Source organism: Crinia signifera, chromosome 1 (genome assembly GCF_055691185.1).
Source record: "Crinia signifera chromosome 1, ASM5569118v1, whole genome shotgun sequence".
Lineage (NCBI taxonomy): Eukaryota > Metazoa > Chordata > Amphibia > Anura > Myobatrachidae > Crinia > Crinia signifera.
Window position 1 is genome coordinate 45934084 of NC_139217.1, and position 144179 is coordinate 46078262.

At 46.8% G+C, this 144179-nt stretch overlaps 2 protein-coding genes and 1 long non-coding RNA gene across 6 annotated transcripts in view; 2 read left to right on the forward strand and 1 right to left on the reverse strand.

Moving 5' to 3' along the window:
- The window catches only part of ST3GAL5 (ST3 beta-galactoside alpha-2,3-sialyltransferase 5), a 68728-nt gene extending 49945 nt beyond the window's left edge, over window positions 1–18783 (forward strand). For all 3 annotated transcript variants that reach the window (XM_083146953.1, XM_083147032.1, XM_083147117.1), the window contains 5 exons: window positions 2235–2340; window positions 10368–10711; window positions 11407–11593; window positions 13402–13560; window positions 13964–18783. In XM_083146953.1, the coding sequence (XP_083003079.1) occupies window positions 2235–2340; window positions 10368–10711; window positions 11407–11593; window positions 13402–13560; window positions 13964–14248 (1081 nt within the window). In that variant the 3' untranslated portion in view covers window positions 14249–18783. The remainder of the gene's footprint in view (window positions 1–2234; window positions 2341–10367; window positions 10712–11406; window positions 11594–13401; window positions 13561–13963) is intronic.
- A 31271-nt stretch (window positions 18784–50054) lies between these two features.
- Window positions 50055–86161, reverse strand: ATOH8 (atonal bHLH transcription factor 8). 2 transcript variants are annotated; one of them, XR_014444497.1, is made up of 4 exons: window positions 85346–86161; window positions 68019–68210; window positions 52336–53719; window positions 50055–51371 (listed from the first exon to the last, which is right to left on the reverse strand). XR_014444497.1 is itself a non-coding variant. In XM_083147506.1 (3 exons), the coding sequence occupies exons 1-3, from the start codon at window positions 85820–85822 to the stop codon at window positions 53714–53716; spliced, it is 675 nt and encodes a 224-aa protein (XP_083003632.1). In that variant the 5' UTR covers window positions 85823–86161; the 3' UTR covers window positions 50055–53713. The 2 variants fall into 2 exon arrangements, 1 of the variants encoding a protein (XP_083003632.1); XM_083147506.1 differs by having other exon boundaries at window positions 50055–53719.
- On the forward strand, window positions 84437–107797 carry LOC146008400 (uncharacterized). Its single transcript, XR_014444511.1, has 3 exons — window positions 84437–84532; window positions 102097–102315; window positions 107062–107797. It is a non-coding gene; the product is annotated as an uncharacterized LOC146008400 (long non-coding RNA).
- Window positions 107798–144179: the final 36382 nt, after the last annotated feature.

A 144179-nucleotide genomic window follows, 5' to 3' on the forward strand; every position in this document is an offset into this window, starting at 1 on the left:
GACCTAATGACTGGAGATACTCTTATAGTGAACCGTACGGCTCATACCCCATTCAGATCATTGTCATTATTAATATTGCACGTCCATGAATGGTTTCGGAGATATCTATGTGAGAGCAGCACAACATCTGATTGGAGAAGAATCTCTGGTAGAACTGGAATAGTTTCTTATTGTTATATTATTACACATGTGCCTACTGTGAAATGCGATAAGTGATTACCACTCCTCTATATAGGTTAGGCGGGGTGGGTTCCAGGGAACAATGATTGATCTAAGAATGTATACCTGTGACAATATAAATGGTACACTGCTTAAGCTGGGTACACATCTATACAATCCCTATTTCTGGCAACCGTTCGGCCCACCGTACTCCCGTCGGACCGTCCACAAACAACAGCCGACACGCGCGTACACACCTGTCCAATTTTACTTGCGACGTCTGATGTACTCCCGTCCAAACAGTCGCAAGAAAAAGATTGTAACACCGTACACACTGTCTCGATTTGGGCTATTGACACGTCACATGTGACCAAAATTATCATAATGGGCTGGGTTAGGGCATAATTATAGCTGTCACCCTTTTACCTATTAAAAAAAAAATCGGCGTGGGGTCCCCCCCACAGCTGTAACCAGCACCAGGCTGAAAGAGCCGGGGCTGGTATTAAAAAATCAGGAAACCCGACAAATAGGGCTTCGCTGATTTTTTTAAACCAGGCTCCAGGTCCGGGTCTGGTTCCCAAAATACGGGGGACAAAATGACTAGGGGTCCCCCGTATTTTAAGAACTAGCCCCAGGCCAAACCAGCCAGCATGGTAATGCCACAGCCGGGGGGAGACTTTTTATACAAGTCCCCCCGGCCAAAGCATTCAGCCCTCTGACCGGTCAGCCTGGCCAGGGGTCCTGGGGGAGTGGGGACCCCCCATTTAAGGGGTCCCCCCCCCTACAGGACTTACCTGACCAGGCTGAAGCCTGGTGCTGTCCTCGATGCCCCTGGGCGGTGGGCATCGAGCTGATCTTTGTGTAAAAAATAGACGAAAAAAACTATTGTTTTTTTCTGTGGAACTATGAGTCCCAGCAAGCCTTCCCCGCAAGCTGGGACTTGGAGAACCACAAGTCCCAGCCTGCGGGGCATTAAAGGGCCCGCTGGGTCTTGTAGTTCCACAGTAAAAAAATAGTTAAATACACACTGACACTTTAGAAAAATAAAAGTTTAATACATACATACATTACACAAACACACTGATACTTACCTATCTTGATCCCGTAGGTAGGTCCCAGGTTCCGGTCCGGTGGCTTGGATCCGGGGCTGGTCTGGGGCTCTAGGGCTGAAGAGTCCGGGGTCCTGGATCCGTAGTAATCCAAAGGGGTACCTGGGGAAGGAAATCCTACTCACCTGTCCTCTGGCGTCCACCCTGGCATCTTCACTTCAAGACGCACTGCTCCCGGCTGCTGGTACCCACTGTACACTAGAGACGCAGAGATCCTTCTTCCTCTGCGTCTCTGCTCAAAATGATTTCTGGCCAATCAAGAGCCGAGCACATGTCGACTCATAAAACAGTCAATGACCCCATGTCGACCTTTTGCCTGTCGACCTTTCCAGCGTCGACCTTATAAAAGTCGACCTAATGACCCAGTCGACCTTCAGTCATGTCGTCCTAAATGCAAGTCAACCTAGGGGTGTAGACCTAAATGCTGTAGACCATATGACCGTATCCCCATTTTTCAATGCTAACTTGTCATGTCTTTTAATTTTTATTGAAATCATCGAGGGAAGGTTGGATGGCAGTTTATCAGTCCTCCATAGTCATTCATAGGGAAAAGCAGGGCTGACCCAGGTTCAGTGTAAACGGCGCAGACCTGGGTCACAGTGCTGTGTAAATGGGGTATGAAGCTGGGTTTTGGTGTATTATTAAGGGGTATTATTGTCTCTCCATCCTTGCTGCTACATCACCTGTGGGGACTAGTTATGTGTAAAGTTGTGTCCCATCTTGTAGTTTCCCGATAGCAGCACGTGATCACTACTGAGCGAGGGCCCCTGCCTGCACAGCCTTGTGCCTTGGAATGTTGCTGTGTTTCTTCACTGCAAATCCCTTGTATCCTCTTTATAAATAATGGCTAATACCCTGGTTATGGAGAAGGAGCACACTGCGCACTGCATGAGCTTCCTGTGTGCCAGGGTCACCGGGTATTACATTCAGCTGGCACTAAACATAAACCTCTGTTTATCCCTCTAGGTGTGTGTTATTCCTGGGCTTCATAATAATCATCCTTTACATCTGCAAAGTGGGACTGGACGCCGAGACCTGCGACCTCCGAGCTGTGGCCCCCAGCCACATAAAGGTTGGATACTATTCCTGTTGTATTGCCACAAAATATTTGTCACCGTTCAATGTGCTCCCCTTTTTTGTTGATTCTGTGTTGTTGGTTTTTTTTAGTTTTATGTATTTTCATAATATATCTCTAGTGTCTGTTTGTGTGTCTCCGAAACACTGCCATCTGTTGGTAGAGAGTGAAACTACATCTTTCTCTCTCACACATGCATAAACACAGGCAATCACAAGGTAGCAGACTGGCTTTAACCCCTCCCCCTTAAAAAAAAAACACCACTGCCTCCCTGGGTCCGGGCAACGCCGCTGCACTGTCAATCAGCGGCTGCCCGGACCAGCGCCGCGTCGCTGTCCCTGGCAGCCGGCTTGTCATAAGCTGGCGCCGGGGACTTCAATAAGAAACCCAGAAGGGAGGAGGCGGCAGAGGGGAGGGAGCCGGGCAGCGTAAAGCTGCCTGAGATCAGTGAGTGAACTCAGCAGCGCTGCCCGGCTCCAAACAGTTGCAATCCCGAGAATTTTCTGGGCTTGCCAGACTGGGCACTGAGGCACAGCCCGGAAAATTCTCGGGATTGCCACTGAAGGGGTTAAAAGCATTCTATATTCTCTATCTATCCTTGAAGAATGTGGATGGGGCCACTGAAACAGCTGCCAGGCTTATCCTAACATGTCAGTGCTGCTCAGTGATAGTATCCCAGTGCTTTATGTACTGGGCTGCTGACTTTGAATACACATTTAGCTGTTTTTACATGGTGGTGTGTAGAGGGTCCTCTGTCAGGTAGCTTGTCGTGTTGTGTTATGAGGGGGTGGGGGTGGGGGGACTGTTAGGGGAGTGGAGTAAGAAGAGATTACAGAAGCCCTAACACGCAGGCATAGAGTTCTTGAGCTGCAGATCGGCATAAATAAATGGAGGGAGCACAATCCTTTGTTTTAACATTTACTTGAATATCAGAGCTATTTAATTCCATAAATCATTCCAGTACACACTACCATATTTCTGTGACTGCACATTTCACTGAATTGAAGTGATAAGCTTCCTTGGGATGCGGTCATCTATTAGAATGAACTTAGGTCTACAGTCATTAGGTCGTCCCCACTAGGTCGACTGGCAGGAAGGTCGACCTGACTTAAGGTCGACATGGGCCAAGGTCGACATGACTTAAGGTCGAATTTGCATAAAGGTCGACATGAGGAAGGTCGACTGGTCATAAGGTCGACATGGGTTTTTCACTGTTTTTTTGAGCCGACGTGCCGACAGGCGGTATTTCATGCCCTACCATCCACTAGGGCGTGGTGGGAGAATAAAATAGTGTGCCGAGCGCAGCGAGGCACCGTGCCCGAAGCATAGCGAGCGTCCGATTCTCATTGCCAACTGTGTCCATGTCGACTGTGTCGACATTCGGATAAAAAAACCGTGAAAACCCCATGTCGACCTTATGACCAGTCGACCTTCCTCATGTCGACCTTTATGCAAATTCGACCTTAAGTCATGTCGACCTTGGCCCATGTCGACCTTAAGTCAGGTCGACCTTCCTGCCAGTCGACCTAGTGGGGTCGACCTAATGACTGTAGACCTAAGTTCATTCTGACAGATGTACCGCTTCCGCTTCCTTGTATACGTGTACTTGGCTGTTGAACAGTACTCCTGGTAACCCCAACCAGTAAGATGAGATTTATAGGAGTGGTATTTATCTGTAGAGAGGTAGATTGGCGTGTGGAATGTGTGCAAACTGAAGTGTAAAAATAGAGCCATCTAACATTTGTGGGCTACATGCAAAAGCAGCCAGTATTTACCCTGCACGGAAACAATATCATTTTATATCTCTCCCCCCCCCCCCCTTAGATTTGTCTGTCCAAGATACAAAGTTGCTTGGTTTATTTGCACACCTGAATATGGTCTTTTGTACACATAGAATAGAATAGAATAGAATCAACTTTATTGGCCATGTGTGCTTGCGCACACTAGGAATTTTTTGTGGATTACAGTGCAGCATCAAGCAGGGATGAAATGAGGGGGGGGGGGGGGGGGACGACACATTACATGCATACCATTGAGACATTTTACACATTCCATTGAGACATTAAACGCATTACATTGAGAGCATTAAGACATCACTTGCGGGGATCACATGCCTGCCAAGCTGTACAGCGCCTAGGCAGCCATCAGCGGCGCCACTGGTCGTTGCAGCAGCCAGGTAAGTAGCAATATAAGCAGGACAGTACATTTATCACATAAGGGTCATGCACCCGCCGAGCTGTACAGCGCCTAGGCAGCCATCGGCGGCGCCACTGGTCGTTGCAGCAGCCAGGTAGGTAGCAATATAAGCAGGGACAGTACAGTTATCACACAGGGAACACATACCTGCCGAGCTGCACAGCGCCTAGGCAGCCATCAGCGGCGCCATTGGTCGTTGCAGCAGCCAGGTGGGTAATAATATAAGCAGACAGTACAGTTATCACACAGGGAACACATAAATACCAAGCTGCACAGCGCCTAGGCAGCCATCAGCGGCGCCACTGGTCGTTGCAGCAGCCAGGTAGGTAGCAATATAAGCAGGGACAGTACAGTTAACACATGGGAACACATACCCGCCGAGCTGCACAGCGCCTAGGCAGCCATCAGCGGCGCCACTGGTCGTTGCAGCAGCCAGGTGGGTAACTGTATGAGGTAACAGTATGAGCAAAGACAGCACAGTTGTAACAGAGACAGTACAGTTATCACACAGGAGACACGGGATACATATTGCTGACTGCACAGTTCCTAGGCAGCCATTGCGGCGCCATCTTGGATCTTCCTGTAGGGAGAGCCGTGGGCGGCATGGATGGTGGTGGCGGCGATGGGGGGTTGGGGGAAGAGAGAGAGAGTGTCACCGAAGCCTGGGCAGAGTCAGTCAGGACTGGGGCTGGAGTTGGAGGGGGGGAGAGAGTCAGTGGGGCCTGGGCAGGGTCAGTGAGGCCTGGGAGATGGAGTTGGGCCCTGGGCCGAGACTGGAGTCTCTCTCCTGGGGATGAGAGCTGGAGCACATGATCCTGCCAGCACTGAGCAGTGGGGGCTACCACTGGGGCCCTCATGCAGCTTCCCCTCACCTCTCGCTCCGCTGGTCGCCGGGAGCCTGGATGCCGCAATTTCCGGTGTATACAAGACCTCTATTGTCTTTTTTTTTTTTTTATCTGTTACTCTTACGTTTAAACCAGCAGACCCCATTCCTGCACAACACAGAACGTTAATCTCTTACTAGCCTACTTAGTGTTATAATCGTAAATACAGAGATCTCCATTAAATACATTGGTGAACATACGTTTGAGCCACCCGCCAGGCCAAGCCTCCCATCCCTTTCCTGTATAATTACAGCACACGCGGTCACGTGGCTGGTGACTGAACCATATGGCTGCAAATGCCCAGAACTGTGATTTCTGCATTCACTATATTATTGGATTGTGTCTGTGTCCATTTGTATTGGCAAACATGGCACAACGCTGGTGCAAAACGATTGCTACATTGAGGCCAAAGCCAAGCAAGTTGGGTTGGGATCATTTGGTCTACAGCATGATGGTGGACAGTCATTAGGTCGACACTGTTAGGTCGACATGGATCTAGGGTGACATGGGAAAAGGTCGACATGGTTATAGCTCGAATGGTCATTAGTTCGACAATGTCTAGGTCGACAGTCAAAAGGTCGACGTGGGGTTTTTCACTGGTTTTTGACCTGCATGTCAACACAGTCGACATGGACACCATTTAAAGTGCACCGCATCGCTCGCGATGTGTCGGCACACTATTTTATTCTCCCACCACGCCGTAGTAGATGGTAGGGCATGAAATACCGCCTGTCGGCACGTCGGCTCAAAAAAAAAGTGAAAAACCCCATGTCGACCTTTTGACTGTCGAACTAATGACCTGGCGACCTTTCCCCATGTTGACCTAATGGTGTCGACCTAATGACTGTCGACCATTATGCTGTAGACCAAATGACCGCATCCCAAGCAAGTTACCTGTAGCTGCAGTGAGCAATTTATGAACGGATTATCTGTTCATTAACCCCCAGACTCCTCCCTGAGCTCAGCATGATGCAGTGAGGGGGAACCCTGGGAGACTGCGTAATGTGTAACAATAACGGCTTTGTTGTCATGCCATCTATAATTAAGACCCTAGCGATCACAGTCTCCCGGGACCTGCAGACTAGGCACAATAGAGGCCCTGCGGTTGGGGAAGAAAGAGCCAAACATATCGGCATCCGCTGCCGGCTAAATTCAGCACTGGTAGTGCGTTTCCTAAGTGACGCAACCTCTACACAACAGCTGAAAGCAGTTCTGTGTTCTTCAGTAATAAGTACAGCTCTCCCTTAACAAAAGGACTTTATATCCATTTACCAGATGGAAAATAGCTGTTTTCCGGAACAGGGTGCAATATACACGGCAAGAGGAAGTAAAGCTGCTATGTGATAGCAATGTGAAGGAAAGTCTGTGGGATTGTGGGCAGGAGAATGGCCGGGTTTTTCACCCCCCCCCCCCCCCCCCCCCCCCGCCCGCAGCAGGTATCCATGTCAGGCAAGAGGTCATTCTTTATCTGCACAAGCACGCAATGAATGAAAGGCTGCAGTGTTTGGATTGGTAGATTTTTTTTTCCTAGGGGCGGGGCCCAGAGATGTCACAGCGGTTCAACTCGCCCTTACCTTTTCAGTCTTTATCAGACGCCGGGTGTAATTAAGTCGTACCTTTCTGTACACTTGCAACCTAGAGTCGGGTTACGCAAAATATCGAATTGGTGCATTAGTAACACTTAGGGCCAGATGTACTAAGCTTGAAAAGTGATAAAATAGAGAGCGATAAACCACAAACGAATCAGCTGCTACCTGTCATTTTTATCACTTTTCAAGGCTTATTACATCCCGACCTGTATACCATGGTGCGGACCTCAAGTACCCCCTGCAGTTCATGTCTTCAGGATTTATTTAATTATGAACAGCTAAGTTAAGGTATTTATTATGGTTGGTAATTATTCCACCTGCTCCACAGAGGGACAACCTGAAAACATGTCCTGTTTGGTGGAGGGGGATTACTGTGGGATCGGAGGTGAAAACATTCCTAAAACACCTAATTCTGATGCGTTGCAGCACAGATGACCGTGGGAGATAAAGGTTTTTTTTAAAAGCCGAATTTTGTTATTCCCAAAACGAATCTCGTAATCCCAAAACTCCTTTTGGATCACAAAATGATCTAGGTTGTCAAGCCATCGTGTACAACTTTAATTCAGGTCATGGAAATATGTGACACATTGTATTATTAATGTGCCATTAATAATACAATGCACTGTCCCCTGGGCTTGTTGACGGTGTTGTTGCTGGCGTTAGACAGACACACCTCCAGAGAAGAAAGCAACACAGCACTATTATATAAATACAGCTAGACGACATTATGGATTCATTGACTACACACAAAATAGATGCTTGGCTGGTAATCCTTCATCGCCATGACACAAATGACCTGGAGTACTGCGTCCAGGCCTCTGCTGCATCTGATCCTGGTACCACAGAGCCTCTTCTGAAGCTGGACATGTGGGGACACAAGGGACAGAGCACTAAGGCTATAGATAATGTACAGCCGCTGCTTGTATGTGAGAGATGTTAGTCGGCTGTGCGGATACGTTCGGGGGATGATGAAATGAGCTGTCAGGTGACAATGTAGCGCATCTCTGCAGGCTGCTATATACAGAAGCGTCTGGTTCAGTGAAACTCGCTCTCCCTGGAAAATGACACTTTTAGTTACGGAAGGTGTCGCATGTGTCACAGGAAAGGAATTTGGGTGCGAGGTTGTGAATTCAGAGGTGGACTCATTTTATGAAAACAAATAAAGTTCATCTTTGGGAGCACAGGTGTCGGTAGTAGGGGAAAGTCTTCTCTTCTCCTGACATAGACTATATACTATACTATAGTGCACCTGAGGATAAACAATATGGTGTACTGCATGGAAGGAAGGAAGGGAGATGCAGGAGCAGTGGGTACCTGCAAGCGTGAGGCAGTGCGAGATTGCAGAGTGACTGGGGTCAGAGAAGGAGAGAGAGACAGGGTGATTGCTGAGTGACTGGCTGGGAGTCGCAGATGGAGAGACCATGCAAGATGGCTGAGTGACTGGGGTCACAGACAGAGAGAAAGAGATGGCTGAGTGAATGGGGGTCATAGACAGAGAGAGTGCTAAATGACTGGGAGTCCCAGAGAGAGAGAGCGAGTGTGACTGGGAGTCCCAGAGCGAGAGAGAGAGCGAGTGTGACTGGGAGTCCCAGAGAGAGAGAGAGCAGAGTGACTGGGAGTCCGAGAGAGAGAGATCAAACAATATCTGAGTCACTGGGTACTGTGCAGGGCCTTCTCTACACACATTATTTGCCTGACCACGCTGCTTGTGCAGCAGAGCTGCGTGTGTGTAAAGAGATCTGTCTTGATCAAGCTCGCGTAACGCGGCGGTGTATAGTTACAGCCGGTCTGGCTCTGCCACAAGGTGGACTCTGACATTTCTAGGGTGACTGTTCTCAGCAATAAATATTGGTTCAAGGGTACAAGGACTTTAATCCCAAACTCGTACTCCAGTATATAACCCAGTGTCTGTCTGTAACATTACAGCTAGGTGTAATACAATCCAATATACAGATGTGTCCTCGTACTCTATCGCTGCAGCCACACCAACCGTCCATTGTCAGCGACTCATTTCATGTGGGACACCAGTGATTCTCAAACTCGGTCCTCAGGACCCCACACAGTTCACGTTTTCCGGGTCACCCGACAGGTGCACTCATTACTGACTGACACATTTTAAAAGCTCCACAGAAGGAGTTAATTATTTCACTTGTGATTCTGTGAGTAGATCTGCAAAAACATGCATGGGGTGGGGTCCTGAGGACCGACTTTGAGAACCTGTGTGATAGACTAGCTAAACAATAGTGAGGGGAAGGGTTTGCCCTGGTCACGTATGCCTCTGCCCTACATACATTACTTATTCAGTGCAGATAGAATGCCCGGATTGTTCCCCTGCTCGTTCGCAAATGCTTTGAAAGCTAGGCTACCTTGTGACTGCCTCTGTGTTTGTGCATGTGTGAAAGATTTAATTTCACTTGCTGCCAACAGATGGCAGTGTTTCGGTGACACACAAATGGACACTAGATATATATATATATATATATATATATATATATATATATATATGTAGGAGAGTCCGCACTCGAGATTGATTGTTATCATAGGGGGTGCTCCAACAGATGAATGAACATCATAGGGATATAGAGATATGGAAAAATGGGCACTCACCAAGGTCTTAAATCAGCAGAGATAATTTATTCATGTCAAGCAAGTACATCCGACGTGACGTGACGTTTCGATCAAAGGATCGTCATCAGGAAAATAACAGCATACATAACAAGTATCATATCCAACCTGTAGGCAACCTGGTATCCATCCATGGATGGATACCAGGTTGCCTACAGGTTGGATATGATACTTGTATCATACTTGTTATGTATGCTGTTATTTTCCTGATGACGATCCTTTGATCGAAACGTCACGTCACGTCGGATGTACTTGCTTGACATGAATAAATTATCTCTGCTGATTTAAGACCTTGGTGAGTGCCCATTTTTCCATATCTCTATATATATATATATATATATATATATATATATATATATATATATATATATATATATATATGTGATGGCGATATATGAACAGTGTTTTGATGTATGAGCCGCAATGCTTTACGTACTAAAAAATAAATGGGGAAACGGTCACAGCGCTAACACTTGAATATAAAAAAAAAAATGAACGTAATTACCAAACCGTATGTTTGCGGAAGCATGCACAAAGGGTTAATAGAAAAATCTAGAATTATATCAGGCTTGTATCTTCTGGTAAGCACCACGCGTCTCTCCATGGGGAGATCCTGATATGAACATAAATGCACCCCCCCTCCCCTCCCCAGTGATGCTGTTATTGGGACTTGGAGCGGGTTTAAATACTCAGTGTTTGTGTCCTAATAAAGTTGTGTTTGTTCTATCAGAGAGCCCACGGGTTTGCCAAGAATGTTGTTGAAGCTCCGTGCAGGCCAGCATTTGCCAGGACCGAAATGGACCGATTGTTCCGGAATAAGTACAACACCGGCCTGTCCAGCTTTGTAAAGAAGACCAAAGAACTCAACGAATCCTCGTACCAGTATGGTCCTCCATTTGGATTTGACCATTACCTTCAAGAACTTAATGACATTTTGGACATTATGCCTGAAGATGACCTTCCCGATGAACCGAGATCCAAGGAGTGCAAACGCTGCATTGTGCTAGGGAGCGGGGGAATACTCCACGGCCTGAAGCTAGGAAACGTGATCGACCAGTTTGATGTTACAATCAGGTATGTGTGCGGCACATTTGTTTTGTACCGGGGCGGGTTACTAGCCAACAGATTTGTGTCCGGTTTCTGCGCATGACCTAAAATACACAATTCTCTTTTGTGCTTCCTTTTTTAGAATATTGTTTGTTGTTTTGCAGCAGTAAATTCGTAAGCGCTAATGCCGCCCATACATGGAGCGATAAACTTTGTGCGTTTTGGAATAGATTGCATCGCATCTAGGGTCTGATTCTATAACGCCGCCCACTGAGCATGCGAATGCACACCACCCCGCCGCTTTGCGAATGTATGTTTTTACATCAACATCCATTTTGCTGGGTAGCATATGGCGGCAAAATCATTGATTTTTTTTTCCCCCTCCTCGAAAAGCTAAATCAGTCTGTGCAACATCTCTGCAAACAGAACGGAGGGAAAGTGCGCAAGTGTCATGCGGAGCCTATCTCGTCTTCCATTAAGGCCTTAAAATATCTCTTCCGCATGATGCTTGCCCTACAAATCGTGCATGCGGGTTTGCTCTGCAATTCTTGCACCAGTAATGTAAAAAACAACAACTTTAAACCGCTTTATCCATAACGTAACAAAAAGCGAATGCTCAATAGTTACATTGGTTGAGGCACAAAGTTATCTGCTTCACTGGATTTATACATACATGTACATAACTATGACCGCTGATATAAGACTTTATGTGTGACCGGTAGGTTGAACAACGCACCGGTGCACGGGTACCAGCGGGATGTTGGCAATAAGACCACCATTCGAATGACTTATCCGGAAGGGGCCCCAGACTCCAGCCAGGAGTACACGAGTGACAGCCTGTTTGTTGCCGTTCTATTCAAACAAGTGGATTTCCTGTGGCTGCAGGCAATGATGAAGAATGAGACCCTGGTGAGTATAAGGCTGTCTCCTGATTGGCTAAATGTATTCAGAGCAATTAAAGGTAGCCGTGCTACGATATCCCTTTAATCCGGGACGCTTATGATGTACACAGGTTCAGTGGCTGATTAAAATCAGGTGCGATGCAGTCTTGAATCTAGGCAGCCACAGAACCTGTGTAAGTCATAGGTACCCTGGATTAAAAGGGTATTATGGCACCCCTAATTATAGATATTTATACAGATCATCACTATTTCTGATGTACCCATTGCCACACCTGGTGCATATACCCCTGCCCGATGGTTGTTATAGGAATCTGCATACTGGTAATAGTTTGTGTTCTGGTTTTCCCCTAGAATTCTGCTAGTTACTGATTTTCTCTTTAGTATTGCACACGTTTGTGTTCTAATTAAATCGTAGGTGCAGATGTAATTTCCTGTCTCCACTTACACTGTGCTTTGGGAGCGCACACATCCTCAGGTGCCAGGATGCAGTCACCCCCTGGAAATGCCTCCCTCAGGTGGTTTGTTTATGAAGAGATCCAGGCACTTCATAAACAAAACCCTATGTGTGCGGTGCTCACCGGGACCTCACGCAACAGCCCTGAGCAATGCGGTACAGACAGCTGTCCTCCGCAGAAAGGAGGAAGCTGCTTCTTGCAAATTTCCATGTTTGTAAATGAACCGCGGTGGATATGGAAATCCAGAGGAAAATGTGATCTTTCCATCACTGTCAGATGCTCTTTGCAGTTCAACTCCTGACCCCTCTCAGACCTTGCTCTGTAAGTCATTGTTGGCTGGTTTTCCTATGGACTGGGAAAGTGTATATCAGACACTGTTTCGCTGTAACCATGTGTGAAGCTGGTAAGAATCGCATGTGTATGTGTATAGAGATAGAGAGAGAGAGAACTTCACTGCTCAACAGGGAGAACGTTGACTCCATTCACTACTTCAAAAAAATATACAATGTCAGAGAAGGGGAGGGTCTTTTGTGCAGGTGGACCAATCACAAACGTTGACTTTGCCATTTGCATTCAATTGAGTGGACAGGGGAAGTGGCCAATGACACTAGTTGCATTGTGAATGAGGTGAGCATGGCTGGAAGGCGCTATCTGCGTACTGTCATGGCTGCCTTACTAGCAAGTTATCCCTTTCATGGGAATAATTACCTGCCCTACTTGAAGTCCAAAAGGTCTTGCTCATTTTGGCATATCTTGGATGTTCATGGAGAGTTGGTTACTGTAATATTACTGCATATTGCTGTACATAACGCTGCCCTCTTTAGCGGAAATAAATGGTCACTTTAAAAGATATGGCTTAATACAGGCCTGGCCAACTTACGGCTATCCAGCTGTTGGGAAACTACAAGTACCATCATGCCTTGCCACAATGATTGCTAAAACCTGTAGAAGGGCATGCTGGGATGTGTAGTTTCACAGTAGTCAGGCCTGGTCAAATACAAGCAATGGTCTCCTAAAACTGGTTGTTGGCTCAATGAAATGGTAGCATTATGTATGTCCCATAACAAAGGGATGTCCCATAACAAAGGGGAGGTAGCCATATTGTGGGCTGAACCAGTAAACATGGTGATGATATCAACCCGCCAGGCTCCAACTAATGCATCGGACTGTGTGGTCATTAGCCAGTGCAAAAGTGATATCATTGGTTCTTTGGCTTCTCCTATATAGTCCTTCAGCCTACAAAATGGCTCCCTTCTAAGTATCTTACTGCTCTTTAGTTTTTTTCTTTTGCATTTTGTATCCTTTTGTCTTTTTTTTTTTGTCCTTTTTTTTATGTTATCTATTTTGCATTACCTTGTAGTCTACATGGAACAAGTTGTTCTTCTGGAAGAGCGTGACTGATAAACTACCTCTGAAATCCCATCAGTTCCGGATCCTGAATCCACTCATAGTTAAAGAGACCGCGATGGACATCCTGCAGTTTCTTCCTCCCCACCAGAAGTGGTGGGGCTGGGACAAGGTACGGTCACTGAGGATGTCTGGGAACGTCTGTTCTCCAAGCCTTGCCCAGGTCACATTCTGGTGATGCGTGTATGGAAGGCTGTAAGTCAGGGGAGACTAAGTCTCTATAAACTAATTATACAAGTTTGAAAATATAATCCACATGAAAGCTGTTTATTTTAAGGTATTTATAGGTGTGTGTTTTGCCGGAGACTTGAAGTTTTATTGATGAATGCCAATTGCGGACAGGTTCTAGTGGTTCCTGAGGAACAAAATGGCTGACTGCTTCAGAAAATATTATTGCCTTGTGTTTTCTGGTTTGGTAGCTGAATACGGGGGATGGTTCTGACTATTTCTTTTTTCTATAAAGGGATATTGAAAAATGTAATTAAAATATTGTTTTTTTCCCCCCCCTGATGTAGAACATCCCCACGATTGGCGTCATAGCGGTGGTCTTGGCGACACATTTATGCGATGAAGTGAGCGTGGCCGGCTTTGGGTATGACTTGACTCAGCCGGACATACCCCTGCACTACTTTGATAACCTGTGCATGAACGCAATGAACAGACAGCCGATGCACGACGTCACCACGGAACGGAAACTTCTTCAGACGCTGGTGCGGGAGGGAGTGGTGAAAGACCTCACCGGAGGAATACATTGCGATTTCTGCCCTTCTCATCACACTAAAGGCATGGACAGCTTATAGAGTACCCGGCCACGCAGTGGAATAATAATGGAGTTCTCGTTCAGATGGAGATAAAAGGCTGTCGGCCTCTTATTTCCACAGTACCGCTTGAGATGCGTCGGGACACTCAGGGACTCGTTCTAGAGAGATGCGGTGTGATGGTAAGGCCTGTCCTGCTGCAAAACCATCATAAGTATCCATACCGCAGGTGTACCGTGGCCTACACAGACTGAATCAGCCTGCAGCCTATGCATTCACTGGGAGTTAGCCTTAACATTGGAACATGAGAGACTGTGCTTCAACAAAATGGCTGCCTACACTATGTGCAGGCAACAATGACACTAAAGGCCTTTATGGCACATTTTTACAATTTACATTCACATGGAAATGTATTTATCGCTGCCTTGCTATTCCACGTATCCTGAAATCACATGTCTGTGTGTTTTGGGGCTGTGCCCTGAACATAGGAGTTAATGTAATGCAAGGAAACCCCACCCTTTATTTTGAAACCATGTGATGGTTAGCCCCGCCCCTTATTCTGGTAACATGGACTTCCAGTGGCACCGTGCCACATTCGGAGAGCCAGAATTGCGGGCTGCAGTTATTTCACCTCATGTATGTCACTGCTGTTCTATTGCAAAATGATTATTTTATTTTACATTTGATGGGCTGCTATGTCTCCTCTCCAGAGACGCTGTGAATGTAATGAAACCACTTTTATATGCAAAAGGATAGGGATTTACATTGTGCCTGTCCTTACAGAGGTATGTATATGGACTGTAGAGCACAATGATAATGCTTACTCAGGACTCCGCCCCCCCCTCCTCCTCTCCGTCGTTTGCATAGAGCCCCGGCTGCGGCACATAAGTAGAGGCCAGTACAATCGTTCGCTCGCCAGGGTTTCTACAGCGAGACCAGATTTTTTATTTTTTTTATTTCAGGAGGAATATCTATGAATGAAGACTGTTGATTTTCTTACATGGAATCCATTGCTGGCAATGGCCATTTCAGCATTATTGAATACCAGTATTAAGCTCTGGTCTCCGTAGGGTTCTAGAAGTCGCCCTAGCTTTCCGGAGTAAAGCGGGGCAAGAAGTTTGTGTGTATGTAATGATAGTGTAGTCTAGATCCCAAGGGGCCGTCCCATAGAAACGAAAGGACGTGTTTTGTGGGTCACAACATTTCTACAGAGGAATCTGGAAAGTCCGAGAAACCTAATCGCAGATCACGACAAATTGAAGCCTTTTTAAAATATAATTTGCCACGTCGATTCATTAATTTTTATAAAAAAATTTTTTTATTATTATTATTTTCACGTTGGCCTTAACCTGTACCCACCGAAACCCTTCACAATACATCCCATTATAATCCTTCCATATGTGTACTACAAAGGTTTGGCCATGTGTGATGGGTATGGGTCATTGGGTCGACCAACCAAATGTCGACATGCATTGGGTCCACCACTGAAGGTCGACACCTGAAATACGTCAACATGCCTAAGCTCGGCAATGGCTAGGTTGACAGTCAAAAGGTCGATATAGGTTTTTATTTGAATTTTTGTCCTGAATGTCGATATGGGCACCATATCGGTGCACTGCTACGATTGGCACACTATTATGTCCTCTCTCTGTGTCCTAGTGGATGGTAGGGTATGAAATACTGCATGTCGGTGCAAAAAAATGCTTGTCGACATATTTCTGGTGTCAACGTAAGCCAAGTCGACCTTTTGGTGTGTCGAACTAACGACCGTATACCGCTCCACTAGCATCAGCTATCACAGACCCATCTCGCCTGTCCCATGGTAGCTCCAATCCAGTAATTCCAGTGCTGGGCTGCTGCAGAAACTACCCAGAAGACACCTCAGTTGTTCATTAATTGGAAAATGAGCAGCCATTTACGAATGTGGTAATTATTCGGTAGTGAAGAAGGTTTTTATCACCCCAAAGCCAATACGAAGTGTCTGATCTATCAAAAGGGGATATTCTTGTTATCGCTTGTTACGAATGATAATTGGTGCTCTAACCAATCAGCTCCTAACTGTCATATTTTAAACTCCTGATTGGCTGGGGCACCATTTATCATTCGTAACGAGCGATAACTAGATAACCTCTTGATAAATCTGCTCCAGCTTGCAGAGAGATGAGGTACTAGCCAATCAGCTTCTAACTTCCTTGTCATAGGCTTTGTTTGAAAAATGACAGAAGCTGATTGGTTGGTAGATTTTCTGTCTCCACTTCCATCACTCCCCAAGCGAACATGCCACATGTTTTCTGTGGCATGAGGTATTGGCATCCTTTTTCCTCATCTTCTAGTCGCTAATGTTAGCCTGTCAGAGCTACGTTATTGTTGTCTTTTATGTTTATGTAGATAATTACTTTCTATTGTGTAGGAATAATGTATTTTTTTTTTAGTGATCACAGAAGTTGTAAAAAAACATTTTGTCAAATGCAGATTGTTGCAAATGTAATTTATTAATTATTTTCTTGTCAAGGTGAGCCTTCAAGGGACACTGGGAGAAAGAGAGAGACACAGGTGTCACTGGTGTCTGCGGAAATTTACGGAGAGGGCTTTTAGCAGAGAGGAAGATTTTGGGAGCGTCCATTGCCCTTACCCCTTTGTCCCAACTTTAGAGTTTGTTCTATCTGTAGATTTGATGTAACAGTGATTTATAGGGGTGATATGACAACCCGTCTACATGCCTTGTACACACACAGTTACTAAAACAGGTGTATTGGTAACGAATAGCAACCATAGGATGAGATTTGTCTCCTACAGGTTTGAAAACAGTAAGCCAGCGTCTGATTGGTTGCTGAGGGCAGGAGCATTTTATTGCCACCACCTCTGTGATGAAGCGTCTGCGAGCAGTGGGTAGACATGTTGGCTTTGTTTTTCTGGCGTTGTCCAGATTTCTTAATTGCTGATTCATTAGTCTATTGTGATGTAACTATGATAGAGCATAGTTATAATGACCGAGTATTTCCAGTAGTATTGGAGATCTGCTGCAGCCATGTAAATAAAATAGATAAATGAAATACAAACCCACAAAGATATTCTACTTATTAGTTTTCAATATAGTAGTTGTCACTACTTGCACCTACGAAAGAGCCCAATAAACTCCTGGCCCGACACCAGCTAAGATTCCCCTTGGTGCGCAACAACGCGCTGGGCGCACACTTAGCTGACGGATCGACCGTCCATCCAACCTGCTCCCTGATTTATCGATTATGCACAATTGATTTTTACATATACACTTACCAATCATCCGGCCCGTTCACACCGGCAGATGTACTGATATGTCTGCATGATATATCCGCATTCGTCATATATCGGCTGTACGCACAAGCCGGTGGTGCAGCTGTTTGTTTCAATGGCCGATATATTGACAAGTGTGTACCCTGGGGGCACTCTGTTAGTGATGACCTTTGTACTGAGTTCATAGAGACGTAACCCTTATTACAGTCACAACAAGAGATGCAGCTGTATCAGGCTCATGACTTGGAGTGATAATTGAGCCTAATTGTTGTGCTTATAAACAGGTTCCTCCCAAAACTTTCCTGTATAATAGGATACATATTATTTGTTGATGGGGAAAAATAGGACATCTAATTACACGGGTCACTATCTCGTTCCACAAGGGCTGTTAGAGTCGAGCTGCTGGGTAATTAATAAGCAGAATGTTGGATCTGTAGTGTGCACATGAACTGGCATCGTTGACTGTATGTGCTGCTTTTGTTGCACGCTCCCTCTCCAGTTCTATCGGGAGTTGGGGAAATGCAGGACCTCCGCCCTGGAGTGAGTCTCGTAGTTAAATACCAGTCTACCTCGGAGCCATCTACGGAAAGGCCTGACCGCATTGTGGCTTTATCATATCTGTTGTAAGCAGCGTTCCACCTGGACAGGTGTACCCCCGTTATTCCTGCGTCCGGTACAGGGTTTGGGGATGTAGACGAGCGTTGGGACCAAAGTATATTTATCCACTGGCAGACACGGAACTATTGTGACCTTAATCTTGCTCCGCTGCCTAAGTCAAGTTACCCTAAAGGGAACTTCTCTTCTATTGACACGGTGACTTGATAATACAGTGACCTTTTTGTATACTGCCAGCGGCAGTGTGTAGGTATTTATTGCAACCATATACAACAGAACCTCATGTAGCGGATAGCCGTAACCCTTTCAGAAGGTATGCTCTTACAGATTGGATAATAAGAACCCAACACTCTTCTTGGTGGCCTCTCCAGGTCACTGCCTCTTACAGTAGACTCCTCTGTGACCAGCTTTCCGTGGTCAGTGGATTATCCATGGGGGGGGAGGGGGATGTCTGTTGCACTGCCTAGCGGGTTAATGCCTCCTCTGTTGGAACCCCACCATCCGTATGGTTTTTATGTTCCGGTATATGTCTGTGAAGTTTCTGTGAGATACAATGCTGATTCCCTAGTGCCTTCCCCTCCCTCGCCTCCTCGCTGGGATGGCAGCATCGTTGCACTGATTGTTGTACTGAGATGTATACAATACAGACACTATTTTTGTGCTATGACAATAAAGCAGAAAAATGTAAAGTGTATCTTTTGTTTTCTTTCTGTTGTTGGCGCGTACATCCTTAGCCATGTCATTGTGGCAGAGCTGCGGGATATTCCTGTGCCATCTTTTATAGTAGAATAGGAGTTTTGTTTGTCTGTGTCAACTCTAGGTCTGTTCCTTGGGCAGCGTAAGCGGAACGTAAGCAGTAAATATTTGAGGGCCGAGCTCCGGAAAAGTGGGTGTGGCCATGCAAAAGAGGGTGTGATCACATAAATGGGGGGTCTCCTTGAATGTAGTGTACCACAGGATATACCACTTATAAACATGCAACACAATAGTAGACCCCTTTATACTTGCCCCTTACACATTACGCCAGGGCTCGTCAAATTTCTTTAAATTCTAGGAGCCAGGATGAAAATGTAGGAGCCAGACAAACTAAAAATAGGGACCGTGCGCGCCGAAGGCACGCACCATAAATTTACACACGCCATAATGCCCATTACATATACCACATGCCGTAATGTCCACTACACCAAACATTGTAATGCTCATTACACATTATGCCACCACACACTATAATGCCTATTACATACCGCATGCCATAATTACATATGTCACATACGTTTTGCTTACCTACATGCTTGTTGCTATGGGATTCATACTTGATACCAGGGGTTAATATGCTCATTGCCATTGGGGTTACATGCTCTGCCAGGGGTAAAAGCTTGTTTGTATGGGGTTAACCTGCTCTGCAATGCCACACCCAGTACTTATTATATTGAGGAGGGGCAGGGTTCCCTAGCAAACTGACGCACTGAGGGGGTCGACAGGGGCAGGAGGATTAAAGCACTGCAAGAGGGTGTCTGGAGATTCAGCAGACTAGACTAGAGCCAGGGCTTCCCAATACAGAATTACTGGTATAGGTATACAGAGCTGGGGCAGAATTAAAAAAACAGGCCTCCGCACACAGTAATACTCACTGCCTCTCTGGGGGGGTGACAGGCTGCAGGCATAACGCAGCAGGAGGGTGGCTAGAACCGCGCTGACATCCGAAACTTCCCGGCAACTGAGGCCGAGGCATGTGGCAGGCAGGCCCTAGTTTTCAGAGAGTGGAGCGGTGATGCGGGGGTCTGGATCTCCGACATGCTGCAGGGGGAGTCACACGGGACGGCCGCCGAAACCGAACTGCGCCCGCCCCGAACAGCATTACTGGGAGTGTGGGCGGGGATGAGGTCATGCGGCGGCCGCACTAACCAATGGCGGGGAGAGGGCTGCCGCGTCACCGCGTCCCGTCCCACGCTCCCAGTAATGCTGTGCACGGCAGGCGCACAGTCGGGCATCGACGGCGGCGGCAGCAGATGTACTACAAAAACCCAAGTGCCAGTTAATTGACAAGTGGCTATAGTCGGGCCGCTTGTCATAATAATACATGTCAGTGCGGCGGGCCAGACCTAAGCGTCTTGCGGGCCACATCCGGGCCGCCTGTTGCCCACCTCTGGCCTAGCTTGTCTCTGCCATCTGTCTGCTCCTGCTCTGCACTGGCTTTTGCACTCAATCTGCTGTGGAAACAATACAACCCAGCATACCCGGTCACAGCTGTGCTCTCAGGCCCTGATAAAACGGTGTCTGGGCATTCTGGCAGTTGGAGTGACATGCATTGCTACCCCTGTGATAGAAATTCAGGAACACAAATCCCTTCCGTCATCTCCATCTAGAACAGGACAGGCCAACCTGTGGCTCTGCAGATGTTGTGAAACCACAAATCCCAGCATGCTGTAGCAAGGCATGATGGGATTTGTAGTTTGACCACATCTGGAGAGCCACAGGTTGGCCAGGCCTGATCTAGAATGTAACATCGGTGATTGCCACTAGGTTTCAACATACTTGTTACCCAAAAAAAATAGATCCGTTGTGTGCAAATACTTTTATTGTTTAAGAAAAAAAAATATTTGATAGGAACACTATGTGTAGAGGAAATATAATTGAGACAAAGGTCATATGTATCAGACAAAGTGCCATTTATGAGATATGTGCCTTAGGCCAACAGAACAGGATAGAACTTACCAACCATAATAAACAGGAGGAAGCAGTTTCTGTGCACATATAGGGCCTTATTCTAGTTCACTCTTAGAGGCAAATTCCTTCTTAGATGGACAAAACCATGTGCACTGCAGGGGGGCAGATGTAACGTGCAGAGAGATTTAGCTTTGGGTGAGTTATTTTGTTTCTGTGCAGGGAAAATACTGACTGCTTTATTTTTACACTGCAATATAGATCTCACTTTGAAGAAAAAAACCCACCCAAATCTAATTCTCTCTGCACATGTTACATCTGCCCCACCTGCAGTGCACATGGTTTTGTCCATCTAAGAAGGAATTTATACACATCAGGGGATTTAAGCCATTATCGATGAGAGTCCCTTTTTTTTTTTTATCGGTGACAATCTCTGGTTGCTGATGAAAATGGGACACTGAGCAATATATTGCTGAGGGATATTAAGCCAAAATTGCTCAGCGTCCATATTGCACCGTGTGTATACACCTTTAGACAGTCCTGTCCAAACTATGGCCCTCCAGCTGTTGTGAAACTACAAGTCTCGTCATGCCTTGCCACAGTTTTGCTATTAGGGAATGCTAAAACTATGGCAAGGCATGCTGGGATGTGTAGTTTCACAACAGCTGGAGGTAGAAAATAGGCTAAAATCACAACGTGTGTCTGCCCCTTACGTTTTTAAGGTAATACCTGTGTGATTGTGTGTGGCTCTCAAATATGCACTTGATAACGTTGGGATCACAGATCTGTGGTTTGGACACCCTAATTTTATACATAATGCTGATACTTGTAGTGCCATGGAGGAAAAAAAAAGCGCAGATGCAAATGGAGGAGGAGTTAAATAGATACTTTGTGGACATGCATGACATCTCTACGGAGCAGGCAAGGAGAGAGCTAGACATGCCCCCAAATTGACAAAAACAGAGGTCACAGCAATAGGGCACGTTCCCTCTACCAGAGACCCCGCCTACTGGCTTAAAGCCCCGTCCCAGTTTCGTTTTGGGGATGCCTCTACTAGTGTGGCTGGTCCTGGGTTCCATATTACTAAAGTAGAGCGGTATGTTTTCACCTCCCAATGGCCCTTATTCTGATCGGTGCGGCCGGAGCCGATTATGCGGCCAGGACCGTGCGTGCGAAACCCCGCCTTCCATACGGATCGCCAACTCCGTCCGTATGCGGTAAGAAGCTGTCTGAACGGACCGCACGTGTATTTTTCACGGAATACGCCTCCTCCATCTAAGGGAACCTCCCCCATCATTCGATGGTCGCAGACCATCGAATGCAGGACCGAGTGCTCCACCAGCTCCCGCAACCTCAGACCACACGGACATTTTTCCGTGCAAAAGCAGAGATCTGGGCGGGCAGCTGACATCCGGCGATGTCATATGTCCGCCCCCTACACGTGCGTCACGGCCGCATTACCATACGTACGCCCAGCGTTTTCATGGGAACTCCCATGAAACGCGGGGCGTATACATATGGTAATGAGCCCAAATAGCCCTTCACGCCCCTCTCCACCCCCTGTTCGGAGTGTTCACATATCATGCGGATTTTGGCCGTACGCCCCGCTCGCACATGCGCAGAGACGCCTCTGCACATGCGCAGACACAAAACATCGGCGGGCCGAACGCACGCGGATATATCCGCACCGATCAGAATAAGGGCCAATGTCCCAGAGAGTGCGGCAGACACTGGCTTCAGGGTGTTGGGCTGGAAAGTGCATCTGTACCAGTAATCATGGGAAAGGAGCTTAACACTTCACTAGAAGCCTGGGAGGCCCCATAGCGTTCACTGAGGTCAATTATTACACTGAGGCAGCCTCATGATTGTTGCTTTCATCCCACAATGTGTAGTAAATAGGGACATGGAACATGTCATTTTCCTTGCCTGACATAATTACCAGCGGTAGCCTCCCAGACATATTGTAACAGGTCATGAAGTTTGCTGCTTGGGGATAATTACTGTCTGCTCCTCCCACCTCACACTCACAATGTAATTACTGCTTGCTGCCCTTAGCTTATATATTTTGGTCCTGTCCATTCCCTTACGCTGCGGTACAGGTACACAGCTATAACGTATTGGTGCATGCTGGAATCCTTTCCCAGATAGATTATTGCAACAATCTTTGTTCCACATTGCCACATAACTTGTATGCACTCCTCCTCAAGTGCTGCTCCTTTGTATCAGTCTATGTAGGCCAGGCATGTCCAAACGATGACCCGCCAGCTGGTGTGAAACTACAAATCCCATCATGCCTTGCCACAGTTTTGCTCTTAGAGAATGCTAAAACATTGGCATGGCATGCTGGGATGTGTAGTTTCACAACAGCTAGAGGGCCACAGTTTGGATATGCCTGATGTAGGCACTCCACTTACGGTACAAAAGTCTTAAGCCAAGCATGTCCAAACTATGGCCCTCCAGCTGTTGTGAAACTACAAGTCCCATCATGCCCACCTTGTCACAGTTTTCCTCATACCACCCTGAGTCTCTCCAGCCTCATGCTGCCCTCTGTCTCCCCACCCTCATGCCGTCCCTGTGTCTATCCTGCCTCTCTCTTTCTCTAGCCTCATGCCATCCTGTCAAAATACTCCAATCTATAATCACTGTCCATTTGTCAAGATCTGCACTCACTGTGTGACCTGAGTCTGATATAGTTCATCATAAACTATAATCACAAAGACCAATCTCACTAAATAAAGTTTAATATGGGAAAGATGTGTTTGTGGGGAGACGGAGAAGATGGAGGACTATTGTAGAACAGTGTAGGGGTGCTATCAGGTGTGTTCCCCATCTTACCATATTTGTCCCTCTATTATTTCTCTCATCTCTTTCCCTTCACCATATTGGTCAGGGGCAGGCGAGAGTAGGGGTGGTGATTGGCTGATAGCGTTGACTGGGGGAGAAGTGAGACTGTGTCCAGCAGGCAGCCAGTGAGAGCTGTTATAGGAAAGAGGGGGCGGAGCCTCCTTGCAGCTCTCTAATGCAACTCTGCAGCATTATATATAAGATCATATTAAAGACAGGATATATGACATGTTCCACGTAAACCATCTTGAAATTATAACTGTTGACACTGTGAATGTCCATATGGTGACTGCAATGCAAAATCTATACCCACCAAGGGCATAGCTACAATAGGTGCAGGGAGTGCAGCTGCTATGGGGCCCAGAGCTGAGAGGGCCACCTTCCCTGTCACACACATGTTATATACATCTTCACCATTGGATGATACATAGGGGTCCATACAATCTTCTACCTTAGGCCCTGCAATATATCTAGTTAGGTCCAGGAACCTGCGCATTGTAATGGTATAAAATGCATTGTCATGTTACAGTGGGGCATTGGATTGTGGAAATGGTAATGCTGTGTGGCGTAATGTGTACGGGCAGTCCTACAATGTAACATGATGTGAACTAGGGCACTAACTATGGGGAATAAACCTAACAAATGCTGCACAGAGGTGTCTTTCTAGAAGCATTGGAACAAGGGGCCCCTCCAAAATGTTCCAGCGGGGCCCACAAAGTTCTGGCTATGCCGCTGACATGATCTTCTGTCCTCATGATCCCCTCTTCCCTTGGAATTCTTCTTTATTATTAATTTTTTTTAGGTGCCACAGATTTCTACATTATTTAACAATATCAGGTATTTAACAATGACAGTAGTCAAATATTTTTCTGACCTAAATAATTGACTTAAAGCATTAACTGTAGTTTCCAAAAGTTTTCTGGTGTCCACACACCTGACCTCCCCCACCCCTCATGATTATTTGTCTTGGGATAATTGGACTTTGATTCCAGATATGTATATCTATCTTGTGGGTTGCTAGGTCCGCGCTTTAATACAAGAAAGTATTGAGCTGACATAGAAAGTGATATAACAGTGCCACCCTGTGGCCATATAATCACCATGCAATCAAAACATCCCACTACTTACCACATGAATAGCAGTACTATAAATACCTGAAAAAGAGGAAGGAATATATAATATTTCACCACTAGCAGTACAAATTTATAGTAAAACCATATATCAACCGCAATAGTCATAAAAGTTTGTACAGTACTTCCAACTAATTCACAAGTATTACTCATTAAGGGACAATCACAATGAAGTGGATTAATGACATTGTTGGTAACCCCGTGTTACCTTGTGGAGCATTAATTAGTTATCAATATCTCTCGGGATTGGGTTTAATTAACATTGCACATATAAACTTATTTTGTGTGCTGTATAAATAACGCTGGTATGTAGGAGCAGTCCCTTGCAATATAAGGACTTCCAAGGACTTCTGAGCATGTGTACCTGTTGGTGACACTGGAAGGGATCCTATTGGTGGGACTAAGTAAAAACCGGACTCGGACAAATCCCCGGAATGCCGGACTGGACACTACAAGCTCCGGAATGCAGAGTTTTATGTACGATTTGGCGTTGTCGGTGGTGTACTGTCCAGGGGGGTGTCTTGTCCAGGGGGGGATGCCTGTGATGGCTTTCACCAGGGACATGGGGACCCCGTGTGGTCTGGACCATTCCAATTTTTATTACAAGCTCCAGAAAGTTTTGTGTTACGAAGCTTTGAACATATGGAACTGTATTTTGATTGCATTTTCCCATTAGTATATATCTCTCTTGAAGGTCTGATCCTGCACACCTCCGACCTACATATGAAATCTTTTATTGTGTACTTTTATGCCGGACGCAGCTCACCCACGGGGAGCGCCAGCTGCTGATGCCAAGGTTTTTATGGTACAGTGAGCTATTTGGACAGGATTGTGTGTGGGACTTATGATGATCATAATTTATTTTCGCCCCATAAAAGCATTGCAGGGGAGACATGTACAGACAACTTGCTGAGTCTGAGCAGCCATGTAGTGCCAAGACAAGGCATCCTTAGCCAGTATCATTAGGGTGACCAACTCATCCCTTTAATCCGGGACAGCACTTACCTATCCTGGGAACCAGGGTAGGAAATAGACCAGCACTCACGAAGTTTGAAGTGAAGAAAAAGGTGTATTGAATAATTCAAAGCATTATACAAAGTACAGTGCAGCAGGGCTGACCCAACAGCCGTTTCAACTGGATGCCTTCCAGTTTTCGTCAGGGGTGAGGGCACAGCTGAGACAGACTGCCTTATAAATGTGTCAAAAACACGCTAATTGCGCCAGCGGCCGTTTAGGTTGGAGCTGTCAATCAGCCATTTCAAATAGCGCTTCTGCGCTGTGTGAGAGAAGCCGGAGATTGCCGGGGGGCGCGTCTGCAGGGAATCCCTGTGACGTAGGTTAGTCTCAACTGTGCTGCCGAGAGCACTGGCGTGTAACTGTCAGGCAGCCTCCGTATGCACACAGTGGGCCTTATTCTAGTTCACTCTTACTGACAAAATCCTTCTTAGATGGACAAAACCATGTGCACTGCAGGGGGGGCAGATGTAAAATGTGCAGAGAGAATTAGATTTGGGTGAGTTATTTTGTTTCTGTGCAGGGTAAATACTGGCTGCTTTATTTTTACACTGCAATATAGATCTCACTTTGAAGTAAAACCCCACCCAAATCTAATTCTCTCTGCACAAGTTACATCTGCCCCACCTGCAGTGCACATGGTTTTGTCCATCTAAGAAGGATTTTGTCAGAAAGAGTGAACTAGAATAAGGCCCAGTGAGAGCCAAGCGTGAGGTGTTAGAAGCACTAAAAGCGGATACATTCTGCTAGCAGGGTGACAAGGCTGTGATTAAGTGGTTGAACAGGCTATAAACTCGCAGGGCTGAGGAATGTGTAGTTCACGGGACGCAGTGTGCTGATGGGCTGGAAGGCACCACAGAATATATACATGGTTACAAGGCAACAACACTCATTGGAAAAAATAACTGAAGTACATTGCTATGTGCACACGGCGGTGCATTTCTCTGGGCAAAAATACTGTAACCCATGGCAACAGTAAAGCAAGAGATGCATGCTTGAGCACAATAAAGCACACAGCAGTGTAACACACAGACAACATTTGAGGCACACGGAGGTGCCAATCTCTGTGGAAAACAATAAATTAAATCAAGCAGTTTTAAGCACGATGTGCACAAGGCGGTGCATAATGTGGGAAAGTTATAAATAGCATTGTCTTTTCAGCAACAAGTTGTCCCTTAAGGGTGCCCTGTGAATAGGTGCTGAGTCCCAAAAAGTCACTGGATCATGTATTAACAACAGATTCCAATATTAGAAAGCGGGTCTATGCAATCATCCATGAATATATATTATATACAGAGACCTTAGGGATACATAAGCATCTCAGTTAGTGTTCTTCATGTCTGGAGTGTAGTTAAAAGATGGGGTTGTAGGCAAGTATCCATGATAGTGGACAACTTGTCTGGTCCCATCAGCAATGTTGGTGAATTTACTAACATATGTGTGTGGGCAACAGATAGGGGGGGTTACCAATCTGTGCACCTACATACTAGGGGTGTGTTCCGCTGTAAGGAATAAATGAAGCAGCCCATCTTGAAGTCCTCATTGAGGCCATTCGGTGCGAGTGTGTTCAAACGAAAGATCCATTGTAGCTCACGCTGAAGGAGCAGTTTGTCACGATCTCCACCCCTTCTCAGAGGCGGGATGTGGTCAATTATGTAGCATTTCAGTTGGTCCATTTTGTGTTTCTTCTCTTGGTAATGTCTGGCTACCGGTAGGTACTTAAGATCTTGAACCTCATGCGCTGGGTTAAGGCTCTTTTTGATCGAAGATCTGTGTTGGCTCAATCTCTCCGTGATCATTCTGGAGGTTTTGCCAATATAGAGGAAGTTGCATGGGCAGATAAGAGCATAGACCACAAACTAACTTGCTATTACAGTCAAGTCTGTGGCGAATTTTGTGTTTGTGTCCAGTGATTGGATCACTGAAGGTGTCTCCTGTGCATAGGAACTTACAGTTGGCGCAGCCAGCGCATCTGTAGACCCCTTTCTTGCGTGCTAGCCAAGTATTGGAGCCTGATGGGTTAACTGAGAGATCGGTTACTACCAGTAGATCTTTAAAGTTTGGTCCACTTCGGTAAGCGAATCTTGGCGGGGATTTGAGGATTGGTTCAAGTATGGGATCGGTGGCTAGTATGTGCCAATGTTCCAATATTTTCATCTTGATGAACCGGGAGGCAACCGTATAGGTGCTACAGAAGTTAAGTCGTTGTTCAACTTCCTTCCTCGACTCATTGCTTTTCAATAGCTCATCTCTGTTCAGTTCCAGGACTTTAGAAATCGCTTCTTCAACATCATTTTGATTGTATCCTCTATCAAGGAATCTAGTCCCCATCTCCATTAGGGCCTCTGGAAGAGTGCGAGTGTCCGAATTAATGCGGCTGACTCTCAGCATCTGGGAATAGGGGAGGCCTTTCTTTAGAGCAGTCGGGTGGAAGATGTCCGCATGGAGAAGTGTGTTCTTATCTGTTGCCTTAGAGAAGATTTTAGTTGATAGAGCTTGGTCTTTGATGGTGACTGTGACATCAAGGTAGCTAATTGTATGCGTACTGAAACTCATGGTGAATCTGATGGTACTGGGTAGTGAATTGAGATGATTGAGAAATTGTAGCAGTGTATCTTCACCACCTGTCCAAAGGAGGAACAGGTCATCTATGTATCTGACGTAGAATTTAATGTAGCTGCTGAAGTGTGTATTTCCCAGTATATGTTGAGTTTCGTAGTCCGCCATGAAGAGATTTGCATACGACGGGGCCATATTCGACCCCATCGCCGTGCCTTGGCGCTGCAGGTAGAAGCGGTTGAGAAAGAGACACATATTAATTACACAGGTTCTGTGGCAGTTTAAAACCAGGTGAAATGGAGTCTTGAGGTGTGGCAGTTTAAAACCAGGTGAAAGCCAGCCACAGAACCTGTGTCTATATAATAAGTTGAAGAGTGTGTGTGTGTGTGTGTGTGTCCGTTGCATTGCGGGTACACCGTGGCACTCAGCGCTGCCAAATTTGGCAACAAGGTACCTCTGGACCTGGTGGTGTGCACCTCGAAGCCGTTTTGGGGAAATTTCACTTAGAAATTTAAAAAACACCAAGTTTAAATTTGCCTTCATTGATGATCTGGGGAAAAAGATTGACGATCGGGAAAACCGTAGTCGAAGGAACAACTCCACACCTGATATAATGCTGTCATTGAGTATGAATGACACATTCTAACATTATGGTGAAGGCTTTAAACAATTATTAGGAACTAGGTGATTCATCGCGCCCTACGGGCGCTCTTCACACCGTCGTAAGGGGCTGCGCCCCCTTAATTTGTGAACGTTTGTATATGAGAAATATGGTTAGAATTGTATGAAAGATGCCCTGTATTGCAACTTAGGTGTCCGCGAATCGCGGGAGGGGGGGTCGCGGAGGGTGCCGTGAATTGCAGGAGGGGGGGTCGCGGGGGGTGCCGCGAATTGCAGGAGGGGGGGTTGTGGGGGGGGGTGGATGCTGCGAATCGCGGGAGGGGAGGGATTGCAGAGAATCGCGGGAGGGGGGTCGCGGGGTGGGTTGCCGCAAATCGAGGGAGGGGGGTTACGGGGGCGGGGGTTGCGGCGAATCATGGTAGGGGGGGTCGCGGGGGATGTGCCGTGAATCACAGGAGGGGGGGTCACGGGGTGGGGTGCCGAGAATCGCGGGGGTGTGTGTGTGTGCCGTGAATCGCGGGAGTGCGGGTTGCGGGGGGGTGGGGGGGGGTGTGACGCGAATCGCCACAAGAAAAAATCAACACAGAAAGGTCAACACATGTAAATGTTGACATAAGTGTGGCACTTCATTGGTGTCCATGTCGACACATGAGAATGAATATGAAAACATTCAAAAAATGAAAAAAAAAACTTCAAAAACTCATGTCAACCTTTTTCATTGTCGACCATAGCCATGTCAGTGTTTTCCATGTGCAATTTAATTCTGGAGCTGCCGCGAATCACGGGGGGTGCCGCGAATTGCGGGAGGGGGGGGGTCGCGGGGTTGGGTGCCGCGAATCGCGGGAGGGCGGGGTTCACAGGGGTTCCGGTGGGGGGTTACCGCGAATTGCGGGAGGTGGGGGGTCACGGGGGGTGCCGCGAATCACGGGAGGGGGGTTTGCGGGGGGGTGTGACGCGAATCGCCACAAGAAAAACTCAACACAGAAAGGTCAACACATGTAAATGTTGACATAACTGTGTCACTTCATTGGTGTCCATGTTGACACATGACAATGAATATGAAAACATTCAAAAAATGAAATAAATCTTCAAAAACTCATGTCAACCTTTTTCATTGTCGACCATAGCCGTGCCAGTGTTTTGCATGTGCCATTTAATCCTGGGGCTGCCGCGAATCGCGGGGGTTGCCGCGATTTGCGGGAGGGGGGGGGTTGCGGGGGGTGGGTGCCGCGAATCGCGGGAGAGCGGGGTTCCTGGGGGTTCCGGTGGGGGGTTGCCGCGAATTGCGGGAGGGGGGGTGGGTCGCGGGGGGGTGCCGCGAATCGCCGGAGGGGGGGTTGCGGGGGGTGTGACGCGAATCGCCACAAGAAAAAAATCAACACAGAAAGGTCAACACATGTAAATGTTGACATAAGTGTGGCACTTCATTGGTGTCCATGTCGACACATGAGAATGAATATGAAAATATTCAAAAAATGACAAAAAAACTTCAAAAACTCATGTCAACCTTTTTCATTGTCGACCATAGCCATGTCAGTGTTTTCCATGTGCAATTTAATTCTGGAGCTGCCGCGAATCACGGGGGGGTGCCGCGAATTGCGGGAGGGGGGGTCGCGGGGGTGGGTGCCGCGAATCGCGGGAGGGGGGGTTGCGGGGGGTGTGACGCGAATCGCCACAAGAAAAAATCAACACAGAAAGGTCAACACATGTAAATGTTGACATAAGTGTGCCACTTCATTGGTGTCCATGTCGACACATGACAATGAATATGAAAAAATTAAAAAAATTAAAAATAAATCTTCAAAAACTCATGTCAACCTTTTTCATTGTCGACCATAGCCATGTCAGTGTTTTGCATGTGCCATTTAATCCTGGGGCTGCTGCGAATTGCGGGGGGGGGGGGGTGCCGCGAATCGCGGGAGGGGGGTCGCAGGGGGGGGTGCCGCCAATCGTGCAAGGGGGGGTCGCGGGGGGTCCTTTTTGCCGCGAATCGCGGGAGGGAGGTCGCGGGGGGGGGGGTGTTTTTTCCGCGAATCGGGGGGGGGGGGGTCACGGGGGAGGGTTTGCCGCGATTCGCGGGAGGGGGGGGGGTCGCGGGGTGGTGGTTATGCCGCGAATTGCGGGAGGGGTCATGGGGGGGTTCTTTTTGCAGCGAATCGCGGGAGGGGGGGTCGCGGGGGTGTTTTTGCTGCGATTCGCGGTGGGGGGGTCGCGGGGGAGCGGGTATTTTTGCCGCAAATCGCGGGAGGGGGGGCGCGCGGGGGGGGGGAGGTTTTGCCGCAAATCGCGGGAGGGGGGCGCTCACCTGGTGGCTGTGGAGTAGCAGTGCTGGGCAACATGGGAAGGCAGTGGGTGTCGGCTCACTGGGCTGGTTCTCTGTCACATACCTCCCAACATGACCCTCTCCAGGAGGGACACAATGCTCTGTTTCTAGACTTCCCCTTAATGTATGATTGCCATCACCTGTTTTAAACAGGTTAATTTCTCAGAAAGGTGTTCAGCACAGATGAAGGCAATCACACATTAGGAGGAAAGTCCAGGAACAGAGCGTTATAGACACAGACACCCACTTTGAGTGACAGATGTAGCCAAATATATAGGAGATCACTGAGGATATACATAGACCACACATCACACACACACACACACACACACACACACACACACACACACACAGTACACCACATATGCACACAACACACATATATATATAGGTAGCGCACCTCACACACTTACACATTGGACAGATACACACAACAAAACACACACATAACACACCACAAACCCATATACACTACAACACACACCCAAAAACAGTACAACAAACACACAGAAAACACACACTTAAACATTGTGCAGATACAGAAACACACAGAACACACACACTTAAGCATTGTCAGGATACGCACAGCACACTACACGCACATATATATGTAGCGCACCTCACATTCAGCAGATACACATAACACAACACACACACATAACACACCACTCATGGTACAACACACACCCACATTCACTACAACACGCACCCAAAAACAGTACAATACAAAGAACACACACAAACATTGCACAGATACACACAGCACACTACACACACACACACATTTATACGTAACACACTTACACATTGGGCAGATACACACAACACACACATAACATACCTCTAACAGCACAACACACACCCACATTCACCACACACACACACAAAAAAACAGTACAACACACAAAACACATACTTAAACACTGCACAGATACACAAATGCACAACACAGACATACACATACTGTATATACATAGCACACCTCACACACTTACGCATTGGACAGATACATACAACACAACACACACAACCACATACACTACAACACACACACAAAAACAGTAACACACACAAACACATTAAAAAAATAATTTGCCATTTATTTAACAGTCTGTACCGGCTAATAAAAACTGTACCTAATGTACCAGCTTTTCTTTTTTCCCCATATCCATCTCTGCGCACACCGGCCAGTTGCACTGAGAAATCTTTGTCCTGGCCAATGCACCTGTTGATCAATACAAAGTGGGTACACTGCACTCACCCTGTTATGCCCCTTTCCCACTGCAGGCTTTACATGGTAAAATGCCGTTTTTTTAGCCTTTTTAAACGGCTAGAGCTGCAGTGGGAAAGCTCCAGGTTGCTTTACACGGGTAACAAATACCGGTATTTGTTAACCAGGTAAAAAGCAGTGTTTTTACCGTTTAAGAGCCGTTTTTTTGGCAATGGGAAAGGGTTTTATTTAGAAATAATAATAAAGGTTAAGAACATGATTGCAGCATGTGATGTTTTTAATGACAGGCAAGGTTTACTAGAGAGTTTAAACGTGTTGCTTTGTGGTTTACACGGGTAAGTGTGAATGGGACAAAAACTGCTTTTAAACGTTATTTTAACGTTTAAAAGCTGCAGTGGGAAAGGGTCTTTGTGGCTATTACCCGGGTAAAGACACGTTTAAAAAAAACGGGTCTTTACCCGGGTAGGCAGTGGGAAAGCAGCATTAGTCAGTTGGATGTTAGGTGCTGCTCTGCCTTAAGGGTTACCCAGACTCTTTTGGTTCATAGATAATGTTTGGTCGATGGGCATGAGCTCTGCATGTATTTGTTTGAAGTTATGAGTGTAACAAGTTGAAGAATAAGACTGAGATGAAGATTTGTCACGTTATAGTGTACAATTTACTCAATAAATCGTGAAATAAATATGTGTACATAGAAGTACAATCAAGAAATGAAAGTAGGATTAAAAAATAAATTCTGATTCAAACTGATAATTGTTTGGATGGGGTGGGTTGCGAAACAAATCTATAGGTGAAGGGGGTATGGATATTGTGGGCATAATTAGGGTTTTATACACCCACAGGGGGTCCCCAGTTGATGAGAAATTTTCACTTCAGTGTCACCATAGGGGTATTTCCAATTGGGGTTCAGGTGGTCTTTTAGGGGTCCCTTTACAATCCCGTTGGTCTCTTCTCCTGGAGTCTACGGTCTCCCTGAGTGATTGACTATCATTAAGGGAGACCGTAGGCTCAAGGAGGAGAGACATACAGGATTGTAAAGGGTCCCTAAAAGACCACCTGGACCCCAATTGGGAAACCCGCTATGGTGACACTGTGACCGTGACACTGTACTGAAAATCCCATCAATTGAGGACCCCCTGTAGGTGTACCAAACACCAATTATGCCCACAATATCCATACCCCCACCTATAGATTTGTTTCGAAACCCACCCCCATCCAAACAATTACCAGTTTGAATCAGAACTTATTTTATAATCCTACTGTCATTTTTTAATTGTACTTCTATGTACACGTATATATTTTTTCACAATTTATCGAGTAAATTGTACACTTTAACATGGCAAATCTTTATCTCAGTCTTATTCTTCAACTTATTACACTCCAAACCTTATCGATGCACCCATTTATGATTGCGATGGCTGGATCGGTGTATTGGCCCGGTGGGTGTAGGGAAGAATTTGGCCCATTGCACCCGTTCCCAGCGGTGCATTGCAGTGGTGCGGTTAGCGTGCATCGTGTCATGATGTCATGTGGCCAGGCCCGCGGACCTGCTCCCACACTCAGTGGCTGCCCCACTGTTTGGTAGAGATGCCCGGTGCATGTGCTTTACAGATCTCCAGACCTCAGAGACTGTTGCAGGCAGGTTCAGTGAGGGCAGTGGCAGGGAGCAGTGAATTTTTAATTAATTATGGCGGGGTAAGTAACGCCCACCCCGGACCCGCACTCAGCGCCTGTAATTACACACCCTAGAAACTGTTCCATTGAAAGTATAGAAATGGAGGTGTGGCCATACCCCCTTTCCCATGGCCACGTCCCTTTCTGATTTTGTACCAATTTCTGACCCTCAGATGTTGGAAGGTATGTCATAGGTGCTAAATCTCAGGAGTGGTTGTGGAATTCATCAACACATACAAGTTATCAACTCAGGAGCGTTGTGTTTCAAACAACAACACCACACCTGATTTCATTGCCATCATTGAGTATCAATGCAAACACATTCTAACATTATGGTGGAATCTATAACAAATTACAATCTTAGGTCTTTGGCACCGCATATTGTAAGATGACATTTTTCAGGATTTTGGAAATAAAAAAACCCCAAGGTTTTCCCGGGCAACGCCGGGGGGGTCAGCTAGTAATTAAAATGTGTCCCGGATTAAAGGGATGAGTTGGTCACCCTAAGTATCATGGTGGCCTCACTCCTAGGGGGTATGGGTAAAAACCAAACCGGACAAAACCCCGGAACGGCGGACAGGGTCCATTCATCAATATCTGTCATTCTGGAGCTTGTAGTGTCTGGTCCGGGGGTTGTATTGCCAGGGGTGTCCGGTCCAGTGTCCTCGGTTAAAGCCATCACAAGCATCCCCCCAGACACGACACAACCCCCGGACTGGACACTACAAAATGCCTGAATGCAGAGTTTGATGTCTGGTCCGGAATTCCGGGTCTTGTACAGGTCCAATTTCCCCTCCTAGGGTGCCACTGTCAGCCCTCCTGTGAATAAAAACATTTATTGCTGCAGACTAGAGGAACAGACTGCAGACGGCAGGCGATACAGTAGCTAGTACTGTACTGCATGTTTAACAAGTGGGGGAAAGCTGTCAGCTAGGTGTTCCCAGTTACTGACTGCCAGATTGGTATTGAAGGAAGGTGGCACGGTACACGGGGAGCTTACTTATTAGAGGGCCACAAAGAGGGCAGAGCAAGAGTATGTCCGTGAAATTGCATCATTGTGGTCCTGCTTCCGCTACACAATGAGACAATAATCATGCAATACAGCGTGAATCGTCATCGCCTCCTTCCATCTGGGGGGTGGCAACCATACAGAAGACTTTTCTGGGGGATGGGATGAGCCACCCGATTTTCGGGAGCCTCTTGGCCAAACCAGGAGAATAGGCAAGGATGCTGCATATCAGATTATCAGATGTAATCTGTAGGTGATACAGTAACTATTACCGTACTGTAAAATGCAGTTCAACAAGTATTAGCTGTGTAACAGGGGTGCATTAGTGCAATTACCCTCTCACTTGAGGAATGACAATGTTGCACGGCATACTGGCAGCATCCAGCACGGCACCTGAATGCCTATGGAGCATATGCAATCAAAGCTTGGAGAGAGATAAAGTAGAAATAAAGAAATCACCAACCAACCAGTTTGTGTCATTTATTTAAAACACATCCTGTAACATGACAGTGAGGGGGATGCAGTTAATTTGCCGGCGGTCGGGATCCCGGCGGTCGGAATCCCGACACTGGAATCCCGACCGCCAAAATCCCGAAACTTTCTCCCTCCGTGGGTGTCCACGACACCCATAGAGGGAGAATAAAATAGCGTGCCGAGCGTAGCGAGGCACCGGGCCCGCTGCGTGGCGAGCGCAGCGAGCCCGCAAGGGGGGGCGATCCATGTCCCCCCCTTGTCGGGATTTCGGCGGTCGGGATTCCAGTGTCGGGATTCCGACCGCCGGGATCCCGACCGCCGGCAAATCGTATCGGATCCCAGTGAGGAGCTCATTGGCTGGTACTGGTACCGCAGGATTTCTAGAGGGTGGTTTCCAAATGCCACAATCCCCCACTCTACAGAACATTGGAGCTAATGCAAGAGTCTGGGTGAACAGTAGAGGAATCTAGTAATGACCCAGAACATTAATGTAAACGTTGGTCTTTTTATACACTGGAAACTGCGTGCATTAGTATCTAACAATATACATGGTCTCTAGTAGAGGCTGCACCAAACATGTAATCGTACTTCATAACTGTCCCAATTTTCGTAGTACAGTCCTGTTTTTGGGGGGCATTTAAGCGGATTTAGTGTTCACTGTTTAAATTCCTCAAGCCATCATCACCTTCCTCGACCCTTCATCACTTTCCTCTGCTCCACATGACCTTCCTCAGCTCCTCATCACCTTCCTCTGCCCCTCATCACCTTCCCCTGCCCCTCATCACCTTCCTCTGCCCCTCATCACCTCCAGCCCCTCGTCACCTGCCCCAGCCCTTTGTTACCTTCCTCTGCCCCTCATCACCTTCCCCAGCCCCTCATCACCTTCCCCAGCCCCTCATCACCTCCAGCCCCTCGTCACCTGCCCCAGCCCTTTGTTACCTTCCTCTGCCCCTCATCACCTTCCCCAGCCCCTCATCACCTTCCCCAGCCCCTCATCACCTCCAGCCCCTCGTCACCTGCCCCAGCCCTTTGTTACCTTCCTCTGCCCTTCATCACCTTCCCCAGCCCCTCATCACCTTCCTCTGCCCCTCATCACCTTCCCCAGCCCCTCATCACCTTCCTCTGTCCCTCAGCACCTTCCCTAGCCCCTCATCACCCTCCCCAGCCCCTCATCACCTTCTCCAGCCCCTCGTCACCTTCTCCAGCCCCTCGTCACCTTCCTCTGTCCCTCAGCACCTTCCCTAGCCCCTCATCACCCTCCCCAGCCCCTCATCACCTTCTCCAGCCCCTCGTCACCTTCTCCAGCCCCTCGTCACATGCCCCAGCCCTTTGTTACCTTCCCCAGCCCCTCATCACCTTCCTCTGCCCTTCATCACCTTTCCCAGCCCCTCATCACCTTCTCAGGCCCCTCGACACCTTCTCCAGCCCTTTGTCACCTTCCTCTGCCCTTCATCACCTTCCTCTATTCCTCATCACCGTCCCCAGTCCCGCTTAACCTTCCCCAGTCCCTCATCACCTTTCCCAGCCCCTCATCACCTTCTCCAGCCCTTCATCACCTTCCTTTTTTCCTTGTTATCTTCCTCTGCCCTTTGTCACCTTCCCCAGCCCCTCATCATCTACCCAAGCCCTTCGACATCTTCATCTCAACACCTTCCCCAGCCTCTCGTCACCTTCTCCAGCCCTTCATCACCTTCCTCTGCCCCTCATCACCTTGCCCAGCCCCTTGTCACTTTCCCCAGCCCTTCGTCACCTTCGCCAGACCCTCATCACCTTCCCCAGCCCTTTTTAACCTTTATCTGCCCTTCAGCACCTTCCTTTGCAACTTGTCACCTTCCCTAGCCCTTTGTCACCTTTCTTTGCACTTTGTCACCTTCCTCTGCTCCTCATCACCTTTCCAAGCACTTCGTCACCTTCCTCTACCCCTCATCACCTTCCCCAGCCCCTCATCACCTTCCTTAACCCTTTGACACCTTTCTTTACCCTTCATCACCTTCCTCTACCCCTCGTCTCCTTCCCTATCCCTTTTATCACCTTACTCTGCTCTTCATTAGTCCTGATTAAATTCCCCTGCCCTCATCACCTCCCTCTGCCCCTTGCCACCTTCCTCTGCCCTTCATCACCTTCCCCAGCCTTTTGTCTCCTTTCTCTGCCCTTCATCACCTTCTCCAGCCCATCATCATCTTCCCCAGCCCCTCCTCACCTTCCTCTGCCCCTCATCACCTTCCCCAGCCCTTTGACACCTTACTCTACCCTTCATCACCTTCCCAAGACCCTTATCACCTTCATCTGCCCATCATCAACTTCCACAGTCCTTTATCACCTTCCTCAGTCCCTCATCACCTTCCTCTGTCCCTCGTCACCTTCCCCAGCCCCTCATCACCTTCCCCGGTCCCTCATCACCTTCCTCTTTCCCTTGTCACCTTCCCCAGACCCTCATCACCTTCCCCAGCCGTTTTTTACCTTCCCCAACCCTTTGTCACCTTCCTCTGCCCCTCGTTACCTTCCCCAGCCCCTCATCACCTTCCCCAGCCCCTCGTCACCTTCCCCAGTCCCTCATCACCTTCCTCTGTCCCTCATCACCTCCCCCAGCCCCTCATCACCTTCCCCAGCCCCTCGTCACCTTCCCCAGCCCCTCATCACCTTCCCCAGCCCCTCGTCACCTTCCCCAGTCCCTCCTCACCTTCCTCTGTCCCTCATCACCTTCCCCAGCCCCTCGTCACCTTTCTCTGCCCTTCATCACCTTCCTCAGCCACTCGTCTCCTTCCCCAGTCCTTCATCACCTTCTTCAGCCCCTTGTCACCTTCCCCAGCCCCTTGTCACCTTCCTCAGTCCCTCATCACCTTCCTCTGTCCCTTGTCACCTTCCCCAGCCCTTTGTCACCTTTTCCAGCCCTTTGTCACCTTTCTCTGCTCCTCTTCACCTTCCCCAGACCCTTGTCACCTTTGTCTGCCCCTTATCTTCTTTCTATGCTCCTCGTCACTTTTCTCTGACCCTCGTCTCCTTTCTCTGCCCCTTGTCACCTTCCTCTACTCCTCGTCACTTTCCTCTGCCCTCTTCTTCTTTCTCTTTCTATAAACTTTTGATCAGGGTCATTTGGGTAGTTTCTGTTGTCATTATGATTTAAAAAGAGTAAACACAGTTGTTTGACAATAAATGGCTTCACCCAACCACTAACCATGAGAGAAAGAAAAGTTTGTGAGTTATCATTCATATTCTCTGACAAATGGCCAGAAAATCACAAATTCTGCTAGGGTATGTAAAGTCATGAGCACAGCTGTAATATCCTGCTTTGGCACAGGTGCGCTGATGTAATCAGTCACTATTACACAGTCCAGTTCAAGACGGCTAAAGGCCATTACTCACTACTTATTCTTCTTGATCTTTCTGCTGCATTTGACACCGTCGATCACTCTCTTCTCTTACAAACACTACACTCCCTAGGTCTTAATGATACAGCCCTTTCCTGGTTCACATCTTACCTATATGATCGCTCTTTCAGTGTTCGCTTCTCTAACTCTACTTCCTCTTCACTACCTCTGTCAGTCGGAGTTCCGCAAGGTTCAGTCTTAGGTCCTCTGCTCTTCTCAATCTATACCTCCTCTCTTGGCAAACTAATCAGCTCTTTCGGATTTCAGTATCACTTGTATGCTGATGATACTCAAATCTATCTATCAACCCCAGAGTTGTCACCAGTGGTTTTGGGTCGAGTTTCTGATTGTCTCTCTGCCATCTCATCTTGGATGTCTTGTCGCCAACTCAAACTCAATATTTCCAAAACGGAATTACTTATATTCCCGCCAACTAAGAACAGTTACCATCCTGACATCTCCATCGCTGTTGACAACTCGATAATCTACCCTACCCCACAAGCTCGTTGCTTAGGGGTCATCCTCGACTCTGAACTGTCCTTTCTTCCCCACATTCAATCTGTCTCCAAATCATGTTACATGCATCTAAAAAACATATCCAAAATACGACCCTATCTCACACAAGGTACTACTAAATCTCTTATCCATGCACTCATTATATCCCGCATTGATTATTGCAATAGTCTCCTAACTGGTCTTCCCAAGAACAGACTCTCACCACTGCAATCAATTTTAAATGCTGCTGCTAGGCTGATCTTTCTTGCAAGACGCTCATCGTCTGCTGATCCGCTCTGCCAGTCCCTCCATTGGTTGCCTGTATATTACCGTATTCAATATAAAACACTTCTACTTGCCTATAAAGCTATTAACCATACTGCACCAGCTTATATCTCTGCACTTATCACTAAATATCTCCCATCTCGACCACTACGCTCTACACAAGATCTGCGTCTCTCTTCTGCACGGATCACTAGCTCCCATTCACTATTACAGCACTTTCATTGGGCTGCTCCCATCCTATAGAATGCCCTTCCACGCACATTAAGACTCTCCACCAGTCTCCAAACTTTCAAGCGTTCCCTGAAAACTCACCTCTTCAGGCAAGCCTATCATATTTAAGTTCTACATGCATAACCCTCTGAGGCACTTATGTATTATATAGCTTCCCTTCTGGACTTGTAACTGCTATGCTATTACTGGTGCCTGTCCTTATGTTTCCCCCCTATATCCCTATAGATTGTAAGCTTGCAGCAGGGCCCTCCTACCTCCAAGTCTGTCTGTTGTTACCCAGTTTGTCTTATCACTGTCTACTATTGTAAAGCGCAACGGAATCTGCTGCGCTATATAAGAAACTGTAAATAAATAAATAAATAAATAAAGACTAATATTACCAAATCTTAGACCAGCTGACATGTATGTCAACCATTTTAGCCTACACTGTGGGAAAACTTTGAGTCTTGAGAATGACCGTTGTCTGTGAATATGCTATGTGAATAAAAATGTTATTTCGCTATGAAGCGCCCCCTCTACCATATTTTTTAGAATAAATATATAATAGTCTTTACATAATGGAAATAAAGTTATTAAAAGGTTTGATTATTTTTGCTGCATTGCCTGATGCAAAAGCATGCCTAGACTGCCATCTGCTGGTGGACAGTAGCAAGTGCATAATAATAAATGGGGGAAATTTACTAAGAAGCCATAATACGGACGATCCGCAGTACGAATGGATATGAGCGGGATTGGCCATATTCCGGTGAAAATATGAATCGTGAATAGGGCAAATTTACGTCGTATTTTCCTGATGGCTTAGCCTTTCGTATATGGCTGCCAAATACGTACAAAGCGGCAGCATCGCACAGAACAGTCAGATCCGTGCAATGCTGCCCTGTGCAAAAAAAATGTAATAAATAAAACGCTGTGGGGGTGACCTGGTTGCAGAAATTGCAATAGTATGTATAGTATGTGACTTGAACATTGGATAGAATTTATTTTTTATTGAAACGCCTTTGTTATATAAATAAAATTATTATTATTATAATTAAGCGCCAGCATTTTATTCCAGTGCATACATACAATATCTCTATGTGGACGGTGAAATTTCTAATGATCTGTTTCTATGTATTTGTGCTGTGTCTCTAACACCATTATACAATATAATGCATGGCGTATTTCATCCTCCCTATCCCAAATAAAATGTAACGGGTTTCACATTTCATCCTACCGTCACCCTTTAACTGTCTCATGTTAAAGAGATGAAATACTGACGTTTGTATTGTTCAGTGTTTCATTTCTATGGGACCAGGCCCCCACTCAGACAGGACTTGTGTATAGTAGGAATCTTAGTATTTCCTCCACGGCTCCAGATCCAATTTGAAGGACTGCGAGAGTTTGAACTGCTTCCAGAAATCTGTGGTTTGCGCGGTCTCCACCACACGAGCCAACTGGAAACAGACTGCGCACTGTAAGACTGAGCTGTCTCTAGAGGAATTCATTATTGCAGCTAAGCCCATGACAGCGCCCACACATGGTGAGCGAGGGACCCTCTGGCGGGCACAGGACGTATATCTCTATCTCCACTCTGGGAAAGGTCACTTATGAATGAGGAAACGGTGTGTACCAGCAGCGAAAAGCCATATTTAATCTGTGTTGTGCACATTTTTGCTCAATGGTACCTATTTTTTGGGGTCCAAGGGTTTGGACCCCAAAAATTCTAATGCCCCCCCCCCCCCCCCCCCAAGTACAAGATCCATGCTGTGCCTGATGATGCCCCAGGCGGTAATGTATTTAACATCACATATGCTTCTGCTCCACCTCTACATGGTATGGAAGGAACACCGTACTGCAGGGCCAGATTAAGGGGCCTATCTAGGGGCCCCCTGTGGATGACATGTATTTTTCACAAAAAAAAATCCCATGAGACTTTGCACAAGAGGTCAGAGGCTAAGAGGCTTGTGCTGAGCTCTGCTTGGTGGAGCTCATCATATGCTTCTCAGGCCCATGAAGGACAGCAGCAGCAGCGGCTTCATCATGGTAGGGTTTTTAATCAGAGGCATTATATTAATCCCCCCCGCAAGTTACCCATTGACCAAGTTTATACTGTTTTTACTCTGTGTTTTGACTGTAATATTCTCCCGTGCAGTTTGCGGCCGGTAATGACAAGTGGGAGGGGGCCACCTGTCTAAAGTGACCCGGGCCCCCAGTAGGCTTAATCCGGTCCTGTCATACGTCAACCAAACAACTTATCCTTTCAACCTATCGATGTTGTCTATTTATCAATATTCTCAATGCATTCTCGGTGCAATGTTATTCCAGCGGGATATAACACTGAACACCTACAAGAGGACATAACGTATCTGTGATGTGTTTGAACCTCTAGCAGGATTTCTGTGCATACATGGTGGCCCTATGTATGTGATCTGTAGCCCATATCCTACAACGGGCTAACTTCATCTTCAGATGGCATTTGTTGTGGGGACCAAGCTTGGAAATCCTACCCATTCCTGAGCTTGGTAAATCTGACAGCATCACATCTCCCATAAAACAAAACTATGGGGGCTGCGGTTAAGGGGGTTTTTGGGGAATAGGCTGCAAATATTTAATGATAAATGGCCCATTAGTTTAGAGAGACTTAACAGGGCAACTGAGATCTTTCTTAAGTTCTGAGCAAGCCCTGTGCAGATAGGTCAGATACAACCCACGTAGAATAGAAAAAGTCAGGCGGGTCTATCTCGAAAACAAGAAAAGGCGGCTTTCAGGGGATTGCGATTGGTTATAAAACAATTAAGCTGACCACATTTGCGGAAAGTTTTTTTTTGTATCATGGACCTTTGAATCCTTGCCTCATGTTGTTCAGCTATTACATCGGTTTGGGGAGTTCTCAGGAATGGATTTCAAGGTAAAAATCTGTAGTGATGCCCTTGGACTCCAGGGACTTTCTCAGATATGGAGTGGGTAATGTAACTGCAGTGTGGAGCCTATTACTTACTTGGGGATCAAACGCCCTAAGAGACCAACCATGAGCTTCATTTCACATGTATTTGACGTGGGATATCTTCTGAGCTGGAGAGTTGGACATCTCTACCCTTGTCCTATGTTTGGAGAGCTTATCATATTAAAATTCCGTATTTCCGCATCTAACTTTCCTTGTTCAGGTTTTACCTCTCATGTTGACTCCCAAGGATATCTGACATCTACAGCTCAGGCTGTTTATTTGGCAAGGAAGAAGACCACGCAGAAGACATACTAGATGACCCTGGTCCACACGATAAAGTTAATAATACACATTAGGCCACGGGAATTGTTCAGTGTATACACTCAATATCGGCATATTGAGTGTACACAATGAACAGTATCAGTAAACTATATCGTTCAGTGACGTCATCGGTACCCGCTGAACATGCGGGTCGTTGGCTATTTAGCCAAATTGACCTACATGTTCAACCAAAGGCAGGGGTCGTTACCGATTGTTAACAAAATGAGGGTACGCACTAGAAGATATGTAAAAATATACTCATCAGACAGCCCTTACTGAACGATATATTTGACTATATCCTCTAGTGTGTATGGGGCTTTATACAGCGGTAGCAATCAGCCCCCAATAGGGGTAATCATTTTCATAATGTTCAAATGAATTGCCAGGCTGCCCAATTATGACACCCTAACCTCTTCGGTGGTATGCCCTGAAATTTTCCAGGTTGAACTGCGCTGCTGGTGCAGGTTCCCCCAGAAGATTTCTGTGCCCACACGTCCATCCCCCCAGTCCTGTCATTGCACCCTCCAAGTCCCTCCCCCCCCCAGTTTCCACATGCCACCCTCCACCACTCCCCGCTGCCGCTTGATCCCCCTCGCCGTCTGAGCATGCCGGAACGCCCCGAGCAGCCTCCTGCCGACCAGGGGGGGGGGGGGGGAATCATGAGAGCATTGGTAGATCCAGGGGAGCAGTGGCAGCCCCTCCAGCGGTGATCATTTCTGGGAGGTCTGTCCTGCCACTGAAGGGGTTAAGAGCTGGTTGCCTATGATTTTCCAGGATGCAATGGAGAAAGGATATATAGTATCTGGTTGCTATTGGAAACATCACCTTTTTGTCACTTTTAGGACCTTCAATTAATTTCTACATCTATACCAGGCATGTCCAACGTTGGCCCTCCAGATGTTGTGAAACTACACATCCCAGCATGCTTTGCCACAGTTTTGCTATTAGAGAATGCTAAATCTATTGCAAAGCATGCTGGGATGTGTAGTTTCACAACATCTGGAGGGCCAACGTTGGACATGCCTGATCTATACGATCACAAAATGATTCAGGAAAATCCCCTCCTCTGTTATGTTAGGAGGCTATGGTGCATCTTGCTCCATAGCCATACCAGTATGCACTCAGTGGATAGACAATGTCTAGGTCAACAGTGACTAGGTCAACACCTAAATAGGGTTGATATACCTTAGGTCATACCTTAGGTCGACACTGCCAAAAAGGTTGACAAAAGCATATGGTTGACATAGGCATGGTCGACATTCAAAAGGACGACATGAGTTTTTCGTGATTTTTTTACCCAAAAAGACTACTTTTTCCTAATGAAAAACTCATGTCGACCGTTGGACTGTCAACCTTGCCTATGTCGACCACAAAACTTGTGTCGACATTTTGGATGTGTCGACCCGTCTTCAGTGTGGACCATTACTGCTCAACCTAGACATTGTCTAATATCGATACTGTAACCAGCCATAACTTGAAGGCACACGTATCCCTGTAGCTTCCTCTGATCTCAAACCCTCTTTCACGAAGGGCAAGCTCACTATACTTTCAAATTATGGAAACTGGGCTTCATCATGAAGATCAAAGAACACATTTGAAAATAGGTTTCTAAGAAGCACCTATCAAGGGAAGCAACTGAGTATATATTACACTGCTGTAAGGGCAGATCAACAGCAGAAAGGGCAGATCTGCCTATTTCCATAGAAGCAGCAATGCCACCTTTTTATACACAGACAGGGGTGTAAAGCCTTTAAAGTTGGGACCAATGGTATAGAATATGTTTGCAAAGGTGAGGCATCTAAGACATTAATCAGATCATACAGTCATCAGCAGAACCACAGGGCGGCCGTGTGACTGGTCCTGTCGTAGGACCATAGGAAGAGCAGAATGGCATCTCCTACCCCAGCCTGCAGAGCTCTGCCACTCTGATCCCCAAGGAAAAGCCTTTAAAGTTTTCATCCAAATCCATCCAGTGAAAGGCTCAGAACAGGCTCTCTGGGTCAAAGTATTTCCCAGCATGCATCACACACCAGGAGGTCTGATCAGGACCTTAATCCTCTGTAAATCTGGCAAAGATCCACTTTATCACTGTTTGAAGCTTGATACGTCTGACCCTTAATGTGTTATTTTTTTTCCTGTGGGAGCAATCATTCAATCTAGGTCAGGCATGTCCAACGTTGGCCCTGCAGATGTTTTGAAACTACACATCCCAGCATGCTTTGCCACAGTTTTGCTATTAGAGAATGCTAAAACTATTGCAAAGCATGCTGGGATGTGTAGTTTCAAAACATCTGGAGGGCCAACGTTGGACATGCCTGATCTAGGTGTTTCCTTTTTTGTGTATGCAAATGTGTTTTTTTCTCTGTGGGAGCCAATGTGTGCATTTTTTTCCTGTGTGGGACATTGTGTTTTTATTCCCACTGTGGGGGATATTGTGTTTTGAGCTTGCTCTAAGGTCCATGGGGGGAATTTAGATGGGAGTTCTATTTCAGATGGATGTTGCTATGGGCAACCAATCAGAATTGACTTCTTATTTATTAAGCACCTTCTAGAAGGTAATAGATACCACCGATGGTCACCGACCACCGCATTTTAAAGCGCCCGTAAATCTAAGTCATTCTCTGGCGACTTAGATTAGCGGCACCCTGCTCCGTGAACAGGTGGGGCAGCTGACAACCGGTGTCATCAGCTGCCCTCCCCCGGAAGGCAGGAAGCTGCCCCTGTTTGCATGGTGGCGCCCAGCGGTTTCCTGAGAGCGCACCGAGCATTTTCGCCTCCTACACTCCCCCCCCCCCCCCCGCGCTGCAAGCGCAACGGAGACTATGCATGTCTCTGAGGGCGCCTGCAGTAAAAAACCTGCATATGCGCAGAAGGGATTATGTACATGCGCAGGTAGGAAACATCGGTCGCCATTGCGAACTCGCAACATAGCGAACCGACCAGAATAACAAGATAGACAGAAATAGGATCTGCAATATTCGGGGCTCATTACCCAGGAATACATATGAAAGCACTTCTGTAACTCACAGCAGCATCAGGAAGATCTTTAAATCTGACAATTTCCTGAATTTTCGAAAAAAAAAAAATCTGTATTTAAGTCACACGCAGTGTTTAAGTGGCACTATAGATTTACCTGGCCAGGCTGTGTGACAATGAGAGGGGCGTCTTTAACCCAATACTAACGCTCCTCCGGTCCCAAGTAGCCTTTTTTTCTCGATCTGAGCGGCTTTGCCAAATATCCGCAGTAACTTTGATTTAAATGATTCTTAAGAGGAATCCGGTTATCTTCAGCCATAAAAAGCTCCTACATCTGTTTTTCTGTTTTATTTCTGACAAATGAAGCAAAAAACATGAATATATCGCATTTTTGTGTTACCGCAGCCGGCCAGAGAAAAAGGCTGTTAAGTCATTCAAGTGGAAATGATTTAGTGAAAGTCAGGAAAGTTTATTGTCTTTCAAGTGTTTTTGCTGTATGTGCTCTGAGTGTCTGATAATAAATCCTTTCGGGTGTAATGACTGATAGTCACAGGCGGGCACACAGCCAACAGTTTCATCTATGTTCATCCCCCCCCCCCCCCCGGATTTGTTAAATATATGAAACCATGAGCCTGATTCTGAGGCGGATGCGTGTCGCCTTTGCCGCTCCTTTGTACGCGGCTGCTGTGCGAAAATATGCAAAAGCTGCAAAAGGCGCCTTGTGTGGAAAAAAACACAGTGGGCCCGATACACTAAGCTTCAAAAGTGATAAAATGGAGAGTGATAAACAGCCAGCCAATCAGCTCCTACCTGCCATGTCACAGACTGTGTTTGAAAAATGTCAGGCAGGAGCTGATTGGTTGGTTGTTTATCACTCTCCATTTTATCACTTTTGAAGCTTAGTGCATCTGTCCCAGTATCAGATCACCATGGTGACCACCGGCATCAGGCATCAGTGATTGATAGTCAATCACTGAGGGAGACCGCAGGCTCCAGGAGAAGAGACCTGCGGGATTGTAAAGGGGTCCCTAAAAGACCACCTGGACCCCAATTTGAAATCCCCCTACGGTGACACTGTAGTAAAAATTTCCCATCAATTGGGGACCCCCTGTAGGTGTACCAAACACCCATTAAGCCCACAATATCCACCCCCCATGTATAGATTTGTTTCGCAACCCACCCCCATCCAATCAATTATCAATTTGAAGCACAACTTATATTTCATCCCACTTTCATTTCTTGATTGTACTTCTATGTACACCTACATTTTTTATGGATTTATTGAGTAAATTATACACTTTAATGTGACAAATCTTCATCTCAGTCTTATTCTTCAACTTCTTACACTCATAACATTCAAACAAATGCATGCAGCGCTCATGCCCATCGACCAAACATTATCTATGAACCAAAAGGGTCTGGGAAACCCTAAGGCAGAGCAGTGCCTGATATCCAACTGACTAACAGGGTGAGTGCAGTGTACCCACTTTGTATTGATCAACGGGTGCATTGGCCAGGACAAAGATTTCTCAGTGCCGCCGGCCGGGGAGCGCAGTGACAGACTGGAGGACTGGAGAGACGGATAATGGAAAAAAAGGAAAAACTTTTCCTTTCGGTACAGTTTTTATTAGAAATGTGCAGACTCGGATTCCAGAGATCCGAGCCTCCACGGACATCATCATTCCGAGCCCGGTTCCGAGCAGCGCTCGGAGATTCCCGCCTGACTCGGGTCCATCCACGTGGTCAGAACGTCATCTCCCGGCGCCGGATTTCGCGAGGCTTTAAATAGGGGCTACTGCGCCCGCCATCTTCACTCCAGTCTAGTAGTGGGTTGGGAGAGGGTGTGTTGGTGCTGCTGCTGGGGCTTAAACTTGAGCTTGACCTTGAACGCAATATTTTTTATTCGCTGGGGCTGTCTCTCAGTGCTGCTGTGTAGTCTAACTGTGTACTTGTAGTACTACTGTCTCCTCTGTGCGGTCTACCTCTGGTGTGCTGTGCTGTAATTATTTTATTTGCTGGGGCGGTCTCCCTCAGTGCTGCTGTGTACTCTGTTCTCCTCTCGGCTTAGGGTGGGCTCTCCCTAGCAAGGAGGACAGTCTAACTGTGTACCTGTAGTACTACTGTCTCCTCTGTGCTGGGGCCTACCTCTGGTGTTGTGCTGTAATATATATTATATGAATAATTAATTATATTATATATAGTCCACTGGTGCTGCCTGCACTGAATCTGCCAGTATTATTTAGTTACTCAGTCCACTGTTGCCACTGGCAGTGCTACTGCCTACCTAGTGTGCCTACCTAGTACATACTAGGCTGCTATATCTAATTTAATTAAAAAATAATACTTGTGCTGTGTGGGACTGTAAAAAATAATTCCATGCTACTGGTGCACTGACGTGTGCCACCGAGTGCCACTGTCAAGCAGAACCTAATAATAAAATTAATTATTTTAAATTCTGCTGGTGCACATATACTAGTATTGCTGACGTATCTACCTGTCTTGTGCCTAATACTGCCGTATCTACCTGTCTTGTGTCTAGTACTGCCGTATCTACCTGTCTGGTGCCTAGTACTGCCGTATCTACCTGTCTGGTGCCTAGTACTGCCTTATCTACCGCTGCAGTGCCACTCTTACATGAGCCACGTGTTTGTGCCGCACACTTGTGTGGCTTAGCATAGTTATCCAGCTACCTCGGTGCAACCTTTTGCCCTAAAAACAATATTGTGAGGTGTGAGGTGTTCAGAATACACTGGAAATGAGTGGAAATGAATGTTATTGAGGTTAATATAGCGTAGGAGCAAAGAAAGTTGCGATTTTAGCAGTTTTTATGCTTTTTTAACAAAAAAATCAGAACCCAAAACCCCAAAAATCCAAACACAAAACACTTAGGAGGTGTTTTGCCAAAACCCATTAGAACCCAAAACCTCAAGGTAATCAGAACCCAAAACCCGGTGCACACCCTAGTTTTTATTTGCCGGTATAGACTGTTAAAAAAATTTCAGATTCGGCACAGTTGGAGGGTATGCTATGATGCAATTATTTTTTATATGTTCTGTGTGTTTGTATGTGTTGTACTGTTTTTGTGTGTGTGTTATAGTGTATGTGCATGTGTGTATCTGTCTAATGCGTAAGTGTGTGAGGTGTGCTACGTATATACAGTATCTGTATGTGTACATAAATGCGCATGCACAGACACAAAACTAAGGCCCTGATTGTCATTTGCTCGTTAATGAGCGAATTCAGTCCTGGGACCGATGTTGCAGATCTACGCATGCGTATCGTCAAGGTGTTCGTACGGAGCGGGTAGGGGGAAGGGCCAGTGTTTCCTGGGCCTGCCCACTAAAACGGTAGGTGCGTCCAGAAAAAAAACGCTGCCCATCCCCATGAGAACGCAGGTGCGTCGAAGCCTGCACGGGGCGAGCGTATGACCTCACATGACATTAGCGGCCGGCCAGTATTTGAACAAATAGCAGTCACTCTAGACTGACTTTTATTTGCAAACAGGGAAAAAAATCATTTGATTTGGCGACCATCACCTGTACGCCCGCATGCAAATGGATATGTAAGCGTATAATCATTTGCATGCCAGCGGCATGGCGACGGGCAGGCGTTCGCCAGTTTACAGCGAATGTACGCCACTTAGCGGGCAGAACTGAATCAGGCCTTACATGTAGTATAACCAGTGAGCCTCTGCAGTTAAAAGAATAGCCCTAACTCTCACCTCATATCCCCCCCCCCCTTTCCCCCAACGACTCCTCCGCACCCGCCTCCAGGGGCAGCCTCATGTGCTGCTCACTATAGAAATAAGACAAGACAGGTCTGAAAACATTTTTTTATTGCAAATGAACACAAAAATGTTTGGCTGTGTATTAGTTTGAAAATACGGTTACAATAAATAGTTGATATAATGAGAAATATATAATGGCTGCTTACAAAGGGCGATAAGAGGTCTCCTGTATGCAAAAAAAAAAAAAAAAAGAAAACTATAATACTGTAGCTTCATTATTGTTTTGTAATGTTGCTTCTGATTGGTTGTATGACACATTGGTACGCTGCAGCCTAGGGAAGAGGAGCCAGGCAGAGAGTCTGCGTACACGGTGCCCGTCTCATACTCACTGACATCTCTGCTGCTCTCACTTCCCAAACAGTTGTTCCTCCCTAGAATGTGAATTAATACCGGCACGTCCGGGGCTATAACTGGACTGGATGCTGCATATTATTTCCATTTCAGACACACATGAATTAATATACCGGGCCTAATAACTGGGTGGCACTGGCACCTTCGCACTTAGCATTAGTTTGCTCTGGGTGATCTATGTGCGCAGATGTAACAGCATCTTAACTAGAGGTGAGCGTAGGCGAAGATTCTTGCTCACAGGTGGATCTCATGCACCCAAGGTTTTTCAACGCCCTTGGCAAGACTTCCGCTTACCGCTCCCACCACCACCCACACACCAATACCGACTTTCCAGAACCTCAGGTGATAGCGTGGAGGGGACGCCTTAGATGTTCAACACCAGCCATTTGCATTAACTACAACTTCTCTGAGTCATCCGTCATTTTATAGTAGGTGCCCACCAATATTCTCGGAGCCCATAGGCAGGTGCCTAAAGGTAGAGCCGGCCCTGTTAGGTGCCAATAGTGATGATGGTGACTGCTACGAGCTGATATATTGGGGCAGGGCAGCTGCAGATGACTGAATACAGGGGGAAATCCCATCTGTTTTCAGGTATTCATGCAGCTACCGAAGAAGCCCCTAATGCATCACTGTGGCACTTGCCATGGACGACCAGGCTAATTTCTGATTGGCCTCTGAGTGAAGTCCAGTGCACGCCCTGGAGGAACCACTGCAATAATATGTCCACCCCCCCCCCCCCTTCCCCTGATTGGCTGGCATGAAATAAGTGCATCATCCTCAACCTCTCAGACTTGGAGTGCGATATTGGGCAGTGACATAATAGCCAAGTGCCATCTGTGCAGGGTAACACTGGCAAGGAGGAGCAGACACTGGCACACTGGTTAATAATCACATCCTAAACCTGTCTATATGCCACCATAAAAGGGAAGACAAAACATCTGAAGCCGCTTCGATGACTTGGCTCAACCAGAAGCCTCTCTTTGGTGTGATGTTTGGTCTTTGGCCCTTATTCTGATCGGTGCGGATATTCCCGCATTCTTACGGAGCGGTCCGCACGCTACGGTGTTTTGCCGCATGCGGCCATCGTCCGTAGAAACGCCCACGTGTCCTCCGCATTCGGACGGACTCACTCTTTAAGAACAGGGCGTGTTTACGGACGACATACAAACCATGCGTGTGCGGGAGAAACACTCCGATTCGGCACGGTATTACAGAGTATTACAGAGTATGCTCGGGAATACCGCATCCGAACGGGAGCCAAGCGGTGCTACCGCACGTAAGCGGAGTATTTACGCCAAACAACCCACTATTAAGTATCTTCTGCAAGACATCACATGACCCACTTATTCAATTACCTATCCTCATAAAAAACTGCTTATTTGGAATTGGAATCAATTAGATGCCAATATATCCTTACAAGCATGCCTAACACATGCATTGCACACATTAACCCTTACAGCAATTGAAGTGCAATGGTTTCAATTAAAGCACTGACAAGCGGCCTATTAGTGAGTAATGAGTAAAGGAGTAGATTCTATTGGGTTCAGGTGTTAATGCTTGTAGTCATTAGGCGTACGTTCGCCTACCGCATGAACGAGTGGTGTCCGCAAAGCAATAGTACACTTGTGGACACCGCACATTTCTTCCCCTTTTGATCGCGTGCATTCGGAGTGCTATCCGAATGTACGCCCCCCAACATAAGTGTACTCCCCCGTGTCCGCCCATGTTTCCGCCCCGTTTTGCCCACTTTGAAACTACGCCCATGTGACATTCCGCATGACGCCCATAATACGCCCATATTTCCCGACTGATTGCGGGGAACAGTTTTGTACGGGATTTGGCCGAACTGGTACGGAGTCAAGGCGTGGCACATGCGCGTTGCGTTCTCCACGCATGCGCAGACGCCGAAAAGACGCGATCCGTAAGAATGCGGTAAAGTCCGCGTCAATCAGAATAAGGGCCTTTGTAACCAGTGGAACTTAACAAACAAATATAGACTAGGAAATAACTTGCCTGTATTGTAACAAGCGTGCATTGGGTCTCTGGGCATTCAATTGCCAAGAACTCTGTAGAGGACTCATTTAGGGTGAGTTTATCTTTGGTTGCAGTTATTACTCTATGTGGGCATATGGTGGAGTATCTCATGCTTGGTCTGTAAAGGATCATTTAATTCTGGACATGGATTATGTACGGGATGTAGTCACCTGTACCGGACAGTATATTTGGCAGATGTAATTATGGCACCCCACAATCTGTCCCCAGGTACAGTTCTCCGATAGCAGTTGCCTGCCTTTGATATGTCTTCTCCTACATGCCAGCAGACCTCCCCCCCACCAACCTCATAGCGCTGGTAACTGGGGGCTGATGATATGACATGCTTCGATTAGGCTGTGCTGTGCTTTCCCCTGGTTCCACCTCTCGCCTTTGCAATGTTTTATCGCTTTCCTCCTGATACATAATATGGGACTTCTGCCTGAAATCGGTGGTTACGAGACTCCGATGTGGCTGGTACTGTTAATCGGCCAAGCCATTTTTCAGTGGGGCTAACGTTTATCTATATATAAAAAAAACATTAATCCTGTTGTCTACAATTGAGACATATTTAAATAAGCATCTGAGTGTCTCAGGCTATGGTGTGAGACCTACCGGACATGGCGCATGATAAAATGCCTTTATACAACAGCAGTTATTAGCGCGCGCCATTGGCAGCACCGACGAAGAAAATAATATCTCCAATAAATTGCATGAAGTCCCATCTCAGTTTCCCATTGGTGCAGAGAGAGGTGCAGACTCCTCCTCCTGCTGTTCCGTTGACCAGCGTCACTTCCCCAGCCTGGGGCGATTCATGGCATGAGACGAAAGCCAGACGCGGAAGGCTCTTGAGCAAAGTCTTTTTTTTGGAAGCCACCTTGAAATCAAACATCGGGGGGGCCCTTTAAATAAGTTCCGTCATATCTGGTTGCAATAAATACGATATTCCGTGCGGGTCGGCTTCAACGGACCAAAAGAAACATCATGAATTAAGACAATAGAATGACACAAAGCTTGGCTAAATCTTTGGCACAAGAGCAAGAAAATAAATCTTGTGCAATGAAGTGACATGAAAATATCCCAGTCTAACGCAGGAGGAACTGGTAAATAAATTCAACACTCTAAAAAGCTGAAAAGCAGTTTTTTTTCCCCCTCTCTCTCCAGTTTGTGTTAGAAAGATCTATGTCCAGATGTCTTTTTGTGTGCTCTCTGCCAGAAACTGTCTTCGGGATTTACCATCCAACTTTTGCCAGGAAGAGGGAAACCTCCTTGGAAGGGTCCATGAGAAGGCGAGACGTTACCACATCATTACTCCTAGAAGAGAAACAGAAGGTTATATGTCTGCAGCGTAAAGTCCTCATGCACCTGGGCTATGGATGAAACAAGCAGGGAAAGCCCAGCGATCTATACTTATGTCAAATATCAGCTCTCTAGCCCCACACCCCCATAACTGAGAGAATAGACTGCAAGCTCAATGGCCCAGAAGGGTAAGGTATAACACCGCCTTCATAACTAAGGAGTTTATACACTAAATAGCTTTCAATACTCCATGGAAACCAAGTGGAATCTACGTTTCATTTTTCTCAAAGGCTATACAATGATAGCTGGTTTCTGATTGGTCCTTCTAAGGAGGCGGCAAAACCTTAGAAAAACTTTTCAAAAAGTGGATTGCAAAAGTGACCTTTAGTACACGGGTCAGGGAACTTTTTTACCTTTTACCCCAAAATATATTTAGATGCGCCGACGTTATCCTCTTGATTTGAAAGGAAGGAAATCATATAATTGCAATACACAGTTTGCCCCCAGAAATTGATGATATATCCTGCTAGTACGGTACACAGCCTGGCAGCCATTGATGATGAAATGTGTACCACACACAGCCATACATGGTAATCATCATCATCCTCAATGGCTGCCAGGCTGTGTGTGGTATAGCCATTGATAATGTGACGTCCAGGCCACTATTAGTGTCGTGATTACAAGATGATATAGTGACAGTCTGTGCAATTTCTATCCCTAGACTAGAGCTGAGTATACCATGACAGTCAGGAGCCTATAACCAGGCAAAGAAGCTCGGTGCTGCACCGGCAGTACAGACTGCGTGCTGCCGAGATGGTGCAGCAACTAGTCCACTCTACTGTAGAAGCGGGCGGACTTGGAGGCGGGGCAACACACAGGGATGTGTGTTATACACATGGGCCTGATGCACTGCACTGCTTCAGGTCGTTGTACACTACAGTAATGAAACACACACAGCCTGCACTGCACTGTGTCAGGTCCTTGTACACTACAGTACTGTAACACACACAGCCTGCGCTGCACTGCGTCAGGTCCTTGTACACTACAGTACTGTAACACACACAGCCTGCACTGCACTTCGTCAGGTCGTTGTACACTACAGTACTGTAACACACACAGCCTGCACTGCACTTCGTCAGGTCATTGTACACTACAGTACTGTAACACACACAGCCTGCACTGCACTGCATCAGGTCCTTGTACACTACAGTACTGTAGCACACACAGCCCACACTGCACTGCATCAGGTCCTTGTACACTACAGTACTGTGGCACACACAGCCCACACTGCACTGCATCAGGTCCTTGTACACTACAGTACTGTAACACACACAGCCTGCACTGCGTCAGGTCCTTGTACACTACAGTACTGTAACACACACAGCCTGTGCTGCACTGCGTCAGATCCTTGTACACTACAGTACTGTAACACACACAGCCGGGCATGCATATAGAATCTATATATAGATTCTATATGCAATGAAATTAAATTCCTGTGGGTATTGGCTAGTCGGGCTGCCGAGACACAGCCGGGCATGCCTATAGATTCATATACATGCCCGGCTGTGTCTTGGCAATGCGACCATCCATTACCCCCAGGAATTGCAATTAATTTACCCCTGTTCCCTGACCACTGCTTTAGTAAATAAAACCCTGTTTGTGTTGCATAACTGCAATGAAAAGTCTTTCTCCTAGACCAGCGGTAGTCAGTGATACGGCCCTCCAGCTACTGTGGAACTACACATCCCAGCATGCCCTGCCACAGTTTTAGCATACACTAACAGTAAAAACCGCGGCAGGGCATCCTGGGATGTGTAGTTCTACAGCAGCTGGAGGGTCACATGTTGAATACCCCCATCCTAAATGATCACTTGCATTAAGTTTCTCACTATCAATATCCTACCGAACTACAGAAAATATTTAAGCACTGATGTTTGGGGTTTGGCCATAGATGTGATACAAGCTTTTCAATAAGTGAAGAGGACATTTATAAAAGCATGGTAAGATGACTTCGTTTTGATGGTGTCTATGTTGCTGCTGCTCCTGACGTCAGCCTCCCTTCTACACGCACACAGAACTCTAGGTGCCCCGATCAAATGAGCCAGATTGTGCTCATAAAGCAAGAAGTATGAAATATAATATCATCGCTTGCTAGTCTCGGCCGTTCCCAGTATATCTATGGAGGACACCGTCTCACCGTCCCCTGCTGAGAGACCCGATGGTGCTAGAGGCCTCAGCTTGGAATACGTGTAAACCCTAAAAGGTCTTTAATATATCCTTAAAGTGCCTTACCTTCTAGTATCAGCAGGTGGCGCTGTCTACTACAGCTGTTCAGACCAAGAGCTTCTTCTTACATACACTTCCACAGACTGTCTACATAACAGCAATGTAAAGACAGAACAGATGTCCTGTGTCACAGTATACTGTAACTGTTATTTATTAGAACCAACTTATAGTTACAGTTCTACCTTGTGTAAAAAAAAAAGTATCAAGTAGTCAATGTCGTTCTCAGACAAAAGTCAGGAATAGAGATTGATCACACACTGGGGGAAATTTTCTATCGCACTGGGATTAATATCCAGCATGCTGGATACATCTATAATCGCCAGGTGTCAGTGCCAGTGTTCTCACCGCATATCGCCAGTAGGGATTCAATGTCCCGCTTGGCGATCGGCGAAAAGGGGGCGTGTCCACGTAAATGGCCGTGGATTGTCGAGATTCGGCCGTGATCGCGACAATTCACGGCCGAAATCGACAAAACGGGCAAGACAGCATTGAATAGGATTTTGTCCGTCGGAAATAGCGCCGGGGATTGAATACCCCCCCCAATATCTGACCCTAACCCTAACAGCCTAACCCTAAAAACATTCTAGAAAATTGCCTATCGGCATTCTCTTGCTGACATTCACAATGTTGACCTTACATCGTGTTCACATTCCACCTTTCAGAATGTCAACATTCTGGTGCATACCACATTAGTGTGTAGTTTGCATCAGGAAGCGTGACACATTATATATCATGGATCTCTTTATACCCTGATTTCTGGTTTCCCACCACAGACAGGTTCTGTGTGTGCACCGTCCTTCTGTTACTTGTCTGCCTGAGTCCACTACTTTCAGTTTGCAGTGTCTTTAGAAGCTGTGTAATATTTGGATTGTGAACACGATCGCGGTGACAACTTTCCTCAATACTGCCAATTTGTGGACAGCTGCATCTGTTTTGCGCACAGGCAGCTGTGTACAGGAGACGAAAGAGGCTCCATGGCGATTCTTACCAGCTGCTGTTCCTGCGGAGGATCTGCAGGTTGCTAACCTTTGCTCCGGGATTTGCAATTTTAGCACTTATTACAATATCGTATACAGATGTGTCCACATACATCTATACTACCTGCGCTACAAGTCGGGTGAGCGCTATGTGACTCGGTAGCGGTGAGCAGTTGTACATGTGATGTTTCTGCTGCAGTGTAAAATAGCGCAAATAGGGCGCAAAAGCAGCTTCTGCTGATTACAATGATATTTACTATGTCTACATTCTGTCTTTGCCTGCGGCTGTATCTGCATACGAAATTTTATTTTGGATATGGAGCCGCGTCAGATGAAGGTGAAGATAAGTCTAGCTTCAGAGTTGAGAACAGATTTGAGGGGAATGAGCTGGGAACGTGGGAGGCCAGTGAGGAGAAGGAGGCACTCTGGGAAAAATGTGTTAAAAAAAACCTGTTTTTGTGGGTTTTACCGCATATTCAAATGTACTAAGACCCGGCCGCCGCGTCTACGCCAGGCAGGGCATCGCCACCTTTGGGTGGCAATACCCTATAGAAGCCTATGGGCTTCTTATCGCCGCCCACCACCTCCGCCGCAGATGCCTCCCCCCCCTTCCCCCTGGCTTACCTTCCTCCAGATCCTCCTGGACCCGGACAAGGTAAACCCCTCCTCCCCCTAGCAAAACAGCCGGACGTCCTTACGGCTGCAGGGGGGAGAAGGAGGTGCCGGGGACAGCCTGCTTAGGCTTCCGGCCGTGGGGGGAGGAGGAGGTGCCAGGGGAGGTGATGGAGACCACATCACAGGTATTGGGGGGAGGGGGGTAGAGAGAGTAAATGGAGTAGTCAAGAAAGACACCCAAGCAGCGGAGGTGGGGAACAGGGGAGAGGATGGTGTTGTCAAAAGTGATAGAGATATTGGGTAAAGGGGGGGGGGGGGGGAGGGACTATGGAGGGGTCCATGTAGTGGTTCAGAGAGATAGCTTAGAAGAGGAGAGGAAAGGTAGTTGAGTGTTGGAGACTGAAGGAACTGCCGAGTTCCCCCAAGGAAGAGGTGGACAGGGAGAAGAGCGGGGGTCCAAGGATGGACCTTTTCTGAGCATACTCTATGCCAATTCACCCTAGGTGCGCTACCCCAGCAGGCTCACATACAACCTTGCATCTGCCATGTTATTATTATTATGCATTTGAAGACTGTACGGCCGCTTGTGTATGGTATATAGTAATAACGAAAGTAAGTCTGTCCGCCTTTAATGAGCCTGTACTATAAAATGTCCCAACGCTGTACGCTGGCCCTTTAATCGTTCCGTTCCCTCCCTCCATTAGCACAAGCAGCTGTTTAACACAACTCTATCTTTGATCAAGTGTCTTATAAATCCTCTTATTTGTTGTAACTGCGCTGCTTGTTTTTCCTGAGAAGCGCCTGGATTAAAAGCTTGCAATGTTATTTCTTCAGAGAACCGAAAAAAATGAACATTCTCTACTGATCTCCGGCCATGTATATCTAAATATTTATACGGCAGGTTACACAATGTATCGGGCTGAGATTCACCCATCTAAACTGTCCGGCAGGCTCTACTGCGTGGGTTTAGGAGCTTACAGTCATCCTGTACTAATAGGGTAAAAAATCAGCTTTGTGATTACTATGGAAAATGTGCAAACGTGGGAGTAGGGTGGCAGTATATAGACATACAATAGCACGAGCGGCGGGAGAAGAGGGCGCCACTATTATTATTATTACAACATTTTATTTATAAGGCGCCACAAGTGGTCCACAGCGCCGTACATCTGGTCACAGAAGGACAGAACATTGCATGGCGTTACAGTAGCAAGGCGTGATCATTAGCACCACCATTCTCAGTACACAATACGGCTGGGAGGAGTTACCGAGCGGTCTCCAAAAGTGACGGCACCATTAGCAGAAATACAGCCGCCGGAAGAGATGATTGGCTCAGGCAGTGAGCAAGAGGAATTCTGGGCTAAGTGGCCACTGAGTAGGTAAAGGCTGTCATTGAAGTGCTAGAGAAGAGGGCTGGAGGACAGGAGAGAGGAGGACCCTACTCCTAAGAGCTTACAATCTAGGAGGGGAGATACAGATGACATGAGGGGTGAGTATGTGGATGGAAACACGAGGGCCTGAAGAAGGTGAGGTAGGACTGATGGGTGGGAGGTTACAGGATGACATGGGTATGAGGTACTCTTTGAGGAACAGGTGGGGCAAACTCTTGGATTGGAATGTAAGATGCAGTAACCAAGAGAGGCGGTGGTCACTGGCCGAGCGGAGATGGCGGGAGGTAGTGTGTAAGGAGATGAGGTTGGCGATGTAGGGAGCAGTGGAGATAGAGGGCCTAGCGGGTGAGGGTGAGGAGTTTGAATGGGATTCTGTAGGGCTTTGTAAGCCAGTGCAGGTTGTCGCGGGGAAGAGATGATGATGACAGGTCCATGAGGTCTCCCGGAAATTTAGGAGTCTCCAAGACATTTCAGTAGAGTAGGCAAATATAGTGTAGAGTAGAGTTCTAACCTGGATGCTTGCAGAGACTCTTAGGTCTGGTATTGATGCGTACCTGTCAGTATATGAAAGTGTCAATTGGGAAAAAATACCACTCCACAATCTGGTCAAATGTCACCCTGATCATGTGTGTGTGTGTTACAGATACATGTTCATGTGCAGCGGGAACAGGTTTCTACCTGCGGAGGTGATTTTATCAGCTTCACATGATGCGGTTAACACCATGGGCCAGATGTATTAAGCCTTGAAAAATGATAAAATGGAGAATGATGATGTATGAACGTGCGGTATGGGGGAGAAGGGGTATCAGCGCACGTAATGTGCACTGATACCGCTTCTCCCCCATGTATGAAAGAGCCAGCGTGCGGTAAAGGACAGGGGCGCTGCGATCTAAATGATGGCAGGCCGAATGTATGAACGGTCAGCTACGCTGACTGTTCCGCCCGATACTGGTTTTGGTTTTGCCAGCAGCAGACTGCTCAACAGCAGGGACAGCGCTGTTCCTGCTGTTAGTTCTGGGTTGCGCTGGGGATCTCGAGTGAGTAGCGAGATCCCGCACATGCCCAGTCCAGCCAACCGGGGGGAAGAGGGGACATCTTGTCGGTCTCCCATCCTGCTTTGCCTCGTTAATGAGGCGAAGCAGGAAGTATTATAGCGGCGCAATAAGCGCCGCTATAATACATCTGCCCCTGTGTTTTAAAAAAATGACAGTTAGGAGCTGATATGTGGTGGTTTATCACTCTCCATTTTATCACTTTTCAAGTACATCGCCCCCTAACAGGAAATAATTATAGCTGACACAGTGGCACGGTCTTTATCCTATTACTGCCCAGTCAGACGTGTTTTGTGGTAGATTACCTACTTCTAAGAAATAAGTGCTACTATTGTGCTGGTCCAGAATCTGATGGTTGCTATGTGCAACCGCCCCGTGTAGTATCCGTTATTGCGGGTTTGCACTGAGTTGCTATTGTGACTTTTTAGTTGTTTATTCTCTTTATAGTCTTTTCTCCAGTCACCATCTGCAGTGTAATGAAAGCTGTGCCGCTATATTACTGTATACTATCATACTGTACCGCCCAACCCACTCGCTCTGTGCCCTGCTGATCTTGGAGGACTGTATATTGGTCCCGACCCTATCCTGCGTTCTATAACCCTTAAGGCCGGGTCCCGTGGCAAGCTTTGCCAATTGACTCTCTTTGGAATGAGGCCTTTATCACCCCGGCATTCCAAGGGCAGAACAATCTAGGAAAACATTCAATAAAAATGATGAAAGTTTTATATCATGGCCAGGAACAAAGGGATGGTACATGCTCGCACATAAATCCCCTCACAGATCAGTAATGGCCTTAAGAAAAAAAATTCTTGTTCTTTTTTAGTCAGGGAGATTAACACTGTACATGCCATCAGTGAGGCCTGGTCAGGGGCTCCATCATGGAGAGAGACAAAGGGGGAAATTTACGACAATGCCAATTCTACTTCACATGTGAACCAGCCAATCAGCATCTAATTCTTATTTATTTAGCACCCTCTAGAAGATAGTAGACAGGATCTGATTGGTTGCCAATAGCAACATCACATGTGAAGTAGAATTCACATCTTAGTAAATTCCCCCCACAGGGTCTTATTCAGACCAGTTCCCTAGGTTGCATGCGTATATCCCCCTTTGAGTGCTAGGTTAAATGAACAACGAGCAGCCTCAATGATTCAAGGTAGAGGTTTTTGGAGGAACCCAGTGGAGGTAACCATTTTTATGTGGTGCACAGCTCCTAATCATTTCACAAGGGATTAGTACCATGTCTGGGTGCATTTCACGAGCACACTTTATGAGGAACTGGTTCCTACTGTAAAGATAGGCTGGTCTCTAATGAGTATTTGTTTAGTACACAAAATGGCTGACAGACATCCATGTGACACAGCAACTATGTCTCCTGACATCACACATACCTATTATTTACACTGCATCCTTGAGATTTTGGGACGGTGAGGAGACCCAGGGCATTGGTGTGCTGGAGCTGCAATTTGCAGCCCACCTTCCCTCTCAGTTGCAAAATGCAGCAAAGCAATACATCGCGCATCACGTGTGAGGCCGCTAACGCATTTCACTGGGTACTTCCTGATGCGTTTCACAGGGCAAATGGGTGGGATCCAGGATGGATGGTCAGCACTCTGTGCAATGCAGGAGAACACACCCAAATGAGTGAGTCTTCCAGGCATTCTGGGACAGAAGGCAACTATTGATGTGATGCAATAAAGTTTGATGGGAGGAGGGGAAGCGTTGTCTGTTAAAAGCTGCACATACTAATATTTTGTAGTTATATGCCATAAGACGTAGGTAAAAGGTACTCTGTAAGGCTAAACAACTAAATCTTGAGTACGTTTCATGTTTCTTAGCTACCCATTGCTGAGCCCCACCACGTCTGGCTATGGAGCAGCAAGGTCAGCTTCCTGTACTATCAAAAACACAATGAGAATTTTTGAAAAAGTCATGTGAGGGGAAATGGCTGCGCTCTCCCTCCAAGCATGACTCCGACACAGAAATGTGGCCAATTTAACCCCTTAAAGACACACACACAGGGCCAGATGCACTAAGATTCAAAAGTGATCAAATGGAGAGTGATAAACAGCCAGCCAATCAGCTCCTGCCTGCCATGTCACAAACTGTGTTTGAAAAATGTCAGACAGGAGCTGATTGGCTGGCTGTTTATCACTCTCCATTTTAGCACTTTTGAACCTTAGTGCATCCGGCCCACAGACCCTACGGGTGTCCCTAAACTGAAAAACCTCAGCACACGCATTTCACCAATAAATAGATAATATCTAACACTAAAGATCCGTTTCACAAATAATTAACGCATGTCCTTTACCTACCAGTAGGGCCTACTGAAATATATATCCATAAAGCTACAGAAATCTCTGTGTGTGCCGGCTGAGCATTCAGTTTTATGCCAGCAGCTAAATACCCACCTCCGCCTCCCTTCACATACTTCTAGGGCAGGCATGTCCAACCTGCGGCCCTCCAGCTGTTGTGAAACTACACATCCCAGCATGCCTTGCCATAGTTTTAGCATTCCCTGATAGCAAAACTGTGACAAGGCATGATGGGACTTGTAGTTTCTCAACAGCTGGAGGGCCGCAGGTTGGACATGCCTGTTCTAGGGTATCAGACTTCTGCCAAAATGATCCCCATCCTAGACCTGATTCAGATGTGTACACAAATGTGAGCGGGACTGCTCATTTGTACCTTATCCGGCCGACGATGTCTAGACTGACAATCACATGACAATCACATGGTCGACCACTAATGATCCAACACATCTAGTTAGAAGCCTCAAAATGGTCGTCAGCATCTAGATCGACATTAACAGATCGACGCAAGCAAAAGGTCGATGGGAATGTGGTTGACAGTGACGTCTAAATAAGTTTTTCGTGATTTTTTTGTGTTAACCGACTTGTTTATACTTATGGCCTGATTCTGGTTGACTCTGTATGGGCCAAATTCAAGCCAGTGACCGATATTACAGGTCTGTGCATGGATAGGGGTGAAAACACTCATGTGCGGAGCCGCTGTGTGAAGGTCTTCGGCGAGTATTACACCCGCACAGGCAGGGGAGGGAAGGGGACGGAGAGCGGGCAGAGGGCAGAGGAACGCCCAATGTTTTATGGGCATCACCATTTGTACGCCGTCTACTTCTCTAAATGCCGCTTGCATTGAAAAACACACAATCGGCAACCTCGGTCGAACCGTTGAATATCCCTGTAGCAATATGGTTGCTCAGAGTCTGTCATATTTAAAGTCAGCGCTGTGGGTCCACTGCAACTGCGTACACAGAGGCAGTCATCCGGTGCAGCACGCACACGAAATGCACGCAAACAAAAAATGCACATGAAATGTACCCTGCACCCTGGTACCACCCGTAAACGTGATTGTCAATCGCTCTGCTTCCAAATTCACCATCGGTTTCACATTGCACAATGGATCACCCTTACATATGTTTGCGCCTTTGCCATCATTCGATGGTCGTCGACCATCGAAAGATGGGGGAGGTCCCCACTGGCATGCGAATGGATGTTCATGTAAAACATCCATTCGCAAGCCTTGCGAACAATCCCGCTTGCGCACGGGTGGCGCCGGCTAACCGTTCGCAGGGCGGGGTTAGGGTGACTCGCAAGGATGAGATTTCGTGTCCGAGCGAGTCAACCAGAATAAGGCCCTATATTTTTGCGTTGGCACGAACACAGCGAAATGCATCCACCTTGTTTGATCTCCTCCACATCTGTTTCCTGGAAAACGTTCGAGGAGGAAATATTCCGCTTTAAACGCGCAGCTTCGCTCTGTGGGCTCGGTCCCTTTATTTTGCTATAATGGATATTCCCCGCCGCACATTATCTAGTCTTAGCGTGATAAAAGCATTGGACATATCAATGATCGCACACGTGGTCGGCAAATTCCTCAGCCGCGGCGTACCGGTTTCATGAAACCCCAACTGTTCTGCTGTTATTCATAATCTAGTTTCCTCTCTCTCATAAAAGAGACCTTTAGCTGCGCTCTTTTTTTTTTTTTATCCTGGTGCCTCTGAAACAGCTGCTCTCACTGTTGTATCCTGAGTGATGATGAGGTCCTGAAAGTGTTTTCTTGTAACAGATGGCCAGGAGAGAGCTGGGGAGCATGCCAACAAAATACTGGGGAATGTGCCAAATCCTGCAGTGACTGAGTGCTTTGGGTTCCAGCTCGCGTGCCTTTCCCCTGCCCTCTGCCCTAAGTGGCGCCAGTAGGACTTCCCAACTAGCACTCCGAACATCTGGAGTCTGAGACTGCCAGAGAGACAGAGGGGAGGGGGGGGGGGACTGTGCTTTCGGCTTAGCCCTCTGCTCCTTACAACACACTGAAGACAAGAAGAAGAGAAGGGAAAAAAAAAAAGTCTATGGAACCTTGCAAGCTTACTTAACAGCTGCGGTCAAACACAAAATACATCTACACCCGCTGTTACAGGATCTGAGGTTAGCCTTGTGGCGAGCGATCACACCGCCGTATAAATACGCACATTTTTATGCATGCACCTCATTATTTATATACGATAATTATATATATAAATATATATAAAAGGGGGTGCGCTAAGGGGAAGGAAGGGGGAAAAAAATCACAGACACAGAAAATGTCTTTAGCGCACTTTGGTTTACACCCCCCGCCTCATCGGAACATTACAAGTCGGTTTATGATAAAGCTATTGTTGGTGAATACTCCATTTTGCATAAAACGAGTTTCAACTTATGTAGAGAAGGGACTAACATTGATATCGCCGGCGGCAACTGCCACCAGCACTACCCCTTCGCCCTGGTTGCATATACACAAGTATCAGAGTACAGTAAAGGTGTGTACACACCAGGCCATATTTTTTAACGATTTGCACGATAATGATATCGCTAACGATATTTTCGTGCATATCGTTTTGTTGTATACACACTATGGGGTATATCAGATATATCAAGCTTCAAAAAGTGATAAAATGGAGAGCCAATCAGCTCCTACCTGCCATGTTATAGGCTGGGTTTAAAAAATGACAGGTAGGAGCTGATTGGCTGGTTGTTTATAACTCCCTACTTTATCACTTTTTAAAGCTTGATACATCTGGCCCATTATTGTCTGATATCTACGCAGCTTGTGTAACAACAGTTCTGTGTGATCGCATTGATGATGTCCACTTTCTACCTCAGGGCAGCCCAGCATGTTTGTACATGTAAAGCTTATGCAGCCATTTTGTGGGCTCAACCCATGTTCAAGACTGTGCAGCCTGACAACTGACTAGGAACACCCCTTCATGTCCCGTGCCTCAGTGATGGCACTAGTTCTATGTGAAACTCATTGGCTTAACATTGGTATAGCGCACAAAATGGCTCCCTCGGATGGCTGGAGGTGACCAGTCTCTGAAAGTTACGGTCATTTCACCGCAGAGACAATTAATTTGTTTGATTCATTCTGGATGTGTGCATTCCTTTTACATGTGGTCCACAGGATAAAAATCATTAAAATCAAGTAATACCACAGAGGGAAGGCCCAGCTGGTTATATGCTTATTGTTTGCTACAAGCAAGCGCCTGTGAAATGTGAGACCATGATATAAACCCTTATGTCTGGGTCGGTGCCTGATAGCATTTTATGGCTCTCATAGGCCCGCCATTTACAGGAAGAAAATTACCTATTATTAACATTTATGTATACAGAGACAACATATCCCATTGTGCACTTTTTTTTTCCTAACCAGTATTTATTTTCCGCATGGCGGGTCGTGATGGTAAGCTTTTCTGCCTCACAGGACTGGAGTCATGGGTTCAAGCCCAACCAGATCCATATCTGTGTGGAGTTTGTATGTCCCCCCTACCCTCCCCCCACCCAAACTTTTGTATTGATTTCCTTCAGGTTTTCCTTTTTCTCCCACAATCCAAATACATAGGGTCACGTTAATTGGCAATTGACAAAAATGCACTTTAGTGTGCCTGCGTGGCGGCCATTTTCCCAGTGTATTTGCTAACCAGCGTCAGGCCAACGGACAGGTGAGTATACCTACATGGGTGTAAAGTGTGCAGTGTGTGGGCCCCCTGGACCTGGAACCCACTAAAAAAAATACTCTAATCTAATTATAACAAATACAGCAATTACTGTTAAATAATGAATAAATACAGCAATAACCTTACAAAATAATACTTTATATTAGCACTCACTAAGGGCCAGATGTATCAATTTTTAAAAAGTGATAAAGTGGAGATTAATAAACAACCAACCAATCAGCTCCTGCCTGTCATTTTTTAAACCCAGCCTGTAACATGGCAGGTAGGAGCTGATTGGCTGGCTGTTTATCACTCTCCATTTTATCACTTTTTTGAAGCTTAATACGTCTGGCCCAGATAACCAGGAATTGCTGACGCTTTCCATTCAAAAAAGTTAGTGGAATTTTTTGAGGCCTGAATACATTTAACTAGCACTTTCAAAGGGCAAACAATAAGGCGCCAACCCTAACAAAAAAACAAAAAAGGCTAAATGTAAGGCTTGACTATCGATTCGCATTAGAAAGTAATTATGAATGACACGTTGGGCTCTGAAGTTTGGATGGCTAAAATGCAATAACTCCATGTCTTGTCTCCACGCTGCCAGCACGGAACAAAACCCAGGGACAATAAAGATGGAAGACTGTCCCCCCCCTCTAGTCACTGCTGGAAGCATGACCGGCCTGCTAATCGTTGTGACAACAGATCCCGGAATCCACGGGGAGGTTCAAACCAAGTTTACAAACCTCCTTTTGTGATAATGTTCTGAACACAAACATCAATCACTCTCTTCTTATTCAACCATGTTATTTTCCAAGAGGAAAACTGCCTGAACAGTTGGCTTCCTTTTTAACACGGCTTGATGATGATTTCATGTAATTGGTTCAGCGTTAAGTAACCTGGAGGAATGTGATTTAGTAATTAGACTCAGTTCTGTTTCCTTTAGATAGCCACACTTGGCTACGTGTCTTTAGCTAAACCTGCAATTAGCTGCTACTTGTGGGAAAAGACATTTAGAGAAAGCCGCTGGATGAGCACCCGAAAGGCCCGCAGAACGTACAGTAGGAGTCGCGGATCAACCCCCCCCCCATTCCCCACCAAACATCCGCAATGATTAAATCAGCTACACCAACAGGTTGAAATAAATTTTACCTGAGATCTAAGAGGATCTATGAGACAGTATTAGAATAGTGGGGAGAACGTTTACCAAAATCTGGCCACTCCTGCCTGGACCATTGAGGTGAAATTTTGTACGGGTGGGTCTTGCGTTTCGTAGCACTGCGGATGTGTTGAGTGCGGGTGAGTAACATCGCTACGTTGAGCGCATGCTGTAATTCAAGTGCCGGCTGTTTCCACAAGTGGAGGGGGGGAACCAACTTTCCAGCACCAGGTAAGTATAGTCTGAGTTTAGAGTGTGTGCTTTGGGCCCTCCAGGACCCAAGGTGCACCACATACCTTGCGGCCAGTGGCGGATCCAGGGGAGGGGCTGCAACACAGCTCAAATTTCAAATAGGGGAGCCACACCAACTGCTAGTGAGTCTTTTTGGAATGGTAGTTGGTGTGGCTCTTCTATTTGAATTTTGAAGTGTGCTGCACCCCACCCCTGGATCTGCCACTGTTGCAGCCGTTGGAAATACATCTATGACTGTAAATGTATTGTAAGTAACATTCTGGGTTGAGCCAACGCTGACCCATTTCCACCCACATAATAGGCTGGTCATTGCCATGTTCCCGTACAGCAGCTGAATGTTTCTACATCGGGGAACTTGTATCACTACACGTATTTGTTCTCCATAGAGTTGATCATCTGTGTGGATAATTATCCTTATTACAAAGCCTATGACATCTGCCTGTGGCAGCGATGCATTTGGAAAGCGCAAATCCCGATTACAACAAAGAAGACAATTTATCCAGCCCAGTACAGAATCTCTGTCCCTTCTCCTGTATCCGGAAGAGGCGAGGAAAGGTTACAGCCGGGGTATGGGAAATGTTATGCTGCCATTTTCTTACCTTCCTTTTTTTCGACCTTCCTTCTGACTGTAATGTCCTAGTACATTGCTCGACGCACTCAGAGAAACTCAAGTTACTGTGATCAGCAGTGTAGTCAAGGTCAGCCAGTCTGGCCAGGGAGAGGATATAGTTACAAGCTATTCTCAAGATGGCCAGTTTAGAGAGCTTCTGTCCATAGGAATAGCATGGCACCTGAAATGGAGGCAAGAGCGTATTAAATACCTGCCATATACCAGTTCATCATAGGCACAATATACAGTACGTATCACCAGAAACTGTATGGTGGTGTAACACGGCCAATTAAAATCAGTGGTTTTCTTATCATAACAGAATAATAACAAAATAGTAACAACATAATAACAACAACACAATAATAGCATAATAATACCATAACATAATAACAACATAATAACAGCATACTAATATCATAATTATAATAACATAACATAATAGTAACAACATAATAACATAACATAATAATAACATACTCACAACAGAATAATAGCATAATAATAACAACATAACATAATAACATCATACTAATATCATAATGTCCCCATACACGCTCCGTTTTTTCGGTCCGTTCTGTACTTTTAAAGTACACATCGGATTGGATCGCATCCCTAGTGCATGCAGTGCGATCCGTTCCGATGTGTACCTAGTACAAAAAGTATGTGCAGCACATACTTTTTGTAACGTACTATGGGGGAGATTCTCTAAGAATCTCCGCCCCCCTTCGCCGCCCATCGCATATTTAATTATCGCATATGCTGTAACATATGCGATAATTAAGGCAAAGGACAGCTCTTGCGTTAAGAGCTGTCCTTTGCGGTGAGAGTCGCCGGGTCCCAGCAGGTCCCGGCGGCTCCCCCCTCCCTCCCACACCCGGCACTGCTGCTGCTGCGCCCGGCTCTCCTCCTCCCTGCACCCGGAAGAGGATCAGTGCAGGGAGGAGGTCACAGGTCAGGGCAGCACTGCGCTGTGCTGCCCGGACACAGGTGAGGGGGGAGGGGGCGATGCAGGGCGGCGGGGGGTCGGCGGAGGGTTGCGATAGAAGCCCATTGGCTTCTATGGGGCATCGCCAGATTTTTCTGGCGATGCCCCCCCGCCGCGGTAACCCGGCGGGGGATGCTTACAGCATCCCAAAATGCGGTAAAAACCCCGTTAACGGGGTTTTTACCACATTTTTAGCTTAGAGAATCTCCCCCTATGTGATACGCGGGAGCACGCATCGCATAGTACAGAACGGAGCCCTACACAACGGACCGTGTATGGGCTCCTTAACAATAATAACAGAACATAATAATAACAACATGATAATAGCATACTAATAACATAACAGAATAGAGGGGTGTTCACATGGTGCGATTTTGCTTGCGATTAGAACCTGATTCAATTGGGATCGAATGGGAATTGAATCGAACAGCAAGCAAAACTCATTCGATTTGGACTATATAGTACAGATCTGTACCATATAAGGGTGGTTTTGTCCATTTGAGGAGGAATTTGCCTTTGCGAGTGAACCAGAATAACCCCAATGTGTAACTGTGCGAAGTTTCATACAAATTCTGTCGATGTTTTGGGAGGTTCTAGGCAGACCTGGGACGGGCTTGTTTTGCCTGAATTCTGTATGCTTAAAGCTTGGGGTGTATTCTAAAGCACTAATGTATAGTTTATATAAAACAAGGCCTGCATCCAGTGGAGTAGCTACAATAAAGGCAGCCCCCGCGGCTGCTTGGAGGAGCCGCCTGCGGTGGGCGCACGCATACTAACTAGTGTGCAGGGAGGGATGACAGGCAGCAGCGCCGGCTGTGATGAAAGCAGCAGCGCCGGCTGTGATGAAAGCAGCAGCTGCTGCTGGACAGGACTCAGGAGCCAGGGCTTACATAGGAGGGCAGCAGCAGCAGACTGAGCAGAGGAAGTCACTTTACTTTCAGTTTCCACGCTGCAGTTCTGAGCCCCGCCTCCTCCCTCCAGTCACTGCTGACTGAGAACAAGCATGTATTTCTGGAGCCGGAGCTGCTGCCTCTTCTCTGCCAGGGGACAATTAAGCTGGCCCCGACAAACACCTGCTGCTGGTCTCCCTAGTGCTGCTGCTGGCGGGCCCTCTACCCAGCGCCAGTGGTATGTTACTATTATTAATAATATATTGGGATATATCAGGGTTGCCGACTTTGAAAAAAGCCCGGAGAGGAATCTTGCATTACTCGTTTTGGGGGCGGGGCTTAACTGTGACGTCATTAAGCCCTGCCCCCATTACAAGAAATAGCCGCAATAACAGTTATCCATGGAGGGGGCGGGGCTAAAACGTCACGATTGTGCCGTTTTAGCTCCGCCCCCTCCCCTGAGACCCGCGGATTGCGGCATATAAATGCCGCAATCGGGGGGCTCAGTGGGGGTCCCCCTGATTCCGGGAGGGTTGCCCACCCTTCCGGGGGCCGGGAGGAAGGACCCGATTTTCGGGAGACTCCCGCAAATTCCGGGAGGGTCGGCAACCCTGGGATATATGTATAGATGTCATTTTGGGGACATATGGATGTATGTATGTATGTATGTATGTATGTATGTATGTACAGTATGTATGAGGGAGGCAGTGTATGTATGTATGTATGCATAAGGAAGTCAGTGTATGTATGTATGTATGTATGCATAAGGAAGTCAGTGTATGTATGTATGTATGTATGTATGTATGTATGTATGTATGTATAAGGAAGTCAGTGTATGTATGTATGTATAAGGAAGTCAGTGTATGTATGTATGTATGTATGTATAAGGAAGTCAGTGTATGTATGTATGTATATATATATGTATGTATGTATGTATGTATGCATAAGGAAGTCAGTGTGTGTGTGTATGTATATATGTATGCATAAGGAAGTCAGTGTATGTATGTATGTATGTATGTATGCATAAGGAAGTCAGTGTGTGTATGTATGTATATATGCATAAGGAAGTCAGTGTATGTATGTATGTATGTATGTATGTATGTATGTATGTATGCATAAGGAAGTCAGTGTATGTATGTATGTATGTATGAGGTAGGCAGTGTATGGATGTACTGTATGTATCAGGGAGGCAGTGTATGTATGTATGTATGAGGTAGGCAGTGTATGTATGTATGTATGTATCTATCAGGGAGGCAGTGTATGTATGTATGTATGTATGTATGTATGTATGAGGTAGGCAGTGTATGTATGTATGTATGAATGTATGTATGTATGCATAAGGAAGTCAGTGTATGTATGTATGTATGTAAGTATGTATGTATGTATGAGGTAGGCAGTGTATGGATGTACTGTATGTATCAGGGAGGCAGTGTATGTATGTATGTATGTATGTATGTATGAGGTAGGCAGTGTATGTATGTATGTATGTATGTATCTATCTATCAGGGAGGCAGCGTATGTATGTGTGTATGTATGTATGTATGTATGTATGAGGTAGGCAGTGTATGTATGTATGTATGTATGTATGTATGTATGTATGAGGGAGGCAGTGTATGTATGTATGTATGCATAAGGAAGTCAGTGTATGTATGAGGGAGGCAGTGTATGGATGTACTGTATGTATCAGGGAGGCAGTGTATGTATGTATGTATGTATGTATGTATGTATGTATGAGGGAGGCAGTGTATGTATGTATGTATGTATGTATGTATGTATGTATGAGGTAGGCAGTTTATGTATGTATGTATGTATGTATGAGGGAGGCAGTGTATGTATGTATGTATGTATGTATGTATGTATGTATGAGGTAGGCAGTGTATGTATGTATGTATGTATGTATGTATGTATGAGGGAGGCAGTGTATGTATGTATGTAGGTATAAGGAAGTCAGTGTATGTATGAGGTAGGCAGTGTATGGGTGTACTGTATGTATCAGGGAGGCAGTGTATGTATGTATGTATGTATGTATGTACAGTATGTATGAGGGAGGTACAGATATATATATATATATATATAGATATATATATATATATCTATATATATATATATATATATATATATATGTATATAGTTAGTGGGGGGGCGCCACAACTTTTTTGGCTTGGGGGAGCAAAATTTATAGTTACCCCACTGCCTGCATCCAACATGCATACCTAAATCCGTCATAAACTGAAATCACATTCCTTCTGACCATACACTGAGGGCCTGTGCCAGGCGTGACCAGTGGTGCATCTTGGGTAGCAGTGGATCTGGGAAGGTCAATTATTAGGGTTACCACCTAGTCCCTTTAATTCCGGACACATGTTAATTACACAGGTTCTGTGGCAGTTTAAAATCAGGTGAAGTGGAGTCTTGAAGTCAGCCAGCCACAGAACCTGTGTAATTAATGTGTCCGGAATTAAAGGGACTAGGTGGTAACCCTATCAATTATGCATTTGTGGTCTTTTGTAATGAGACGCCCACCTGTGCCTTCTCCGATTCCCTGCATATACTCAATATGGGTTCACCAACGGCAGCACCTGGGGGACCACCAGAATGTGTCAAGGCCAGAAATACTGTGCCATCTCTGGCTTCAGCACGCCGCCAAAACTGAGCTTACCCGCTTCTGTTTTGAGCAACAATTCCCTTTTCCTCCCCCAAACGCCCGCAGCCTGTCAATTAAGCTGCAGCATACAGCTTGATTGCATCAAGGGTTGCAGCAAAATTGTGGGACATACGTGTATCCGCAGTCCCCAAATCCATTGGGGACACATATACTGTGTGACATATACTGCTAGCTGGGTGCTTGGGAATCAGTGGGCCACATGACGAGGTAGATGGGAACAGATCTCACTACGTATTTCCCATTCCAGCCTTTCCCTCGTAGTTCTGACACCAGCGACACGCTGACAGGCCTGAAGTGGAATCAGGCACTTACTGCTAACAACCTATGGCCGAAGCACTAACCCGGCTCCCAGCTGCCCCATTTATCAGGACACATTAACGTCAGTTCCAGAACGCCTTCACTGTACACATTGCTCAGCGTCCAGCCACCGGGGATGGTTCCGTTTCAACATACTGACTGATCTGCGGCTTCCCAGCCATGGCGGCCTGATGAAGATAAACAGAGTCTGTGAAGTGCACTGATCAATCACATTCGCAGCTCATCTCAGGGGGAAGATGTTACTGTAATTAAGACCACCGCTGTCAGGGGGAAGAGAGGAGAACAGCAGGCGGGCATATTTCACTTGATTGTGCTGATGATCACTGTTTAGATGAGAAACAATTCTGCTTATTTATCAAGCCAATCACTTTCACATCAGACGACTGGTGGCGTTTTGAAGGGAATCTTTCATCGGCCAACAAACTTTGGTTTATTTTATTAAGCCTGCTTGAAAAGCAATGAGTATCGACGTCTATCTTATGTGGGTGCAGTGCCAAACCACTCGTCTCAATGAGGTTTAGAGGACACGCGGGGGAAGGGTTGGGATCATTTGGTCTACAAGAAGTTGGTCGACAAGCATTGGGTCGACATCATTAGGTTGACATGGGAAAGGTTGACATCGTTCTAGGTCGACACAAGCATTAGGTCGACACGGTCTAGGTCGACAGTCAAAATGTCGACATGGGGGTTTTGGGCAGTTTTTTTGACCCGAATGTCGACACAGTCGACATGGACACAGGTTAAAGTGCACCGCGTCCCCATGTGCTCTCCATGCTTCGGGCACACTATTTTATTCTCCCACCACGCCCTAGTGGTTGGTAGGGCATGAAATACCGCCTGCCGGCACATGTTGGCTCAAAAACCCCATGTCAACGTTTTGATTATCGACCTAGACCATGTCGACCTAATGACCTGTCGACCTAAATCCATGTCGACCTAGACCCATGTCGACATAATGGTGTTGACCCAATGCTTGTCGATGTTGTAGACCAAATGACCGTATCCCAATGGAATAATGAAGCTCAGATTACGGTATGCCGCATACAGGGCTCTAGGTAGACCCAGATTTATTAATAGTACGGGATACATGAGGAAAAATACTGATTATTAACAGTGATAATTACAATAGTATGACCAAACCACAACTATAAAAGGTTTAAGTAGAAACTACAGTGGGGGAAATGCCAACTACTGAAGCTATTTAAGAACCGGATCAGCGATGGGAGGTATCTATTAAGGAGGATGCATGTGGATGACCGGAGGTCTGGATGCCGACGGTCAGAATACTGACGACGGCTTCCGGAAGGAGGGAATCACGTCAGGACAGGGTCAGGTAAGTATATGACTGGAAGAGTGGGCAGTTCGCAGGCAGCTGCCTGACACCCGCCTGCAGACACCCACAGATGCCTACTTAGTGGGTGATTAACGCATTTCGCCCTGAATAGTATCATCACGTCACTGCCCCGTTTCACAACAATTTTTTGCAGATTTGCAGATGCGATAAACTGCAAATGCTATTTGCATGGTGCATCGCTTATATCGCATAACTTACCCAGAAAGACTAAAAAAACATATCATACAGACGGAGCGCCTGTCAGCCAGCCTGCAGGATCGCCAGATGTCCTGAGCTGGCACAGGCTGGCGGACAGGAGCTCTCTCACCCCTAAGGCTTCCCTGCCTGTCTCCGCTTCAGGGAGATGGACAGGGAGTGGGGGCAGCCATTGGGGGCTGCGGGGGAGGTGCAGGGGACCGGCGGCAGAGGGCCCCGACGGAACAGTTGGTGCGAGGCGGCGGTTGGCGATTCTGTTGCCAGGAGCTGCTCCATCTGTATATAGTTTGGAGCAGAGAAGGGAAAGCGGGGACGTGACAAAGACGTTCACATATATCACAGGTTTTACCAAGGTCCAGGAGGGAGACATCCTTCTGGTGAATAGAAGTATTAGAACACAAGGACACGCACGGACACTGGGGGGAGGGAGGTTCAGGGGAAATCTGAGGAAGAATTACCTCACAGAAAGAGTAGTAGATAAGTGGAATAGCCTCCCATCAGAGGTGGTAGAAGCTAAGACAGCAGAGCAACCTCTGATGGAAGGCTGTTCCTCTTGTCCACTACTCTCTTAGTGAAAACATGCATGGAACAGACATAAGGGCATCCTCACAGAGTAACAGATAAGGTTGAAGTTGCCAAATTGAAAAAGGCAGACCAGGGTACCGATATCTAATTACCCGCGAGCACTGTGGGTAATTGGCTCTCTGGGAGCTATCTAATTAGCCCTATTAATCCTTATCGGGGATTTGGTTTCATTTTGTTTGAATATGTGTTTTTTAACTGGCAGAACATTGGGAAAAATAGCAAAAAATGTAATTGAATAACCTCTTAGATGAGTTCTTATCTGTCGACATATTCTATGTTTCTATGGGTCCGATATGAATAGTGGCAGGAAGGAGCTTTTCAGCGGCTCTTGCATCGCTATATTGGAAGATGACGGTTTGCGTGCCTTAATCTGGGTGTTCAGTAGCGAGAGCCGCCATCCTGTGCCTGCCGCCAGCCTGTGCCTGCCATGATACTTTTGTGCCGCTTTAAAGGCCAAAACCATTTCCACCATTCTCTGTGCACAGATTATTTGAGGTCCTGGGTCTCTCAGGTGCTAGTAACATAGAACATGAACAGGACCTTCCTGGTAATCACTGCACACCAGGGAATAGACAGAGCTGATTTCATCACGTCTGCTGCTTGACAAAACCCACAAGCAGATTAAGTAATCCGAGCGCCAATGTTACATTCCTCTGCAAACAGCCACAGATCAATCAGATTCAACCTGCTGTACAGATCATCCAATGGGCAGGGGCACCGAAAGAGGGTGAGAGGGGGTACTAATTACCGGGGCCAAGATCTGATCAAGGGGCCCATGTTACCTGGCAGCATCAGCTGTAGCAGCACTCCTTAACCCAGCACATGCTGCTGTGTGATAGGCTGCAATGTGCCCCGGGAGGGAGGTGCTTAAAGAGCTATGTTTTCTGTATTTTATTCTAAGGGTGCATGGTCATGCCTCCCATGATTAGGCCACACCCTCTGAAAAGTACCTGGGCCCCTCTACTACCCTGCCAATGGGACTGTACATGGTACGCGAGACAGCATGGTATACAGCTGTAATTGGCAATCTGGCATTGGCACAAGTCTCATTGGCGCACAAGATGGCACAGTCTGGTGCACCGCGCCTGCACACTAACATGTTACCAGAGCAATAAAAATGGAAGGCGGTCTGTGCTAGACAGCAGCGGCAGACCCATATACTGCGGCTGCTGTGTGTAATTCGTCACATTCCATATTGTAGCAGGTCATTAAAGGCCCGATTGGATGGAAATCAGTAATTTAGTTTTTTAAGCCAACACCAACACTTCTTTGCATTGTCCTACTCTGTATAAAATAAAACTTCAGTTCTATGTAGTAGTAGTTTAACGACCTTGTATTTGGCACTCTAGTAGCAACGCTCCATCTTTCATTTGCTTACAGTTACCTCCAATATGTTATTTATAAAGATTGCCGCTCCGCAACTGTGTCTGTTCTGACGCACATACGCTGTACCCCGGCTCGTCCTATTATTCACGGAATATTTACTGACATCAGGGAAACAGGCAGGGAAAAATGAATCACGGTCATTTTTAACTATTGTTTACAAATGATAGGTGTAAAATGACAGGAAGCGGTTTCCTTTTGGCGCCACTGTGAATTACGTCCCCATTATCATAACGTTAACAACTGCTGGCCACAACACAGCCGGGCTGCAGCAGGGAGTACATCTCACTAGGAGTGACAGAAGTATCCGAAGAGAGATAACGGAGGTGTGGAAAACATCTCCAGAATTATGGTGGAGATTTACCACAGCTTCTAGAACGTGGCTTTCATCTCCTTAACAAACAGATTCTAGCTATCATTTCTCTTTTGCATCCTAGATGATTGACAGAATCGGAATTAGTTGCTATGGGCAACACCACAACTTGTCTGTCTTAGAAGCTTTAGTAAATTCGGTTTAAAAAAAAAAAAAAAAGGATATGATTATGGGGCGTACCAGTTAGCTACATTTTGTGTGATTAAGGGCCTGATTCTGTACAGCCTGTATCTGATGCCTCAGTTGTGTCTGGGACTTTATGATAAAGCCCTCCCCTTATGTAGATCCGTGCATATGCAGGGTCTGAAGCGACAGCTTGTAACACCCACAGACGCTGAAATACAGCATGCGGCAGTTTCTCCGGTGAGAACACTGTCACTGACCCCGATAATGACACATGGTGCCGCTATCACTATGGCCCCTACACATGGGCCCTTATTCTGGTTCATTCGCAGTGGTTGTTCGTTTGCACGGTGACAAATGTTTTGCGTATGCGCAGCAGCATTTCTGCGCATGTGTAAACGCTGTGTGTGCGAACTCAGTGTAAAGTCTGTGCGCCATGTGCACGCTCCCAGCCTTGCGTGCGAGGGGTGGAGAGGGCCGTGGGGTGCCGGGCTGGGCCATTAGCATATGTGAACGCCCAGCATTCACGTGCAGGGGGCGGACCCTTACATATGCGTGTGCCTTCGCCATTATTCGATAGTCGGCGACCATCGAAAGATGGGGAAGGTTCCTACTAGCATCAGAATGGATGTTTATGTAACATATCCATTCGCAAGCCTTGTGAACGAAAATCGCTTGCGAATAGGTGGCGCCGGCTAACTATTCGCAAGGCGGGGTTAGGGTGACTCGCAAGGATGCAAATTCGTATCCGATAGAGTCAACTAGAATAAGGGCCATGGAGGGATGTAGGGACATTTTCCCTGAAATCGTATGTAGGCCCCTATACATAACTATATTTCCCGCATGGGTGGACTGCTTATAATAAATAAATAGAGAATAAAAATGCATCTAAACAGACGCCAGAAATATAATGACCCTATTTGTCCGGACAATCGAGGGATCTTTAGCATAGAGCCGAGTGGACCATAATAAGCTGCTGAATTCCCCCTATCTTTTAATTCAAAGAGTTTATTTTTATTCGGGGAGTTGAAGTATTTTAGAGTCCCACTGGGGACGTTTCTGGCCGTGCTGGATGAGTCTCCTGGAACACTGTGTAACTGAACTGTCTCTTTGTTTCTGCTTCGTCAGACGCCAGGAAAATCTTCCAGAAGGTTCATATAAATGTCCACTTCGGAATAGTTCTGGCCTCATTACGTCATTTGCTTCTCGAAAAGTATTTTTTCTTTCTTATAAATAGGAAAGAGGGTTTTCGGTCCCCCCCCCCCCCCTCTCTGTCAGAGAGACTTTGATTTTTCTCTCGGGAGCAACTTTCAAACTTGTTAAACCAAATAACTTATTCACCTTTTCACAAGTTAGATTTTTTAACCCTATCCACCTTGGCGAGATTGGCATGTGGACAGGGACTGTATGATTTAAATAGCATTGTGCTGTACTAGAGAGAGAGAGGGGGGTATTTACTAATACCCCCTTACACCACTGCAAAAACCTGGGTCAGCGGCGGGTCAGTGGCGGTGTAAATGGGTCACCCGTGTCCCTTTACACGGGACTTCTACCCAGGTCCTGACCTGGGTTGAACACGCTTAGGACCTGGGTAGAGGGTAGTGTAAACGGGTACACCAGGTCCACCAGGTCATCCGACCCGGCTCCCATTTACATTAATGGGGGAAGCCCAACCTGCGGACCGCAGGTTGGATGGGGGGCACAGGCAGCCTCTGCTGCTCTCTGCTGCAGACAGCAGCGGTGGCAGGGAGGAGGTGAATGGATGCCTATGTGCGCCATCCATTCACCTCGTGGACGGGGCTGGGGGCAGCCCAGCAGCTTACCTTGGTGCTGGCTGCCCCCAGTGCGGCGATCGGCAGTCCCAGCGGAGGTGATCGTGGTCCAGGTGCTTGGAGATGATGTCATCTCCAAGCCCCGCCTCCGTCTACACTGCGGGTGGGCACTGCAGTGTAAATGGTGACAATCCCGGATCCGACCTGGCTTGGATCCGTGTTCCAAATGCCGGGTCGGATCCGGGATTTTTGGTGTAAAAGGGGTATAATATGGGAGTTATATTTCACATGAGATGTTGCTATGGGTAACCAATCAGAATTTACTTTTTATTTAATTTATCACCTTCTAGAAGATAATAGATAGTATCTGATTGGTTGCCCATCCAGGGCGAGATTCTATATAGCAGAGATGCGGTAAAAACCCCGTTTTCGGGGTTTCTACCGCATCTCTATATGCTATATATAGCCTCCGCAGTGTCAGCGCTGCGGAGGGAATCGCCAGAAAAAGCTGGCGAATCCCTGCAGAAGCCTATGGGCTTCTTACCGCAGCGCTGTTTGAGGGATCCGTCACGGATCCCTCCCAGCGTGCCCTGCGGCCGGCGCCGGGGTCTGCGCATGCGCAGATGGACTCCCGGGTCACAGACCCGGAAGTCCAGCACCGGCACCGCATCGCAAGGGACAGCTCTTACCGCAAGAGCTGTCCCTTGCGTTAATAACGGCATATGTTACAGCATATGCCGTTATTAAAAATGCGATGTCCGGCGAAGGGGGGCCGCGGATGTTATAACATCCCGCCCCCTATCTGAAATAGAACTCCAATCTTGTCACTCTCCATTTATCACTTTTCAAGCTGTGTACATCGCGCTATGAGAGAGAGCAATCTCTCATTGCTGTTGCTTGTTAGGTCTATTGCGCACATTCCAATGCTCTGAAGGGCAGGCCAGACTCAGCCTGTGCATATGCTAAAGCTGATTGGCTAGAGGTCGATCTGATCCGGCGATAATGGAATGTTCTGATTTGCTGAATAGATGATCTAATGCTGGTAACATTCTAAGGGCTTGATAAGTAAACGGCTGGCTGTTATACTGTCCCACTTCAAAGTCTCAAATGTATATATCTCCCAAACCACCCGATTTAGCCTAGGACACTAACGCATTCACTGAGTGAGAAAACGGAAGACCACAAATACACTGAGAACATGCAAACTCCACACAGACAATGGCCCTAGTTGGAAGAGAGGCCAATCTAGTGAAGGAGCAATGTTATCCACTATGTCACCATGCTGCTAAATATTTTCACTGAATATGATCATCTCCGGCACGTGGAGCAGCGAGAAAAGGATCAACCACTATTTTTTTTTTGTGCTTACAAGTTTGAAGATTGGCTTTGGGGGAGTTTGCTGTAGAGAAGTAAAGCAGAAGACTCTCTGGATGATACAGCGAGGAAGCCCATCCAAATTCGTGTTCAGCCAACAGTCTTCAGAACCGCCTGCAAGATGAGCTGTCAGCAGAGGCCACACGCTCCTGTTGACCCTGTCTTTTTGCAGCATGATGTCCACTGGAAATGTCCCAGAGTGACAGGAGCAGTAGCGGACACGTGGAGGGCATCAGGGGACCTGTCTGGGAGTATGACTGCAGCTGCACACCAGATAGAACGGCTGATATGCAGCTTTCAGTATAATACAGGGTGGTCACAGCTGGCTTCTCCAATCAGAAACCAGCAATGCCCCGCCTACTACGCAATCCTCTGCGTCATCCTATTACAGCCTCTGCTCTGACGCTATACCTGTGTGAAAGATGGGCTGTCTAATGAGAGTGTCCAGTCACAAAAAAAAAAAATAAAGAACCCAAAAACACAACCTTGCCTGTCATAAGCAAAATCTAACCATCGGACCTCAAACATCTACCAATGTGAATGTGCCATCACTAAAGCCCATATACACTACATACCGGTAATAATGCCCAACAAGATCAGATATACCAGCGAAAAACAAAAGAGTCAATAATAACGTCCAATGGGATTGCTATACAGCTATATCTCGGGATGCCGGTAACAGATCCCTATAGAACTAGACCAATATAGGAAAGTCTGACAAGCCAGGCGGTAATCTACAATGCCCTCCCCTGGCATGATGCCCATGTCCATGATGGCCGCCTCTGAGATTCTGTCAAGAAGAAAAAATTTCCCCAAAACAGAAACGTACCTAACACAGGGGACCATTTATCAATGATTTTTACCTATTTAAAACTCATTACGTGTGATAAATGGTGCTCCAACTGTCATTTTTCAAACAGACGAGCGGAGCCAATTGGCTGGAGCACAATTTGTCCTATGCAAGGAGTTTTAAACAGCTAAAGCCAATGAATGCGGTGACTTGGACTGCTTAACGAAACTCCAATAATGTATTGCAATCTTTTGAACTATGAGGGTTTAACTGATGAGACGAGATGGACTGAATGCTGGATGGATGGAGACCTCCAAACTGCAAAGACTTAAAATAAAATTTTCCGCTGCATATCCACTGGCCGGACTGAGTGGGATCCTTGTGGAGTCTAATATCACCAAGCCAAGGCTCCATCCGCGCCAGAAGCTATTTTACTTGTAGCTCTGCGGTCACGCTGGATCAGGTTGGCTGAAAAGGGGGACCAATCAAAGCGTGCAATCTCTCAGATATAAATCAGCCTGCAGCTACCGATTGGCCAAGCTCACATCCCCTCACGCAGCCACCTAAGAGCAGCCGGCAGTAATAATTCCTACTGCTATCCAAAAGAGTGGTTTTAAGCCAGAAATAATCAAAAACTTGCCACGTCCCTTCTGTTTACCCACCACCACATAATTCCCAGCCGCCTTGTTGTTTTGTAATAAAAGTACATGAAGTTCCCAGGGAACAAAATGTCCAAATAGGTTTACAAAACAACAACCTGCTAGACCAAAGTGCACAGAGCCCACAGGCTCTGTCAGAACATCGTGCACTGAGCCTCACAGTCCCTGACAACTTCTGTATTACATCTGCCTGCTTACTGGAGTCCTGACTGCCATGCGGAACATGCAGCGCCAAACAGAGAACTAAATATGAATGGAAAAATGAATGGAACACTCTCACCTTTAGCTGCTTACAGGCTAAGCTGCAGTGCTGGGCGCACATGGGAAATATGTGCATTGCGCAGATGGAAATAAACGCATATATTGGCCAATATGTGTAAGACTCACAATAAAGGAGGGTGTCCACATGGGACATACTGTCCAATCACAGAGCGCAGTCACAATGGCAACCGCATTACTTGGAAGTCAGGATCAGGCCTCTAGTAACTATGGGCCTTATTCTAGTTCACTCTTTCTGACAAAATCCTTAGATGGACAAAACCATGTGCACTGCAGGTGGGGCAGATGTAACTTGTGCAGAGAGAATTAGATTTGGGTGGGGTTTTACTTCAAAGTGAGATCTATTTGCAGTGTAAAAATAAATCAGCCAGTATTTACCCTGCACAGAAACAAAATAACTCACCCAAATCTAATTCTCTCTGCACAATTTACATCTGCCCCCCCCCCCCCTGCAGTGCACATGGTTTTGTCCATCTAAGAAGGATTTTGTCAGAGAGAGTGAACTAGAATAAGGCCCAATGTATAGATATTGGTGTCAGTGGCGGCTCCAGAGGAGGGGCCTCAGCACAGTTCAAAATTCAAATAGGAGAGAAGCACCAACTGCCACCAACTGTCATTCCAAATAGACTCACTGGATTTCTCCGCTATTGGAATTTTGAACTGCGTCACAGCTGCCCCCTCCCACTCGGGAGCTGCCACTGATTGGTGTATATATAAATGGACAGGCGTTCACAGATCCGCAGTCAACAAGGACAGGCAGTAAATTGGTGAATACAAACATTAGAAAAGAATAAAGGGCGCACCATAAAAATACCCAGCACGCATAGGAAACTCTCATCTTAATAAAGGAGGATGAAAGGGTGTGTAAATTGTGGCAGTAAATTTGCACCAATATCACTATATTGAGCTGTCAATTAGATCAAAGCTGTCCTGCACTAAGCGGAGTTCCAGAGAAGGGTTTGTAATCCCCATTCCCAGAAAGGCAGATAATGCATCCCAAGGCAATGTATGATTTGTGTCACCGCTCCTCCACCACCGAGCGGGGCTTCATGTTACACCCGGAAGCTTGGAATCTGCTCTGCAAATGTGCGGCGGTCGCTTAATAACGGCGGCGATCAGCACTGGGAATCCCTTTTCATCCGGCAGAATGCTCCTAGTCCCTAACACGTCATCAGAGGATCCTTCCACATGTTACAGCTGAACATCTTGTTCTACTATGGAAGTCGCTGATCTGGGCTATTTCCAGTCCAACCGAGGTTCTGAATTGTTCAGCAAAGGAAATGACACAGCGGAAATGATGACAGATAACAACACAGGATTGCGGCACTTGTTGCCGTGCCATGAACTGACCAATCCTGTCTTTTGAAACCATAACTAGTTGCTTTAACCTTTTGAGCGCCGAGTGAATTTGTCGAAATGGGTGTGAAAATTGACGAGCGAACATTTTATTCATCGTAATGACCAGTAATGTTACCCTATATAGGAAATATTAGCTTTTTTTTCCACACTTTTTTAAAATTTTAATTTATATAACAAATGTGAGCGGTGCTGGCATTTTTAGCGGATAGTTTGCGCATCTCTAACAGAGATGTTTGCACTCAAAGGGTTCAAAGTGCAGTAACGGAATTCCAACAACTGCAGGAGTAAAGTAAGGGTAATAGATGGTCAGTTCATAGGTACGGCACAATAATGGGCCCCAACCACAAGGCCATGGTCCGCACCAGGGCTGTAGTCCATTCTCATTGTGCATGCCCTGGCTGCGGAATGCTGGAACTCATACGCATTCATTGTGCTGGTGCATGGGGTCCGAAACCCCCATTTCCGGCACATGCGCAGGCGAGAGGCGGTTATAGAATAGTGGGCCCCCGTTTGCTGAATATCCCCCAACTTTTTCTATGAGGCACTGCAATACTGTGTAGCATCCCTACATTTCTCTAGTACCTAATACCTATGTAATAAGAGTTATGCAAAGGGCAGTGATGTGCTTTACCCACATGAATATGGGTCATAGGGTCCACAGAACTTAAGGTGCCCATACACTCGTAAGATTTATCTTCAGATCTGGCTGGTTGGAACAAAAACATGGTTATGGATGAGTGACAGTTTGGCAGTTTTCCAGCATTTCCAAGCAAATGGTCAACTGTCATTTGCTCTCATCCATAACCAGGATTTTGTTCCAACCAGACGGATCTGAAGATAAATCTGCATGTGTATGGCCACCTTTAGGTTGACCACTATATGTCAACAGTCACCAGGTCGACACATGCATTAGGTCGACATAATCATTAGGTCGACACACACACGCATTAGGTTGACATGAAAAGGGTCGAAGTGAGTTTTTCATGTTTTTTTTCGGTTTCTATGTCAACTTAAGTCGACGTGGACACCGTATAAGTGTACCGCTTCACTCGCCATGCTTCGGGCACGGTGCCTCGCTACGCACAGCACACTATTATTTTCTCACTCTATGCCCACTTGGATAGCAAAGTACGAAAAACTAGCTTTTAAAAAAAATAAAATAAAAAAAACACGAAAAACTGTTGACCTTTTTCATGTCGACCTTATGCTTGGAGACCTAATGACACATCCCATGCCACATATTAACACAGTCAGAATAGACGTGGAAACCCCAAGGCTGCATGGCAATGCTCACTGTGAGTGGCCGAGAGACGCAGCAGCAGCAGCAGAGTACAGTACCTGGCTGGAGAGAATCCTATGGAAGGCTAGGACACAATCATCTTACAGCAGGCCAATCAAGGTAGGGTGTGACTTCATCTTACCTGGGACCTTTGCCGACCTCGTCATTATGTAACTATGTGACCCCAATATTATTCTACAGGAACAGTTTTGAATGAGCACAATCTAGAACCGTACATTATAATGGTAGGGTACTAAATAAAAGTGACCAATTCCCCTCCACCTTTCTCCCTCATTACCATAAGCAGGCAATCTGATACTCACCTACCGTAGTGGAACTACAAGTTGCAGCATGCTTAAGAAAAGGTGATTGTTGCACAACAAAAAACTATACTACACACACAAACTGAGCTGTGACATAGAGCACGATGGGCATGAATTCCATGCCATCCCCAGTGGTGACACGTGACCGCTGACCTTTCAACTCTCACTCTATCAATTTGCATGAAGTGATTGGCTTCTTGTGCAGCGCTAGGGCATAGGTTGCCGCTACAATAAGTGCAAAAAATGGGTTATATGGGAGTACCAAGGGCATGGCATGGCAATAAATGTCTATGTGTACATTCAAGCCTAGTGCACACAAATGCCAGTCTGTGCCAGGTGTTACCCACCAGTCCAGCAAACTGAAAGAGGAGCTGGCATTTCTAAAAAAAAAAATGACTTGCATACTCTACACTGTTGGCATAATTTATCTGCTGTGCCCATTGGCACAGACACTGCGGTCCCATCCTCATCCAGGTGAATTAGTTTGTCAGCTGTGCAGGTCAGTGTGACTGTGGCTGGTATACTGGTGCTGGGCTAATGGTATAGGAGTAAAGGTGACAATGACATTACAGACATGACATGAAGGGGGCACACAGGGGACCCTCTGTACCTGCTTTCTGAGAGCCTCGAATGCAGCGCTGATGGTGTGCACCCTGGACCTCTCCCTGGCATTGGCGAGCAGTCTCCTGGTCTGCTGGATGGCTTTGATCTCTGTTGAGCCGCCAGCAGTCTCCCCCAGCCGTCTCCTGGGCGATCCACAGGGCTCTGTCACTTGTGAGACTGACAAGTAAGGAGTCTCTGGGGGTCTCTGGCACAGCACAGTCCTCTGCTCCCCCCCATAGGGCAGTAACCCCTTCTTGCTGCTCCTCAGGTCCAGGGCATCCTCATCAGCCCCCCTGTCCATCAGCCCGGCTCCCGGTGCCTGCTCCTGCTCAGCCCCCTTGCCCCTAGCCTCCACTTTCAGGTCCACAGTGAAAGTTTGCTGGATGCCCTCCTTGCTCTTCCTCTTCCTGATGCCAACCGCGGGGATGCCCTGGATGTAGTGGCCCTTCCAGTGGGGCCCCTCCAGCACCTGGGGACTCCGCATGTCCTGCCTGCTGCTGCTGGTCAGAGTGTCAGTGCTGCCTGTCCCTGCTGCTGCAGCTGAGCATTGCCGCCGCCGCCGCTGCTGCTGCTGAGAGCACACTGAGCCCCATCTGTGTTTGTTTAGCCTCAGCTTACACAGAAGCCCCTGTTACTGAGATCAGTCAGCCAGCCGCCGTCCTCCTGTCCTGCCGCACACACACACTGCCGCCACGCCGGTGCCTCCTCCTCACCCCCTCTGCCCACCCAGCCCGGCGGCGGCAGCACCCTCTGTGCCCACCCTGCCCGGCACCCTCTCTGCAGACGCTGCCATATCCGGGGCTGAGGAGGAATCCCGGGAGAAGGGAGATGGAAATGACACATGATATATATATATCACACCCCTTATCTGCCGGCAGACATACTCTATATACTAACACATACCCCCAGATATACTCATATACACATACATATCACTGTGCCTGAGGAGCATAGGCGAATCTAGGGGGTGGTCCGGGGGTGCACAGGACCACCCATTAGCCCATTTTGTAGCTGAGGGAAGGGGCTTTCCAACGAGCCCAGCCCCGTGTCTCTAGCCCCCTGGGAACCGGAGATACGGCCAGGCAAAGCTGGAACGTTTTCCCTATAGAATAACATGGGACCCACTAATTCCGACCCCCACCCAGTTCAATGGCTGCCAGTTCCCCCTTCGGCATCACTGAAGCTCGAGGTTGATCTCAGTCGAACCCAAATCGCTGGGCCTTCAATCTGATACCAGGCTGGATCCATATGGGTTAATTGGTTCCAGGGATATTGAGGTTAAACCGTTTTTTTTTTTTTCATTTCTTAAATGTAATTTCATGACTATTTATGTTTTTTGAGGGCAGATTTCTCTCGAACCAAACAGCCCAGTTTTACGGGACCAAAATCATTCAAAGCCAACTCAAAAGTTCTTCAATATGATACTGGTCTCATGTAAATGGGTCAGTTGGTTCCGAAGATATAGCTGGTTGGTTAAAGGGGGGTAGGGAGAGGGGAGTGGTTGTCTCTCACCCTCACACCAGAAAATGCAGGGACTAGGCTGGTGTGTAAGGGGTCAGCCTGGGAATGTCCCTGCATGATCCTGGGACCATATTCCCGGGAAAATCCCTGCATTTTCTATTGTAAAAGGGGTATTATTTCAAACAGCCGTGACCTGCAATGCTCTGAATATAGCCGGGCAGCCCCCTGCTCTCTGCCCAGCTGTCAGTGACTGTCACCCCTGCAGTTTCCGTTCCAATTCTTCTCCACGCTTTCACCTCAGCCCGCCCCCCCTTTAATCATGTGCGGCATCATGTGTAATGGGTACTATGGTGTGCGGCATCATGTGTAATGGGTACTATGGTGTGCGGCATCATGTGTAATGGGTACTATGGTGTGCGGCATCATGTGTAATGGGAACTATGGTGCCATCAAGCAAAAACCCCCTAGCAATGAGCACGTAGGTAAGCAGCACTTATGTGGCAAATATGTAATGGGCATTATGGTTTGTTATATAGTATGCAATGGGCATCATGATGTGTGGCACAATGTGTAATGGGCATTATGGTGTGTGGCCTTATGTGTAATTAAATTACGGCGTGTGGCTTTATGTGTAATGGGTATTACGGAGTTTGCTAAAATGTGTAATGGACATTACTGTGTATGGTCTAAAGTGTAATACCACACCCCTTTTTGTGATGCCACGCCTCCCTCCCATGAGGCCACGCCCCCTTTTTGCTACGCCGCGCAAAGGTTCCCCTGCTGTTATGTCTACATCTGGGACCACCCATTACCATAATTCTAGATTCGCCTATGCTGAGGAGCCCACCCCTTATCTTCCACACATACTCTATATTATATATGCGAGGGGACACGGTACATTTATACGGTGTCCATGTCAACTTAAGTCGACAGAGACAACAAAAAAACATAAAAACTGCACGTTGACATTTCCATGTCGACCTATAGACATTAGGTCGACACATGAAATAGATCAACGTAGCTAAGGCCGACAGGGTCGGAAGGTTGACACAGACATTAGGTCGACAGTCAAAAGGTCGACATGAGTTTTTCACGTTTTTGTACCGAATTTTGACGTACGTCAGCATGGACACCGTATCAGTGTGCTGTGCTCGCCATGCTACGGGCACGGTGCCTCGCTGCACCCTGAACATTTTTCTATTCCCCTTCCACGGCCTGGTGCATGGTAGGGTATGAAATGCTGCCTGTTGGCACAAAAAACCTGTGAACACCTCATGTCGACATTCACTTTGTTGACCTAATGTTTGTGTCGAATTTCTGACCATGTCGACCTTAGCCATGTCGACCTTAATGACCTAAGCCCTATCGATCTTTAGTGGTCGACCTAATGTATGTCAACTTTCATATGCTTTCCGAGCTGCGTCCTAGGTGCAACATCGGATCTCTCCCACCATCGGTCGGCTTGCGGCACCTGATGGAGATCTCTGACCTCTTCCCACCCACTAAACAGAATCGCTACTCCTCCCTGCCCCCCAGATGTCAGCCGGCTGTCAATCACTGACAGTCTGCTGGCTTCCTGCGTCCAACGTCATAGGTCCCATTGCGCATTATATCGCTCTTACAACCGCACCTGAATGAGCCTCTGTATGCCAGCAAGGGTTAAGCTTGACAGAACTAATGTATCTCTACACAGGTCAGTATAGACTAGTAAAGGATAGGAGGCAACTTTTAAAAAAACTTCAGTGTGTGTGTGTGTGTCCGTGTGTGTGTGTGTGTGTGTGTATGTCCGTGTGTCTGCCCCCCCCCCCCCCCCCCCCTCTCATAACAGAAAAATGCCTGACGCCTTATTCTAGTTCACTCTTACTGACAAAATCCTTCTTAGATGGACAAAACCATGTGCACTGCAGGGGGGCAGATGTAAAATGTGCAGAGAGAATTAGATTTGGGTGAGTTATTTTGTTTCTGTGCAGGGTAAATACTGGCTGCTTTATTTTTACACTGCAATATAGATCTCACTTTGAAGTAAAACCCCACCCAAATCTAATTCTCTCTGCACAAGTTACATCTGCCCCACCTGCAGTGCACATGGTTTTGTCCATCTAAGAAGGATTTTGTCAGAAAGAGTGAACTAGAATAAGGCCCTGTGTTCTATTGGACCCTCACAAGAGAGAACAGTCTCTGTAAGTCGGGATTCTGACTGTCGAGCATTTAAAAGTCGGGATTCTGATGTCGGTGTAGCAACTGTCAGAATCTCGGCCAGGTCATCCGGCACCCTGAAAATGACATGAAGAGATAATGCCAGTGACAGCAGCAGTGTAACAATGGGTGTGATCTGCACCTACTGTACATAGGGGCGATGTATTAAGCCTTAAAAAGAAGTAAACGTGAGGGTGATAATAGAATGATGTCCAGCCAATCAGCTCCTGACTGCCATGTGTATAGGCTGTGTGACAGTTAGGAGCCAATTAGATGTTTATCACTCTTTATCACCCTGGCTTTTACCCAATAGACATATATGTGTATATATATATATATATATATATTCTGGTTGACTCTGTAAGGATCGCAGCTTACCGAGCATCCGAGACACCGCCCACCGCTCATATCGAATGATTTCTCCTGCCTAAGCAATGAAAAGTCAGTGGAAACTGACTTTTATTTGCGCCCACCGGGACGAAGACGGGGCAGTCAGATGACTTACTGTGACATCAGCCGCCACCCCCAGCAGGCATCGGCCCACCCACGTACCCATGTGACCAGGCCGAGTCCCAGCAGCGAGAAGACCAGCTATCTACATAACCATTGCTCAGCCCAGGAGCATGTGGGTAACAAGGCTTTTATAATCCCTATGAGAGCAGCCAATGGCTGGGCCTGATTCAGTCCAGCGAATTAGCAGCGGCCAATGATCGGGTAGACACAGCCCCGCTATCGTGAAATCCCTCCTTGCAAATGAATGTGTACGCTGTGCCAATAGATGTGTACAGACCAGACGCGTTATCAGTGTATCGATAATCAGCAGCAATGATCAGGTCTGAATTAGGCCCAATGTTCATAATTAAATCAATCCGGAATATGTTATAAACACATATAGCAGTTATGATATAAGCTTATATCAGTTCCATCTGCATAAAAAGGGCAGGAGAAATACGGGGGTCATTCTAATTGGTTCGGTCCCCCGTACGTTCCAATGGACAGATGCATTTCTTCGCATGTGCAGAGGCATTTCTACGGGGCGTGGATCATTGGGTCTACAGCAACTGGGTCAAAAAGCATTGGGTCGACACCACTAGGTCGACATGCAGCAAGGGCGACATGGGTCTAGGTCGACATGGGTTTAGGTCAACAGGTCATTAGGTCAACACAAGCATTAGGTGGACATGGGCAAGGCCGACAGTCAAAAGGTCGGCGTGGAGTTTTTCACAGTTTTTTTTACCCAAATGTCGACACTGCCGACCATCGAATGAGTTCTTGAGGGGGTGGCGGGTGACCGTGCGGGCGGCATTCAGTCCACACGCAGCGCTGCAAAATTTGCAGCATTGCGTGCGGACCAGAATAAGGACCACTGTATGTAAGGAGATGTTAAAGACACGTCAAGGCCGTCTAGAAGGTGAAGCCTGGTCCCAGGAGCTTACACAAACAGGAACAGTGTTGCCTGGCCGTGATAATGTCTGTATACGGCTGCTGCCTGGGAAACAGACTTCTGAAAAGCTGAATGAAGGGGTGGGCTGCTGTATTTAATATGAAAGTGGTGAATGATAAGGCTTGGCACCCATACAGAGTCTGATAACAAGTCCACCAGTAGGGGGCAGCAGGGGAAGGATAATGCTCAGCTACAACATTCTTAAAGTCGTATCACAATGTAACATGGTGATTGGTAAAGAAAAGAAAGAATTTTTGAGGGGTAACCTGGTTTTGATTTGTAAATGATTTCCGCTTTATAAATCTTAAAAATGATGGACAGAATCTGATGGTTGCTATGGACAACATCACCTCTTTTATGTTGAGGTTTAGTATATATATATCCCTCAGAGGTTATTTATGCTTAGTGAATGATGTTGGTTATTGCTTCCCTGATATAAGTGATGATTCCATTCTGTCCTTGTTCCTTGGTATAAATGCCAATGGGCTTCTACTGCATCCCACCGCCGCCCCGCAACGACCACCCACCGCCCGCACGGACACCCGCCGCCCCGCATCGCCCCCCACCTGTGTCCGGGCAGCACAGAGCTGTGCTGCCCGGACCTGTGACCTCCTCCCTGCACTGATCCTCTTCCGGGTGCAGGGAGGAGGAGAGCCCGGCACAGCAGCAGCAGCAGCGCCGGGTGTGGGAGGGAGGGGGGAGCCGCCGGGACCTGCTGGGACCCGGCGACTCTCACAGCAAAGGACAGCTCTTAACGCAAGAGCTGTCCTTTGCTATAATTATCGCATATGTTAGAACATATGCGATAATTATAATTGCAAAGGGGGGCAGAGATACAGAGCTGTGATAGGGGATGCGGAGCTGTGATAGAGAGATGCAGAGCCTCGATAAAGAGATGCAGAGCTGTGACAGAGAGATGCCAAGCTGTGATAGGGGGTGCAGAGCTGTGATGGAGAGATGCAGAGTTGTGTAGAAAGATGCAGAGCTGTTATAGAGAGATGCAGAGCTGTGATAGAAAGATGCAAAGCTTTGATAGAGAGATGCAGAGCTGTAATAGAGAGATGCGGAGCTGTGATGAAAGCAGTGGCGGATTCAGGGGGGGGGGGGGCACCTGGGCACGTGCCCCCCTGTCATTTATTTTGTAGCTGAGGACCAGGGCTTTCCAATGAGCCCAGCCCCGTGTCTCTAGCCCCCCGGGAACCGGAGATATCGCCTGGCAAACCTGTAACGTTTTTTCCCCATAGGATAATATGGGACCCGTCAATTCCGACCCCCACCCAGTTCCGACGGCTGCCAGTTCCCACCCTGGCATCACAGAAACTTGTGGATGATTTAATTCAATTCCAATATGATACCAGGCTGGTCCAAATCGGTCAATCGGTTCCAGAGATATTGCGTATAAACCGATTTTTTTATTTTTGAAATGTAATTTCATGGCTGTTCATGTTCTTTGAGGGCAGATTACTCTGCAACCAAACGTTCCAGTTTCTCTGGACCAAAACCATTCAAAGCCCACTCAAAAGTTCTTCAATATAATACTTGTCTCATGTAAATGGGTCAGTTGGTTCCTAAGATATAGCCGGTTAAATGAGATAACTGGTTAAAGGGGGGAGGGGTGGTTTTCTCTCCCCCTCACACCAGAAAATGCAGGGACTAGGCTGGTGTAAAAGGGGCCAACCTGGGAATGCATTTTCTGGTGTGAAAGGGGTATTATTTCAAATAGCCGGGACCTGCAGTGCTCTGAATACAGCCAGGCTCTGCCACTGTCAGTGGCTATCACTTCTGCTGTCCCCCATTTACCACGAGCATGTTTTCCCCCTTGGCAATGAGCATGTAATCCCACATGGCAACAAGCATGGAACCTCTGGCAATGAGCATGGAACCCTTGGCAATGAGCATGTAGAGAAGCAGCACTTATGTAGCATAATTTTTAATAGGCATTATGGTGTTTGGCAAAACACATAATGAACATAATGGCGTGTAATTTAACGTGTAATGGACATTATGGTGTAAATGTTTAATGCGAGCCTTTGGTGGACAATGTCCCTGTTTATGAAGTGTATTGTGAATTTTGGCTTAATCTGTGTGGCATTATGTGAATTCTGGCTCAATCCATGTGGCATTATGTGAATTTTGTCTCAATCCGTGTGGCATTATGTGAATTTTGGCTCAATCCATGTGGCATTATGTGAATTTTGGCTCAATCCATGTGGCATTTTATGCATTTGGCTCAATCCGTGTGGCCAGTGGCGTAAGTTCGTCCCAGTTGCCCGGAGGCAAGATAAAAATTGGTGTGTGTCCCCCGTCCCCCCAATAGTTCAATGAGTAAGGAGTCTGTCTCCAGTAAGACAGATAATGGGTTCTAATACAGGGTGACACTTGCAAAAATGATGTTAGGATGGGGAGTCAGCCACAGAAGTGATATTGATGGCATTCAATTAACTGATTAAAACTCACAGGGAGGAGAGGTGCCCCCTTAGGAGCAGGAGCCCGGCGGCAGATGACTCCATTGCCTCCCAGAGTTCTGCCTCTGCGTGTGGCATTATGTGAATTTTGACACAATCCATTTGGCATTATGTGAATTTTGTCACAATCCATGTGGCATTATTTGAATTTTGGCTCAATCCATGTGGCATTATGTCAATTTTGGTTCATTCCATTTGGCATCATGTGTAAGGGGCAAGTATAATGGGGTCTAGTATTTTGTTGCATAATGTGTAGAAGTTGTATATGGTGTTGACACGCCCCCTGTTGAGTGGCCACACACCCTTTTCCGGAGCACGCCTTTGGCGCGCGCACAACTACATCCTTCACTTTTGTCGCCATGGTGGGCCTGCGTACTTTAAATGCCAGGGCCTATTTTTAATTCCATTCCCACACTCTCCTGCCGCTCTCTTAGCATGTACACTGGCACCACTAACACCGCCCCTCCCCCACCCAAACCCTTTTTTATCATGGTGCCCCCCCTGTCATTTTATCCTGGATCCGCCCCTGGATGAAAGAGATGCAGAGTTGTGATAGAGTGATGCAGAGCTGTGATGGAGAGATGCGGAGCTGTGATGAAAGAGATGCAGAGCTGTGATGGAGAGATGCAGAGCTGTGATGGAGAGATGCAGAGCTGTTGTGGAGAGATGCAGAGCTGTTACAAAGATATGCAGAGCTGTGGTAAAGAGTTGCAGAGCTGTGATAGATGCAGAGCTGTGATAGAGAGATGCAGAGCTGTGGTACAGAGATATGCAGAGCTGTGGTGAAAGAGTTGCATAGCTGTGATAGAAAGATGCAGAGCTGTGACAGATATGCAGAGCTGTGATATAAGAGATGAAGGGCGGGATGTTGTAACATCCGCTGCCCATTATCGCCGGGCATCGCATTATTAATAACGGCATATGCTCTAAAACAGGGGTCCTCAAACTTTTTAAATCGGGGGCCAGTTCACTGTACCTCAGACCATTGGAGGGCCGGACAATAGTAAAAACAAAAACTAGGTGGGAGAGAGGTAGAGACCACGGGGGCAACAGTGGTCAGTGGTGGGAGAGAGGTATAGACCACAGGAGTGACCATTTATGAGAGAGGTAGAGACCACAGGGGGTGAGGGGTTGTGGGGGGGCGACAGCAGCTGTTGGGTGGGAGAGAAGTAGAGACCACAGGGGGTGACAGTGATGGGAGATTGGGAAGTTTGGGTGCAACAAGTAGTTAAAATATACAATATATACAGTGCATGAGTGTGTGTGTGTGTGTGTGTGTGTGTGTGTTTGAGAGAGAGAGAGAGAGAAAATATAAAATATAAATACACACACTAGCTCTGTAAAAATTAAACACACACACACACACTTGTAGCTTACTGTATAAAAGTCAGCTGTGAAAGGGTTAAAGCTGTTTTCAGTCACTCTTGGCTGGTGCAGCAGCAGCATGTAGAATGCAGAGGGGGAGGGCTAGTAACTGGAGTGTAAGGGGGAAGAGTTCCGTGCTTAATAGCAGGAACATAAAGCAGCAGGGAGACTGCTGAAACTTCTACTGCCAGCCTGTGCGGACGACGCCGGGACGGACATGGGAGGAGGCGTTATTGGGAGGGACAGAGGTTGAAGGTCAGGTCATGCTTCCGGAGCTGCCTGTCATAGACACAGTAAACACTGACAGTGCAGCAGCCGGGCCGGCAGTAAAAGCAGGACAGCAGAGAGATGCAAAGTGGGCAGTGCGCCTCTCCTGGCCAGCGCCTCCCTGCTTTGCATCCACTGCTTTAGTGGGTAGCGCCGGCCCTGGGGCTCAGCAGAGAGAGTAAGCAGGATAACCTCCCCCCTCTCGCCCAATGACGACCCCCCCTTCCCCCCCCCAGCGAACCGGACCTTGTCTGCAGTAGTAAGCAGGCAGGGCAGTGGCAGCGCTGTGATGTGGTAACATAGCTGCCTGGGGAGGAGGGAAGGAACATGCTGGTTCCGACACATGAAGAGAGAGGGGAGATGGTGGAAGGGCAACTCCGGCTCTGACAGTCAGGAGGGGGACAAGGGGGGTCAAGCACCCCCAACATACCCCCAACCAGTCACGGCCTCTACTTACCCAAAGTAATATGCACTGCTCCGCTCCACTGCTCCCTCGCTGCTTGCTTCGCGTCGGCTCCTCTCCCGATTCTCCTCAGCCACAGCGTGTGACGTGTTGACGTCACACGCATAGGAGAAGCTGAAGCAGGGAGACGGGTCGGACCAGCAGACACTGCTGCTTCCACCCGATGTCACAGGCCACGCCCCCGCCCGTCCGTCCATTCGCCAGCCAGCCTGCCCGTCCATCCTCCCGGTCCCGGCTAGTGAGGCAAGTCAGATTGATTGCCTGGGCAGCGGCAAGCAGGCGGGCCACATGAAAGTCCTCTGCGGGCCGCATCTGGCCCGCGGGCCGTAGTTTGAGGACCCCTGCTCTAAAACATGCGGCTATTAACACAAGGGACAGCTCTTGCGATAAGAGCTGTCCCTTGCGATGCGGTGCCGGACTTCCGGGTCTGTGACCCGGGAGTCCATCTGCGCATGCGCAGAGTGCCGGAGCCTGCCGCAGGGCATGCTGGGAGGGATCCCTCACACAGCGCTGTGGTAAGAAGCCCATAGGCTTCTGCAGGGAATCACCAGCTTTTGCTGGTGATTCCCTCCGCAGTGGTGACACTGCAGAGGGGGTTATAGCATACAGAAATGCGGTAAAAACCCAGATAACGGGGTTTTTACCGCATTTCTGTGTTAGAGAATCGCCCCCGAAGAGCTGTGTTAGAGAGATGCAGGGCTGTGATAGAGAGATGCAGAGCTTTGATAAAAGAGATGCGGAGCTGTGATATAGAGATATGGAACTGTGATGAAAGATATGGAGCTGTGATAGAGAGATGCGGGGCTGTGATAGAGAGATGCGGAGCTTTGACAGAGAGATGTGGAGCTGTGATAGAGGGATGCAGAGCTGTGACAGAGAGATGCAGAGCTGTACTAGAGAGATGTAGAGCTGTGATAGAGAGATGCAGAGCTGTAATAGAGAGATGCAGAGCTGTGATAAAAGAGATGCAGAGCTGTGATAAAAGAGATGTGGAGCTGTGATAAAGATATGCGTAGAGTGATGCAAAGCTGTGATGGAGAGATGCAGAGCTGTGAAAGAAAAATGCAGAGCTGTGATAAAAAAGATGCAGAGCTGTGATAAAGAGATGCAAAGCTGTTACAAAGAGATGCAGAGCTGTGGTAAAAGAGTTGCAGAGCTGTGATAGAAAGATGCAGAGCTGTGATAGAGAGATGCGGAGCTGAGATAGAAAGATGCAGAGCTGTGATAGAAAGATACAGAGCTGTGATAGAAAGATGCAGAGCTATGACAGATATGCAGAGTTGTGATAGAGAGAAGCAGAGCTGTGATAAAGAGACGCAGAGCTGTGATAAGGAGATGCAGAGCTGTGATAGAAAGCTGCGGAGCTGTGACAGAGTGCAGAGCTGTGATAGAGAGATGTGGGGCTGTGATAAAGAGATGCAGGACTGTTACAGAGATATGTGGTAAAAGAGTTGCAGAGCTGTAATAGAAAGATGCAGAGCTGTGATAGAAATATGCAGAGCTGTGACAGAGAGATGCAGAGCTGTGATAGAAAGATGCGATGATGTGATAAAGAGATGCAGAGCTGTTACAGAGATATGTGGTAACAGAGTTGCGGAGCTGTGATAAAAGAGATGCAGAGCTGTGTAGAAAGATGCAGAGCTGGGACAGAGAGATGCAGAGCTGAGATTGATAGAGAGCTGCAGCGCTGTGATAGAGAGATGCTGAGCTGTGATAGAGAGATGTGGAGCTGTGATAGAGAGATGCGGATCTCTGATAGAGAGATGCTGAGCTGTGATAGAGAGATGTGGATCTCTGATAGAGAGATGCTGAGCTGTGACAGATAGATGCAGAGCTGTGATATGCTGTGTACACACGGGGGAGATATATTGCTCAGCCATATATGGCTGAGCAATATATTGCTCAGTGTCTCCTGTTCATCAGCGACCAGAGATGGTCGCTGATGAAAAAGAAACTGCCGGGGGAGCCCGGCAGTGGAAATCAGCTGGTCGCAGGAGCATGTTCCTGCGACCAGCGATCACCACAGGGGCAAAATCGGGAGCGCGTGCCCGGCGATATATCGCCGGTGCACACTCCCATTGCGGGCAATATGGTCGCTCAGCGACCATATTTCCCGCGATTTTGGACAAAATCGCCCCCGTGTGTACGCACCTATAGAGAGATGTGGGGCTGTGACAGATAGATGCAGAGCTGTGATAGAAAGATGCAGAGCTGTGATAGAGAGATGTGGAGCTGTGATAAAGAGATGCAGAGCTGTTACAGAGATATGTGGTAAAAGAGTTGCAGAGCTGTGATATAAAGATGCAGAGCTGTGATATAAATATGCAGAGCTGTGATATAAAGATGCAGAGCTGTGATAGAAAGATGCAGAGCTGTGATAGAGAGATGTGGAGCTGTGATAAAGAGATGCAGAGCTGTTACAGAGATATGTGGTAAAAGAGTTGCAGAGCTGTGATATAAAGATGCAGAGCTGTGATATAAATATGCAGAGCTGTGATATAAAGATGCAGAGCTGTGATAGAAAGATGCAGAGCTGTGATGGAGCGATGTGGAGCTGTGATAAAGAGATGCAGAGCTGTTACAGAGATATGTGGTAAAAGAGTTGCAGAGCTGTGATAGAAAGATGCAGAGCTGTGATATAAAGATGCAGAGCTATGATTAAGAGATGCAGAGCCCTGATCTCAGCATCATCAAATCTGTCTGGGATTATATGAAGATACAATAGGATATGAGCAAATCTCATCCACAGAAGATCTGGGGGTAGTTCTCCAAGATGTTTGGAACAACCTCCCAGCTGAGTTTCTTCAAAAGTGAAGGGTGAGGACCGTGGGTGATTAAAAATAAGAGGTTGATGTGAAAAGTGGATGGAACAAAGTCCTGTGATGGGAATAGGTGATGACCAGACTCCCTGCTTCACAACGCAAGCCACTGTGGCTGTACTGAGAGGGTGTGGTGTCTCCAATTGGGAGGCACATCCACTAACTAGCCAAGGGATGAGGGTCACCAGGGCGTGTATTAGTGTCATCACCAGAGTGTGAACCGGTGTAGTTTGCTTATCTGGGAGACTTTTGTGTTTCTTGAACACTCTTTATATACGTTGCATGATTGTTTGTGTATGATATCTCCTGGTACAGTCCATCTGCTTATGATAAAGGCTCAGTGCAGATATTCCTTGCCATCAATGTGATGCCGTCACATGCACCTGAAACCAATTTGAGAACTATATAAACTAAAGATGTAACATATTTAAGAATGAAAAAGAACGTTACACAGAACTGTGCTAATATATGCATGCATGTAAACACTTCTGCACGTTAGCAGCATTTACATAGTAACACATACTTGCCTACTTTTAATTTCACCTCTCTGGGAGAAGCCCGGAGAGGCAACAAGTCAGGGGGGCGGGAGCAAGTCTGACATCACTTGGCCCCGCCCCCATGCAGTAAAACTCCATGATTCGCGGGCCGCGGAGAGGGGGTGGGGCTTAAATGACGCGAAATGCAGCGATCGCGTCATTTTAGCACCTCCCCCTCTCCGCAGACCTGCGATTTCAGGTAATTACACCAGCGGGCAAGGGTGGAGCGGAGACAATTGCCCACCTTCCCGGGGGGCCTGGAGAAGGACCCGATTTCCGGTAGGCTCCTGGCCATTCCGGGAGGGTAGGCAAGCCTGTAGTAACATAGTAATTAAGGTTGAAAAAGACGCTAGTTTATCGCGCTCAACCTATCTAACTTGTAACTACTGACTTGAGTAAGTCATATCTATAGGATTCCCTTAGTGGGAAAAAATGTATCCAGTTTAAATTCATTAACAGTAGTTGCTGTACTCACCCCCGCCGGCAATGAGTTCCAGAATTATACTGCTCTAATGGTGAAGAATCCTCTTCTTAATTTCAGTAGGGAATTTATTTTCCTCGAGCCTCAGTACATGCCCGGGTGTCCTAAAGGCCCCCATACACTAGCCGATTTTGGTCCGATTTCGGCCAGATCAGTCGGATCTGGCCGAAATCGGACCAAAATCGGCTAGTTTTGATGTCCCCTCAGATCCGATGCGTGTTCCCGTGCGCATCGGATCTGCGTCGGGTGGTCGGACTTGCTGCACGTCCGACCACCCGACTTGGGACCTAGTGGGGCGGCGCGGCGGTGGAGGGAGCAGGGGGGGCTGGGGACGCTGCGGGGGACACAGGCGGCATAGAGCCGGGCAGGGGGAGCCGGCCGGGAGCTGTCAGTAATGAATAAAAAAAAAAAGCCCTTACAATGAATGGGCGGCCTGTGATTGGCTGAGCGCTCTCTCAGCCAGTCAGCAATTGGCTGAGAGAGCGCTCAGCAGCCAATCACAGGCTGCCCATTCATTGTATGGGCTTTTTTTTTTTATTCATTACTGACAGCTCCCGGACGGCTCCCCCTGCCCGGCTCTATGCCGCCTGTGTCCCCCGCAGCCCCCCCTGCTCCCACCAGCAGCCCTGCTCGGTAGCCCCCCCCTGCTCCCCGGGTTTTTTACATGTGATAAATCGAGACGATTTATCACATGTAAAAAAATGGCACATCAAGTGCCAATCTAATCAAGCTCCCCCGGGGAGCAGCAGGGGAAGCTCAGGGGGAAGTCGGGGGCGACTTGTCCTAAGGACAAGTCGCCCTAGTGTATGGGGGCCTTAAGAATAGCCCTGTTACTGATCAAATCATCTCCCAGTTCCATATGATTCCCAATCCTGTATTTGAACATACTAATCATATCTCCTCTCAATCTCCGTTTCTCCAGTGAAAACATATTCAGCCTGGTTAACCCATTTTTGTATTCTAGTGATTCGAGACCTTTTACTAGCTTAGTCGCCCTTCTCTGTACCTGTTCTATTTCATTTATGTCCTTTTTAAGGTGCGGTGCCCAGAACTGAACACAGTTTTCCAACTGTGGTCTCACCAATGCCTTGTAAAGAGGCACTATCACATTGGCATCCCTTGAATCCATTCCACTTTTAATGCATGCCAGTGTCTGCTTTGCTTTTGCTGCTGCACTTGAGCAGTGTGCACTATTACCCAATTTTTCATTTATGATGACCCCCAAGTCCTTCTCTACAGCAGAAATTCCCTATAATAACTCCATTTAGCCTATAAGTTTCTTGTTCATTTTTCCCCCATAATTAATTATTTTACATTTATCAATGTTAAACTGCATTTTCCATCTCTCCAGTCTAATTAAGTCACTTTGTCGTGTATCCACATCCTGAGTTAATTTCCTTAGTCAATTTTGTGTTGTCCACAAATATTGCAATTTTACTCACTATGGGCCTTATTCTGATCGATGCGGCCGGATCCGATTATGCGGCCAGGACCGTGCGTGCGAAACCCCGCCTTCCATACGGATCGCAAACTCCGTCCGTACCCGGTAAGAAGCTGGCCGAACGGACCGCACGTGTATTTTTCACGGAATACGCCTCCTCCATCTAAGGGAACCTCCCCCATCATTCGATGGTCGCAGACCATCGAATGCAGGACCGAGTGCTCCACCAGCTCCCGCAACCTCAGACCACACGGACATTTTGCCGTGCAAAAGCAGAGATCTGGGCGGGCAGCTGACATCCGGCGATGTCATATGTCCGCCCCCTACACGTGCGTCACGGCCGCATTACCATACGTACGCCCAGCGTTTTCATGGGAATGCCCATGAAACGCGGGGCGTATGCATATGGTAATGAGCCCAAATAGCCCTTCACGCCCCTCTCCACCCCCTGTTCGGAGTGTTCACATATCATGCAGGATTTGGCCGTACGCCCCGCTCGCACATGCGCAGAGACGCCTCTGCACATGCGCAGACACAAAACATCGGCGGGCCGAACGCACGCGGATATAGCCGCACCGATCAGAATAAGGGCCTATGTCACTTCCTATACCATTAATGATTATTTTAAAAAAGTGGGTCCCAATATTGAACCTTGTGGTACGCCTCTTTGGACCTAACTCCAAGCTGGAATGTATTCCATTTACCACCACTCTCTGTCCCTGATTGTGCAACCAGTTTTGAATCCATTTACAACTTTTATCTCCTAACCCTAAGTTATCTAGTGTTATTAATAACCTTTTATGATGCACTGTGCCAAAAGCTTTAGCGAAATCAAGAAGTATTACATCAACAGATTTCCCTGAGTCCACCCCCCTACTGATTTCCTCATCGAAGCTAATTAAATTAGTCTGACATGATCTATTTTTGAGGAACCCATGCTTAGCCTTACCTATCACCTTCTCCTGTTCTAAGAAATTTTGGATACTATCTCTTATTATTCCTTCTAATATTTCCCCACAATGGATGTAAAGATGACTGGTCTATAATTTTCAGGGTTAGTTTTGCTGCCTTTCTTCCATATTGGTGCTATGTGCCAGTCTCTTGGTACCGTCCCCGAGTTTATTTATTCATCGAATATCAACTCACCTTCTGTGCTGTGGCCTGTCTACTAAGCAGCCAAAATGCCTATCCACAATTTAAGGGGAGAACAATGAAAAATATCTAGATTTTACAGTAGAGAAGCACTTTATATGTTGCTACATTTAACCTCATTCATTCCCCGGTATTGCAAGAACCAAACTTTGGAAACCATACGCAGGTTAAACCAAATTCATGAGAATTTCTAAACATGACTGGATATCTGCAATCTATGCTATCCCCAGTAGATGGCGCCCTTGCAAAACGAGAAATGCCAGTACAGTTTTATAGAAACTTGAACTTGGTGCTATAGAGGCAGAGGACAGGTGTCTTTGCCTGTGATACCGCCTGTTATCTGTGATACATAACATTAGTTACAGCCAACAAGGATTCCCTGTGCATTGACATGAAGAAATCTCTTGCTTTATCAGGTAGTACAGTGGTACCCATCTCAGGATTGTGTCACCGTAACAAACAATATAATAATAGCATTTAAAAAAAAAATATATATATATATATTTCTAAATATTTATTTCATTTTTAAATATTTTTATACTTAATTTCCTCGCTGTGGCCATGACGTCTCCTGCCTGCATCTGTGATCTGCTTTTACATCTCAATACGAACCATCATCACACTGCTTGCCCATCGGTCATCTGAGTAACCTTTGATTTCCCTCTCAGGTCCCTATCAGGTCCGCAGCCGAGGTCAGTAATTCACAGTCAATGACTCTGGGACTCCTACACAACAGAAACGACACACCTCTGTCTGTCTTGAGGAACAGATTTAGTTGCTGTGCCCACATGCCCTGAACCTGCCACAAGGCTGGGGCTTAGGGGACACTGTGAGTGAGGATGCAGGACCTTATCTGCACATGAGCAGTTTCCCCACCATCGGACCTGGTAAGAGAACAAGTCTGCGAAAAGGCCCGCAATGTGTGGATGGAAAGTTGTGTGTATGTGCAATGATAGCTGCTTACCTCTTATACCAAAGAATTTCGCTCCAAGTGCTGTATACAGTATACTATATACCTATAGGCAATATTGAGAACGGTTGCGGAAGCTATTGCTGGGGGTTAATGGGGCAGCCGCCGCCAAATCTGTCGCTGCTGGCAGGGCACCCTCCTCCGTCCCTCTCCTCGCCTCTCCCATCCCCTCTTCTACGGTCCCGGCATTACTCCTGTTAGAATGTCACTTGCAAAATGGCATCTCCCTCACAACAGATGGTTATTAAGAATGCTAGAGGAAGCGGCGACCTCCTGTTGCATCCTAAATAATGGTCTGCTTTAAGGCGGCGGACATTTTGCAAGTAACATTCTAACAGGAGAAGTGCTGGGACCGCAGACAGGAGGATCTGCTGGTCTCGGTGGGCAGCAATGGACCGGGCAGTGGAGGTGAGGAGGTGGCGCACAAACTTTAGTTGTGGGGGGGCGCCCAATTCAGTCACTGAGTGAGAGGGTTTCAGAGAGAGAGAGAGAACAAAATAGAGAAGGTATCAGGTAGAGAGATTGGACTAGAGCAGAGAGATTGAGGGGGAGTGAGAGAGAAAGTATAGTGAAATATTATTATTATTATTATTATAATTTTATTTATAAGGCGCCACAAGTGTTTCGCAGCGCCGTACAAAGGAACAATACAGGGAGACAAAAACTTGGCATAACATTGAATAAATAACAAAAATACAGTACAAATAAAGAGCGCCACAGTTCAATACACATTACAGCTTAAATGTAAGTAGTGAGGACCCAATCAACATACAACTAGAGGCTTGAGGCCAATGATGGAGATGAGTATGAAGATGGTCACTGAGTGTTGGAGTAAAGGAGAGCTGTGAGTGAAATGTGAAGAGAAGTGGGCTTTGACAACAGGAGGGAAGAGGGCCCTACTCGGAGGAGCTTACAATCTAGTAGGAAGGGGAGACAGACAGATTACAAGAGGTGCAAGCGAGGGGGTGGTGGTTAGATAGCAGGATGTAAACAGGCAAGGGGTCGGAGAACCAGCTGGTTTATGCAGTGGAAGGGTACGCTTTGATGAATAGGTGAGTTTTCAGTGCCCGTTTGAAGCTTTGCAAGGTCGGGGAGAGTCTAATGGAGCGAGGGAGTGCGTTCCACTGAAGGGGTGCAGCACGGGCAAAGTCCTGTACTCTAGCATGGGAAGCAGTGATCAGGGTGGAGGAGAGACGACAGTCGTCAGCTGACCGTAGAGGGCGGGAGGGTGTATGAATGGAGATGAGGTTAGAGATATATGGAGCAATGGAATTAGAGATGGCCCTGTATGTGAGTGTGAGGTGTTTGAAGAGGATTCTGTAGGGGAATGGAAGCCAGTGCAGATTTTGTTGAAGGGGAGTAGCAGAGTTAGAGCGGCGGGAGAGGAAGATAAGCCTGGCTGCAGCATTGAGGACAGATTGGAGAGGAGCTAGTTGGGATTGAGCGAGGCCAGTGAGAAGAGCATTACAGTAGTCAAGCCGTGAGATGACTAATGAGTGGATGATCAGCTTATAAAAGGGGACAGGGGGAAAGAGAGTAGGGGGAGAGAGAAAGAGGAGAGAGAGAAGTGAGACAGAGAGGGTGGCAGGGGTGAGAAGAGATGTTTGGGAGACAGTGAGGGAGAGGGGGAGAGAATAAAAGAAAAAGGGTGTCAGGGAGAGAGAGAGATAAATGGTAGAGAGCGAGACAGAGTGAACAAGAGAGGAGAGATACAAGGGTGGGGGAGGGAGAGGGAGAGAAAAAGAGAGGAGAAATGTGATATGGGGGTGAGAGAGGCGAAGTGAGGCAAAGAGCATGGGAGAGAGTGAAAAAGGAGAGATATTAAAAAAAAAATGGAAAAAAAGAGAGGAGAGCGAGGTTAGGTAAAGAGGTGGAGGGGGAGGAAAAAAGAAAAAGGGTGTCAGGGAGAGAGAGAGATAAATGGTAGAGAGCGAGACAGAGTGAACAAGAGAGGAGAGATACACGGGTGGGGGAGGGAGAGGGAGAGAAAAAGAGAGGGGAAATGTGATATGGGGGTGAGAGAGGCGAAGTGAGGCAAAGAGCATGGGAGAGAGTGAAAAAGGAGAGAAATAAAAAAAAAATGGAAAAAAAAAGAGAGGAGAGCGAGGTTAGGTAAAGAGGTGGAGGGGGAGGAAAAAAGAGGAGTGAGAGGGGAACTGGGGCAACAGGGAGGGAGAGGCAGAGAGAGCAGGCACAAAGAAATAGAGGGGAAATGGAAGTTTAAAATATTTGAGATAGGCATACCTTTTTTACTGCTAGTCCCATCCCCCCACCCTGTACCTTGCTCTGTCCCTCTCCTCACTCTTCAGTGTAAGCAGCACTTTGTACCTGCAGAAATGGCATGGGTCTCCCGCAGGTGGGCACCGCGTCTCTGCCGCAGGCCGATGCTGGGTCTCTCCCGCAGGTTGGCACAGAGTCTCTCCCGCAGGTCAACCCTGTCCTGCCCATTCTACCATCGAGCCTGGCAGTGCCAGAAAGGGGTAGGAGAGGCTGGATCAGCTGGTCCTCCTTCTTCATTAAGCTGCTCACGAGGGGGGTTCCACGGGACAGTGCCGCCGCCCGTGCGGTTCTTTAAAGCAAAACAAAAAATTAAAAGGGTGGAGGGAATAGGCTGCTGGGTTTCCCAGGTCCTCCATGTGCCTGGGCCCCATATCAGTTGCATACCCTGCACCCACCATAGTTACGCCACTGCTGGGGCCCCACTGAGACTTTAACTTACTCTAAATATCCAGGCTTATTTGACAAGCATTTAAAACTTTTTGATGGGATGATGGCTTTTTGTATGTTTTCTTATGAAATTAATTTCTGTTTTGAATATTTTTCTACCAATACTTTATAGCCTTGCACCTACATTTATCTTGGGTGTGTGCTGTTTTTCTATATATGAGCATAAATGTATGAAATGTTTATTTCATGTTGTAAATTCACATTATTAGCATACAGTACACCAGTGGTTCCCAAACTTTGTACTGTGTGCGGCACCCTAGGGTACCTTGGGCATCTTGCACGGGTGCCTTAAATTGGTGGTCCAGGTCTAATTCTAAATGTAATGATCAGTGTAATAGGTAAAATCACTGCTGGTGGCTTCCAGTCATAATCTATGTGGCCAAACAGAAGCCTCACCACATAATTAAACTTAAGTATATGACATATTAACACAATTTACTTAATTTATATTTATTTCTAATTCTCAATAGGAAACTTCTTACCTAGGGGTGCCGAAAAAAACCTATTCTGATACTCTAATGTGCTGTGGTTCAAAAAAGTTTTAGAACCACTGGCATACACACTACCTGCTCTCAGTTACTTCCAAGGGGCGGGGGTTGAGGGGTGAAGATAGATGTCTAAAAGATCAATGTAGGTAATACAAAATTATTTTTTTCCCTGAAAGTCAATCTGCCATTAAAGATATGATCCATGTTCTGTTTTCCTCTGGTAATAGATTATATGAAATTGCCGCTCATTAGATATTCATATATTCACTTCACCCGATCATTACATATGCACGATCGGGTGCAGTGAATACCCGGCCCCCTGTTTGCTCTCCCGGGGGGGAAGCCTGTGCTGCCTGGCTCCCGGGGAGCCCACCTCCCCCCCACATACGTTGTGGGGCAGGCAGGGAGACTTCCATCTCCCTGCCTGCCACCGTCCTCGGGCTCCCTGTGGCGTCACTTCATACGCCAGATTGGCTGATACTCGCCGCGAGGGGCGGCGAGTATCAGTCACATTGAATAGTGTATAAAGTGCCGTGACGGAGAATCTCCAAACATGGAGAATCTCCGCAAAAACACGGCGAGCGCATGGCGAGCGGAAAAAAAAAGCTCGCCATGCACGGAGAATAATCACATTGAATACTGCCCTATGTGTTCTTAATGGAGCCACAAATTATATAGCTTGGTTATTATAAATAACACATAAACACAGAGGATAATTTTATTAATTTACATTTTTAAGTAGTGGAATGCAAGTCAGGGAAAACCAAAGTGTTAGATTTAGAGTATAATCTTGTTGGTTGTAGTATTGGATGATGCTCATGCTCAGATGGGGGATGGTATAACTCTCCGACAGTCGGGATTCCGAAGGTAATTTTTCTGTGGGGGTCATAGACTAATAAGGATCCCCTCATATGAGTAATGTATATCACAATTGTCCTGTGTTCTTTACTCCAAACTGGATGTGCAGTAACAGTGGTGTAACTACCAGGGGCCAGCTTCAAAAGTGACAAAATGGAGAGTGATAAACAGTCAGCCAATCAGCTCCTACCTGCCTTGTTACAGACGGTGTTTGAAAAATGTCAGGCAGAAGCTGATTGGCTGGCTGTTTATCACTCTCTATTTTATCACTTTTGAAGCTTAGTGCATCTGGCCCCAGGCCAGCTGGGCTAGAAGGTGTTATCCAAGGTGACCATGGTGCCTTTGGGACTGTTGGCTCAGAAAGATCCAAAATGGTGGAGCCCAGAGCATGACCCAGAATTTGTATAACTATTTTCAAGGTTATATTTCTCTTTAAGTGGACTGCTGTCAGTTTAAGACGCAACTACTGGTTAATGGCTTCCTGAGAATCATTAGCATGGTTCAAAAACATTTCACATATTTACCCCCCATCTGACTTTCTATTCTAATCTGGGAATTTCTAATTATATCCAAGTTTGTTTACTTCCTAGAACTCATCCAGAAAACTGTGTTCCCACCATTGAAGCGTTTCAGAGAACATGCGGTTATTGTGTTCTTTCTGCTACTATTTTTCACTGCAGACTTGAGGTGGACCTACATTGTTTTGGGGATGCTGGAACTTAAACTGTTATGGTGGTCCCAGCAACGATAGGTAAACATCCCACATGGCTCGGCACCTGTCCCCGCAGCCCGCAGGCTGTATGTTCCCTGGCGCTCGCCGTCCTGCCAGTGGGCGGTTCCCAGTGTCTCCGCGTGCAGTTAATCTTTTGAGTGACAGTGCACCCTCCAGTCAGCAGCCAGCGTGCTCTTCCAGGTAGCCTGTCCGCACACCCTTCACTGTCCGGTCAGCGCACTGTGAAGAAGTGTGTCCCTCACTGTCCTGTCAGGGCACTGTGAAGCACTTCTTCTTCAAGCCTGCTGCACAGAGACCTCCATCCATACTGTCATCACCAGCTGCAGGATAATGATAAGTACCTGCACCATACACCTGTACCATGCACCTGTGTATACCTACCTGTGATATATATATATATCTGCTATATTATTATTATTATAATTTTATTTATAAGGCGCCACAAGTGTTTTGCAGCGCCGTACAAAGGAACAATACAGGGAGACAAAACTTGGCTTAACATTGAATAAATAACAAAAATACAGTATATACTATATACTGCTACACCTGCATACCTGAAAGTTAACCCTATAACTAAATGTTAACTCTGTGCTCGTTACTACAATAAACCACAATTCCTGGTTAAGATTCCTTCCAAAACGTGTGTCGTCCAACAACACCACAAGCACCGCTATATACTCTGCCCCAACTCAAAGGTCCAAATGTCTACCTCTCACAGCACTCCCCCCTTCAATAATACCAACTAATACCACCCCTTTCAGTAATCACCTCATCACAGGGCCAGATGTATCAAGCATAAAAAAGGGATAAAATGGAAAGTGATAAACAGCCAGCCAATCAGCTCCTACCTGTCATGTTACAGGCTGGGTTTGTAAAATGACAGGTAGGAGCTGCTTGGCTGGTTGTTTATCATCTCCGTGTTATCACTTCTTGAAGCTTGATACATCTGTCCCAGAACCCCCTCCCAGGGGGCGGGATGCACTATGATGAAAATGCGGTAAAGCCCCGGTTTTACTGCATTTTCAAATGTAATAAAACCCGGCCACACTGTCTTTGGCAGGCAGGGGATTGCCACCTTTGTGTGGCGATACCCTATAAAAGCCTATGAGCTTCTATCATCGCCCGCTATCCGGCATCAGCACCTCCCTCCTCCATGCTGCTCCTCCTCCCCCAGCAGCATGTTGTAGCCGGGGATGTCCTTCCGGCTGTAGGGGGGAGGAGGAGATGCCGGGGATGCCACAGAGCCCAGGAGATGATGGAGACCCCCCCGCAATCCACATTACAGGTATCATGGGGGGCCTCCATCGCCGCACCGCAATTCCAGCCACATATGTTAGTACATACAGTATGTGCTGGCATCGCAACGGCCGGGCGGCGATGTATATTAATATACAGTCTCGGGCTTCTTGTCACCTGTCATTGCTCCCAGCCTCCTTCCTAGGACAGGCCCTCTCAGGCTCTGAAATCCCAGGGTATGTCACAATGAGAAATTCTGCAGGCTGTCCCGAATTGTAGTGAAAAAACGGATACAGTTTCACGCTATTTACAGACGTGCTAAACTGGAGTGGGTACTGATTACCCAGCCTGGGTTAGTCATGGCCAAGCATTAGGGGAGGGGCAGAGAATGAGGTGATCTGGTCTGTTCCATTATACTAATTATATGATGACACCAGTACATTATTTAGAAAATACCTCTAATCTTCACAGCTTCCTCTCTCCAAATCCAAGTTTGTGTCCCTGCAAAAATTGCTTGGTCCGTCTAGTGGCCTCTAGTGGTCAGTGGTGGTACGTCACCTCCAATCTTAAAATAAAGTCACAAGAAACTTCTTAAGAACCAAATGTATTATCACATTTCTTTTTTCATACACCCTGACGAAAAATGTGATAATACATTTGAAACGTTAGTTCCTAAGACGTTTCTTGTGACTTTATTTTAAGATTGGAGTGCTGCCATCTCTCTATACCTACATCAATCTACCACTGCTAGCACACAGATACACTCCCTGTGGGCAGCCATGTTACACAGAGGGCACCCTCCTTTATTAGTATCAACATTTATTGCTAAAGTACTCCTCACTGCTTACCGTGGCCAGCCTTTACGCGTGACTCATAAGGTTGCTTATTTCTAGTTTGGCCTTAATAGGAATCAATGCAGAGTCACAGAAGCTTTGTCTCCAAGTTCCCCTGTGGACAGGAAGTTCTGAGTTCTATACATGGATAAGCACTACACCAACTATTCTGCCAGGTAGGGTTCCAGTGCCCTAAATTAAACTCCACTTGCTTCCATACAGTGAATGGCTGCCAGCACTCTGTTTGGTGATAGCTCCTATCATCCACCAATCAGCATGCGGACAGCCACTGTCTGGCTGCAGGCTGGGAAGCAGGAAGAGAATGTTGCACTCCGGTTGGTGGTAGAAAATGTTGCCTGTTTGCTCTGTTTGTGTGTGTGATTCACAATCAGTAACCAGGCAGCATTCCCAAACTGCCTCCCAAAAAGCTCAGGAGGCAGATGCCTACAACCCAATCTGCCCCAACTCAAAGGCCCCTAGAATTCAGGGGCCCTAGCACAGCTGCCCATTGAGCCCATATGTGAAGATTGCCCAGTGTACACCTCTCTAGACATGCCCATCTCCCAGTTCACCTTATAATGGTGCTGATTTTGGTGGTATTTGGGGCTCCGATCCGAGGATGGATTAAGCCTTTGGGGTGCTTGGGGCACTAAAAACAGGGAGGTTCTGATGGAGCGTGGTCGTGGTGTGTGTGTGTGTATGTGTGTGTGTGTGTGTAATTATCCCTTATGGAATGGGTCACGATGATATGAATAGATTGTGTATATTAAATTTAAACCAACAGTTTAATAATAACCAAACACCCAGCCAGGTAGGAGGGAAAGCTGGAATCACTTACAGCTCTGTCCACCCTCCTATCCCTCCTGTGGTCGAGAAGCTCCGTCGGTAGCTCATACAACCTGATAGACCCTGTGTCTATGCCTGCACTGCGTACTGTCCCACTCGCAATCTGACTTTTGGTCCTGCTGCTGCATAAAAGGGACAGCTAGTGATGTCAGTGCACTTTGGCCAGGTGGCCCCCTGACAAAGGGGGACCGGGGGGACAGTATGCCCTGCATCCCCCCCTTAATCTGGCTATGCCCCCTACCACATGTATTGGTATTCATTTGCTGGCATCCCTAAGCATAGGTTTACCATACTCATGAATTACACAGGTTCTGGGGCTGAGTAAAACCAGATTCATTGCAGGCTTGAGGGGGAGATTCTCTAAGCTAGAAATGCGGTAAAAACCCTGTTATCGGGGGTTATTTTTACCGCATTTTGGGATGCTTTGTGAAAGTGACAGGCCAGCAGCAGCAGGAGCCAGCAGGAAGCAACAGCCAGGAGCCAAGCCAGCAGGACTGAGAACGAGAGAAGTCCGCACCTGAACGCAGGATCTGGAGCAGCGAAAGGTTAAATGAGGCTCATGCAGAAGAGCGTTGTGTGGATTTGGGATTAGGTGGGGGGCCCCAGAAATATCATTGTACAGGGCCCCAAGATTTCTGTTGCCGGCCCTGCCGCAAAGGACAGCTCTTAACGCAAGAGCTGTCCTTTGCTATAATTATCGCATATGTTAGAACATATGCGATAATTATAATTGCGATGGGCGGCAAAGGGGTCAGATTTTTAGAGAATCTCCCCCTTTATCTGTGCAGTTCACGAAAACAAGATCTCATTGGGGCCAATTGGAAGAATCCCTTTGATCGATGCTCGAGAACCATTGGATTCCTGACATTGATGGCAAAACTGTCTACCATGTGTGATTTCCGTATTCGCCGTAAGATATAAATACATCTGCCAAGGGCAATAGTTGGTTCGATTCCCTCTTTTAATAATGCGCAACAAACATTTCAGTCAGTCACCCCTGTGTTTAGGCAAATCAATTATTTTAAAATCTTATCCCTGTCTTTTTCTCTGACACAGAAATAGATGTTAGTGTCTGCCCCCCACACTTGTGACACACTGCATCAGGGAAGACATTCGGAGACTGCAGAAAATGCACCAGCCTATCGCCCGGCACTTAGCCGCTGAGAGGTCAGAAGGATGACATCATACCTCTGCACATGGCTATTAATAGCTGCCGCGGTTTACATTCGCACAGGTGCAGGATATACAGCGTATGACTGGAGCAGCAGAACAGCTGAGAAAACACAGCATCTGTTGGTTTCCACACTCGCTCAAGTGCCCTCTCGCCTTCCTTCCTGAGCGCGGAGACAGGCAGCCTGGGAGAGACCAGCCTGGATGCATAGGCCGGCATTGATAATGATGCACGGTACAGTGACAGAGCAGCTTAGAACCTGTGCAGACCTGCTTTAGGGGCAATGTATTCTGTTGGTAACTGCACTCTTGGGGTGGCCCAGAATGGGATACGGTCACTAGGTCTACAAGCATTGGGTCGACACCATTAGGTAGGCATGCATTAAGGTCAACATGGGTTCGGTGGAAAGGGTCGTTAGGTCGACACAAGCATTAGGTCGACATGGGGAAGGTCGACAGTCGAAAGGTCGACATGGGGTTTCTCAACGTTTTTTGAGCCGACAGGCAGTATTTCATGCCCTAGTGTGCCAAGCGTATTGAGGCACCATGCCCGAAGCATGGCAAGCGCAGCGAGCCATGCAAGGGGACGCGGTGCTAGGTTTTCAGTGTCCATGTCGACTGTGTCGAAATTCGGGACAATTTTTTCCCCAAAAACCCCATGTCGACCTTTTGACCGTTGATATTCCCCATGTAAACCTAATGACCCTGTTGACCTAATCCAGTCCAAACTGTGGCCCTCCAGCTGTTTTGAAACTACACATCCCAGCATGCCTTGCAATCGTTTTAGCATTCCCTAATAGCAAAACTGTGGCAAGGCATGATGGGATGTGTAGTTTCACAACATCTGGAGGGCCATAGTTTGGACAGGCCTAATGTCTACCCAATGATCCATTCCCCCCAGAACAATGATATACTGATGATTGGGGTCCCAGATCCAGGTCTGGAATAAGGAAAGGGGGTGTAGATTGTGCATACCTCTCAACATCCGATTATCGGCTGTTGTGCAAATCCACGCAGCAGCGGTAAGGTCTGACTCTGGGCCGATGTTGCAGCTAATATAATCATTGTATTATGCACATTGACTTTGGGGTATATTGACTAATACCTGTATTTGGAGGGTAACCACAAATTCTAGGGATATGCAGGATGTAAGAAGGAGGGGCTGCAGCTCATATCTCCGATGTCTTCTCAGTTCTAACTGCAACAGCAGCCCCCATAGGTTTCCATGGCGCTGCTAGGCTGTCGGATTTACCAAGTTACAGAATGCTAAGTGTTCCAGAGCTTGGCCTCAACACCTAACACCCTCTGCAGATGGTGTTAGAGATTATGTTGGTCTGTAGTTGCCTATAGTGAAATCGTTGCTGATTTTTTTGGTGGAGGAGAGTGATGGGGAGGATCCCTCTCCAGTGCTGCCTGCTTTTGGGTGCTGTCGCTCTCCAGGGCTGGCAACAGAAACGGGGCCCCATACACTGATATCTCTGCCCCCCCCCCCCCCCTATTCTCTCAAAGGCTATCACCTCTATGCTGGAACATACACTGGACGCACTGCAACTTGTGTTCTAGCATACTGATGCCCTTAATCACCTCCGGGGCCTTCGCTCTATCACACTCCCTCACCCTGCTGTCTATAACACTGATGGACTCCCTCACCCTGCGGTCTATAACACTGACGCACTCCCTCACCCTGCGGTCTATAACACTGACGCACTCCCTCACCCTGCTGTCTATAACACTGACGCACTCCCTCATCCCTGCGGTCTATAACACTGATGGACTCCCTCACCCTGCTGTCTATAACACTGACACACTACCTCACCCTGCGTCTATAACATTGACGCACTCCCTCACCCTGCGGTCTATAACACTGACGCACTCCCTCACCCTGCGGTCTATAACACTGACGCACTCCCTCACCCTGCGGTCTATAACACCGACGGACTTCCTCACCCTGTGGTCTATAACACTGACGCACTCCCTCACCCTGCTGTCTATTACACTGATGGACTCCCTCACCCTGCGGTCTATAACACTGACGCACTCCCTCACCCTGCGGTCTATAACACCGACGGACTCCCTCACCCTGCTGTCTGCGCTATATCACACAGGAACCTCTGGTATACATGTCCAGTGATGGTTCTGGGCTCCAGGGGAAGCTCAGGCAGTCAGCTTGGGGGCTCTGGTGTCTGTTTACACAGTAACCCAGCCAGCATCTGCTGCCTGCGCCAGTGCCACAGCTCCCCCACCTCTTCCAGCCTCTCAGTGGTAACACAGGCTGCACCGACCCTGTGTAAGCAGCGTCTGCCAGCTGCTGCACATTAAGTGGGCAGAGACTTTCCCCGGCCACTACATGTCCACCCAGAGCCGCACCCAGCTTCCGCTGCCGCCTCGCATCTCCCCTCCTCCGGACCATGGTGTAGTATATATGATTTCAGGAGAATACAACTTCGAGACCTGATTCCCCCCTGCCAGTGGTGCCACGGCCGTGACCAATGGATTCTGGTTGGTTGCTATGGGCAACATCTAATCTTCAATAGAACGCCCATCTTCATAAATTTATCTCATAACGTCGTAAGGAATTTCCGTAGGTATGGCAGAAGGTGTGGCACACGAGCCTGGTATATGCCATCATTTTCTGATATGTGGCTAACAATGAAGACAATACTGAACGATTGCAGAGGGAGGGGGTGTCCGCACATCTGTGCTTCCCTTCAGTTCAACTCATTACTGTAATCTCTCCATCCATCCTGACAACAGTAATAAGGTCACATATTGTCACATATCTTGTGGGAAAATTGTAAAGAATTTTCGGTGGCTGAATCTTTGTCCCATGATGTTTGGGGAAGTCCTTTCCTTCCATCTGACTTAGTCATCAGGCTTCACCGAAAACAGCCTTTGTTCCTTGTCGCTGGTGTCACGGAACCCTATGGAGATATAGGGACAGTGTGCGTTTCCAAACGTGCGGTAGGGGGTCCTGCAGACCACACAGATCATTGTGCAGGGAAGCCGGCTGAGCCTAGAAAACATTATTCTGCATTTTCAGATTTCCTTAAACTGTGAGGGATCTGACTTAAAAAAAAAAAATGAAGGCATCCAGTTGCTTCTGGGCAGGGTGCCAGCAATTGAGTGACCTGCCGCATTCCGCTGGCATGCCTTTTGCCCTGACTGACGCCAACCTTACAGCTCACCCCCCAAAGCAAACATTTCCAGTTGGCACCGGGACTTGTTTTCTTCTATAGAGCCAATTCATAGCCATTTTTTCTCAGCTCCTTACTATGTCATTTGTTGTTTTTCTTCCCCTGGTGCCGTCCTGGGCTGCAGCTGATATCTGAAATGATTTCATTATTAATAAATCCATGTACACAGCGATGTACACATGCCGAATGAAAATGTGCGTCGCATGGGGACAGAGGCAAGCTCTGGATTTTAAGAAGGGGGATTCCGATGTTACCTTACCCTAAAATACTATTATTATATACAGGGCCACCCACATGGAGATCCAAGTGGTCATAAGTCAAGGGGTCATGACCCACCACTGTATTATTAAGGAACGCATGATAAAAGAGGCCACGTTCTAATACACTGGTCATAGGTGCCGATTTATCGTTTTGCTGGTGGGTGCTCGAGATTCCCGTCCTTTGACCCGCCCAAATCACCGCCCCTTGACCCACCCAAGCTCGCCTAGTCATTGGAAACCAAGTTTCTTGAGCACTGCGCATTCGCAGAGTTAAAAGTATCGCAGAGACGAGGGCACACGCGGAGTGTGCACAAAGGCCCCCTCCTTTCTTAAACTGCTCCTGAGTGAAATGGTTGTATAAATAAGTATAATAATGCAACTATATCAAATGCCACAAATAAATTATGATGAAATCATAGCAATAAAAGTGCTCCGAGTCCTACCTGTCCTGAGGCCAGTGGGTGCCCAAGGATTTCCGTGGGTGCTCAAACCCACAGAATCGGCGCCTATGACACTGGTTAGCTCGACAACCATTCAATCAGGCGGAATGCGTCCGAAAGCAACATTGCCACCAACGACGGACTGGGCTGTCGAATCGGCCCTGGCATTTGGGCATGTGCGCTGCCTCTCACGGCTTGCATCACACACTGCTATTCCCCTCTCTCCTGGACCTCAGTGGCGCACAGAGAGAGCCGCCGGTCCAGTTGCTCTCTCTGTGCGCCGATCAGGAGGCAGAGCCTCCACATTGCAAGAAGAAATTGCCAGTCCGGCCCAGATTGCCACTCATGCTGAAGGCCGGGCTGTAGATGTATGAGTCTCGTACCATGGAACCTCACTTCAATTGCACTTCAAAATCAACTCTCAAGAAGAGGAATATATCAGGACAGTTGACAGGGGAGCCGATGTATTAAGTCTGGTGAAGCAATAAAGTGCAAGGTGATAATGCACCAGCCAATCTTTCTCACCTGGAAATCGGAATAATTATTCTAGGCCAGGCAAGGCCAAACTATGGTCCTCCAACTGTTGTGAAACTACATGTCCCATCATGCCTTGCCACAGTTTTGCTATTAGGGCATGCTAAAACTATGGCAAGGTATGCTGGGATGTGTAGTTTCACAACAGCTGGAGGGCCACACCTGTTCTAGGCCCTTTAAAACCAGACACAGATAGGACAGAAGAAACACCTAGTTGGCCTCATTTCCCTCACTTATGGGTCAGGGGAAGATAAAGAGAATACAGACATCAAGACATAAAGGGCCAAATGTAATAGAGTGTATATTTGTAAAAGGTGCGATTTTTCTGTCAAACTATCGGGAAGCCGCATGTTTTCAGCAAATTGCACATGTACCAGTATGACTGAGGTGAAAATAGCACATTTTGCAGTGACCAAAAATCACATATCAAAAAACGCATCCAGATGTTTTCATACAAAATCGCAAATGTAAAAGTACAGTATGTGAGTTATTTAAATCGCACACCTTACATGGCCCTCCACGAGCATAGCCAGCCCCGGGCTCCTCAGTCCGCTGGATTCTGGGTCACTGGTTATGTTTATTTTTTAACCCATAGAAGCCTACTTGGACCGAAGAGGAAGCGATCTACACCGGAAATAGGGGAGTATAATTCCCCCCCCCAGGTCCATAAGAGATTCTACTGGACAACAGGACTGACCTACGAGGGACCCTAGGTAAGTATCTATATACAGTATATATATCTAGCATCCGTGAGTCTCCGAAACACTGCCATCTGCTGGCAGAGCGTGAAACTGATGAAGCTGCTCTGTGAAACGTGCGCCAGGTAAACTAGTGATGTGCGGACAGAGCAGTGCACTGTTCTATTAGTTATTGTATTACTTACTGATTTACCCCAGCGCTTCTCCTCCACAGCCCTTCTTAGGGTAGCATACTGTAATTGTGTTTAGCAGCGTTCACTCAGTGGGGATACCGTTACTAATTTATTGCCTCAGTGGGTCTCAAACTCTGTCCTCAGGACCCCACATAGTTCACGTTTTCCAGGTCACCTGACAGGTGCACTCATTACTGACGGACACATTTTAAAAGATCCACAGGTGGAGCCTAATTATATCACCTGTGATTCTGTGAGGACACCTGCCAAACACGCACTGTATGTGGTGCTGAGGACCGACTTTGAGAACCTGCGTACTAGATCACACTCTATATATGAGTATTAACTTTGAGGGTTATGGTGTGTACACACGGTAGATATGCCGTGCTATGCGAGTCCTGATGCGATCAGATCGCATTGGGACTCGCACCGCACGGCATGCATGTGTGATATATGTATGCATACATTAAATTGCCTATTTGAATTAGACTGGACCCTGTTAAAAGGTAAATACCCCTCCAGGATGTAGGGAATGGACTATCCCAGCCAAATTGTGCTTTTTGCACTTTGTTAAATAAAGTTGCAGGTCAGAAAAAAAAACCCAGGAAGTTGCTGGACTCATGTGAGGAGAGAGAGTGAAGATGCACAGCACTGATGGTCAGACTGAGCACACAAAAGTTTGTGTGAATGAACACTCATGTAAGTTTGTGTGAATGGACACTTTAAGAAGCTGGGCAAACGGAATTCATCTTTAAGTAACCCTCTCCCAAATCTCACCAGCCACACCAAGAAAGACTGTCATGTTAAAAGACTGTATTGAATAACTCCAGAATTGCTCAGTGGCAGGGGGTGAAAGTATCATTGGCCCCTGTGATTACAGCTTATAGAAGAGGCAGCTACAGCAAGTTAACCAATATCCTATTGCATTGGTTTGTTTTTAACCTCTTAAAGTTGGAACCTCTTGAACAAAAGACTGCTGCAGGAAAGACATTTATTTTCTCACTAAATATGTCCAAAACCCAGTGGATTACAAATACAGTATTCAGTACAAGTATATAGTCCAAAGCAGGAACTGACCCTTTGGGATCTCTGTGATAGACTCTAGACTTTTAAGGGGTGATTGAACTTTCCTCTCCAAGGATTCTATAAGGACTAACAGTGATATCATCTCAGGTACTAAAAGTGCATTATAAAAACATTAATTATTGCGCAATAATATCTACTGTTGTCACCATCTATGCCGTAAGAATTAATTGTTTACCGTTATCTATGCAATAGGAATGTTTATATGTTTACTGTGGTCTATGCAATAACATTTAACTGTTTGCCATTATTTATGCAATAGGGATATTTATATGTTTACTGTGGTCCATGCCTTAATTAGTCCAGTCTGCCGTTAGTGATATACTAGTGAATATACGTATTGTTTTGATTTATACACATAATATGCCAAAAGCTACAGGCCAGTGAACGTGAAGCCTAGATTAGTTGTTTAAAGCTGCCGGCTAGAACCAGAGAACGTAGCGACTCCTGACAGCCGTAGTTAGCCAGGCAATTGGTGAATTGCGTAACTGTTATTGTGCATTCTCTACTGTTTTTGAAGGCGCAGGTTGCCTTATACTGCGCAAATAAAGTGTTAACCCTTTTTGAACCATGCTGAGTCTCCTGCCTCCAATACTCTGTGACCTAGAAGAAGCAGCACCCTCCAAGTGGACATACCGGTAAGAGAACACAACCAATGTACACCTGTGGTTATCACATTTGGCGTCTGACGAACAGGATACGTACACTAAAAGCGGAGAAACCCCAACCCAGCATCATTCAAGATGTCGCAAGAAGAAGCTCATGGAAATCCACAAGCCATAAGGGGCACGGACCAAGGAGATACATCTGGAGGAAGCAGCTCTACTGCATGGATACCGGCGATGATTAACATGCCATACTACTTTGGAGCACCGTGGCTCCCCACCTTTGCAGGAGAGACCAGCTCGTCAGAACCCAGCGGATTCCGCGACTTCAGGGACCAGATGGAGATTCTATTTAACGTACACAGGCTGAATGAAAAACAGAAGATCGAAATCCTAATGGCGCAGTTGAAGGGGTTCGCCAAGAGAGAAGTAAAATCATGGCCAGCAGATCAGAAAGAATCAGCGACAGCGATATTGAACAAATTGGCAACGATCTTCGACGCTAAGACGCTATCAGAACTGAAGATGCAATTTTACGCACGAAAGCAACAACCACAGGAGACTTTACGAGAATTTGCAGTAGAACTGCATGAGGCACTACAAGCCATCAAGGAGTGCGCCCCTACCGAAGCCGTAGAAGAGAATGAGATACTTACGAACCAGTTCCTGGATGGGATATATGATGAAAACACGAAGGGTCAACTCAAGATGCTACAACGACAGGAGGCACCCATAGGCTTTGCCAAATTCAAGGAACTGGCGGTCAAGGTTTTTGGGGACAAGCCTAGAAAAGGGAAAGTGGCTATGAATCCTGAAGTAGCTGTTTGGCAGCAATCCCAAGCCACCACTGCGAAGGACCCGATTGCAGAAATGAAAGAACAGATTGCTGACTTGACCCAAGGGATGACTGACCTCTGCCGAGAACTGAGAGCCCTGAAAGAAACCCCTTCCCAACAGAGATCATGGAGGACGGAAAGAGAACCCCAGTACAGTAATGACGGGAGGAATATTCCGTGGAACTCTCGTCGCCTCCCATCGGATCGGTTTGACAAACAGGGAAGGCCGATATGCAGGCGATGCCAGAAAAGCGGGCACATTGAGAGAGACTGTAGACAACCCGAACATTTAAACGAAGAACTCCCGAGGTCCAGGACCAACCGTCGGGAGAACCTTCAGCAATAGGTCCTGCACCCCAAGAATGGCTACCAAAGTATGTCGGGCAATGTCCTGTGATCGAGATTGAAATCAACGGAGTCACCATACCAGCCTTGTTAGATACTGGATCCCAGGTCACCACTGTTCAATGGGTTGAATTTGCTAAGCACTGGAAAAAAGAAGAAATCCGGGCACCGCCGCCGGCGGGGCAGAACCTGTTAGCCAGCAACGGGCAGAATATTGACTGCTGTGGATATTGGGAGGCCGGGATCAAAATAGGACATGCTCAACTGCCCAAACAAGGGTGTCTGATTACGACCTTCGAAGATAAATGGCTACCGCCCGTAATAATCGGAATGAACGTCCTAAGAAATTGCCCTGAAGAACTAATCTCGACACTGACACAAGAACTGTTCAGCCGACCTCAGACTGTGAGACGAATCATGCAATATACCATCTATGACCAGAAAAGCCAGGCGGGGAAGAGAGTGTTGGTTACGCAGGTACGAGGAACAGTCAAGTGGTTTAATGTCCGGAAGAGGTATGGCTTCATCAACAGGAGTGACACAAAAGATGACGTCTTTGTCCATCAGACGGCCATAAAGAGAAACAACCCAGGGAAGTTGCTGTGCAGTGTTGGAAATGGCGAGATGGTGGAATTTGATGTGGTGGAAGGAGAAAAGGGTGCTGAAGCAGCCAATGTGACTGGCCCCGGTGGTGTACCGGTTAAAGGAAGCCGGTTTGCTCCCAACAGACGTCGGTTCCGCAGACTGTCCTACCATCCAGAAGTAGAGGATGCTGCAGAATCTGATGGAGAAGGCATAAGTGCGAACCAAGCGAGTGAAGGGGAGAGAGTGGAGGAAGCGTTCCCTCAGCAGAGACCTGTCCAGTGCAGAAGTCCACCGCCATTCTTCCACCGACGACATTGTGGTAGGGGGAACAGAGCAGCGAATCAGGAGCTTAACACCCTCCCCGAGGGGACAGAAGTTATACAGACTGACGGGGTGAATGAGCATCGGCTTGAACTGGCTGAGAAAGTAGTGGAAGAAAGGATGGAGACAGCCCACCACCGACAAGGGACAAGTTATGGCCAGAATGCGAATGCCGCATCGTTCCGAGTGGGAGACCGAGTTTGGAAGATGGATAACCAACGGAGTAACGAGTTAGATCCCTTCTGGGAATCTGTACCCTACGTGATTGTCCACCTGCTTGCTACAGACGCTGGGGTGTATGGGATAAGAAGAGATGGAGATGACCACCAAGTTCTCAAGATGGTACACAGAAACCAACTCGAGCTTTGCCGGGGCAGAATGAGTCTGGAGGATGGGGTACGAGACCGTACAGAAGAAGACGCAATACCACAAGTCACCTACCATCTTCTGCACGACCCAGTATACTTCCAACGCCTTGTGGGAGTACTCCAACAGCACGGTATGAAGTTGCCGCAGAGAAGAGGAGAGGCCGAGGAAGAGGGGGTAGAACAGACGTCCGGCAGAGCTGTCCAGAGTATCAGAGGGGTCAAACCCCTCCGATTTAGAGAGTAATTGTAATGATGTACAATGTGAACTTATGGTCAAAGTATGTGTTATAATATCTTCCAGAAATACTGCGTTAATGTTTCATTATGTACATTTTGTATTGATATAAGAGAGAGACATGCAAAGTTGCATGAGGACATGCAAAATTTCAGAAGGGAAGAATGTGATATATGTATGCATACATTAAATTGCCTATTTGAATTAGACTGGACCCTGTTAAAAGGTAAATACCCCTCCAGGATGTAGGGAATGGACTATCCCAGCCAAATTGTGCTTTTTGCACTTTGTTAAATAAAGTTGCAGGTCAGAAAAAAAAAACCAGGAAGTTGCTGGACTCATGTGAGGAGAGAGAGTGAAGATGCACAGCACTGATGGTCAGACTGAGCACACAAAAGTTTGTGTGAATGAACACTCATGTAAGTTTGTGTGAATGGACACTTTAAGAAGCTGGGCAAACGGAATTCATCTTTAAGTAACCCTCTCCCAAATCTCACCAGCCACACCAAGAAAGACTGTCATGTTAAAAGACTGTATTGAATAACTCCAGAATTGCTCAGTGGCAGGGGGTGAAAGTATCATTGGCCCCTGTGATTACAGCTTATAGAAGAGGCAGCTACAGCAAGTTAACCAATATCCTATTGCATTGGTTTGTTTTTAACCTCTTAAAGTTGGAACCTCTTGAACAAAAGACTGCTGCAGGAAAGACATTTATTTTCTCACTAAATATGTCCAAAACCCAGTGGATTACAAATACAGTATTCAGTACAAGTATATAGTCCAAAGCAGGAACTGACCCTTTGGGATCTCTGTGATAGACTCTAGACTTTTAAGGGGTGATTGAACTTTCCTCTCCAAGGATTCTATAAGGACTAACAGTGATATCATCTCAGGTACTAAAAGTGCACTATAAAAACATTAATTATTGCGCAATAATATCTACTGTTGTCACCATCTATGCCGTAAGAATTAATTGTTTACCGTTATCTATGCAATAGGAATGTTTATATGTTTACTGTGGTCTATGCAATAACATTTAACTGTTTGCCATTATTTATGCAATAGGGATATTTATATGTTTACTGTGGTCCATGCCTTAATTAGTCCAGTCTGCCGTTAGTGATATACTAGTGAATATACGTATTGTTTTGATTTATACACATAATATGCCAAAAGCTACAGGCCAGTGAACGTGAAGCCTAGATTAGTTGTTTAAAGCTGCCGGCTAGAACCAGAGAACGTAGCGACTCCTGACAGCCGTAGTTAGCCAGGCAATTGGTGAATTGCGTAACTGTTATTGTGCATTCTCTACTGTTTTTGAAGGCGCAGGTTGCCTTATACTGCGCAAATAAAGTGTTAACCCTTTTTGAACCATGCTGAGTCTCCTGCCTCCAATACTCTGTGACCTAGAAGAAGCAGCACCCTCCAAGTGGACATACCGGTAAGAGAACACAACCAATGTACACCTGTGGTTATCACACATGCATGCAGTGGCACAATTTAGACTTTATAGTGCAGATCTGCACTATATAGTCATGCCTGCCCTCTCTATTTGACCGCCAACTTACACTCACAAGGAAGCTCGCAAGCCCTAAAAAAGCATGCGATCTGCATGCTATATGGCTTCCGATGTTCACTATATCGGCAACATCGGAAGCCATATCGCACCGTGTGTACACACTATTAGAAAGCATTTATTCTATTCCAACATAGTTGCCTTTCATTTATCATTTCTGATGAATATACTGTACATAGTAACTTCCTGACAGATGTTTAATAAATCTGCACTCTGAGCGTTATTATCACAAACACCTTTTCAATCAGGATATAACAGACACAGTTAAGTGTAGTCCATTGGAATAAGACGCCAGAGGGTATCCACCTTTATTTAAAATGAAGATATTTAATACAGTGCACTGCCAGCCTGCCACCAATATTTTTATTACACATTTTTATTTTCTTCTTCTAATTTAACCATGTTGTTTTTATATTGCGCAGGCTTAAATGAAATCAATAAAAGTTATATTTAAAAAATTTGAGGTGCATCATGTAAATGACAGTGGCAGGGCAGCTGGGCGGATGTGTCGGGACCGTTGCCCGGCAACGACCCTGTCACTTCTGCCTGGCCACTGATGAAAGTCCAGAGCCACCGCTAGACATTGCTCCTGCCCGGCCGCCAACCCCAGGAAGTTGGGGCACAAGCACCGCCCATGAGTGTAGACTGGGAGGAACCGCCTAACACTACCAATCAGGTTATGTCTTTCATTTTCTAGGATGCAGTAGAGAAATGATAGACAGGATTTGATTGGTTGCTATGGACAACATCTGTGTGTGTGTGTGTGTGTGTGTGTGCACCGCTGGGTCCTAGCTGGAGTTGGCTTTGTGAAGGCGGCATGACTTGTAGGAGAAAAGTATCAGTAGGTCTGTGATTCCCCTGGCGGTTATTCGATAGAAACCAGAGAGCAGTCTATTTGCTAAGCCAGGAAGTGTCTGAGATACATCCAATAAGAGACATCCGGACGTCACGTCTATAAACTCCAAACTCAACTTTCCAAACACGTCTGTCAATAAATCAATATTTATAAAAAAGACGGTCTATTCTATTGCTCAAATGTAGTGCTTCTGTAATCTAATCCAGGTCCTGGTGCTGTGAAGGACGAGTTGCAGCGTCAGAGGAGGGCTGTGTAGTGACATCAGCTGGAGGAGATCCAAAGGCCGAATCTTCACTTCTAGAACTGTAAACAAATTACTCACAGAGATTACGTAAAGTAAACCTGCCGTCATGTCATTACCCTTGGATCTGGAAAAGTTCCAATGCCAAAGGCTATCTGACATTGAGAAAACATGTTCTCTTCGACCACAAGTATTACATGATTAATTACATGTTATTAGTGGTGCCCCTATTATCTTCCGACAAAGTAAAACAAATACACTGTACAACATTCTTTGGCAAATACATCTGAGTACTGTCGCTGTACTACGGCGTTTTACAATCCGTGGCTTTCTGGCTTAAAGAATTACCGATCCAGCATGCTTGGACTTGTATTTACCATTGCATCGAAAGATTCTATGGTGGAAGCCCAGCCATCATTTGATGGTGAACTTCCGATGCCCATCCCTGGCTTGGAATACTTGTTACTGCTGTTCCTTCCGTCATACCATCACAGAACTCTACATATCAAGATCATTTCAGTAAACAATGTTCAGAGGTTCCATCCATCTCATTGTGTATACGTGCACCCTAATGATCTTCTTCACCTGAAGACTCCTCGTAGTCCTTGAGCCTATCCTCTTTCGCTGTGTAAATACCCAAGCGGTGGTCACCAGAAATAGTGTCATTTCCAGTTATACTGTCCCTCTTTCACACCGCCTCAGTAACCATTTCGATCTCAGTGTGAGAGGATCTCTGAAAAATAACCCAGGTTTAGAGAACTGGGAATTGAACCCAGGTAGCGAGTAGGCTTGGACATGGCAAGGACCTGAGTTACAGGGCAGAGTAAATGGGTCACCTTGGTCATTCGACTTGGATCCCATTTACAGCATAGGGAGAGCTGGCTCACCGGCACTTGGAGATGACATCATTTCCAAGTGCCAGCATAAAAGCTACCGTTGCACCCATGTGACGTGTAAACAGTGCCAACATGGTAACAACCCAGGTCGGTGTCACAAAGACCCTTTATTGGGTCTTCCACAGGTTGGAACCATGTTTTGGGATTTTGATGTCAAATGAGGATAGATTTGACCTCTGTGGACCTTACAACTTTCTCTGCATATGTAAAGGGTATACAGTACTTTCACTTAATACCAGGCTGTTGACCCGACCTCTGGGACTAGTAGCCCCTGCACCGCCCTTTTGTTTCACCCCTGCTGAGATGGGAAATTCTATCGACTGCAATCTATTACAGTGGGCCTAATTCAGCTTGGCCAACAGTATTTGGCGATGTTTGCACAACTGCGCACGAGCGTCAGCCACAGCACGGATGTGCAAAGGCTCAAACTGCAGTCGCATCACGGAATGATGTGACTGCATATTGGGTGATGGCAGGAGGCAGTGACGCAGTGATCCGGACATCGCAGGCATCAGCGGCTGCATGACATCGCACAGCTACTGTGAGCAGGAAAATGGCAGCCCGGTGTCCGCCATCACAGCGCAGGCAGGGGGATAGCATAGATATGTGAATGCATTGCATTCCTGCGATGCGTTCACATTTCTGCGAAGCGATTGCAATTATTTTGCAATTGCATTGCAGGGAGGGACTTGACATGCTGGGCACCCTTGACCCTTGCCCTGTGTTGGGTGACCCCCAGCATGCGAGAGACAGCTTTTTCAGCAAAACCGCAACTGCTGCTGAATTAGACCCAATGCCAAGTATTTGTAATCTTCTTTTTCTTATACATTGATGACTGGGTTTGTCATTGTGTTCTTTGATAATTGTCTTTTAAGTGGAAATCTGAAGCCCAACTTTTCCCTTCACAGGGGGCTCTCAGACATTTCTGGGATCACATTCTGTAGAGGGCTGCCCATGATTCATTACGGAATGGTAATATTACTGCGGCCACCATGTTATAAGCTGAAGCCATCTTCATATGAGTGTAAGAATTCGGTAACGTGATCATTTAATGATTTCACTGGTTCCTGGTGCTGGGATAGTGATGTCAGTGCAGTGACATCACAGGACCTCAAAACCAGGAAGCACCAAGCTTTTTGCTGAATGTTGCCTACAACAATTGTGATGTCAGTGAGTTTTATGTACAGACTTAGTATATGGAAGTTGTCATTGACCATAACTGGAACATCTGTACATATACAGAGCTGTGAGTCCACCATACCGAGGTTATAATCAGATGCTACATCAAAATATAGAATTCCCCAATATGAGATAAGCTTATGTCACTAAGGAGGTTATTCTGATCGGTGCGGCCAAACGTGCGTACGTTCCATATTAACGTACGCTCTCCGTACGCGGCCGTTGAGGTTAAGTCCACCCACAAATCAGCCACATACGTACGGCCAGAAACAACGTCGAAGGGGAGTGGCGTACAATTGAGCGTACGCTAACGTACACGGACAGCTCACCCCTTAGACTCCGACAACTGGCGTACAACAGGGCGTACGCCACCGTTTACGGACGTCTCTCGTCCGTCTTCCCGCCGACTTCTTGCGGCTATGTGAGCGTACGCCAGCTTGCACGGACGGGTCCCTATTGTTTTCAATAGAAAACTCAGCTTATGTCACCGCTCGTGAGAGTGAGCGTACGTCCGTGCACGCTGGCATACCCTTCACATATATGGACCTGCAAATCTTGCCTTTCAACTAGAATTCAGACAATTAATTAATTATTCTAATTGTTATTCAATTATTGTTTCCTATTAACTCAATTGTCTACCTTAATAAAGACCCTAATAAAACAACATTTTAACCCTCATTACATGTATATTTGTTATGTTCTAATGTGGCATTTTAATCACTATCTATGTGTCCCCACATTGCTTTTACTTTTAAATAAATTTATGTTGGTATTTGTGTGTATGTACTAAATTATGTCCCTAATTAGTTTGATCTGATTTTTTTAACATGTATACCTACCCTGATGTTATGTGTGATGTTTTCATCTAACAACAATAAAAAATCATGCCTTTTCACTATGTGTTATTTCACCCCAAAACACACACATTCACACATCATTCATTACCCCTCACCTCAAATTACCAATATAACTTACATTACACATCTGTATGTACCTGCCCTTACAAACCCTCTCACATATTTATGATTAAAAACACAGGCAACTTCTAACTTTCCAAAAACTTTTATTTAGAACAAACATAATAAGGGGGGGGGATAAAAAAAAATTACATGAGGGCCTCCAGACGTACAAAAAGAATATGTAAATAAAATAAAGTAAGGAATATTTCCCTCATGATATTGGCCACCTCCTCCTGGTGCTGTTCAGTGTCTGTAGTGAAGGGGAAAAACACATTATAATTAATATATCATATACATAAATGTTTATTGCATTGTAACATAATATGAATTTGTGAGTTAAGTGTGAAGGCCACATACATTTTTCCAGTACATTGAAGATGGGTATGCTGTAAACATGGTCCAAAATACTATTCAGTTGACACACACATACTGTACATATTACATAAAAATATAAAAATTACTCCTTATTGGATGAATGTATGCTGTATCCCAATTGGTAGTTTGGTTTTGGGGGACTCACCTCTAACATCACAATTAGGCTGTGCTATTTAAGGGTTATGACATTGTTGTGGCTTACGCACTCCTTACTATTTTAAATTTAGGACATTGCGGTACAAATTATAGGCCTAAAGCTATGTTTGTAAAGCATGCATCCGCATGGCCTCACACACTATGAACAAAACAATCTATAAATTAATGTTGCACATCATGCTGGGAAGTGGAATTACCCAACACCTGGACCCACATAACTACAACACCACTAATGTCGGATATCTCATTGGATGTACTGTTATGTCAATTATTCAAGGGGTGAGGCATGGCCACACTCCAAAAAACCACCAAGGGGACCCTTGTTCCTGGAGAAGGACAGGCCACACCTCATGGTCGCCCTGCAGTGATATGTTGCAACTAATGTTGATGTTGGATACACATATGTGGTTGTTGTGATTGTTTATGTGTAGAAATGTGTAGGTAAACATTAGACACATTATTTACTTACGGCTAGTTAGTCCTCTTCCTCCTCCTCTTCCTCCTCCTCTTCCTCCTCCTCTTCCTCCTCCTGGGCTGCCTGCTCCCGGGCTGCCTGCTCCCGGGCTGCCTCCTCCCGGGCTTCCATGCGTGCCCTTGCCCGTGCTGAAATGTTCATGTTGATGGCATAGAAATCGAAGGTTGGGTTTCATAAAAATGGGGGAAAGAAAAATTCACATTAGTCATGCTCATAACCTTACAAATTATCATTGCTGTTATATTTCAGACATTTATCATGCAAACTAATTGCTATGCTACACCCAAAAACAGAGCGACTACTTATACCCCCCTATACACCCCATATACACCCCCTATACACCCCTATACACCCCATATACACCCCCTATACACCCATATACACCCCCTATACACCCCATATACACCCCCTATACACCCCCTATACACCCCTATACACCCCTATACACCCCCTATACACCCCTATACACCCCATATACACCCCATATACACCCCTATACACCCCATATACACCCCCTATACACCCCCTATACACCCCTATACACCCCATATACACCCCCTATACACCCACATACTCATGAACATATTTATAAAAAGTACAGAAATCATTGAAAAAAAACCGCAGACATACTAGTTAATAAAAACTTACATCGGGCAATATGGCGGCGAATGGAACTCAGCATCACTGGCTGGCGCCGGCGCAGGTCAGACCAGCGCCGCTCGACTTGGGCCAGGCTTCTCTGTACGCCGGTCCGGGTGTATATTAGGCGGCGGGCAGCATTATATGCCTGCCGCTTGTCCATGTTGGACACATATGGGCCCCTGGGCCCCAGGCGCCGGTCCATGACCTCAACCAAGGCCACCAGCTCCTGGGTAGAAAACGCGCTAGCCCTGGTTGAAGTCATATTGGCAATGGCGCAGTTATTAATTGCAGGTACATATATCACTTTTGGTGCTTGCTGATTGGTCTAAAAAATTGTTTGTTTAGTATTAACTTTATTAATCTTTCTTACATTAACAAACTGGATGCGAATAGAAACTTACGCGGACCGTTCTGATATACACACACCATAACCAACAGCATGCTTTCAATGTATAGAGAGACGTACTGTATATACAGTGTGCTGAAAATAATACACGCAACCGTCTACTAATAAATACGCTGCTAAAAAAGGCACAATGCAACATGTTGGTGTATGACAATTTCATACTCATTACATATGTAAGGAAAGCATTATAACGTGATGTTTTGAAATGTGACTCAGAAAGCATACACGAACTCCAACAGATACCAGCTGACAACACTCATCATTGGAATGACAGGTGCACACATTTCACGATGTAGCACACAATGCTCCACAACCTGTGTATGTGCATATACAGGTGAATGATCAGGTGCGTTGAGACCTGCGTAATTTAAGCGGTAATTATCGCCGGGAAATATCGGCGTAAATTAGCAACTACATTGCGGGGAAAAATATACGCCCCCTTGTTCATGGCGGGAGATTACCATATAAATATTCAGTCAGATGCAGGCCAGAATTGCTGCAAACATGTCTAGCTCAGATGATTCCGCAGCTGAGGACGCTCTACAGAGAGCTACAGCAGAATCCCTGCTTGAAGCTTTGCAGAAGAGGGAACAGGAGCGGAAAAGGAGGGCCCAAGAGAGAAGTAGCCTGCAAGACCAAGCGGGCCCCTCACTAACAGGCCCTGTTCAAACTCCACCAGCTCCACAAGGGCCAAGCAACCAGCCAGAACAAGAGGTTGCATCTCTCCAAACAGGTGTGACCCAGCAGGTGCATGGTGAGAGAACTGGGGCCACCAGAAAACGAGCTGCAACATCTAGGGTGAGGACTGAGCAGGATACCACCACCAAAAAGAGAAACCCTGCATTTGTAGAGGCCGAATTGAGAATTTTAGTGCCCAGGGCACGCGAATGGATCGAATTGGCAACCAGGAAGCCGAGTGCCAGTGCAAGGAGAAACCTTTGGGACAAGATCACAGAGGAAGTGAACCAGGTGTCACCAGTGGTCAGAGATTGGCTAGCGGTGAAGAAAAGGCAAGTGTGTTTGTCCCCCTGATAATGTCATATGTGTGTACATATGTTACATGTATGTTTTGAGAATAATAGAAAGGTGTGTTTGTAGATAGTGCTACACTTCAATGTCACATGTGAACACAACCATGTCTAATAACCCACATTTATATGTGAAACATGCACCATTGGTGTGATGTGAGGTTATGGGCACAGTTCTGCTCATGTGAAGTATGTGAAGTATGTGATGGGACAAGAGAAAGTGTGTTTTTGAAAGAGTTGTTGTAACATGTTCCATATGATGCTACTGAAACAAGAATGACCAAACTGTGCACATGTAGCTGGTGAGAAACTACACATCCCAGTATGCCATCCCATAGTTACATTACTCCATAATAACCACACTGTCAAGCTATGGTGGAATGTGTAGTTTCACAACAGGTGGAGGTGCATAATTTGGCCATGGATGATGTCATTTCTGCATAGTGATCTATGTATGTGCATTTAGTGGCCTAATGAATGAGATGAGACACTGAAATGCCTCCTAATGGAGACATTAATGTGTGTGTGGGACACATATGGCTAAAAAACATAAGATCACCCACACTAGGAAATGTCACGTAGTCATGATGTTCACTAGCACAGTGGTGCACATATCTCATGGTGATATTTGTATTTTTAAACTTGTAGGTGGACAGACTTCAAAACGACACTGAAGAGGAAGATGACTGACCGGTACAACCACAGCATGTCCACCGGGAGGGGGCCTATGCCAGATAATTTGGAGTATACCCCCCTGGAGCAGGACACCTTGGATGTCATTGATGTGGCCGAGGTCAGGGGGATATCCAATATGGATAGTGAGCTCCCGGCGGAGGTCTTTGCTGCTGCTTTTGATGGTAAGTCACAGTAATGCATTGTATTTTGAAAGATATTTTTTAGTGCGTATGTGATGGTGACATTGTTTTCAATTATTATCCTAGAAGAAGCAGAAACCCAGGATGAACCGGCAGCATCTTCCTCTGCAGAGCCACAGGTGGAGCAAGTGGTCCAGCCTCCACCAAGACGACACCCCCAGCCACAGGACACATGGGATGCCAGCGTGATGGTGATGCTGGAGAGGATCGAGAAGCAAGGGGTGGATGCTGCGGTCCGTCAGCAGCAGGTTGGGGAATTTCTGGCGGATTGGAAGGCCACAAACAGGCAGCAGTGTGAGGCCTTCAACCGCATGAATGACATTCTGGCGGCTGGCATGCAAAGCATTGGCCAACACCTCAGCCGCCAGAATGAAATTCTTGCGGAGCTGCTGACCACCGCCAGGTCCCTAAGGGACAATCCCCATCTGCTGGCCCACCCCAAGCTGCTCCCCAACCTTCCACCTCTGCTGACCCTCCTGTGTCCACTAGGGGAAGACGCCGCAAGCCATCTGAGCCAAAGGCCCCTGTCCCCAAGGCCCCATCTAAAAAGGGGAAAAAAGGGCCCAAATAATGAGACCTGGTTCACTTCCTCTGTGGTTGGACCCCAAATATTTAAATTGCACTGGACATCCACTTCCTGAGTTGGCCATCGATCCATTTTCGTGCCATGGGCATTAAAGTTCTTATTTTGACCTCTACAAATGCAGGATAAATTTTTGGTGGTGTGTATCTTGCTTAGTATTCACCCTGGTTGTTGCAGTACGTATTCTGGTGTCCCCATTTCTTTCACCATTGCATTTGCAGGGTAACACATGTTTGGAGATATGCAACCTCTTGTTCTGGCTGTTTTTTTTTTGTGTATATTTTATTTGTTTATTTGATTTATGACATTAAAGTGTCAAATAAGCTGTGATGCTGAACAGCAAATAAATTTATTTTACCAATTAAAACACAATTGTTGTATGTGTAATTTCTTGTGTGAAACAAATACTACATTTATGTGTACTTACTGACCAGGGTATTTTTGAGCATTTCTTGAAGTGTGGTAGAAGTTTCCCATGTGTAACCCTCTCCATGGCCATTCACATGTTCCTATCCAACTTTTCCCTGCTAATTAGTTTGTGTCAGCACATGTGCAGAGCAACTTAATAGGTGAGAAAGCAGTTTGTGTGCAGGTGAGGTAGCTCCTACATTAGTAGGTAAAAGCAGGTCCAGAACAGTGCTTTCCTCATGGAGTGGGTGAGGTAGACAAACAAGGGTCAAAAGGGACATTTGTGTAGGAATGCATATGTGTCCTCCCTAAAAAAAGATGTGTGAATCGGCCAAACATGATAAAATTGCTTGTGGACAAACATGTTTAACTTTGTACATATATATGATTTTACAGTGTCATAAGCAGATGTAGGAATCCTTTGTTAGAGAGATGTGAGTGCAATAATGTGATTGGTGGCATCTTACATCCAGAGTGTAGTAAAATCCAATTCATAGCAGATCAGATAGTGTTACAGGTCGGTATTTTGGGTACTATACAAAGATTGTGTGCAAAATAGTGGGCATGGGCTTAAAACATTGCTGAAACATCCTTTGTAGGTGTTAGATGTGGTTTATGTTATTGTATCATAAATAAAAAACCTATGTTTGTATTAGAGTGAACACGTTGACACATGTCGACTTGTGTAGATTGAGTGTGCTACTGTGTAAAGTCTATGAAAGCACGTAGTGAATGTGTATAACTGTTTAACAAATACCTACCTTAGCCAGTAGCGCACGCAGGGGGGGTTTCTGAGTACCCAGAAACCCCCCCAGGAGTCTAAGGACCCTCAGCTGAAAGCTGAGGGTCCCCTCTTTCCATGGATATAAGAATTGTAAAAATCGGCCCCTGTGAACCGGAGATATCTGACTTCAAAGCAGTGGTCCCCATCCAAGCCTGTTAATTGTTATTCCCAGTCAGATATTTCAGGTTCTGTCTGATTTAGCGTTTTTCTGAGGGTATATTCCAAAAGCTGGGACTCTCCCCCTTTAAGGAACACTGGCAGCTTGTCTCTACTGTTCCCAGAACCAGAGATATTAGCCGTCAAGCAGCTGGTTACTGCTCCAGCTCCACACACCTTGTACGTAGTTTTATATACTCGTTGGCAGATTGCTCCTGAACTCTTATTCCCTAGTCCCCAATACCATTTGGTAGGTGGGATCCTCTAGTTTTTCCATTCCAATCTAAGAAACCTATTTCTGGGAACTGGAGATATCTGCAGTCAAACAAGCTGTCCTCTCACCAGAAAATTATGAATAATAAGCCCACTCCACTATACACCTCTCCTCTGCATATTAAACATCCTCTACCACCCTGGAAGTTATATATCAGAGCCCCTTCATTCAGCCCAATGCCCCCTTGCACTCTTTGGAATCCAAAAGCTGAATGATTCCAAAGAGTGCACACCCGGTAGTCCAGACTTATATAAGCCTATACTATTGGAGGAAAACTGCGGTCACATCTGCTTTTTGGGGTGGACACCAACCCCCATGTACTGAGTCTAAAAAACTGTCCGTTCATTGTTACCAGCCCAAAAAAAGCTTTTTGGCTGTTTTTACATTTGGTTTTTATGCTATACCGTACATAAATTACTGATGCCGATTTGAAAGTGTGTGTAAAACTAATGTTTTGTACGAAGTGTCATTTGGATTGTCAAACCCTGCTTGTAAGCCCCTGATGAAGTTAACTATCTGACGAAACGCGTTGGGCCTTTATTTTCATCACAGATATAACCTGAATCAGAGATATTGACAAATACATGCTGTAAAAAAGTCTATATGTATTTTATGCTGCCTATTGTAGGCATTGTGTCATTAAATTTTATCATATTTTTAACAATTGTGGATTAAATCTTGGTAGCGCACTCTGTACCACACTCTACTTCGTCTCTAAACCAATTCGGGTCCTGTCTAACAGGGGGCCTTCAGAGGTGCCGCAACCATATAGGTGTGCGCGGTTGGGGTCCCTTTTTCTCTCATATAACTGACCCGGCATATACCTAAGTGTCCATCTCCGTGCTTTGCTCCGCCCCTTTGGAAACCCCCTTCTGAAAATCCTGCGTTTGCCACTGCTTAGCATATATAAGCAGGTCTTAAAAAGATTCTTACCTTAAATTAAACAAACCTTTAAATGTCGAGAAGTATAGAAAGATAAGCTTCCAATGTGTTTGAGTGCTGTGTGTGGCTTGCAGGTAGTGAAATCATGGTTTGGACTTAATAGACTGCAGCATTGCTTATTACATTCAGGTGTATGTGTTTGAGTAGTAATCAGCGTAAATTAGCAAACCCAGGCGCACGCTGTCATGCGGTATTTGTAGGGGTGGTCTGAGGTGGCGGTTGGCGGCCGCCTGTTTTGTGTCCGAAATGAACGGTGCTTTACCCGATCGTGCGGTAGTAGCACCGTTCATTTTTGGTGCACACCCCCATGTACGCCCATATTTACGCCCATTTTCCCTCATTATTTCGGCCGCTCCTCTCATCACGCCCCTATGCCGCCCCCAATGCCCGTACGCCCATATTTACGCCCATTTTCCCTCATTATTTCGGCCGCTCCTCTCATCACGCCCCTATGCCGCCCCCAATGCCCGTACTCTCGCGTACAGGTTTTTTCGCACGGAGAGACCCGTCCGTAAGCATTGTGGAGTGTTCGCGCCTGCGCATTGGAGATGGTACGCATGCGCAGATCATTAAAAAAGCCGGAACGTACGCGTACGGGCCGGCCGCACCAACCAGAATAAGGCCCTAAGTCCGTTTAAAATAAACCATGTACTGTACATTTGTTATAGATATGTACATTGTACATGCTGTATATTCATTTTACACATTGCATTGTCGTCTCGGCAGATAAATCTTGCGGCATTTTCTGGCTAAAATTTATAAATATGTAAAGTAGCGCAACAGTTTTGTAAGTATAGCAACGCAACATACCCTGCAGGCATCAGTGTTGATATTACTGTCTATGTAGAAGTTTTACTTGAGAAGTTAAAGATTAAATTAGCAGCAAAAACTTTGAAATTCATAAATGCAAAAAATATATTATTAGGCAACTAAATAAAATTGGGTACTTGTCTCCTAGCACGGCGCCCATCGCATACCATCGCATACCATCGCATACCATCGCATACCATCGCATACCGTATTTAGTGGTATGCGATGCGTGCGATGCGATGTTCCCGTTAAATTAACAGGAGTGGTTGTACAATGAAATACCGCATAGCATCGCATGCCAGCAAAGCGTGGCGAGCGCAGCGAGCCCCGCGAGGGGACGCGGAATACATGTAAAGTAATCCGTGTCCCCTCGCGGGGCTTGCTGCGCTCGCCACGCTTCGGGCTCGGTGGCTCGCTGCGCTCGCCACACTATCTAAAATTGACTCCACACGACGTTGATAGTGGGGGTATGAAAAGGTTGGAGTACGCGTACCGCCACCCCTCACGGGCTCGCTGCGCTCGCCATGCTTCGGGTTGCCGTTGATAGTGGTGGTGGTGTTGACAATGGGGGTGCATTTAACAGTGTAAGCACCCATCAAGGTGCTTGTACAATTAAAAATCGAATCGCATCGCATGCCGCTATTTTGCATGCGATGCGATTGGATAAGATGCACTTCGATCAAAATCGGGGGTGCCATGCTAGGAAACAAGTACCTAAAATTGTTAGTGGTATTCTTATAACCTTTGTACACTTTTCTATCCAATTGCTTCCCCACCGTAAAGTCGGGGTACATTCAGCATCCCAGCGGTTGGTATACCGGCATTCATAATACCCACGCCAGCATCCCTACTACCGCCGCGAGACTGGTGCTGGCATCCCAACAGCAATGAAGATGCCGGAATCTCGAATAAGCGTGGATGTGAGGCCAAGGAAGGGTTTAGGTTTAGACAATACGGGGGACTTAGGGTTAGGCTGCAGAGGGGTGGTTTAGTGTTAGATTGCAGGGAGGGAGGGTAAGGATCAGACAAAGGAGTAAATTTACGGTACTTGTGTAGCTTCACGGCAGCAGGCTATGCTACATTATCAGCGTAGGCTAAGCTATGTTGTCAGTGTAGCGCAACGGCTGCCTAGCATAGTCAGCATAGTGTCCCTGCGGGCCGCGGCAGCCCTGCGGAGTCAGTGTAGTGTCCCCATCAGGCAGCGTAGTCACCGTACTGTCCCTGGGAGCTGCAGCTCTGTCCCCGCCATCACGCTGCGCAGAGCTGCATGGACAAGGACAGGAGAAGCCGAGCAGCGTCTGAGCATGCGCAGTCTATTCCCGAAATCCCAGATTGGAAATTGGTATCCCGCCGATCCCGGGATTGACCACCCTAGTTGTGAGCAGGGCCCTCCTACCTCTATGTATTCAGTGTTGGTCGTTAGGTCAGTTCTGTCGGAAACAGCAGATTTTCCGCCTGAAAAAAAAAGTAGTCTAGTTGAATTAGACTATTCAAGGTCATTTTTTCTAGACAGTCTAAAGCATTCTGCCTGTCAGCTCCTTTCGTTTGCCTCGCCTGTCTAAAAGAGGTGTCACAAGGTCTGGTGACACCCAGCGTGCACTCAACATACCTCTTTGCACACAGTAATCACATCCGCACAAAAAGGGACGGCGCTTAATAACAGGGGTGGGGCTTCACATAGATTGCTGTTACATCAATCCAGGGGGGGGGGGGGGGGGGTGTTGGTTTTTACTAATTTTTCTGTATTTTAATCTAAGTGTGCATGGCCACACCTCCCATGATTAGGCCACGCCCCCAGATAATTACCTTGGCCTGGCCAGGCTCTCTACTGCCCTGCACACAGCACTGAGCAGCGTGTGCTGGGATGGAGAGAGGAGGACCGGCTCTACCATTAGGCAGCCTTAGGCAGATGCCTAGGGTGTCAGCCTGTTAGTGGCTCCACCAAATTTGGCAATAATAATAATTAAATCAAATATCTGCTGCATGCTGATTTGCTAGTCTGGTGCCAGGCAGATCTGAGCTGATAAATCCCACACACTGCCGCCTCCCACACACAGCTGCCTCCTCTCACCTTCCATGTCAGACTCTCTCCCAGTCTGCAGCTGCTAAAGCTTCCAGTGTATCTGCTGCTGCTGCTTAGGGATGGATATCAGAATCTGAAAGCAACCAATAATGTTCCTGATCTGAGGGAAGTCATTTTCCCAATATATTGCAGCTATTTATTTATTACATTATTTATATAGCGCACACATATTCCGCAGCGCTGTACAGAGAATATTTGAACACTCACATCAGTCCCTGCCCCATTGAGCTTACAATCAGGATACGGTCATCAGGTCTACAGTAACTAGGTCTACAAGCATTGGGTCGACACCACTAGGTTGACATGCAGCAAGGTCGACATGGGTTAAGGTCGACATGGGTCAAGATTGACATGGATCTAGGTCGACATGGGTCTAGGGCGACATGACATTAGGTCGACACAAGCGTTAGGTGGACATGGGCTAGGTTGACAGTCAAAAGGTCGACATGGGGTTTTTCACTGTTCTTGTGAGCCGACATGTGCCGACAGGCGGTATTTTATGCCCTACCATCCACTAGGGCATGCTGGGAGAATAAAATAGTGTGCAGAGCGTAGCGGGGCACCATGCCCGAAGTATTGCGAGTGAAGCTGTGTCGACATTCATGTAAAAAAAACTGTGAAAAACCCCATGTCGACCTAGACGCTTGTCGACTAAATGATCCCAACCCTTACAATCTGTATATCCTACCACATGTACACACACACAGACATCTTAGGGTTAATTTGTTTGGAGCCAGTTAGCCTACCAGTATATGTTTTGGATTGTGGGAGGAAACCGGAGTACCTGGAGGAAACCCACGCAAGTACAGGGAGAATATACAAACTCCGCACATTTAGGGCCATGGTGGGGATAGAACCCATGACCTCAGCGCTGTGAGGCTGTAATCAGGGGCATAACTAACTATTTAGCGCCCCCCCCGCCGCACATTTATTCTGCGCCCCCCGCCGCACATTTATTCGCCCCCCCCCACACACACACATACACACCTAACCTGCCCCCCCTTCTTACCCGCGGTCTGCGTCTCGCCCGGCTCTCTGTCGGGACCTTCCTGACCGTCACGGTCCCGGCCGGCTCCTGCTGCTACAATGAAAACGGACTCTTAGAAAATTGCTGCCCCATACTGCAGACAGAAAACTGTCTGCAGTATGGGGGCAGCCATTTTCTAATTGTCAGTTTTCATTGCAGCAGGAGCCGGCCGGGACCGTGACGGTCAGGCAGGTCCCGGCAGAGAGCCGGGCGAGACGCAGACCGCGGATAACTATAGCCCTGCAGCCCCCCCGGTGGCGCCCCCAATTTCTCTGCGCCCCCCCCGCCACCGCGGGGGCTGCGGTGCTATAGTTACGCCACTGGCTGTAATGCTAACCATTACACCATCCGTACGGCCCTATTCCATGGCTGCCAGCTGTGGGATGCAGATTTTTTATGCTTATAAAATGGCAGGGTGTTCCAGCCCCTCCAACACACCCAGGCCCAGGTAAAGAGTACCCCCCATCCCCTCTCATCATGTTGACACAGCTGTATCTCTGTGGGGCGTTTGTGCTGTAGGGATTTACGCATAGTAGCAGAGAATCGCTGAACTCCATGAACATCACCATTTAGTGTGAATGAGAATCAGTCACCCAGAGTTCAGCTAGGAAACACCCCTCCCATCTCTCAATCTCTCTGCACATTGCATCTGCCACACCAGCAGCACAGCATGGATTTGGCAAAGTTCACGTTTGCTGCCCTTATTGCTTATATGTGGATATTAGGTGTTATACTGACATCTAGTGGTCATGGTGTTATTATCGCTACTGCTGCAAATCCATGATCCCAAAGGGGTAAATTTACTTTAGAGTTCTAGCAACCAGTCAGATTCTACTCTTATTCTTATCTAGAAGACAATAGATAGAATCTGATGGTTGCTACGGGCAACATCCTATCTTCAATAGAACTCCCATTTTTAGTACATTTCCCCCTTTGGGCACCTGGATTTGCAGCAGTAGCTGCAGATGATATCAGTACTGGCAGCGCTGTCGAGGGCGGTCTATAGAAATGGATCCTATCAGTCGTCAGCTGAGTAAACTGTAAGCCCAACGGTTAAAAAGTATAGTTACACTTTTTGGGGCCCACTTGTTATATATTTAGGGTGTAATCCCGGAAAACACCCGTTTTTTGGGGGGTTAACTGAAAATATTAAATATCCCCAAAATCATACTTGCCTACTTTTGAAAACTAGTTTCGGGGAGATTATAGTTGGTTGCGGAATCTTGCACAGCGCCCCATTGAGGGGGCATATCATGCTCCACCCAAAGGGCGTGTCTAGTTCCATATATGGAGAGATTGTGAATAGAGATTGTGAACGTGGCACCTAGAAGCGTGGCTGTGTACTGCTACATCTGAGAGGAATCTTTGAAAATGACTGATATCCAAATGTAGATGAGCCCCAGAGCAGTTAGTAAGAGATACTATACTTGGTAAAGTGCTGGGAAATGGCGCTGATGATTCAATGTAAATGTAGTTATCTCTCATTCCTTTTTCCCCCAAAATGTAACAGTGTAATGTGTGGTAGGTGAAATGAGGGAGATTGCGAGACTAATGAGGGAGAGAGGGAGATTGCTGCTATGTCAGGGAGTCTCCTGCAGAATGCAGGAGGGTAGGGAACTATGATGTAACAGTGTAATGTGGGCTAGGTGACATGAGGGAGATTGCTAGACTAATGAGGGAGAGAGGGAGATTGCTGCTATGTCAGGGGGGGGGGATGTCAGACCAGGGCAAGCCCGGTCCTGGGTAATTAGTACCCGCTCCCCCCCCCCCCCTCTCGGCGGCCCTGCCTGCAGCTACCGCCGTGTGATAAATAACATGCATGGTCAGCCGGCAGTATTCAGAGCATATCACAGGCACGTATAGATATATAGCATTGTAACTCTGGGCGCTAATATAAAATCTAGTACCATCAAGCACAACTTTACGATCAATCTGGTCTCCTAGGAGTGGAAATTGGCTGAAAGATGCCTATGGCATGACAATGGTCCTCACATGAAAAGACTGACATGAGTTTTTCAGGATTTTTTTTTTTCATTTTTTTCATGGTGACAGGTGTCGGCATTTGCACAAAAACCCTCAATACTCACACTTGACCTTTTCACGTGTCAACCTTTTGCTTGAGTTGACATTCTGTCAATGTCGACCTGGAGCATGTCGTTATTTTGGTGTCAGCCTATTGAATGTCCTACCTGTGAGACTGTGGACCTTTCAATCTATACCTGGTTATTTTACAGCAAGTTTTAGACAGACAAGTGAATAAACATTGGACTTTGGCGACATCTAGTGTCTAATTTGTAGAAGGCAATATAAAATATCGGACTCAAAGGGGTAAATTTACAAAAATGGGAGCTCTGTTTCAGATTGGATGTTGCCCATAGCAACCAATCAGAGTTTGTCTATTATCTTCCAAAATAAATAAATAAATAGAATCTATTTGGTTGTACTTGTGTATTATCACGGCGCCCAATTTGACTACGTACGCCGGCGTAGAGATCGCATGGCATCGCACGTGATAAAATCGCATGCAAATGATGCGATGACATGCAATGTGATTTAGCACACCCCCACTATCCACATCACCCCGAAGTGTGGCTAGTGTAACGAGCCCAGCGAGGGGACACGGTACGCGTCCTCCTGACCTTTTCATACCTCACTATCCACGTCAGCGTGGAGTCGATTTTATAAAGTGTGACGAGCGCAGCGAGCCCCGCAAGGGGCCGTGGAAAATGAGCCCAAAGCGTGGCGAGCCAGACGAGGGGACGCAGAATACAGGTCAAGTTATCCGCGTCCCCTCGCTGCGCTCGCCATGCTTTGGGCTCGGTGACTCACTGCTCTCGCCACACTTTATAAAATCAACTTCACGCCGATGTGGATAGTGGGGGTATGAAAAGGTCGGGAGGACACGTAAAGCGTCCACTCACGGGGCTCGCCACGCTTTGGGCTGGCGTGGATAGTGGGGGCGTTTTAGGAACACAGTCACACCTGCCATATCATACATCTGAGACAGTAATGACGACATGTGTTAACTGGTAACTGGATTTCACTTAATAATTAAGAAGAAATAATCAACTAAACAAATTACAATAATAACAATTAATCAAGAACAAAGAAAATAATAAAAGAGTCCTTCTTCTGATTCTGCATCAGCCTTTGGAAGAAGCGAAAGTGTATAAATAATATGCTGAAAAGTCTTTCGCCATATAAATTCCTGTAAGTAGGAGTCCAGATTCTGGCACCTGGTGCCTCTTTGACGCTTGTTGCGCCATTTTTAATTGAGTAATTTTTATTGAGGTTTCGTGCAAACATACATAAACGACAACATCCCATATACATATAGGAGGGCAGATAGGGCAACAGTGTAAACCTGCAAACGTACAAGAGCAAATGCAGCAGGTATATAGTCATGTGATATTGAACAGGATGTATAAACACATGAATACGAGTAACTCCTAAAATCATTTTTGTTGTTTTAGTGTTTTAGTCCCCGAAGGCGCCATTCGGGCATGACCATACAAAAAAATAATGTATATTGGTATAAATGTTATATATTAAGATGCACAATATACTCTCGTTAATAGAACTCACGTATAGTATTGTTGCAGTAGCCACGTTAACCTAAAATAAGATAAAATGTATGCCCAATTATTCAAAAGTGAAAAAAAAAACTAAAACTAAATCCCAAAGTAAACCTACCCCAGAACCCCCCACCCTGTATAACCTATCCCCCAATTTAGGCATACATGGAGCCCCTGAAACAGCTACCCCCCACCCAATTATCTACACTATGTCTAAACTACACTAACCTAAATAATCCCTCCCTCCCCGATAGAGAAGTCAGAAGACCAGTGGTCTTTAGCTAGAACAGTAGGATACCCACAAGCCCAACAGGATGGAAACATCTACATCGTAGCTAATTTATACCGTTCTAGTCTACCTCTTCCACCCCCCCCCCCCACCCAACTGAAGGATAATATCAATATGGACCGTCTGGGGCAGTGAACTTGTAATAGTCAATAAATCAGGAGTTTTAGTCTAAAGTATCCTATTATACAAAAACTAAAAATACCAGTAGTAGAGCAAAGCACTAAGGGTAAACACAGGAGTAGAGGATATAGATATCAGGTCGACCAGGTTCCTAGTAACAGCAGTATTAAGTACAATTATCTTCTATAAATCAGGCCAATGTGGCATCTATTACTAGTCTGGCCAGTGTTCAGGACCAAGAAGGGACCGAAATGTAACAAGGAGGACATACTGCAACGTGACACCAAACATTAGTCCGGCCAATGTTCAGGACCCAGATCTGATCGTATCTTAATGATAAAGAAGGCAAGTCCAGGATCTGGAGGATAATCAGGGGGATAACCAGGAAGGGCAAAGTATAGTCTCCATAGTCGCATAGCTGTAGATAGGAAAAATTGATGATTTTCAAAGGGAACCACAGCATCCTCCACATGTATAGATTCAGGATACCAAATATTTCCAGATCCGGGCAGGCCCTTCCTGGAATTCCCAGCTGACAGGAGACCACTCATAGGTGCTGGAGGAGACTCAGGTGTGTGACACTTGGGTAGGATCTCACTGCCTCCGGCAATATATTCCCCAGATGCAGACGAGGTAGGGGCAGCTTCCCCCCGTATTGCAACCAACATGCTAATAAGCCTGTTAGAAGAGGCGGCGATGGCCATCAGGATTTGTTGGACAGATGTGTCCATTATGGAAAAAGGAAAAAGAGAAAATTAGTGGTGGCTAGCACACCACTAAGCAATGAAATGTAGCGAGCTGCTGTAAGGATATACTGTATATATCCCTTAACCTGAATATGGTGAACTTTTCATGTACAGGTTGACCTCAGCCCAGCCGCTTGCCAATTGCAGCAGTGCAGGTGCAGGAGGTAGAGGATATAGGCTGTTCAGCCACACTCACCCCACCCAAGATTGAGTCCAGTGTCTGCCCCCATCACTGCAGCCTCCAAGCCAAGCAAAGCTGTAGATGGAGGAAAGGAGGTTCCAAGATGGCGCCCGGTGCTCAGGGGCGGTCGCACCGTCAGGGCAGGACACAGGCGCTATTGCCCTCCATTATTAAACACCCACTGCTGCAGAGATCCCAGGAGGTCTATCCCCAACAGCTTGAGCACCGGCGACCCCCGCTGCCACAGCCGCCAGACAGCGCCGCAGATGGAGTCGCCGGAGGAAGGATTCCAAGATGGCGCCGGGAGTGCAGCACACGGAGAGCCCGGCCAGCTACACCAGCCCACAGGAGCTGCACAGAGAAGCAGCCAGTGGTGCAGAACGTGCAGGAGATGCTCCGAAGGGTAAGTGGAGAGGGGTAGAGGATCACCGGCCCCAGGGACAGGAGGTACAGGCAGGATATTACCGGGCTCCCTGGGCGCACGTCCTCCTACTTGCTGAGCCAAGCCACGCCCTGCTTGTTGCGCCATTTACAGGATCCCCAAAGGCGCTCAATGTTCTGTGTGTGAACCCCAGTTTCTGGATCAACGAAGTTAAACCTGTGGTTCACCCGAGCATAGTGGTACCCTGCCTGCTCCAGCTGCTCGGTATTATAGGCACGTTAGCAATCGGAGTAGATAGTTGTCCCCGGTTCAATGTATTGGTTGATGGCAGCCATCAGGGTGCCGGTGTCACATCTTTGCACAGGTGTCACGAAGCACTCACCGGTGTCTCGTGAAATGCCTCCGAATAGCCACTGTAGAGGCAGCATCTGTCCCACGTGACTTTTCCTCTGTACAAAGAGGCTCTCGTCGACTTCCACGATTTTCCCTGGACCGCCAATACGGCATTGGGGCTGTGACATTAGGTCCACGGTGCAGGCCTCCTCAGGTTGTTGTGTAGCACCGTTGTTTTATTTGACAACTTGAGTTGTCGCTCACAGAAACTGATTCTTGTGAGCTCCTTCGTACTTAAGTACATAGGGTGGCCATTAACATTAAGTTTGCGCTGGAAGAACACCACTGCCTCCTCCTCCTCTGTCTGCGGCAAGGTGAACATTGTGACAGGTTCTGCAGCCATTACGCAGTCACTTCTCCTTCACCTCTGTCTGAATCTGACGGAGCGGGAACACTACGCTACTTCTGACTGACTACGCTATCTACGCAGCACTACGCTGATTCTGACAGCGCCGCTACACTAACTGCATAACGGGCGCCTTGCTAATATACAAGTACCATATTAACTAGTGAGATCGCAAAACGTGCCATGCGATGCAATGCAATTAATTGGGCATCCTGCAAATACACAAGTACCACATAAATAAATAAATCTTAAGATTAATGGCTAGTTATTAAACAATTTTTAAACATACACAAATGTTACCAATTATTTATCATGAAATCAAAGGACAAAGGTTATTTTGTATTTTTTTTTCTCTTTCCAGATTTTACTTTTCGACTCCTGGGGCGAAATGCAATAGGGGGTGATTTTGTAGAGATGTGCGATTTTTGGTAAAATGTTTCAGATTTTCCG

What these genes read in the sequence shown, in the direction of transcription:
- ATOH8 (XM_083147506.1), bottom strand. Translation starts at nt 85,822, where the DNA reads ATGCGGAGTCCCCAGGTGCTGGAGGGGCCCCACTGGAAGGGCCACTAC. An exon ending in TCGAGGCTCTCAGAAAGCAG is followed by an intron (nt 68,211 to 85,345) that starts GTACAGAGGGTC and finishes CCTCCATTTCAG; the next exon opens with GTGCCATGCTATTCCTATGG.